The sequence below is a fragment of the Zingiber officinale genome, chromosome 1B (genome assembly GCF_018446385.1).
Source record: "Zingiber officinale cultivar Zhangliang chromosome 1B, Zo_v1.1, whole genome shotgun sequence".
NCBI classification, from domain to species: domain Eukaryota; kingdom Viridiplantae; phylum Streptophyta; class Magnoliopsida; order Zingiberales; family Zingiberaceae; genus Zingiber; species Zingiber officinale.
The window spans coordinates 684,851-825,600 of record NC_055986.1 but is presented as its reverse complement, the minus strand read 5'-3'; the positions used below and the strand labels follow the sequence as shown (position 1 = coordinate 825,600).

The 140,750-nt window shown below is 40.4% G+C and overlaps 14 protein-coding genes across 20 annotated transcripts; 8 read left to right on the top strand and 6 right to left on the bottom strand.

Moving 5' to 3' along the window:
• The first annotated feature begins 3,494 nt into the window (after positions 1-3,494).
• On the top strand, positions 3,495-5,168 carry LOC121992731 (cysteine-rich repeat secretory protein 38-like). Its single transcript, XM_042547274.1, has 2 exons — positions 3,495-4,281; positions 5,086-5,168. Exons 1-2 carry the CDS (start codon positions 3,495-3,497, stop codon positions 5,166-5,168), a joined length of 870 nt encoding a protein of 289 aa, XP_042403208.1.
• Positions 5,169-6,171: 1,003 nt separating this feature from the next.
• On the top strand, positions 6,172-46,151 carry LOC121992724. Its single transcript, XM_042547261.1, has 15 exons — positions 6,172-7,148; positions 10,728-10,844; positions 10,933-11,063; positions 41,799-42,003; positions 42,090-42,327; positions 42,445-42,595; positions 42,668-42,949; positions 43,032-43,115; positions 43,256-44,081; positions 44,394-44,519; positions 44,590-44,720; positions 44,788-44,992; positions 45,083-45,320; positions 45,394-45,544; positions 45,617-46,151. Exons 1-15 carry the CDS (start codon positions 6,323-6,325, stop codon positions 45,977-45,979), a joined length of 4,074 nt encoding a protein of 1,357 aa, XP_042403195.1. The 5' UTR covers positions 6,172-6,322; the 3' UTR covers positions 45,980-46,151.
• Positions 46,152-46,520: 369 nt separating this feature from the next.
• Positions 46,521-47,135, bottom strand: LOC122045950 (transcription factor ILI6-like). The gene is made up of 2 exons (XM_042606403.1): positions 46,934-47,135; positions 46,521-46,845 (listed from the first exon to the last, which is right to left on the bottom strand). The coding sequence occupies exons 1-2, from the start codon at positions 47,057-47,059 to the stop codon at positions 46,699-46,701; spliced, it is 273 nt and encodes a 90-aa protein (XP_042462337.1). The 5' UTR covers positions 47,060-47,135; the 3' UTR covers positions 46,521-46,698.
• A 2,257-nt stretch (positions 47,136-49,392) lies between these two features.
• On the bottom strand, positions 49,393-58,210 carry LOC122045934 (meiosis-specific protein PAIR3-like). 3 transcript variants are annotated; one of them, XM_042606372.1, is made up of 9 exons: positions 57,890-58,210; positions 53,801-55,936; positions 53,582-53,708; positions 51,497-51,560; positions 51,238-51,387; positions 51,114-51,172; positions 50,746-50,880; positions 49,960-50,051; positions 49,393-49,770 (listed from the first exon to the last, which is right to left on the bottom strand). In XM_042606372.1, exons 1-9 carry the CDS (start codon positions 57,899-57,901, stop codon positions 49,702-49,704), a joined length of 2,844 nt encoding a protein of 947 aa, XP_042462306.1. In that variant the 5' UTR covers positions 57,902-58,210; the 3' UTR covers positions 49,393-49,701. The 3 variants fall into 3 exon arrangements, with proteins under 3 accessions (XP_042462306.1, XP_042462315.1, XP_042462323.1); XM_042606381.1 differs by having other exon boundaries at positions 53,582-53,702; XM_042606389.1 differs by lacking the exons at positions 49,393-49,770; positions 49,960-50,051; positions 50,746-50,880 and having other exon boundaries at positions 51,285-51,387.
• A 713-nt stretch (positions 58,211-58,923) lies between these two features.
• Positions 58,924-62,476, top strand: LOC122045924 (protein BOBBER 1-like). Its single transcript, XM_042606361.1, has 6 exons — positions 58,924-59,410; positions 59,819-59,991; positions 60,078-60,126; positions 60,202-60,368; positions 62,000-62,083; positions 62,180-62,476. The coding sequence occupies exons 1-6, from the start codon at positions 59,005-59,007 to the stop codon at positions 62,216-62,218; spliced, it is 918 nt and encodes a 305-aa protein (XP_042462295.1). The 5' UTR covers positions 58,924-59,004; the 3' UTR covers positions 62,219-62,476.
• Positions 62,477-77,859: 15,383 nt separating this feature from the next.
• LOC122045915 (pectinesterase 31-like) lies at positions 77,860-82,443 on the top strand. The gene is made up of 6 exons (XM_042606351.1): positions 77,860-78,264; positions 78,329-78,433; positions 78,542-78,619; positions 79,911-80,098; positions 81,572-81,745; positions 81,960-82,443. The coding sequence occupies exons 1-6, from the start codon at positions 78,019-78,021 to the stop codon at positions 82,120-82,122; spliced, it is 954 nt and encodes a 317-aa protein (XP_042462285.1). The 5' UTR covers positions 77,860-78,018; the 3' UTR covers positions 82,123-82,443.
• A 9,183-nt stretch (positions 82,444-91,626) lies between these two features.
• On the top strand, positions 91,627-95,874 carry LOC122045907 (40S ribosomal protein Sa-2-like). The gene is made up of 5 exons (XM_042606338.1): positions 91,627-91,851; positions 94,018-94,280; positions 94,362-94,559; positions 94,807-95,017; positions 95,467-95,874. Exons 1-5 carry the CDS (start codon positions 91,725-91,727, stop codon positions 95,580-95,582), a joined length of 915 nt encoding a protein of 304 aa, XP_042462272.1. The 5' UTR covers positions 91,627-91,724; the 3' UTR covers positions 95,583-95,874.
• A 3,132-nt stretch (positions 95,875-99,006) lies between these two features.
• LOC121992715 lies at positions 99,007-100,358 on the top strand. The gene is made up of 2 exons (XM_042547250.1): positions 99,007-100,136; positions 100,322-100,358. Exons 1-2 carry the CDS (start codon positions 99,007-99,009, stop codon positions 100,356-100,358), a joined length of 1,167 nt encoding a protein of 388 aa, XP_042403184.1.
• A 3,908-nt stretch (positions 100,359-104,266) lies between these two features.
• LOC121975306 (growth-regulating factor 1-like) lies at positions 104,267-105,777 on the bottom strand. Of its 3 annotated transcripts, none has more exons than XM_042528034.1 (4): positions 105,337-105,777; positions 104,914-105,265; positions 104,517-104,803; positions 104,267-104,447 (listed from the first exon to the last, which is right to left on the bottom strand). In XM_042528034.1, the coding sequence occupies exons 1-4, from the start codon at positions 105,524-105,526 to the stop codon at positions 104,428-104,430; spliced, it is 849 nt and encodes a 282-aa protein (XP_042383968.1). In that variant the 5' UTR covers positions 105,527-105,777; the 3' UTR covers positions 104,267-104,427. The 3 variants fall into 3 exon arrangements, with proteins under 3 accessions (XP_042383968.1, XP_042384721.1, XP_042383209.1); XM_042528787.1 differs by having other exon boundaries at positions 104,267-104,442; positions 104,517-104,809; positions 105,337-105,758; XM_042527275.1 differs by having other exon boundaries at positions 104,517-104,809; positions 105,337-105,732.
• Positions 105,778-107,305: 1,528 nt separating this feature from the next.
• LOC122045901 (PHD finger protein ALFIN-LIKE 9-like) lies at positions 107,306-111,566 on the bottom strand. Its single transcript, XM_042606326.1, has 5 exons — positions 111,248-111,566; positions 111,025-111,057; positions 109,880-110,108; positions 108,087-108,210; positions 107,306-107,884 (listed from the first exon to the last, which is right to left on the bottom strand). The coding sequence occupies exons 1-5, from the start codon at positions 111,348-111,350 to the stop codon at positions 107,618-107,620; spliced, it is 756 nt and encodes a 251-aa protein (XP_042462260.1). The 5' UTR covers positions 111,351-111,566; the 3' UTR covers positions 107,306-107,617.
• A 993-nt stretch (positions 111,567-112,559) lies between these two features.
• Positions 112,560-115,825, top strand: LOC122045890 (nuclear transcription factor Y subunit A-4-like). Of its 2 annotated transcripts, none has more exons than XM_042606315.1 (6): positions 112,560-112,846; positions 114,113-114,467; positions 114,604-114,713; positions 114,814-114,885; positions 115,080-115,250; positions 115,327-115,825. In XM_042606315.1, exons 2-6 carry the CDS (start codon positions 114,146-114,148, stop codon positions 115,582-115,584), a joined length of 933 nt encoding a protein of 310 aa, XP_042462249.1. In that variant the 5' UTR covers positions 112,560-112,846; positions 114,113-114,145; the 3' UTR covers positions 115,585-115,825. The 2 variants fall into 2 exon arrangements, with proteins under 2 accessions (XP_042462249.1, XP_042462242.1); XM_042606308.1 differs by having other exon boundaries at positions 114,034-114,467.
• Positions 112,868-120,136, top strand: LOC122045876 (purple acid phosphatase 3-like). 2 transcript variants are annotated; one of them, XM_042606294.1, is made up of 7 exons: positions 112,868-113,004; positions 118,319-118,434; positions 118,783-118,939; positions 119,037-119,144; positions 119,247-119,374; positions 119,471-119,667; positions 119,750-120,136. In XM_042606294.1, the coding sequence occupies exons 1-7, from the start codon at positions 112,923-112,925 to the stop codon at positions 119,958-119,960; spliced, it is 999 nt and encodes a 332-aa protein (XP_042462228.1). In that variant the 5' UTR covers positions 112,868-112,922; the 3' UTR covers positions 119,961-120,136. The 2 variants fall into 2 exon arrangements, with proteins under 2 accessions (XP_042462228.1, XP_042462220.1); XM_042606286.1 differs by lacking the exon at positions 112,868-113,004 and having other exon boundaries at positions 117,981-118,434.
• Positions 120,086-121,768, bottom strand: LOC121992705 (pentatricopeptide repeat-containing protein At5g47360-like; the record flags this gene model as incomplete). Its single annotated transcript, XM_042547238.1, has 1 exon — positions 120,086-121,768. A coding segment is annotated over one exon (1,485 nt), but the record flags the coding sequence as incomplete, so codon positions are not given.
• Positions 121,769-121,890: 122 nt separating this feature from the next.
• LOC122045869 (receptor protein kinase TMK1-like) lies at positions 121,891-125,563 on the bottom strand. The gene is made up of 2 exons (XM_042606275.1): positions 123,161-125,563; positions 121,891-122,584 (listed from the first exon to the last, which is right to left on the bottom strand). Exons 1-2 carry the CDS (start codon positions 125,508-125,510, stop codon positions 122,055-122,057), a joined length of 2,880 nt encoding a protein of 959 aa, XP_042462209.1. The 5' UTR covers positions 125,511-125,563; the 3' UTR covers positions 121,891-122,054.
• Positions 125,564-140,750: the final 15,187 nt, after the last annotated feature.

The following is a 140,750-nucleotide window of genomic DNA, read 5'->3' as shown; positions in this document are numbered from 1 at the left end:
ATCCCTTGGAGCTTGGTTGGTGGTCGAAGTTCTTTATCTCTAGGAGATTGTTGGTGGCCGAAATTTGGAAGGAGAAGAAGGAGGCTTGGGTGGATTCTCATCTTGGTAGATCGTCGCCCACACGACGTCCGAGATAAGAAGAGGAATACGACAGAAGATCAAGAGGTCTATAAGCTACAAAAGGTATAACTAGTTATTAGTTTCCGCATTATAACTAGTTCATTCTTTTGTTTAGATCTTAAAATACCAAACACAAGAGGCTAACGATTCTAAGCAATCGAATTTATGTTCCTATTTTGTGTTTCTTTTGTTTTTCGATCTTGTGATTTGATTGTTCTTAATGATTAAACCTAGGGTTACTGTAAGGAGATTAAATATTTAATTTCATTGAAAGACTTTGTCTAGGAAGTGGTGGATGATCCCATACCCAAGAAGGCCTAGTGTCTCGCCATGTTTAACCTTGAAGCCGATGTCTGAAATAAATATTTAATCAAATTTGTAACATGGGTGGATTTGGATTAATAATGTTAAGCATCGTTTGCAATCCAAGTCTAAACCTCTCAGAACAGATAAGTTGAATTTGGAATCAATAATGTTAAGTTCTGTTGTGATTCCAAATTTAATTTCTAAAGAACACAATAGGTTGTTAGGAAAGGTTCAGGGCTTGTACAAAATTTTTATACAAGGAAACCAGTACGATATTCTGGGTAGCAACCAACATGCTCAACCATTCACTGGTACCACTCGGCTACTCGTTTTATGTCGATCAGCCTATTGCTTAATGTTTTTCTTTGTTGGGCACTCGACATCGCTCACCCATTCTTATTCTGCCCTATAGGCATTCTCTCTGTTTCTTGATTGACATTTTTCGATGGTCTGGTCGTGAGTTACTGTCTCTTGGTCTGGATTTTTTCGATCGTGCTCGCGACTTCGCTCGCCCATCGTCTCTCGACCTGCTCGATAGTCGCCGTATCGCCCGATCGATATTTTTTCGATCGCCCGGTCATGATTACTGACACTTGATTGACATTTTTTCGGTCGCGCGATTGACACTGCTCGATCATCATCTTTCGACCCGCTCAGCATTCTCATTATTTTCTAGTCGGTTATTCTCGATTGTCCGGTCGTGAATTACTATCGCTCGGTCGACACTCTTTCCCGGTCACGCTCACGGCTTTACTCGTCGATCCGTCTCTCTATTGCCTGGTTGTGATTTACTGTCGCTCGGATGACATTTTCCCGGTCACGATTTATTGTCGTTCGGTCGACACTTTTCGATCACCCGATCGTGGTTTGTTGTCGCTTGGTCATGCGCTCGGGACTGCTCGCCTAGCATCTCTATACCCAATTGACGTTCTCCTGATGTTTCGGTTGACATTTTCTCGATCGTGGTTTACTATCACTCGGTCGACACTTTCCCGGTATCACTCGGTCTACCTCAGCATTCGATCGATCGCTTGCTCGGCGTGCGCTTCGCATTATTTCTTGTCGTTCGCTCGATACTATTTGAGTCACTTGCTTGGCATTGCCACAGCTACTCGTTCGACGTGATAAGACAAGCGCAGTAATCTGATTTCGTGTTCGGTAGTGATTCTGTTTTGGGCTTGGTCTAGTTAGTCAGACTTGCGCCTCCTTCGACTAGACTTGAAGGGGAGGCTTGTGATACGGAGATAGCTGAGGGGTAAAGAGGAAATTAGGGAGGAAGGAGGGGAATTTTGGTAAGTGCACTATAGCACCCCTTTTTAGGGCATTGTTCACACTGCAAGCGGGAGGAGGCTGCTTCGTTTTTCTGCGCCGCCGCCAACAGAAAGAAAAGGAGCCTTCTTCCCTTTCACGCTTCTCGCCGACAACGACGCCGGCCGCCGGCTGCTCCCTTCCCCTTCCTCCGGTCACAACCACCTCCTCTTCTCCCTGCTTACGCGCATCGCCCCTCTCTCACGCTCTCTCGCCTTCGCCGCTGAGGAGGATTTTCGTTCACTTTTGCTTTCACCGCCAGTGCTCTTCCTCACGCTCCGCTCTTCGCCGGCGCTCGCCACTGCTCCTCTCCTTCTCCTCGCGACGCTGCCATCCTTCTTCTCCTTGCGACGCAGCCACCGGATCGACACCGCCCCCACTTTCTTCCTCGTCACAGCGACCAGCCATCACCGCCGCGATCACTGCCTGCCCTCTCCAGCGTTGAGGGCGCAATTCTTTGCTGGCCAGCCCCTTGTCATCATCATCGACTAGCGTTCACAGCTGCCTCTAGCGTCACAGACGATTTCCGAGCCGCGGTCGTGTCCCATAGTCGTAGATGGCTTCCGATTTGCATTGTAGTACATTCCCGAAGCCAGTCCGGTATCCGACCCATGTTAACGAGCGTCTTCGGCATTATTCCAGCCATCAAGCTATTGTTGTGTTCCGGCCTTCAAGCCGCGATTGTGTTCCAGATTGTGTGATTTGGGTCTAGCCTCCTTGGTATTATTATTTCCCGGCCTGCGTGCCGAAATCTTATTCCAGCTTGTGTGTCGACGTTATAGTTCGGCCTGTGTGCCGATGTTTTATCTCGGTCTGTGTGTCGATGTTATAGCCCGGCCTAGGTGCCGATGTTTTGTCCCAGCCTGCGTGCCGATGTTTTATCTCGACCTGCGTGCCGTTATTATCTCCGGACCTGTAGCTCATCTTCCGGTTCCGTGCCACGTCCGACTCCGCGTTATCAGATCCAGCTCCTCGTCCGACGCATTCATCTACTCTTCCGAGTCGCGACAACTCGAGCAGCGTCTCATCCGAGGGCGCCCCCTAGGCCAGGGTACGTTACCGTACTCACTCTCCCTTCATTTGTTTATTCTAGTATTAGCCTGTTACTTATATGTTCGTTGGATCCGCCTCGAGCCTCGGGATACCAAGGACAGGGGGAACCCGGTCGCTGGCTGCAGGTAGCGTTGACCAGAGGATTTCTGAAGACTTGGTGAACATAGAAGTTATCTCAGCATATCCCCTTCCGGGATATCGCGACTCGATCAATATTCCATCCATCTCACCCGATGATTCGTCTGACTCAGATTCCGGACGGGATCATTTACTATTAGCAGTTGGAGCTGAAAGCTAATTTAATTTCCCAGCTGTAGATTATGGAGTGGGTTTTAGGATTTTGTAAACGCCATTTTGTTTTCTCTTCTCGGTCGAGCAATAATCACGAGTCTTTCCATAGCTTTGACGTTTTTTTTGTCCATGCATGTGAAATTTGTCGTTGAAATTGATCACGGTGTCTGGGATTGATGTGCGCGTATAGAAATGGAGACATAGATGACTTCAGGATATGTATTCACATCAGGAGTTTGCGTGCTTATTGAAAAAAATATATATATTATTGAAAAATGTGATTGATATTTGACTAATTCTTTCATGCTACAACAATTTTGAAGGCAATTTTCTGAGCAATTTTTACGCACTCTCAGGGTGTAGTGAATTAGAGTGTAATTGAAGTCTAATTTTCACATTCCATTTTCAATTCCACCATGGCTTCCTCCTTCGTCTCCCTTCTGCTTCCCCTCCTCTCTTTCGCTGGCGCCCAGGAGCAGTTACCGAACTGTGATCCCAGCGCCGGCAAGTTCAGCGACAACAGCACCTACCAATCCAACCTCGAACTCCTCCTCTCCACCCTCTCCTCCGACGGCTACGCCACCGGCTTCCTCAATACCAGTGTCGGGGGAGGCTCCGACCAGGTGTTTGGCCTCGTCAACTGCCGCGGCGACATCAACGCCACCGAGTGCCGCTCCTGCCTCGACACCGCCACCGCCGAAGTCACCCGCAACTGCCCTAATTACAGGGCGGCCGAGCTGTGGTACGATGTCTGCCTCGTCCTCATCTCCGACAAGCCGCTGCCCATCTCCTCCTCTAACCGACAGCCACTGGCGTTTAACAGCATGAACAACGCCCCGGAACCGAACCGGTTCGCCTGGCTGTTGAGGATGCTGATGAACCGGACTGCCGATGCGGCGGCCAATTCCAGCAAGAGGTTCGCGATCGGGGAAGCCAACTACTACACGGCAGAGTTCCCCTCCATCTACGTCCTGATGCACTGCAGGCACGACCTGTCGCACGAGCAGTGCAGGGAGTGCCTGGGCACGCTGTTCGTTCCGATGCCGCCGTTGTTCGTGGGAAAGCAAGGGGGGAGGATACTCGGCGAGAGCTGCGGCATGAGGTTCGAGCTCTACTCCTTCTTCCAAGGTTCCCCTACCGTCAACATCTCTGTGCCCTCGCCGTCAGCGATGCAACTGGCTTCGGCGGCCACCTCCTCCGGAGGTAATTAATTATTTGGTTAATCAATTAGCTACTTAACTATCATGAACATGATGATCTGCAACAGATAAATACAAGTATTAATTGAAAGCATAATGATCGGGTAATGATAGGGTCCCATTAAAGATGGGGCAAATTAAGGAAGACCGGCTGACGTGAAAAATAAAGTTAAGCGGGATATCCTAGTCCGCAGAGCAGATCATGCAGTGCTGAGCGGACCAGGTATGGCCAAGTGGGTCGGTTACAACCGAGCGAATGATAATAGCTTCGTAGACAAGTAAGTTGAGCTCTACCTCAGTCGGGTGAAATAGTCCTCCGATAACAAAAAGAAATAAGCAGCAGCTGGTCTCGCCGACCGGGCTTTGTATTCGGTCAGAGCAGGATAACCGCTGACAATCAGAAAGCAAGGAAAAAGACAAGTCGGCAGGCCCTGAGGACACCGCCGAGCGGAGGCAGCCCAGCCGAGTAGACCCCGATCGGCCACGCATGACCCCATCAAGTATGTTGTCATATCTTTTTGGGAGTTTGTGCCACTGACAGTAGGACATGTTCTGTAGGCAATCGTACTTTAAAAGCTTCCAAGCTATCACATCAGAAGATTGCATGACTGTTTAAGGAATGATGTCAGGGACACTTTTTGACCTGTCTCTTCCTAGAACACCTAGGAAGATGTGTCTACACCTTGAAATGTGTGCACAAGAACCATGTTGACACTATAAAAAGGGGTTCCTAGATACAAGGAAAGGAATGCGCAACTTCGTCTTCTACATCTATTAGCTACAGTTCTCTGTTTCTTGAGATTGCCAGAGATTGACTTGAGCGTCATAGGCCAATGCCAGGAACCCATTAACGGTCTGGCACTGACGCTTTTGTGCTGCAAGATTACATGAAGTCTTCACTGCGTCAACTTCGAAATCACATCCTCAGCTTGTCATATTTGCTATTTTTGGATAGGGTTATATTTGGCGCAATATGTGGGAAGTTTACCTGAATCCGAAATGCAAAGATGGAGGACGTTAGATGACTCACCACCGTGATGCTGACGAAAGAGGAATTCGACATGTTGATACAAGCGTGAGCGGCTATGATGTTAGAGCAGCAATAGGTAATAGTCGGTCACCAAGTAAATGAACCCGCGACATTGACAATAGGCCAACAGGCCGAGCATGAAACGTCGTCGCTTGTCGTCCGAACAACATGTCGATCGACACATTCGGAGATGCACTTGATGCGCTAATCCCTATCATTGGGCGTTGTTCCGCACCCCTTCAGAGGAACAAGGACGAGCAGATAGGGCCCAAGGATCCTTATCGGAGGAAGCGCCCACTCGAGACGAGCGCAAGGGTAAAGCACCAAGGCTCGACGACTTCCCCAAACGGATAAACAGATAATTCTCTCAAGAGATCTTGGACGACCGGCTGCTACGACATTACGCGCCGCTAACATTCGGAGAATACATGGGGGTGACCGACCCAAAGGATCAAATGCTGAGTATTTCTCACTACGCTCTCCGGATAGGCTCAGAGGTAGTTCGAGCGACTGCCGATCAACTCTATATGTAGTTTTAAGGACTTCTGAGCAACGCTCCTACAATACTTCGCTAGCAATTACCGCCATCAGAAGATGAACGTGAATCTAATTGTGGTCAAATAGGGGTCCAAGGAGGCACTACGTGTTGGTCCCTTAACGACCGGATAGAGGGGAGGGGGTGAATAGCCTGCATAAAAATAAATGAACTATTTTCGAACTTATAGTTTTATTAAAATTAATATTTGCATACAAATAATTAAAAGACTAAAAACAAAAGATATAAAGAAATTATTTGGTTATAAATGGAGAGGATGTTATACTCTACTAAGTACCAGCTGGAGCTGAAAGCTAATTTAATTTCCCAGATGCAGATTATGGAGTGTGTTTTAGGATTTTGTAAACGCCATTTCGTTTTCTCTTCTCGCTCGAGCAAGAATCACGAGTCTTTCCATAGCTTTGACTTTTATTTTCTCCTGAAATTTCTCGTTGAAATTAATCATGGTGTCTGGATTCGATGTGTTTTTCACATTCCATTTCCAATTCCGCCATGGCTTCCTCCTTCCTCTCCCTTCTGCTTTCCCTCCTCCTCTTCCTCTCTTTCGCCGGCGCCCAGGAGCTGTTCCAGAACTGTGATCACAGCGCCGGCAACTTCAGCGACAACAGCACCTACCGATCCAACCTCGAACGCCTCCTCTCCACCCTCGCCTCCGACGGCTACGCCACCGGCTTCCTCAATACCAGTGTCGTGGGAGGCTCCGACCAGGTGTTTGGCCTCGTCAACTGCCGCGGCGACGTCAACGCCACCGAGTGCCGCTCCTGCCTCGACAACGCCACCGCCGAAGTCACCCGCAACTGCCCTAATGATAGGGCGGCCGAGTTGTGGTACGAGTTCTGCCTCATCCGCTTCTCCGACCAGCCGCTGCCCACCTCCTCCTCCAACCGCCACCCACTGGGGTTTAACAGCATGGATGACGCCCCGGAACCGAACCGGTTCGCCTGGCTGTTGGGGATGCTGATGAACCGGACTGCCGATGCGGCGGCCAATTCCAGCAAGCGGTTCGCGATCGGGGCGGCCAGCTACTACACAGCAGAGTTCCCCTCCATCTACGACTCAATGCAGTGCACGCGCGACCTGTCGCAGGAGCAGTGCAGGGAGTGCCTGGGCACGCTGTTCATTCCGATGCCGACGTTGTTCGTGGGAAAACAGGGGGGAAGGTTACTCGGCGGGAGCTGCGGCATGAGGTTCGAGCTCTACTCCTTCCTAGGTTCCCCTACCCTCAACATCTCTGTGCCCCCGCCGTCAGCGATGCAACTGGCTCCGGCGCCCACCTCCTCCGGAGGTAATTAATTATTTCGTTAATCAATTAGCTACTTTTCATGAACATGATGATCTGCAACAGATAAATACAAGTATTAATTGAAAGCATACTTTAGATACATCGAATCAAAACCATACGATGGATCTAAAGATCTAGTGATCATTATCTATAAGGCTACATTAGATAGAAATCGAAATTGATCTACTATGATTCTATTACATTAGTCATTGATCTTATTTATCGTCATAATTCCTATAAGCACTGAATGATCTTCTATAGGATCGGGTAGCAAATCGTAGTCTACTCAATGGGAAGAGAGGAGGAAGAGGAAGCTCTCTTGAATACCAAGGTTTAAGATTGATTCTATTCGGAATTTGACTCAGACGAAAGTCAGCTGAGATGGCGCTGGTATTGACGGAGGGATGACTTTTGCGCGGCGAGCACAGGCACGTTGGAAAGAGGGACCCTAGGGATGTAAATGAGCCAAGCTGCTCGTGAGCAACTCAAAGCTCGATTCGATAAAAGCTCGTTTAATTAGGCTCGTTAAGATAAATAAATCAAGCTCAAGCTTCATAATATTTGACTCGTTAGCTCGTGAACATGTTCGTTAAGCTCATGAATCAACTTTTAAATAAAAAATAATAATTTTGATATTAAGTTTATAAATTTTACACTCTACTTATGAAAAACATAGATAACTATATTAAATTTATTTATTAGAATAAAATTATAAATTTTAAGAAGAATATTATATATTTTTAAAATATATAATTTAGTCTTTAATGAATATTTAAATTTATAATTTATATTTATTAAGCTCGTTTAGGCATGATAAAAGCTCGAATAAGCTCATGAGCCATTAATATATTCGTTAAATAAAGCTTGAGCTCGGCTCGATAATAAATGAGCCAAACTCAAACATCCAAAAGTTCAGCTCGGCTCGACTCGGCTCGGCTCGGTTACACCCCTGGGACCCTCCTGTGAAGCTTCTGAACAATGACGGTGTTGCTAGTACTTGAGCTCTGCACACACTCGGACAAGCACACAGAGCGTTAGAGACCAAAAATCAGGGAAAAAGTTCCTGGCAATGATCCTCCGACGCTCAAGTCAGGTACTTTTTCCCCAAAGAACAGTGTACGAAAGAAAAGAATGTAGAAGACGAGTGCGAGAATGCGCGTGCGCGTACCTGGCTAAGGGAGAGGGCCTCCCTTTTTATATGACGTTGCGTGCCTTCTGGAGACTGCCAGATGTCAGAGAATATCGGATGTCAGGGTCCGTTGAGTGAGGGAGGTTGTACGTCGATCTTTCATTAGCGGGAGGAAGGTTCCACTGGAGCAGGATGGTAGACTACTGGAATATTCCCTGACGCACAACAGTTATTCCCTGACAGGAGGTTATGATTTTCTGATACTGTTGTCATCTAGTGCCAGTCAGGTATACAAGTCGGGTATTAGCTTTGACTGTGTCTGCTGCCCCAGATCTAGGAATCTGCTTAAAAATTTGTTTCATATTTAAAAGTCCTAGTTTATTGTGTACATTCCCAGTCGTCTTCGTAAATTACTGAATTCAGACTCTGGTAGTGGTTTGGTGAAAATATCAGCCAAATTTGATTTGGACTTAACATAATTGAGTTCAATGTCTCCTTTAGAGACGTGATCTCTAATAAAGTGATATTTTATTTCAATATGTTTGGTTCTTGAATGATGCACTGAATTTTTTGTTAAGTTGATCGAACTGATATTATCAATATGGATTTTTACACTTTTATATTCTAAGTTAAAGTCTTTTAATGTGTGCATCATCCATAATAGTTATGCTACACATTCACCCATTGCTATATACTCGGCTTCAGTAGTAGATAACACAACACAGTGTCCTCTGATAAGGATCCTTAGGTCCTATCCGCTCAGCCTTGTTCCTTTGAAGGAGTGCGGAACAACGCTCGGTGGTAGGGGATCAGCGTGTTCGGTGCCTCTCCAAATGTGCTGATCAGCTTGTTGTTGGTCCGACGAGCGGCGGGGTTTTTCGCTTGGCCATTATGATCAGCTTGTTCACCTGTCGCAGACGCAGCGAGTTCATTTACTTGATGACCAGTTGTCGCCTGCTGCTGCTCCAACATCTTCATTGCTCGGGTTTGCACCAGCATGTCGAACTCCTCTTGCATCAATGTCACTGTGGTAAGTCATCCAGCATCCTCCATCTTTGCATTTCAGATTCAGGTAAGATTCCCACAGACGGTCAGTGCCAAATATAATCCTGTCCAGAATCAGCGCAGATGACAAGCTTGGGGATGTGGCTTCGAAGTTGACACGATGAAGACTCCATGTAATCCTGTAGCACAAAAGCGTTAATGCCGGGTCGGGAAAGAGTTCCTAACATTGATCCTCCGACGCTCAAGTCAGTTTCCGACGACCTTAAGAAATAGAGAACTGTAACTAAGAGATGTAGAAAACCAAATTACGCATACCTTTTCCTGTAGCTGGGAACCCCCTTATATAGTGTCAATCTAGTGCTCGTGCACACATCTCAAGGTGTAGGCATGTCTTCCTAGGTGTCCTAGGAAGAGACAGGTCAAAAATTATCCCCGATACCATTCCTTAAGTAGTTATGTAATCCTCTGATGTGACAGATTTGAAGCTTCTAAAGTACAATTGTCTGCTAGACATGCCCTACTATCAGCGGCACAAACTCTTAAAAAGATATGAAGAGATAGTTGGTGGGTCCATGCGCGGTCGACCGGAGTCCGCTCGGCCGGGTTGTCCCCGCTCGGTAGTGTCCTTCCGAGCTACAGCATGTCCGCTTGCTTCCTGACCGTCGTTGGTTGTCTCCATCTGACCGGACATTGCTCCTAGTCAGTGAGACCAACTTCTGCTTAACTTTCTTTGTTGTCGGAGGACAATTTTACTTGGCCGAGGAGCACCCAACATGTTGGATCCTAAACCGATTTCTTCCGCTCGACCGTAACCGATTCGCTCAACCGTACACACTCCGCTCAATAGTATCCAATCTGCTCAGGGGTATCCAGTCTGCTCGACGGACTTAGATCCACACTTAACTTTGTCTCCTCCATCAATCAGTTTTTTTTTTTTTTCCACTTTCATCTATTTTTTAATGGGCCCTTCGTTACTAACTGATCAATTATATGATTCGAATTGGTTGACTCTGCTTGCCATCGTGTTTGGACAAAGCATGCAGTGCTCCGCACCACTATTGTTAGTGGCTTTGAGAAATCCTGCCCATTTGTCTTATTTTTCTGTCGGTAATGCTTAGCATCACAATTTCAAGACTTTTGAAAAAGTCAATAAAAGTCTCCCATTTTTCTATTGTGATGGCACTGTCACTGTCATGTTTTGCCAGCGACGTGACGTGACGTGACGTGACGTGACGTGACACTAAACCAATCTAATTAATATGTGGTGTAAAATTTTGGTAGCTCGTGGAATAAAACGTTGATGAGCACCAAAACTTGTGAGATATTTTATTGTCTTACATACATGCTCGTGGAATAAAACGTCTAAAGAATTATCTACAGGTAGGATTTAACGTCTAACAATATTGATTTTCGATGAAAAAGAAATGAAATGTTGAGATTTGCCGCAGGGAAAAAGAATGTAATTGGAATTGTCCTAGATATTGTAATACCATCGGTGACTGCGATGTCTCTCATCTTCTTAATTTGCATTTGCTACTGGAGGAGGAAGAAGCCGGGACCCCAATGTGAGTAACGTAACTGCACAGCATAATTAATTATCAAGCTACATAATGTGTCTTAATGTCTCTAAGTCGTTTAATCTTCTATCAATAGATGAAACTGAAGCAGAGAAAATCATGAGTGTCGAATCAATATTGTTTGATCTCTCCACACTACAAGTCGCGACAGCCTACTTCTCTAAAGATAACAAACTCGGCGAAGGTGGATTCGGAGCAGTTTACAAGGTATATTTAAACTCAAAAGCATATATATGTTGGTATTAATTTCTTGTTATGTGATGCGGCGAATAAGGTAGGACCTTTGAAGTTGGGGCCAAATAAAGAAGGTCAGTTAATGTGACGATCAAAGTCAAGCAGGGGTCGTTACTCGGGGTTAGCAAGGCCGCATGGCCGGCCGAGCCTAGCTGATTGGATATTTTGTCGGATTGGATTCCGAGTCCATGGCTGGCCGAGCAATCGAGTCGATTGGATCTTTTGTATGATCATATTCCGAATCCTACTGGCTCAATGGAAAGGCGAGTCCTCTTAGCTCAATAGAGAACCGAGTTCTCTCGATCTGATCAGAGCTTCTAGATATATTGTTCGATTGAATGCCGAGTTCTCGAGATGATCAACCTTCTGTAACCAATTCAACTTGTCCAAAAGCAATGCCCGACCGAACAATAGAGGAGACTCGTCCAGCTCACAATTAAAGTAGGGTCCATCAACCTAAAAGCCCTATATCCTTCTTTGGCATCTTATATAACCGTTGTCAGAGAACCAAGTAAATATTCCATATGCAGTCCGTACGTTGGAAGTGTCCACCCTGCAAGCACAGATGTGATGGACCCAATTTATGAAAAGTGTAAAATGTCAGAATGGTTGGTTCTATTTTAGTAATGCATAGATCTTCATGCAGAGAAAAAAAAGTATTATATAAGGGATCTCCACCCATAGGCGCAGGTAAGCTTCGCTTCTAGAATTCGTTGTTCCTTGCTACTGTTCTTAATTCTTTCTTCATATCCCTGTCTAACTTGAGCGTCAGAGTCCTGCATCGGGGACTCTTCCCTGACTTGGTCACTGTCATTTTCTTCTTCTAGCTCTTCTCATTGCTAACTAGGCTCGATCATGGCACCAGGTTCCTCCTGCTCAAAGTATTATCCAGTCAACCTCAAAGCCACCTATTCAGTACGCCACATTGATTTCAGATAGGATCAAATTTGACTTCATATGTGAGAACTTCACATGATTCTAAAACTCGAAGATGGAAGAAGTTGGAAGGTTCACAACAATGACCCTATCGTAAGAGGACCTGGATTTGCTAGTGGCTATCAAAGCCTAAAAGATAGTGCAACAATACTCTTTACTGAACAACCTAGCATTCTAAGTGACAGGACCTCACATAGAGTGGAGGACCAAGGTAGAAGGGCCGATGTAGTTTCCCTCGGTCCCTCCTCTAGCTAGTTTTAATCAGCTACCTGTACGACCGATTGATTTTCCTCCCATGCCCCCATCTTTGATCGCATACCATAGGGCATTGTTCCACACGCCTCTCGATGACATGGGCCGCCCGGAGAGGCCCTAAGGATCATTCTCGGGAGACGCACCCACTCGGGATCAACGGAAAGGGAAGACTCCAGCCCCTAGTGGCTCCCTCAAATGACTAAGCATGTCATTATCCTTAGAAATATTGGAGGATAAATTGTCACCCCACTTCCAATCCCTTGCGATTGGAGAGAATGGAGGCGCGGCCGAATTAGAGGATCACCTACTCAAGTTTAAAAATGTAGTCATCCTCCATTAATACACGGATGGTGTCAAGTGGCGAGTGTTCTTAACTACACTCTCTGTCTTTGCTTAGAGATGGTTTAACCGACTCCCGACTGACTCCATATGCAACTTCAAGGATTTCCGAAAGGCATTTCTCCACCACTTCGCCAATAGCTGTAGGTACCACAAAACCACACTAAGTTTATTCACCTTCAAGTAACGACCCAAGGAGGCTTTGAGGACATACATCAAGTGTTTCAACCAAGTGACCATGGATATCCCTTCGACCACTTTGGAGATTCTGGTAAGTGCTTTCTCCCAAGGGCTCACAGATGAAGACTTCTTTATGTCCCTGATTAAGAATCCTCCTAGGGATTTTGATCACTTGCTAGAAAGGGTGACCAAGTACATTAACTTGGAGGAGGCATAGTCTACTCGGAAGAAGAAGGTGGTTGTGCCTGCTCCTATCTTTACCTCAGAGCACCGAGCCCCTTTCCCTCCTCCTCCATCTAAAGGATCCCAATCGGGCCCCCAACCGCATCCTCGTGAGCATAGGCCAAACATGTGGAGGTCATCTAGACTTTATTTGCTAAGCCTCGCCGGTGGATTCCCAATTTTTGTGCATACCATCAGTCGAAAACCCACAACACTAAAGATTGTTATCGATATAATCTGCGCTGGGCAGCTAATCAAGGGCTTCAACACCGACCTCCTCCTCAAGACAATAGATGCTACCAGCGACTGCACGTACCTCTGAGAGGAGGCTCTGTGAAAGTCGATCGACCCCAACAAAGGCCCTAACAGTAAAATAACCAGGCCTAAGCCCTATCCCTGTTGAACCTCCATGCTAGCAGACTCGACAAGAAGAGAACCGTAACAATGTCGCTTGGGGGGACATAGGCATGATAGCTAGCGGCCCAACGGACGAAGATTCTAACAGAGTTAGAAAGTCACACACATGCCGACTAGAGATTCATGTCATCGACTGTAGTCAAGAACAAGCACAGGGGCCAAAAATCTACTTTGGCCCCAAGTACTTGGAAGGGGTAGAAATACCCCATGATGATATGTTGATCATCAAGGCTATTATATCCAATTATAATATACATCGAAATTTTGTTGATACAGGAAGTTATGTTAATATCATATTCAAGAAGGTGTTCGATCAGTTGGAGATTGATAGGGGTGAACTTCAACCCATGATGACGCCCTTGTACGGATTCATAGGGAATGAAGTGCAGCCAATCAGGCAAATCAGATTGGCTCTCTTTTGTGGAGGAACTCCTGATGAGAACTCGATGATCAACTTTTATAGTGGTAGATGCGCCCTCGGCCTATAATGTGATTTTGGGTTGACTGGCGTTGAATAAGTTCTGAACGGTTGTCTTAACCTTCTATCAAAATATCAAATTCTCGGTGGACAACCAAGTGGGAAAAGTAAGAGAACATTAGCTAATAGCACGCAAGTGCTACGTGGACGTCATCAAAATCGAAGCTTGCACAACTCTTAAGATTCAGGAAACGGAGGTGAACCAATACATGAACCACCCCCGATGTTAATGTTGAACTCCATAGTTATTTTGATGTGATCAACCAAGTTAGTATTGGTTGCTATTGGGAATATAGTATCGGTTCCCCTGTATAAAAATTTTGTATAAGTCCTAAACCATTCCTAACAACCTATTGTGTTCTTTAGAAATTAAATTTGGAATTGCAAATAGAACTTTACATTATTGATTCCAAATTCAACTTATCTGTTCTTAGAGGTTTAGACTTGGATTACAAACGATGCTTAACATTATTGATCCAAATCCACCCATGTTACAAATTCGATTAAATATTTATTTCAAAGTTCGGCTTCCAGGTCAAACGTGGTGAGGCACTAGGCCTTCTTGGGTATGGGGTCATCTACCACTGCCTAGACAAAGCCTTACAAAGAAAACCAATATTTAATTTCCTTATAGTAACCCTAGGTTTAACCAAAAAGAACAATCGAATCACAAACTCGAAAAATAAAAGAAACATAAAATCGAAAACACAAATTCGATAACCTAGATTCATTAGTCTCTTGTGTTTGGTATTTCAAGATCTAAATAAAAGGATGAACTAGTTATGATACTGAAACTAATAACTAGTTATACCTTTTATAGCTTATAGACCTCACGATCTTCTGACGTATTCCTCTTCTTATCTCGGACATCGTGTGGGCGACGATCTACCGAGACGAGAACCCACCTAAGCTTCCTTCTTCTTCAAGCAAGTTTCGGCCAACAACAAACTCCTTGAGTTGAAGAACTTCGGCCACCAACCAAGCTCCAAGGGATGCTAAGAAACAATGCCTCCTATCTCTCTTTCTTCTCCAAGCAAAATCCGGCCACCAAGATCTCTCCAAGAAGATGATGCCGCCAGCCACTTAAGAAGAAGAATAGGGGAAGAGGAAGAAGAGAGGGCCGGCCACCACAAGGAAGAGAGGAATAGAAGATAGATTGTATGAGGTGAGGCACCTCTACCCTCTCTTTTATATTCCTTGATCTTTGCAAATAAGGAAAGTTTTAATTAAAACTTCCTTAATTTCCTTGCCAATGAAAAGGAAAATTTAATTAAACATTCCTTTTATTTATTAATATGGTCAGCCACCTCAATTCCTCCAAACAAGGAAAGTTTTAAACACAAAATTAAAACTTCCTAATTATTTCCGAAAATTTTTAAAATAAAAATTTCTCTTTAAAAATCCATTCATGGTTGGTTATAAAAGGAAACTTTTATAAATTAAAATCTCTCTATTAAAACATGTGGATGATTACAATAAGGAAAGTTTTTCTCAAAATTAAAATCTTCCTTTCAATCTACAAATAAGAAAAGATATCAAATCTTTTCTCTTAATCTTTTGTAGAAACTATAAAAAGGAAAGATTTAATTTTAAAACCCTCTTTTAAAATCATGAGGATGGTTACATAAAAGGAAAGTTTTATCAAAAATTAAAATCTTCCTTTTAACTATAAATAAGGAAAGATATCAAACCTTTCTCTTAATCTTTTCTAGAAAACTATTAAACGAAAGATTTAAATTTTAAACTCACTTTTAAAATCATGGCTTCCACATAAGAAAAGATTTTAAAAAATAAAATCCTTTTAATTGAATGTGGTCAACCAATTAAGCTTGGGTTCAAGCTAGGGCCGGCCACCAACTCACCTTGGTTTGGCCGGCCCTAACTTGGGCTCCAAGCTAGGCTTGGCCGGCCATCTTAAGGTGGGTAAGAAGGTGGGTATGAGTGGGTATAACACTTTATAATTAAGAAGCTACCACAGGGACCGAGAGGAGGAATTGGTTTTGGTCTCCCGATGAACTTGAGCTTCCCGTGTTCGCCCCGAACACCCAACTCGAGTTCATCAATAATATCTCATTCTACTAAAGGGTTATTATTGAACTACCGCACCAATCTCATATTACTATATGGGCTCATTCTTATCATGAGTGTGTTAATCTCCCTGTGTTTAAGATATCGAATGTCCACTAATTAAATAAGTTACTAACAACTCACTTAATTAATATCTAGCTCCAAGAGTAGTACCACTCAACTTTATCGTCATGTCGAACTAAATCCACCTGCAGGGTTTACATGACAATTCTTATGAGCTCCTCTTGGGGACATTATCAACTTAGATCACTAGGACACAGTTTCATTCTATAATCAACAACACACCATATAAATAATACCATTTTCCAACTTATCGGGCCTATTGATTTATCGAACTAAATCACACCCTTTGATAAATTAAAGAAATGAATATTGAGTATATGTGCTTGTTATTATATCATGATTAAGAGCACAAACTTCCATAATAACAAAGGTCTTGTTCTTTTATGCAGTCAGTATAAAAATAACTTACCTTAAATGGTCCTGCTCAATACACTCAGAGTGTACTAGTGTAATTTTATAGTCAAGATAAACTAATACCAAATTACACTACGACTATTCCAATGGTTTGTTCCTATCCATCTTAGTCGTGAGCAACTGTTTATAATTTATAAAGAACTGATAACATGATCTTCTATGTGTGATACCACACACCATGTTATCTACAATATAAATTAATTGAACAACTACACTTAGCATATAAATGTAGACATTTGACCAATGTGATTCTTTATTTCTAAATAAATGTTTACAAAAAACTAGGCTTTTAGTATACACTCTAACAATCTCCCACTTATACTAAAAGACTATGCTGCCATATATCCTACCATACATCTTATTCCCAACCCTTCAACATGCCCATCAAAAGCTCTTGCCTTAAGGACCTTAGTGAAAGGATCTCTCAGGTTATCATCTGATGCAATCTAGGCGGCAACAGCTTCTCCTCGTTATACGATATCTCATATTGGGTGGTACTTGCACTCTATTGTGTTTACTTGCCTTATGGACTTATGGTTTCTTCGAGTTTGCTACTGCACCACTATTATTACAATAAATTGTAATAATTTTTGGGCAAACCAGAAATCATGTCTAAGTCCATCATGAAGTTTCTGAGCCATATAACTTCTATGACTGCCTCAAAGGCTGCCACATACTCAGCTTCTATGGTGGAGTCCGAAAAAGCACCTATGCTTAACACTCCTCCATTGTTATGGCTTCACCTCCTAAAGTAAACACAAAACCCCGAGGTTGACTTACTATTGTCCCTATCTGATTGGAAGTCTGAATTCATGTAACTCACAGAGAGCAAATTATCTGCCTGCTAAACTAGCATATAATCTCTAGTCATTCTCAGGTACTTCAATATATGCTTTATAGCAGCCCAATGTCCTTGTCCAGGTTACTTTGATATCTGCTAACCATGCCCACGGAAAAACAGATATCTGGTCTCGTGTATAACATAGCATACATTAGGCTTCCGACAGCCGAAGCATAAGGAACTGCCTTCATGTCCTCTATCTCCTTTGATGTCTTCGGAGACATCTCTTTAGATAAAGCTACTCCATGTCTAAAAGGTAGAAAACCTTTCTTGGAGTCTTGCATGCTAAAACGAGCTAGGATTGTATTGTTATATGAAACTTGGGATAAGTACAACATTCTTTTCTTACGATCCCTTATTACTTTGATCCCAAGAATATGTGCGGATTCTCCCAAGTCCTTCATATCGAATTGCTTGGACAACCATACCCTTACTTCCGACAACACTTTGATATTATTTCCAACTATCAAAAATATCATCTACGTATAGTACAAGAAATACCACAACGTTTCCATCACACTTTTTGTATACACAAGACTTATTCGGACACTGAATAAATTCATACGACTTGATTACTTCATAAACCGGATGATCCAAGACCTTAAAACTTTGCTTCAATTCATAAATAGACCGATTGAGCTTACATACATGATGCTCTTTGTCCTTTGCAATGAACCCCTCTGGTTGTTCTATATGGATGCTTTCTTCAAGACTTCCTTCAAGGAAAGCTGTCTTGTCATCCACTTGCCAAATCTCATAATCTATATGAGCAGCAATATATAAAAGAATCTGGATAGACTTAAGCATGTCTACCGGTGAACAAGCCTTACTTTGAAAGTTCCGACCTTCCCATCTGTCCTTTTTCTATTGTAGACATAATGGCTTTTACATCATTTGGTGATTCTACAAGCTCCCAGATTTTATCAGAATACATATATTCTAATTCTGTATTCATTGCTCTTTGCAATGATGCTGCATCTTTATCTTGGAGTGCTTCGTCATATATTCGGGGATGAGGTTCATGTTTACCTAGGATGAAGTCCGATGACTCTCCCAAAAACATGAATCTTTCAGGTTGCCTTACAGCCCTCTCACTACGATGAGACACTATCTGTTGTTGTGTATCATTTGTGATACGTGTTACAGTTTCTTGTGATATTTCATCTTGCACTGTTGGTACTAAAATAGGCATGTCCTCTCGTATTTCTTCTAGAACAATTTCACTCATGGGCTTATGGTTCATGACACAATCTTTCTCTAAAAATTGAGCATTGGTGTTAACAATGATCTTCTGATTTTTAGGATTATAAAACAAACCACCATTTGTTCCCTTAGGATATCCCACAAACAGACAAACTTCTGTACATGATTTCAACTTGTTAGTATCTCCCTTCAGCACATGCGCTGGACTACCCCATATTCGAATATAACTCAGACTAGGCTTACGCCCATTCCATAATTTCATGGGAGTAGAGGGTACTGATTTAGAAGATACCATATTCAGAATGTACAATGCTGTTTCCAGAGTATATCCCCAAAACAAATTTGGTAATTCTGAATAACTCATCATTGATCTAACCATTTCCATAAGAGTCATATACCTTCGTTCTGCCACACCATTCTGTTGGGGTGTACCAGGTGCAGACAATTGGGATTGAATTCCATCCTCTGATAAGTAATTCCTAAACTCTCCAAAGAGGTATTCGCCACCACGATCAGACCGTAGTGTCTTAATATTTTTACCATGACGTTTCTCCACATCAACCTTGTACTCTTTGAACTTATCAAAGCATTCAGACTTGTGGTGCATCAAGTAAATATACCCATATCTCGAATAGTCATCTATAAAATATACAAAATATTCGAAACCACCTCTTGCCTGGATAGACATAGGACCACACAAATCAAAATGAACCAGTTCTAATATATCTTTGGCTCTATACCCCTTGGCCTTAAAAGGTCTCTTGGTCATTTTACCTTCCAAGCAAGATTCGCAAGTTGGAAAGTTTTCCAACACTAATGAACCCAAGAGTCCACTGGCTATTAGCCTTTGAATCCTACTTAAGTTAATATGACCAAGTCTTAGATGTCAAAGATATGTTTGGTTCATATCCGAAGGTTGCTTTCTCTTATTAGAATTAGAAGATGTGTTATTAATTTTTATTTGTTGCATCGTGGGAGTTATTGGATTTAGAGTATACAAATTGTCAACCAACGTACCAGAACAGATAACTTCCCTATTTTTCTTGATAACACCTTTGTTATCAAAATAGACAGAATATCCATCCTTGTATTGTTTAGAAACTGAAATCAAGTTCTTTCTAAAACTTCGTACGTAAAGACAATTTCTCAAACCCAATATTTATTCCTATAAACATCTCCCATTGCAACAGCTGCTACTTCTGTAGCATTGCCCATGTAAACAGTGATTTCTCCTTCATGTAGTTGTCGGGTTTCCTGGAACCCCTGCAATGATTTGCAGACATGATCAGTGGTTCTCATATCTACACGCCAGGTACCGGTAGATAACACCACTAGACATGTTTCAATTACTAGAGAATAAGATATACCTATATTATTCTCTTCCTACGAGGACAGTCCGCCTATAATTGTCCAGACTGCTTGCAAATGAAGTACTTGCCTTTCGGCTTCTTCATTCCTTCTTTTAGTCCAGTACCTAGAGATCATACAGTCTTGCCTGTCAGTTCGATTCTAGTGTCTGAAGAGTTCCTTGAGATTGTACATCATGTCATGACCAGTAAGCATGGTCTGATGCTGATATTGCAACACATTTGATATAAAAAACAAATGTAACTCTACGTCATCTCATCTGCCTTGACCCATTTCCTATGATATTCAATCTCCTCTTCACTAGAATCGCTATTAGGCACATTAGGTCAGACCTCCATTAGTACAAACTTATAGCCTTCAGCAGTTAGGACAATGTCCAAGTTTCTTTTCTAATCTATGTAGTTGGGACCAGTAAGTTTGTTCTCTTTCAGTATAATAACTAGTGGGTTGAAAGTCATCCTAAGAATCACAAAATAAACTTTTGGTCAAGACTCTAAATTTAGAATAATATTGATTCCTCAAACAATACTATTTAAATTTATCAACACCTCAAACACCATGAATTTTGCATGCCACGATAGTGTGGACGTATACAAAATCAAACATTTGTAAGAGGAGGTTTTACCCATTAATTTTGTCAACCTAACTTTATGACAAATAAAATGAATAGTTGGTTTTTCTTTCGGTCGCACAAATAATAGTAGTGACTCTGATGGGGAGGGTACTATTAAATGTCCCTAAGTGTATACCATTACTTGATACTTAGTCCATTAAATAGGATTGTGCCCCTTCAGATGGAGAAGATCACACGCTCCTAAATAATTTCCTATAACCATCCATAAAGGAAGTTTGATCTAGTGATCTGCAAACAAACTCATCAGATGGGGAGGGAGACACTCAGAGCCAACACGCAAGTTTGTCACATCACTTACAAATCAGTAATGGAGACCGTGAAATTTATCTACTAATCCCTCTCCCACTTAGTTATTTAAGGTGAGAAATTTTACTATGCAAGCACACATCACAACAAATAAAGCAAAAAATATGGAAAAATAATTTTTCAACTATTATGGCATTTTCCATCACTGTCCTCCGTGTGCTGCCAACCCTAGCTGCTGCCATCTTTAGCCACCGCAATCGGGTTTAGTTGCCGCATCTGTCTTGCTCCTTTTTTCGCTGCGTCTCTGGTCCTCAAAAAGTACCACGCCTTGCAAGGATACGATCCGCAAAAAAAATAGAATTTTACATATATCGATCCTATATTCCGCAAAGAAATGTACATGTAATCTAGATCGAAACAAAAATGTAAAATCCTAAAACTAATACATCTCCTGCTGTATTTAATACATACAATCATGCACACACAAAAATGCCCTTGACATGTCCAAGGGTCCAATCACACACAATATCTATAAGCCATAATAGTTGGAGCCTGCAACCACAGAGTTAGCACATCCTACTATTATCCTGCCTAAATTATGTATGACATGTGCATAATTAAACTGAAAACCAAACACACAAAGGCAAACCCTAGCTCTGATACTAATTGTTGGTTGCTACTGGGAATATAGTATCGGTTCCCCTGTATAAAAATTTTGTATAAGTCCTAAACCATTCCTAACAACCTATTGTGTTCTTTAGAAATTAAATTTGGAATTGCAAATAGAACTTTACATTATTGATTCCAAATTCAACTTATCTGTTCTTAGAGGTTTAGACTTGGATTACAAACGATGCTTAACATTATTGATCCAAATCCACCCATGTTACAAATTCGATTAAATATTTATTTCAAAGTTCGGCTTCCAGGTCAAACGTGGTGAGGCACTAGGCCTTCTTGGGTATGGGGTCATCTACCACTGCCTAGACAAAGCCTTACAAAGAAAACCAATATTTAATTTCCTTATAGTAACCCTAGGTTTAACCAAAAAGAACAATCGAATCACAAACTCGAAAAACAAAAGAAACATAAAATCGAAAACACAAATTCGATAACCTAGATTCATTAGTCTCTTGTGTTTGGTATTTCAAGATCTAAATAAAAGGATGAACTAGTTATGATGCTGAAACTAATAACTAGTTATACCTTTTATAGCTTATAGACCACACAATCTTCTGCCGTATTTCTCTTCTTATCTTGGACGTCGTGTGGACGACGATCTACCGAGACGAGAATCCACCCAAGCTTCCTTCTTCTTCAAGCAAGTTTTGGCCAACAACAAACTCCTTGAGTTGAAGAACTTCGGCTATCAACCAAGCTCCAAGGGATGCTAAGAAACAATGCCTCCTATCTCTCTTTCTTCTCCAAGCAAAATCCGGCCACCAAGATCTCTCCAAGAAGATGATGCCGCCGGCCACTTAAGAAGAAGAATAGGGGAAGAGGAAGAAGAGAGGGCCGGCCACCACAAGGAAGAGAGGAATAGAAGATAGATTGTATGAGGTGAGGCACCTCTACCCTCTCTTTTATATTCCTTGGTCTTGGCAAATAAGGAAAGTTTTAATTAAAACTTCCTTAATTTTCTTACCAATGAAAAGGAAAATTTAATTAAACATTCCTTTTATTTTATTAATGTGGTCGGCCACCTCAATTCCTCCAAATAAGGAAAGTTTTAAACACAAAATTAAAACTTCCTAATTTGTTTCCAAAAATTTTTAAAATAAAAATTTTTCTTTAAAAATCCATTCATGGTTGGTTATAAAAGGAAACTTTTATAAATTAAAATCTCTCTATTAAAACATGTGGATGATTACAATAAGGAAAGTTTTTCTCAAAATTAAAATCTTCCTTTCAATCTACAAATAAGGAAAAATATCAAATCTTTTCTCTTAATCTTTTGTAGAAACTATAAAAATGAAAGATTTAATTTTAAATCTCTCTTTTAAAATCATAAGGATGGTTACATAAAAGGAAAGTTTTATCAAAAATTAAAATCTTCTTTTTAACTACAAATAAGGAAAGATATCAAACATTTCTCTTAATCTTTTGTAGAAAACTATAAAAGGAAAGATTTAAATTTTAAACTCTCTTTTAAAACCATGGCTTCCACATAAGAAAATATTTTAAAAAATAAAATCTTTTTAATTTAATGTGGCCAGCCAATTAAGCTTGGGTTCAAGCTAGGGCCGACCACCAACTCACCTTGGTTTGGCCGGCCCTAGCTTGGGCTCCAAGCTAGGCTTGGCCGGCCACCTTAAGGTGGGTAAGAAGGTGGGTATGGGTGGGTATAACACTTTATAATTAAGAGTCTACGACAGGGACCGAGAGGAGGAATTAGTTTTGGTCTTCCGATGAACTTGAGCTTACCGTGTTCGCCCCGAACACCCAACTCGAATTCATCAATAATATCTCATTCCACTAAAGAGTTATTATTGAACTACCGCACCAATCCCATATTACTATATGGGCTCCTTCTTATCATGAGTGTGTTAATCTCCCTGTGTTTAAGTTATCGAATGCCCACTAATTAAATGAGTTACTAACAACTCACTTAATTAATATCTAGCTCCAAGAGTAGTACCACTCAACCTTATCATCATGTCGGACTAAGTCCACCTGCAGGGTTTACATGATAATCCTTATGAACTCCTCTTGGGGACATTATCAACCTAGATCACTAGGACACATTTTCATTCTATAATCAACAACACACCATATAAATAATATCATTTTCTAACATATCGGGCCTATTGATTTATCGAACTAAATCGCACCCTTTGATAAATTAAAGAAATGAATATTGAGTATATGTGTTTGTTATTATATCATGATTAAGAGTGCACACTTCCATAATTACAAAGGTCTTGTTCTTTTATGCAGTCAGTATAAAAAGAACTTACCTTAAATGATCTTGCTCGATATACTCAGAGTGTACTAGTGTAATTTTATAGTCAAGATAAACTAATACCAAATTACACTACGATTATTCCAATGATTTTTTCCTATCCATCTTAGTCGTGAGCAACTGTTTATAATTTATAAAGAACTGATAACATGATTTTCTGTGTGTGACACCACACACCATATTATCTAAAATATAAATTAATTGAACAACTACACTTAGCATATAAATGTAGACATTTGACCAATGCGATTCTTTATTTCTAAATAAATATTTACAAAAAGCTAGGCTTTTAGTATACACTCTAACAGTTAGATTGGGTCATATTTGATTTCGATCCCTGTGTCTAAGTGTGCAGGAGCTTAGGAGCACAAGAAGTTGAGCGGAAGATGTAGCTAGCGAGAACGATGGCACGGGAAGGGAGCCGACGGGCTTGGTGCATCCGAGGGACGATAGGGTTATGGAAGGCGCCTTCGATGAATAGTACGAAGGCACCTTCCAAGGCTATGGAAGGCACCTTCGGACAGTTAAATTATATGTTGGCAGTGGATAAAGCTTTATCCATGAGTGCCTCGCTGGAGATGCCTTCCAGCCCTATGGAAGGCGCCTTCAGCCTTTTGATAAGATTTTCCAGGGGCTATAAAAAGACTCCTGGACCTAGGAAATAGTATCAACTCTAGTTTTCATTTCCTAGCACATTCCTGAGCTTTTTAAGAGTGTAATATGCTTCTCCGCCTACACAAAGGAGATCTTTCAGCGCTTTCTTTTACCTTGGATTAACAACCACCTAGGTTGTAACCAAGTAATTCCTTTGTGTCATTTTGATTTATTAGTTACTTAATTTCATTTATATAAGTGTGCTACTAATCTGAGTTGAAGAATGAGGAAGGGTTTTATTTTTTTATTTCAGGCAATTCACCCCTCCCCTCTTGCCGACTCCGTTGCGCCAACAAGTAGTACCAGAGCTCAACTGCCTCAGAAGGACTAACCACCGACTGAAGCATCAAAATCAAGATGATAACCAGACCAACGATCTACCCGCAAAGTTCGAAGAGGATTTCACCTCATGAAAAAAAATGCATGGAAGTATTTTTCAAAACCGACTTCGAAATTATGCTAATAATTAAATATGATTTTGTAGCTCCCAAAAACCCCCAAGGAGAAGAAAAAGAAGAATATCATTGGTCCAAGAAGGAGCAAGCAGACTTCGTAGCAAACGGACGAGCCGAATTCCACCTACTCAGTGTACTTCCACCCCAGGAAGTAAATCGAATCGAAGATTGCAACTTAGCAAAGGAACTTTGAGAGAAGTTCCTGGAACTGCACAAAGGAACTTCCGAAACAAAGCTTGCGAGATGGGACATGCTCCGGAATCAACTGACGAACCTCCGGATGGAAGAAGGAGAGTCAGTAACACAACTACACGGAAGAATCAAGGAGCTGATCACCGGACTAACAAACCTCGGAGAAATGGTAACTAATCGGGACGCACAAAGGTATGCTTTAAATGTGTTCCCAAGAACACCTGAATGGACAACTATAGTAGACTTCTACTATATATTCAAGGATCTCGAGGTAAGTACTTTAGAAAGTCTTTTCTTTACTTTCAAATTACACGAATCTCGATGTGCAGGACAAAGAAAGGGATCGAGTCAAAATGTTGCCCTGAAGGCAAGAATAAACGATTCAGATTCCGATGAATCTATTGATGAAAACGAAGCAGCCCTAATGGAAAGAAAGTTTAATAAATTTATTAAATCTAATAAATTTAAATCGCAGACAAAGAGAGATTACCGAAATAAAAGGAAGGTCTGATGCTACAACTATAACGAAGAAGGGCACATCAAAGATGGCTGCCCGAAACTGAAGAACAAAGACAAGGAAAAGAATAAGAAGTCAGCTCAGCCCAAACATAATCTCAAAGCCACGTGGGACGAGTCATCATCCTCTGAATCTGAAATCGAAGCATACGTCGGACTAACCCTAACGACAATCCATCAAGAAGAAGATGAGACCGGCTTAGAGATGAGCATAGATGAAGGGGGAGGATCATCAGAAGAAAACAACGATGAAGGGGGGAGCATCAGAAATTGAGGTAAGTGAGGTACGTGCTCTCTCTCCCAAGCAGTCTTTTAAGTTTATTAAAATTCTTACTAAAGATCTAGTGAAATTAGAAAAGAAAAATGCTGAGTTAAAATTGAATTTAGCAATGACATGCCCTCTAGAAATGTATGATAATCTAAAATTAGAAAATGAAAAATTAAAAATAGAAATCAAAAAATTGAAAAATGACCATGCATGCTTGAAATCATATAACTTTCAAAAATTAAAACTTAGAATTTATGGTAGACTAAATTGGTTTATTAGACATCACCAGGGACAAATAAGGAGAGTTTCAAAAAAATCATCTATCTCCCAAATTTTAAATTAATCCAGTAGGAAGGAACCTATATTGGGTTTCAAAATTATACTTAAATTAAAAGAAAAATTCTAAGGTTTTCAGAAAAGTTAAATGTTAAATTCTTTAAAAGGCTTTGTCTAGAAGTGGTTGATGATCCAATAATCAAGAAGACCTAGTGCTTCGCCACAGCCTGGAAGCTGATTATTGAATTAAATATTTAATTGACAAACTGATAAGCTTATGAAATTAATTAAGATAATGCTTTCAATGTTTGTCAATTTTTGAAAAACTCCATAACTTAGATCAAGTTTTAAAATTTCTTTTACTTGTTTTATTAAATCAAGTTTCTTTTCCTAAAACTTAAATTTTCCATATTTTTACCCTATTTTTTGATGTGATCAAAGGAGGAGAAATATGTACAAGTTTAGGGGGAGTTAGATTTTTTTTTCAAATTCTGAATTCAAATCAGTTTATTTTATACTTAGCATTGCAATTTCTTGTATTGCAAACTTTATACTTTAAATGTTTTTTTATTACTACTTGTTTTTATTACCCTAACTTGAACTTGGGTTGATGCACATCAAAAAGGGAGAGATTGTTAGATTCCGTGGTTGTTTTGATGTGATCAACCAAGTTAGGTTGGGTTCTGTTTAGTTTTGATCCCTGTGTCTAAGTGTGCAGGAGCTTAGGGGCACAGGAAGTTGAGCGGAAGACGCAGCTAGCGAGAAAGATGGCACGGGAAGGGAGCTGACAGGCTCGGTGCATCTGAGGGATGAAAGGGCTGCGGAAGAGTATACCGGTGGACGAGAAAACGTACGTGACGTTCGAGGGACGAGAAGCCGAAGTGGAAGCCTGCTCGAGGAGAAGGCCAGAAATTGGGTTCGGGTGAGCCCTATTCAATGGCCGAAATCACGCAGGAGATCGCAGCAACAAATGAGTGAAATGGAGCTGCAAGTGCTGCTGGAGGCGCCTTCAAAGGCTATTGAAGCCACCTCCGCGCCTTCTGTGAAAAGCGCCTTCCATGGCTGGAAGGCGCTTTCGATGAACAGTGCAAAGGCGCCTTCCAAGGCTATGGAAGACACCTTTGGTCAGTCAAACTAGACGTTGGCAGTGGATAAAGATTTATCCACGAGTGTGTTGCTGGAGGCGCCTTCCAGTCCTATGGAAGGCGCTTTCAGCCTTCGGATAAGATTTTCCAGGGGTTATAAAAAAACCCTGGACCTAGGAAATAGTATCAACTCTAGCTTTCATTTTCTAGTACATTCTTGAGCTTTTTAAGAGTGTAATAGGCTTCTCCGCCTACACGAATGAGATCTTTCAGCACTTTCTTTTGCCTCAGATTAACAACCACTTAGGTTGTAACCAACTAATTCCTTTGTGTCTTTTTGATTTATTAGTTACTTAATTTCATTTATATAAGTATGCTACTAATCTGAGTTGAAGAACGAGGAAGGGTTTTATTTTTTATTTCAAGCAATTCACCCCTCTCCTTTTGCCGACCCCGCTGCGCTAACAGTTAATTTATGAAGAGAAAGAATAAGTGCAGATCCATCAAGGCCGACCAGAGGCTACCACTCAGATAGTGGCCAATTTGACCCCTCGAGATTAAGGCAGAACTAATCACATATTTAGCGCGCAATAATGATGTATTCACTTGAGCACTCTAGGAGATTACTAACATATCTCTAGATGTTATGGAGCATGTGCTCTATGTTTGCCCGGATGCTCGGATAATTAAGCAAAGGAAGAGAGATTTTATAGCCGAGCAAAGCAAGATCATCCGAGCTAATGTTGACAAGCTGCTGAAGGAAGGGCACATTTGGGAGGTACAATTCCTAAGTTAGTTGGCCAACATAGTGCTGATGTCCAAACTAGGGAACAGATGATGCGTTTGTGTGGATTTATGAGACTTGAACAAAGCATGCCTAAAAGATTATTACTCTTTACCGCATATTGATCAAGTGGTGGATTCAACTTCCGGTTGTGAGTTGATATCCATGTTGGATGCATATCAGGATTATCACCAAGTCCCGTTGTCTAAGGGGGACTAGGAGAATGTTAGTTTCATCACTGTAGAAGGAACCTATTGTTATAATGTTATGTTGTTTGGACTAAAGAATACATGCGCTGCTTATCAATGACTTATGAACAAAGTATTCCAGAAGTAAATTGGAAGAAATATAATGGTGTATGTGGATGTCATTCTGATCAAGTCTTTCTAAGCGGTCGACCTATGTGCAGACATTGACAAGACGTGTCGAACATTAAGAGAATATGGACTCAAGCTCAACCCTAGCAAGTTCTTATTTAGAGCCAAGAGTGGATGTTTCCTTGGTTACATAGTGACCAAGCGGGGGATTGAGAATAACCCTAGTAAAGTGTAGGCTCTTCGAGATATGGCGCCCCGGCGTAATCTGAAGGAAACACTGCTACTGATTGAGTGAATCATGACACTGTCCTGGTTCATCTCGAATTGTCCGATCAGAGTCTACCCTTCTTCAAAATACTCTGGTGAGTCACCAAGTTTCATTGAGATGTCGAGTGCGACAAAGTGCTAGAGGAGCTTGATGATTACTTGTCCACCTTGCTTGTGCTCGCTAAACCAATAGTTAACGAGCCATTATGGGTGTACTTGTCCACTACTGAAGGAGTGGTCGGATCGGTCTTAGTGAGGTAGGAGAGAAATGAGCAACGACCAATGTACTTCTTAAGTCATATATTGAAAGATGTCGAATGTCACTACACTGCTCTTGAAAAATTAGCGTTCGGGCTAGTCTTAGTTGCATGGAGGTTACGTCCTTACTTTATTTCTCATCCAATTATAGTATTAATTAATAGTACTATCGACAGAGTACTAGTGAACCTAGAGGCCTGGGGGAGTTTGATCAAGTAGACCATGGAACTAAATGAGTATGATATACAATATTAGCCCCGAACGACGATCAAAGCTCAAGCATTGACGAACTTCATGATGGAGATACAAAAGACAAAACTGGAGGAAACATTGAAGATCTACGTAGATGGGTTGTCCACCTTACAGAGCAGTAGGGTTGGAATCCTCATGGTATCGCCCTACGAAGGCAGGTTGTAGTTATCTATTCCGTTTGCTTATTAAGCCATAAACAATGAAGTGGAATATGAATCATTGATATCCGGACTGTAAGCCGTGAAGCACATGGAGGTCATCTAAGTCTTAATTCATTTAGATTCTCAGTTGGTGTCCCAGCAGTTGGTTGACAAATTTGAGATAAACAACGAGCAATTGAAGTTGTATGTTGGAGCCTTTGAGAAATTGAAGGAAGGGTTCCAGGAGATGACCTTACAAAAGATCCCCCGAGCGGAAAACCAGAAAACAAATGAGTTGGCCAATTTGGTCGGGGCCTTGGTCCCGTGGACACTATACAAACCAGTGGATAAAACACTGTTAATATTTCACCTTATGGCCAATTTGGGGGAAGGTCTACAGTGAGATGGCCAGCTTCTCTGAGCTGCTTCATGGCCTCCTCCACCCCATAACCAAACATTTTTGAAGTCCACTGGCCAAGGAGGAGATTGAACTCCTGGGAACATAGATAATTCACCTTATGGCTTCAAGATGCTCATCTTCTCCCACCTTGTAGTTGACTAGCTTGACCTTTAATGCCTCCAGCTCGACGTACTTGCTATCTATGGCTTGTTGTTTCTCATCGATCTGTAGTTCTTTTATAGTCTGCTTGGTTGCCTTGCCGGTCAGTTTAAAGGCGTGTGTGGTCTTTTTTTCTTTTAGCTTCTCGGCAAGTGCCCTAGCCTCGACATTCTTCTGATTTAGATCAGATATGGCCTTTATTCTGCGGGCAATCTTGGACTTAAGGTAGGACTTGACGGTCTATACTTGTCTCTGGAGATTCTCCACTTTAGTCGTCTGCGCGAGTCCTCTCTCCTTCTCCTCAGTGACAACCTTCTCATCCCTTAGTAGCAGTCCGCCCTGGACCTCTAGAACCTTCTTTAGATGGGTCATCTCTAAACAAAGTTGATCGAGGGAGGTAGAGGAAGTTCTTGCCTCTGCTAAAGACCCCTTGGGTTTGGTAAGCGTGACTCATCTCTGTTATGTTTTGACATAAGGCCAACCCCGCCACCCAAAATTGAAGCAAGGAGAAGGTTAGGGCAAAGTAAAAAAGAAGAAAGGGAAAATCTACTAATAGAAAAAACTCACCTCGGTAACATCTTGGAAGAGGCGATCCGTCAGTTCTTCTAGAAAGTGCTCAATCGTGTGGGCCACACAGTCGGCCCAGGTCTGTGCCAGGGGGCCTTTCATCTTTATCGTGTACTGAGACGCAAGGGGTTCAAAAGGAATGATGTAGAGTTATTTGTGAGAAGGCAGCCTGAATATGATGCTGACCTTAACGGGCTCAAACCCTTGCGAGCCTGACATAGATTTTGATTTGGGGCTAGATTTGATTTGGGAGAAGGGGCTCTTCTCGTAAGGCTCGATCGACTCTATTGGTGGAGGAGGTAGAGAAGAGATGGGCAACACCGTGATGGGGTCGGTTGGCGTCAGAGGATCGGTCAATGTCTGATCGAAGAGGGCGAGATCCTAAGGATTGACCTCATCTTCGAGGGGAGCAGGCATTGAACTCTCCCACGCTCGAACACCGAATGAGGTAAAAGGGTGTCGGCGGAGGCGAGAAGTGTAGGTGTAGCCGATCGACGCCATTTGCGATGAATGATCAAAGGTTCATCGAAGGTGGGAGAATGGAAAGGAACTGAGACAAGCGCCATGGAGGGTCGGGGAGTGTTACACTACCGTAAGTGTACAGTTGTCGTAAAGTAATAAAAATACCAATCCCATAGGGACTGTTAATTAAGCACTAGTTGAATTCACACGATGAATTATCTAGACAATCAAAGGATGGTTTTATCACTAGCACTTGTGAGAGATTGAGAAGAGAGAGAGAGAGAGAGAGGATAGAGAGGGAAAGAGTGTGGGCACAAGTGAACAAAGATAAGGAGGAGTTGGATGGTGAATAAATGATTCTAGAAATTCTGTTTCACTATGACGCTAGTTAATGTTCTTGCACATTGTTCATCTCCTTACCTCTATGCCTACACTCTTGTAGGATTTCTAACTAAAGTTCGGCTCAACCCTATGAAGATCATGTCGGAGAGTTTACATAAGTTCAAATGCTATTGAGTAAAGAAACGACTCTATAAAGTCCAGTTAGAAAGTCTGGTTAAAGGGTTACCCTCTGTCACAAGACCTCCGGTGATATAAATCTAGATTATACAAGTTACTTCATTACATTAATTTGGGAGAAAGCCTCTAAACTCTAATTATCTTCTCTTGTAGGGAATTTCCCTCTGTTTCAAAGAAGATACCCGAGAGAATAAGCGATATCCTCTATCACAAGGTCCTCGGTTAAATAAAGTAAAGTATCCCCTCTACATGGTGGCCAAAACTCTACATCTAAATATATTGACCTCATGCATTTCGTCAAATACACACAAAGCACAACACATAGAAAATGATATAAACATTTCATTGAACAAGGAAATGATATATACATAATTTATACATCAACAACATATTATAAATACTTCCTACATCCTAAAAATTAGAGAATCTACTTCATTACAAGGGAATACAACCAAAAGATGAAGAAAATAGCAAACTACAATTCAAGATATGTAAATAGAGATAAGAGAATGTTTATCCTTGAAGCTCGATGTCATTGGAGATGTTCCCTTACTCTAGAAGTGGACTGATAATGCAGATCGGTGAAGATAAAGCTTCTAGTATTCCCCCAAGGAGGAGATCCTTTCTCCAAGGAATGAGGGTGGAACCCCCAAACCAAAGATGAGTAAAAGGGGAGAAAATATCCTTTCTAGCAGGGGGCACAACCCCCTCATGTTCTTCGCCACATGTTCGTTCTTGGAGGCACAACCAAAGCATGTATCGGCACGGGTGAGGGGGTACAGCCGCGCCTTTTGACATGGTTAGCCTCTGAATTATCTCTATACATATGTTAAGGTCGTGCCATTTGTCATGGTCGGACCACGATTCGCTCTAAAAAGGGGGGCACGACCGTGTGATTTCACATGACCGCCCCTCGATTAGCTACTAGTAGGAGGCACGACCATATCATTTGGCACGACCTACCTATGACTGCTCTCTAGTAATGGGGCACGATCGTGCCTGTGGGGAACGATCATGCCTATGGGGCACGATCATGCCTGTGGGGCACGATCATACTTGTGGGGCATGACCTCCTCGTGTATAGTGGGGGTGGAGGCACACGGTCATGCCAGGGGGCATGGTCATGTTGTTAGTCTTCTTCCAGAGTTGCTCTAATGTACCTTTCCATTCTATCTTTACTCCAAATTATGTCTTGTCAATCAAAATAAGGAAATAGCAGATCTCCCAATAAATAGAATAGAAGTATGGCATAGTAATGGAATAGAGTGCAATAAATATAGATTATATGCATGAAATACAAGTAGATATGCGTCAAATAATGTCTAAAAATATATATAATCTACGCACATCATACTCCCAGATTTAAACCTTTGCTTGTCCTCAAGCAAAAACTATAATCTAGACTCTTGTGGTTAAATAGTGCATCATAATCTCTATCTAAGCATTCTAATCATATCAAATAATTTTATTGGTGAGCAAGATATAAAAATTGTTTGAATATGACCAAAGAAATAGTTCTTTGTGTTCAGTACAATAAGTGACCTATTTTTTTCAAGGTTTAATCCCTAAGTCTAGTTAAGTCGTCATGGGACTATATTACGTATGCTTCATCGATAGACACTTATCTACCACATGCATAGTTCATATCTCTCAAACTACACAAGATCTTAAAGGATTTCTTGAAATCAGGATAAACATAACATTTATTTTTTCAGTAACCTAAAGGGTTTCTTGGAATCAAGAGAATCAAGGTAAATTGTTAATTTTCACTGATGATAACTGTTTTCTATTCCTTATTCAAATGATGATTTTTTTTTATGCTTTATAGGTGAAGCACTAACACATATGCAAATATACAAATGAAAATGCATGGATTTTGATTTTTCTAAGTGAGTTGCCATGATCTGAGATTATCCAGCTACTAAAATGTAATTGAGAGGTTACCTTAGAAACATAAGTACTAGTCTAGTTTTATAAATCATGACTATTTTTAGAGTTATCTGCCTTTAAAATTAGACAAAATATAAAAAGATCCTAAAATAAGGCCAATACTTAAACTCTTAAGTGAAAACATTGTTCACTTTATGCTATCATGGATAGAAAAAGATAGATCACTATACATACTAGCACCATTCGTCAAAAATAAATCATATGAAATCTAGAATAAACGTGTTAGTATTTTTATATTAAGGAAAAAATAATCATGATGCGATGAATGATGTAACTAAAAAAATATTATGTAAAAAGAAAATTAATTGAAAACTAAACTATAATCCAACACATTCGCCCAGAGTTAAACTTTTCATTGTCCCCAATGAAAATTAGAAATGTAATATGGATGAGATTTTAAAGTTATAGAAGTTACCAAGTGATGAGCTTTAGATGATTGAGATATTCATGTGCTAAAAATGCTCCTCTATCTGATATTCACATTCCTCTACAACTTTGAGACTTACAAAAAGAAATTAGACAAGAGAAAATAGAGGGTTTGTGTTATGAAAAAGAAAATAAACTAGAAAGAAATTAAAAACTTAAATGAAAACAAGAAAGGACTTGGGTTGCCTCCCAAGAAGCGTTTATTTTAGGTCATTAGCTCAACCCCTTATTTGGTTCACTTAAATTATGATCTTGTCAGAGTGAGAAGCCTCCGAACTTTCCGGCAAATGACCCGAAATGTAGAGGGTTCATCATGGGAAACATATCGTGAGAAATTGCTCTATCCTTCTTCTTCTCCTTGAATATTCTCTCTAAAGGTTGGAGAAGGTACAGTTGAAGGGTCCAAGCCAAGAGTGTGATTATTACAGTTGATGTTGAGGCCTTATTATGATGAAAGTAAGATATAGGCAATAGTGGGAGTCTACAGCCTTGGGGTCACTGGCTATCCACCACTTTCCACTCTAAGGGTTGCATACTAATATCAACAACTACCTCATATATGATCTCATCATCAATCAAGCATTTATTATCAGGAGTTATAACAAGAACAACAACAAGGTTGGTTGAATATGCATCACAAGTACTTTTTGTAGGACCGTTGGTCACATGAGAGGGGGGGGGGGGGGGGAATCACGTGTATTTTAAAACTTATCTTTTTATTTTTTAAATTAGTGTGCAGTGGAATAAAATGGACTAAGTAAGAAATCAACCACAAGAAAATAAAGGGTTTTAACTTGGTTCAGAGCATTTGATGACTCCTACTCCAAAACCTAAATCCCTTAGACCTATCGATGGGAAATCCACTAAATTCTCTACCAGTAAACTCCTGATAGAGTAATCAAATACAAGAATATGAAGAAGGACAGTGTAACAAACTTACACTTCCTTTTGTAGATGTAATAAGTATGGACAAATAAAAATTCTTTACCAACAAAAATGGAAATCCGAATGCGCTTGCGTGTTAGTGTCAGTCTTCCAGTAGCGGTTGGGCGTAGTAGAACAGTAGTATAGCCGCAATGTGAAGATAAAGTAGTAAAACAATTGTTTGAACTCGTATGAAAGTTCTGTATTGAGGGATGACTGAACAGTGCTTTTCTGGAGTGTTGAGGGCACCTCCAACCTCATTCGAGGCGCCTCCAACCGCAAATTCAATCTCGAAATATTTGGCCTCTATTAGCTCCAATGTCTGCGGTTTCTATCAGAGTGGGTGTGCCTCCAACTCGCTTCGAGGCATCTCTGCACACCTCTGAGGCACCTCCAATGCGCTCCAAGGTGCCTTCACACAGCAAACTTCTATCCCTGAAGTTTATCTACGCGCAGGTGCCTCTGCTGGGTCCAAGGTGCCTCCACGCAATTCTGAGGCATTTCCTTGCAACGCCGAGATGCCTCAGACATTGTTCATCCAAGGTGATTATTTACAATTCAATTATACAAGTTCATGTTAGTCTAATAACAAAAAATAACTTGTAAAACAGAGTTAGTACAGTTTAAATGAAATGATTATTAATTAGATCTTATCTTCCCAAGACCAAGATCTAGTCATGGTCTTAGCTTAGACATCTAAAATAGCTCTAAGTTGGATCGTGCTTATAGTCCCACTAGGATTTATCCTCACTGGAACACTCTCCTCTGTAACTTACCTTACTTACCATTTGCAGTCACTTAACATGTCTCTTAACCCACTGGATCTTCTTGTCAGTTGTTAAGTCCACAGATCCAACTAACCTAACTAGATTTTAGCTAGCTGTCAGGTCCCGCAAACCTAGCTGGACTTCCTACCAGATATCAGGTCATACCTTGACCTATCTAGACTTCATGCCAGTTATAAGGTCCTTAAACCTAACTGGGCTTCAGCATGGTGTCAGGTCCTCTAGACCCATTAATTTCTGTACACTTGGTAAAAGTATCAGATTACATAGAATCTAACTTTAACCATTTTTCATTCATCAAAATCAAAGTTCAATTATTAGTGTCAACTGCACTAACACTTTTATTGTCTGGAGTATCATTGAATACACTATCTTCATGAAAAGTAGTAGAGGAGTCCTGTAGGGATGTATAATCATGAACACAATCACCATCAGCTTTACAGGTCATCCCCTCCAAAATATCATTTAGCTGAGACTCCGAATTTGGACTTGAAGCATCAACTTGTTGTAGGGATCGAATAAACAAGATCCCTTATTGCACCAAGAGCTCTTCTAAATCTTGAAATATGGTCTTCATTTGATTGGGAGAAAGAGTATCTGACTCTTGGGAGTCCTCCCAGTCAGTCAGCTCATCAAGTTACAACTGATGTGGTCTACCTGATAGTGAAACATCTTGAAATTCTAACGGACTCTGATTTTCTTGAGAAAATTGCTCAAGATTTTGTATGCAGTTATAATTAAAATTTTGATTATTCATACAATCTTGATTGTAGTGTTGAGTTGAGTCACTACAGTAACTAGTCATTCTTCTCAGAAGTGTGCTGGAGTTGAAATTTCAGAGTTTGGTGATCTCCACAATCATATCTAAAAGTACTAGGAACTGAATCATATATGTCTTGATGTTCAAGTTGGATTATATTCTGAAATTCTGTGAGAGAGGTAGTAGCCTTTTGGAAGAAATGACATATGTTGGTGTAATTTCCCCTGGGTCAAGGTTGACCAGGTTGACAAGCTTGAGTTGACTCAAGCTTGAATCATGATATTTAAGTTTTGATATTGGATAATATATGAAGATTGTGGGTGTAATTGTCCATATGAAAAATTGATGGTCAAAATTTGACCAAAAGTCAAGTAGATCAAGATTGACCGGATACTTAACTTGGAAGTCCTAACTTGAAGTTAGACAAGGACAAGTCCAACGGATAGGTTGGTAGAAGTTAAAATTCAAGTGGTTCAGTATTGACCAGACACTAGGTGATGAGAAGTCCTGGTGAGTGAAGTCAGACAGTGATAAAATCCTAGTAAGTGAAGCTAGGTGATGAAAAGTCCTGGTAAGTGAATCCAGGTGAAAAGCCCTAGTGAGTGAAGCTAGGAAGTTGGAAAGTCTTGGTGAGTGAAGTCAGACAGTTGAAAAAATCCTAGTGAGGGAAGATATGTGATGAAAAGTCCTGATAAGTGAAGCCAAGTGAAAAACCCTAGTGAGGGAAGCTAGGCAGTTGGAAAGTTTTGGTGAATGAAGTCAAGTGAAAAGTCCTAGTGAGTGAAGGCAGATAGTGAGGAAGTCTTGGTGAGTGAAGTCATGCATGTGGAAATCCAGGTGGGTCAAAGTTATAACCAGATACCTAGTGTTTGGAAGTCCAAGTGGGTCATGGAGCACCAGATACTTGGCACGAGATGGTAAGTCTAAATGGGTCAAGGATTGACTGGATACTTGGTGACGAAGTCTAAGTAGGTCAAGACTGACCAGATGTTAGGCATGAGGAAGTCCCAACAAGTTAAGTTGATTGGATGTTGGGCAAGGGAACCTAGATTTGTGTTTGATCCATGTCGAGGGATGACTCTAAATCTGGTTCGACCTTCCTTGTATTTAGGGTGATGTTGTTGTTCAGTTCCTTGTATTTTCTTATGTCTGCATATCTAGACTTCTGTAATTCAAAAGTAGAAAACAAATTTTCTAAGCTACGTACCTTGAGTTCCTTAGAAATATAGTAGGCGTGTACTCTCGACTCCCATTTGGGTGTTCTCAGGAATGCATTTAGGGCATACCTCAAGAATCATTATTCATTACCGATTCTCTGAGGTTGTTAAATTTCGTGATCAGTTCTTTGATCTTGGCGTGCAGTTGAGTCACCTTTTCTCCGAGGTTGGTTAGTCGATTCTGGACCAGGTCCCGTTTCACTAGCTTAGCCTCCGAGGTTCCTTTGTGGAACTGTAGAAACTGTTGGAACCCCAAGGTTGTTTTGGTGTGATCAACAAATTAAGTTAGGTCCTGTGTGTTTCTAACCTTGTGTCTAAGTATGCAGGAGCTTAGGAGCACAGGTACTCGAGCGGAAGATGTAGCTAGCGAGAAGGACGGCACGCGGTACGTTCGAGGGACGAGGTGCTGCGGAAGAGTACTCCGGTGGATGAGAAGGAAGCGTGCGGTGGTTCCGAGGGACGAAAGACGGAGCGGAAGATTGCTCGGGGAGCAAGAGACGCAGCTAGCGAGAAGGTTGGCACGGGGTGCGACCGAGGGACGAAGACTGCGGATGAGTACGCTGGTGGATGAGAAGGAAACACGCGGCGATTCCGATGGACGAAAAGTCGGAGCTGAAGGCTGCTCGAGAAGACCGGAACTTGGGTTCGGGTGAACCCTATTCCGGATGGCAGAGATCACCCAACTGAGCGAATCCAGAGCAGAAGACCCGGACCGAGGCGGGACTGAACTAGAGAAGAGATCCCGGACAAAAAGTCAACTACTGTTGACTTTTTGCTTCGGGGCGCCCGGAGCCGACTTTTGACCAGGATCAAGATTTGACTCGATCTGATCGTTGGGGGATAAAGTTTACCCCCCCCCCCCCCGGGGCGCCCCGACCAAGGCTATAAATATAGCCTTGGTCCAGAAGCTTTTCAACGAACTCATTACTTGTAATTCCAACGCTTGTGTGCTTTAGAGTTAAGCTTCTATTCCTGTGCTTCAACGTTGTAAGAGGCTTCTCCGCCTGAAGGAGTATTCTAGTGCGCTTAACCTTCCTTGGATTAACAACCACATCGGTTGTAACCAAGTAAATCTTGTGCCTCGTCCTTTTAATGTTTTATTTATCTGCTTTGTTTATTTTACAAGTGTTAGCTTAAAGAGTTCGAGAAAGGGTTGTTTGTTTTATTTTTACAGGACTATTCAACAACCCCCTACTAACCGGCCGCAACGGTCCTACAAGTGGTATCAGAGCCGAGACGCCTCAGAAGGACTAACCGCCGTCTGAAGCAACAAAACGATGGCCGAAGATAGCATCTACCCACCTACATTCGAGGGGGAGTTTGCCGTTTGGAAACAAAAAATGGAGGTATATTTAAATTTAGATTTTGGTATTTCTTTAATATTGAAAAGTGGTTATGAAGCACCAAAGACAACAAATGGAGAAGAACTCGATTTACGCCTCTGGAACAAGAAGCAACGTGACGAGTCAATGGCAAACGGTCGGGCAGAATTTCACATTCTAACTGTAATACCAAATGAAGATCTCGATAGAGTTGGCGAATATAAAAGTGCAAAAAAACTTTGGAAGAAGTTCTTGAAGCTCTACGAAGAACCTTTGGAAGCCGACAACTCCATGGACACCAAGCTGCCGACAGAACAGTCCGAGAATGAAGAAACTGGCGAAACAGCCGAACTCCATCCCGAAGCTACAGAAAGCTCATCCCAGATGAGCATCAATGAAGAGGGAGAGACTTCAGAAGAAAGTAATTCAACAAGGGGAGAACCAACGGCCGACGAGGTAAGTAAGGTATGGCCTCTACCCTCTGAACAATTGGTTCAATTAATCGAAAAATTATCTGAAGATTTTTGCGAATTAAAAATTGAATCATCGAAAGAATTTTTCGTATTAGAAAATTAGCTGCCGAACACTTCTTGCAAATTAGAAATATTATCGAAAGAATTTTTTAAATTACAAAATGTTTTGACGAAGGATCCTTGCAAACTAAAAATATTATCGAAAGAGTTTCTCGAATTGTAAAAAGTTTTGACGAAAGATTCTTACGAGTTACAAATTATTTTGTCAAAAGAATTTTACAAATCAGAAATATTGCCAAAAGATTCTTGCAAGTTACAAAATATTTTGTCGAATGAATCTTGCAAACTAGAAAAATTGTCAAACGAATTTTTACCAATTATTTGTCAATACAATTTCTTGCATGTTTAATATTTGTTGCTTTAAAGCTGAAAAAATAGTCTGTCGATTAAAGTATCTCGACAAACTATTAACAGAAATTAGCATGATACAATTCTTCGCATATTCAAATTTTCTTACTTCAAATTTGAGAAATTGTAATACGTTAAAATGGAAATTTAAAACTTTCTGATAAAAGTATAAAAAATAAATAAATAAAACTCCCCTTCCAGCCGGCCGCAACGGTCCTACAGAAACTTCTCCCAGAGTTCTTTAACTGACTCGTAGATTCTGATCTGGTTGACTTCTTGTGGCAGTAGAACGCACAACAAATGAAACTTTGCTTTGTCGTTGGCCAGGAAGTTCATCTGCTGCTTTTTGGCCCAGAGGAACTCCTCCATTTCTTTGCCATCCTTGTCCTTGGATACTTCAAAATCATATTTAATAGTTAGAAGAATTTCAAAATCAGTCTTAAAAAAATACTTCTATACGGTGCATCCATAGCGCAAACTCTCCCTCAAACTTCAGAGGATGAATGCTTGATCATGCCATCGTTTTGTTACTTCAGTTAGTAGTTAGTCCTTCTAAATTGAGTATTGCTCTAATACTAATTGTAGGTTCACGTTAGGCCAACTAGAAGGGGATGAATAACCCTAAAAATAAGTTAGAATAATATTTCTTGCCTTTTAAACTAAGCAAAGATACAATATTAATTAAGAACAAATCATTATAAAAACAATAACTAAAAGTAAGAAGGCTAAAGAATTTACTTAGTACAACCTAGGTGGTTGTTAATCCAAGGCAATTGAAAGCTCACTAAAGGTCTCCTTTATTGAATGCGGAGAAGCCTCTTACACACTTTGAAAGCTCAGAATAGCTAGGAAGATCAGTACAATGATTGCTATCTAATTCCTACGTCTAAGGGGCTTTTTATAGCCTCCTCAAAAAAGTTATCGTTGCTTGGAAGTGCCTCCAAAGTCATCCAGGGAGCCTCCAACGTGGATAAAGTTTTATCCACGTTCCAACGATGAGCCAATGGCTCAGACTGGTTAGAGGCGCCTTCAATGTCATTGGAAAGACCTCCGCGCCTCTGCTTGAGGCGCCTTCAAGCTTACTTAAGGTGTCTTCACGTCTTTTTATCTAAGGAACCTCAGGCACATTAGAGGTGCCTCATACACTAAATGTGGCAGCTTCAACAATGGGCTTCCGAAGTGCCTCCATACAAGTGAGGCGCCTCGGGTCTTCAAGATCAACCTTCAAGTTACTCTTCTTTGATCCCGTTCACTTTAGTGATGCTTCGGTTGTCTCTGGGTTGATGTCAAAAAGGCCAGCTAATGTGACGGTCAAAGTCAAGGAAGGGTCGACACTCAGGGATAGCAGGGCTGCATGGCAGGCCAAGCACTCTAACTGATCAGATCTTTTGTCCGATCAGATTCCAAGTCCATGGCTAGCCGAGTAATCCAACCGATCGGATCTTCTCTCCGATCGGATTCCGAGTCCTCCTATCTTGATGGAGATCCAAGTCCTCCTGCCTCAATAGAAGAACTGAGTCCTCTCAGCCTAATTAGAGCTTCTCGACATATGGCCTGATAGGACTCTCGTCCGATTGAATGTCGAGTCCCTGAGATGGTCAGCCTTTCGTAACCAACTCAACCTGTCCAAAATCAATGTCCGACTTGAGAACAGAGGAGACTCGGCCAGCTCACTGTTAAAGTAGGGTCTGTCAGCTCAAAAACCCAATATCCCTCTTTGGCGTCTTGTGTAACCGTTGTCAGAGAATTAAGGAAATATTCCCTATGCAGTTCGTATGTTGGAAGTTTCCACCCTATAAGCACAGAGGTGGTGAGCCTAATTTAAAAAAAGACTATAAAATGTTAAAATGGTTCATCATATTTTAGCAATGCATCGATATTTGTGCAGAAGAAAAAAAATAGTGTTATATAAGGGGTCTCCATCCACAACGCAGGTAAGCTTCACTCCTAGAATCTACTGTTCCTCGCTATTTCATTCTTTTCTTTAGTTCCCTATTTAACTTGAGTTTTGGAATTTCTGTGTTGGGGACCCTTTTATGGTCTGGTCATTGACGTTTTCTTCTTCTAACTTTTATTTTTGACACGCGGGCTTGATCGTGGCATCAGGTTCCTCATGCTTGGAGCCTTCTCACGATCAACCTCAAAGTCACTTGTCCAACACTCTATCTTCCCCGATTTCAGGGAAGATCATTATGTGTTTACTTATATTTCTTTAATTATTTGTAGGGATTTCTTCCAAATGGACAAGAAATAGCAGTAAAGAAACTATTGAATGCGGGTCAGGGACTTGCAGAGCTGAAGAATGAACTAGTTTTGGTTGCGAAGCTTCAACACCGGAATCTTGTGAAACTTCTCGGAGTTTGCTTGGAGGAAGAGAAGATGCTAATCTATGAATATGTTCCTAATCGAAGTCTCGATTTATACCTTTATGGTAATCATCAATTTGTCCATTCTTATGAAATGCAAGTCGCAGCACTGCAACACTGCTAATTAATCATCTGAACACTGGCCACACAGATCCTGTGAGGGGTAAGGAATTACGTTGGGGAACGAGATACAAGATCATCAGTGGAATTGCCCAAGGCTTGCGATACCTGCACGAGGAGTCCCGGATAAAGATCATACATAGGGATTTGAAAGCCGGCAATATTTTGCTAGATGCAAAGATGAACCCCAAAATCTCAGATTTCGGCTTAGCCAAACTCTTTGACGACGACCAGACTAAAGGCACCACCAACCGAGTCATCGGAACTTTGTGAGTACACAGCTTGGCCTACCGATCAAGTGATCTGCCGTTTGCTTTTTCTTTGTTTTTTCTTCTGTCTGTTGTTCAACTTTGGTTGAATAAATTCCTTTGCTTTTATATATACAGTGGCTACATGGCACCCGAGTATGCAATGTATGGTAAATTCTCAATGAAGTCAGACGTGTTCAGCTTCGGTGTTCTGATCTTGGAGGTTTTGACGGGAAGAAAAAACTGCGGAAGCTATGATTCTGAGACTGCAGAGGGTCTTCTAAACTTCGTAAGTAGTAGTAGTTGTTGTTGTTTTTCAATTTAAAAAATTATTGTATGGTAATTAATGGGTTTGGGACAGGCGTGGGCGAAGTGGAGTGGAGGAGTTGCGTTGGAGATTGTAGACCCAGTTCTTGGCGACGAGTACCGAGGGAGCGACGTGCTCCGGTGCCTCCAGATTGGGTTGCTGTGCGTGCAGGAGAATCCATCGGATCGGCCCAGCATGAGAACGGTGGACCTGATGCTGAGTTCTGAAACGGTGTCCGTCAAAGCTCCTTCCAAGCCTGCGTTTTGCATCGTCAAGAGCGGCACTCGATCCGTGGCCATGTCGCCCAACGAGGTGTCCATTTCAGAACTGGAACCCAGATGATAAATTATCGATCACTCTACTGCCAGTCGGAGCTGAAAGCTAATATAATTTCCCAGCTGCAGACTATGGAGTGCAGTGTTTCAGGATTTTGCGAACGCCATTTTGTTTATCACGAGCTTTGACTTTTAGAAATGGAGACATGGATGACTTCAGGGGATATGTAAGCACAGCAGGAGTCAGCGTGTTTATTGAAAAATAAATAAATATATTATTGAAAATTGTGATTGGTGTTTGACTAATCCTTTCCTGCTACAAGTCAATTGTCTCACCATGGTATAGAAAATAATTGGAGTCTAATTTTCACATTCTATTTCCAATTCCACCATGGCTTCCTCCTCCTTCTCCCTTCTGCTTCCCCTCCTCCTCTTCCTCCTCTCTTTTACCGGCGCGCAGGAGCTGTTCCAGAACTGTGATCCTAGCGCGGGAAATTTCAGCGAAAACAGCAGCTACCAATCCAACCTCGAACGACTCCTCTCCACCCTCGCCTCCGACGGCTACGCCACCGGCTTCCTCAATACCAGTGTCGGGGGAGGCTCCGACCAGGTGTTTGGCCTCGTCAACTGCCGCGGCGACATCAACGCCACCGAGTGCCGCTCCTGCCTATACACCGCCACCGCCGAAGTCACCCGCAACTGCCCTAGTAACAGGGGCGCCGAGGTGTGGTACGAGTTCTGCCTCGTCCGCTTCTCCGACCAGCCGCTGCCCACTTCCTCCTCCAACCGCCAGCAGCTGGCGTTTAACAACGTGGACGACGCCCCGGAACCGAACCGGTTCGCCTGGCTACTGGGGATGCTGATGAACCGGACCGCCGACGCGGCGGCCAATTCCAGCAAGCGGTTCGCGATCGGGGAGGCCAGCTACTACACAGCAGAGTTCCCCTCCGTCTACGACGTGATGCAGTGCACGCGCGACCTGTCGCAGGGGCAGTGCAGGGAGTGCCTCGGCACTCTGTTCGTTCCGATGCCGCCGTCGTTCGTGGGAAAACAGGGGGGGAGGGTACTCGGCGAGAGCTGCAGCATGAGGTTCGAGCTCTATCCCTCCTTCTTCGAAGGTTCCCCCACCCTCAACATCTCTGTGCCCCCGCCGTCAGCGATGCAACCGGCTCCGCCGCCCACCTCCTCCGGAGGTAATTAATTATTTAATTTCGTTAATCAATTAAATAATCGAAACAAAGATCATCTAACTAATTGTATGGAAGAGTAGATTAGTTCTTGCAAATTTCCAAAGGCTTCTCCTGATTAGAAAGGAAGCTTACGATCGAGAAATTTAGAAAATTAAGGGACTTGACTGAAACAACTACTGCAGTCAGTCAACTGAGGAAGGCAATTTCATAAAGACGTGCCACTTCGTAGCCGCCCCACGTCAGCTTATTCGAATGAGGATGATTGGCGCAAATATTTACTTAATTTCTGGCCATTAATTTTTGTGATCGATGCAGGGAGAGATACGACTACAGTCGTTCTGGCAACCGCTATACCGGCGGTATTCGTATTATCACTGGCCTCCATCATTTTCATTTGCTACCGGCGGCGGCTGAGGAAGCAGGCGTCATTGGGATCGCTCTGTAAGTGATCACTGAAACAAAATCAATGTATCGTAGATTAATACTAATTGGTTGCTCTTTCAAATTGTAGATGAAACTGACCCGGAGAAGATCAATAGCGTGGAATCTCTGTTGTTTGATTACCACACGCTAAAAGTTGCGACTGACAATTTCTCTGAGGGGAATAAACTTGGGGAAGGCGGATTCGGAGCGGTTTACAAGGTACGACTGCTTAATTCAACAATCTTCATGAATTGGTTCACTACTGTGCTCATGCATTCTTGAGCAGGGAACGCTACCGAATGGACAAGAAATAGCAGTGAAGAGACTCTTGAACTCAGGGCAAGGCCTCGGAGAGCTCAAGAATGAGCTGGTTTTGGTGGCTAGGCTCCAACACAGAAATCTTGTAAAACTTTTTGGTGTTTGCTTGGAGCAGGAGAAGATGATCGTTTATGAATATGTTCCCAATAGAAGTCTCGACACATTTCTTTATGGTAATATATATATATCCTTTTTCTTTTTTCCTCTGAACTCTATATATAATATACCTAAAGATCAATAATTTCTGTTCATCGATCTTTTAGATTCAGTAAAAGGGCGAGAACTGCATTGGGGAACAAGATACAAGATTATCACAGGAATTGCTCGAGGCTTACGCTACCTACACGAGGAGTCTCAGCTAAAAATCATACATCGAGATTTAAAAGCCAGCAACGTTTTGTTAGATGCAGAAATGAACCCCAAGATCTCAGACTTCGGCTTAGCTAAGCTTTTTGACGTCGATCAGACTCAGGGCATTACAAATCGAGTCGTGGGAACTTTGTGAGTTGACTATGCCTATCCCAATTAATTGTTGTTAACTCCCTGTTAAAAATTGTAATTTCATTAATTGCAGCGGATACATGTCGCCGGAGTATGCAATGCACGGGCAGTTTTCGAGCAAGTCTGATGTATTCAGCTTCGGCGTTTTAGTTTTGGAGATTTTGACGGGAAGGAAAAACACTGGTTCGTATAATTCTGAAATGGCAGAAGACCTTATGAGCTATGTGAGTATATAATTGAAGCACAACTAGGCTATCTGTTTACTGTTTAGTGATCAAAAAGCTTGTTTGAAACAGATATGGGGGAAATGGGATGGAGGTGCAGCATTGGAGATCGCGGACCCAGCTTTGGGTGGAGACTATGAAGCGAATGAAATGCTGAGATGCATTCAGATTGGGTTACTATGTGTTCAGGAGAGCCCATATGACAGGCCGACCATGTCCACTGTGGTTGTGATGCTGAATGCTGAAACTGTGTCTCTTCAAGCTCCTACCCGGCCGGTATTTTCGATCGGGCATAGTCGTCTCGCCGTGGACTCGGGCTTCAGCTCGAACGCTTCTAGTAATCGAGTCGGAGCGTATGACAGAGACAATAGGTCATTGCTCATTATCACACCCACAGCAGAGGATGTCTCCATTTCAGAAGTAGAACCTAGATGAAAAAAATACTCAAGACTTTCTCCATGAAGTTGGGATGTTTGGAGTTTCAAACACATTAGCACAGAGAAATTTTAGCTTAATTGTTTTGCTATGGAATTTTCTAGTAGACACAACTAAACTAATGAATATATCTGAAGTGTGGATGGATTGGATTCTCTTTGGTTCTTATAAATTTCAACTTTGACTTAATCTATATCCACATCCTTGAGGAATGCAAATAAAGAAACTAAGTTAGTATGAAAAGACAATGATTGAAAAAATAATGTAGAAAATAGTCTTTTGTGGGTTAGTCTTTGTTTGAAAATAAGTTTAAAGTTATTTATCAGCCACACCTGAAACTTGCATGAAACATACGAGATCAGATTTTCTTGTTAAAGATTTTTATAAAATTTTAAATTACTTTAAACTCAATTTACGAGTCCATTCAACCCAGCTGAATTCCTCTCGACATGCATGTTCTCCTCTAATTAGCTTTACCTAAATTGAGATTCAAGCTAGTTAGAAACAGTCTCAGCTACCACAAAACTAGTGCAAACATTAATATTCTTGCCTTCAGTCTGAACATTGATTCAACAAAAGCATTTCAAGATAGAAAATTGAGAGTACAAGCTAGTTAAAAACACAAAAGCTAGTACTAGCAAAATTACGCGAATGCATTGGAATAGCTAGAGATTCTTCTTTAAGTTGAGCTAGCGAGCGAGTCGATCGACACTGAAGCATCACATGAGCAAGCTCCTAATGATGGCAGCTTGATCGCTACTGCTTTCTTCCAGCAGCTTCGACAGTCTCTCGCTCAAGTCATCGACCTCCCGGTGCAAGCTTCTGATGTAGTTGCAGGTTTCCTGCAGCACCTTGGCTGCCGATGCCTGCACCGACAAAAGCTAAAATTTGAATTGCAGAAATGGCGGCTTTGCTACCTTGCTCAATGTCAGAGACTTGAACATCAAAACTTACTCTATCGTTTCTGCGAATGCCGGCCTCGGGGAGGACGGATTGCAGCTTGGAGACCAGATCATTGATCTGTTCATCCGTGATCCTGGACGAGCCTGATTGCCTCGCTCTGTTTCTCCTGCTCGACATCTTTTGATACTGTCGAAAGACCAGTTAGAAGCTCAAGTGACAAGGTTTAAGACTTGTTATTGTAGAAGAGGAGGAAAAGCTGCAGCAGAGGAGGAACACAAGAGAGGTAGAGAACTGTTTAAATACTGCAGTTAGCTGAGAAGGTGAGATGGAATATGCAAACCACGTTATGTTGTGGTTTTAAAAATCTGTACAAAAAACATAATTAAGGCGTTAGATTTGGACCAAAGCATAGTTAACTATGTTCACGAATGGATTAATTGTGAAAAGTGTTTTTAAAACCAGGAATCTGCTGTAGCCTGTAGGAAGATGATTGTTCACCCATGGCATTTTCTTATTAGATGCTAGTTTTGCACAATCGAATCACTAGCTAGTAGAGCATTAAACATGATTTGTTCAAGAAATTTCTGTTTATTCAGCTAGGAAATAAGTTTTCAGAGTAGGAGATCTTTCTTTCATCTCATTGTAATATTCCACTTCGAGAATATAAAAATATTTTCTTAGCCAACCAATCACAGCTGAGCATTTTGGATCTACCTAACATGTATGCTTACAAGATAGGACGCTGAAACAAGCAATAGAATATAGGGAAGAAGTTCATGAAGATCTAATTAATGATGAACTGACACTTCTGCTAATAATGTCATTGGTATACAGAGAATTAAGTTAAACACACAGTACTAATTAAGCTTAACTAACACTGATAAATTGTATTTAAGTGGCAATTTGCAAGAAAAAAATAGAGATATTAACAGTATCACCTGGATCCAACATTTAATATTGTTAAATTAAGTTAATCAATCAGTGAAATATATCGAACCAAGTGAAGTTTCCTGCATGCTGCAGGCGGCACATGATTTGGATCCCATCGACAGCGAAGACACTGAATTAAAATTAATCCTGGGGGTTTCTGATTCATATAGTTTAATGCATTGGTACTGTACTGGACTTTGAATTGGTTAATAGGATCGTCCATGGAGGGATCCAATGAAGCTGATCTTCCTCCTGCTTTCTGCGTTTGGGGTCAATGCAAGAGTGATGAGGAATCACATGGAACCGTAAGGAGTGAAAGATGTGTGTAGTTCTTGAATTTTTTTTTTTTTTCCTTCATGCAAGTCAATTTGATCAAGATTCTTTCACGGATATCTTTACTCTAATGTTTATGCTATTTTTTATAAGATTTTATTGGCGATTGGTTGGACGGTTACAAAAATGCAAGGTGATCAATGAGTTTTTACAGGATCGTAATAAACTTTAATGGAGGCAGAGAGCATTCACATGCAGAATGGTCTGTTTTCTCATACCCTACTTTTGATTAATGATTATTTAATTTATGGTACATGAGCTAAATTTGTAGATACTGCTGAGAGGAGTGTGTTTAACCTAGTTTAGTGTGATTAATGGTATAAACATATGAGATCATCACATGTGAAGAAAGGTTTCTCTGAAACCATCATGATAATATTCAATCACAGTGCATGGCCACCACACCATTTGTTATGTTTTTATCTTCGAGATTTCAAATATATATATATATTTTACAAATTAGTAAATCCCTCAACTGTACTGTATATATATTAGGGAAAGATTACCACATTGTAATAAACTAATAAGCAGCATTAAAGCTTAAGAAGAGCCTCATGGCACCACATGCACATTGTTAAACAATTTGTTTAATTTATGATAGATTGGACATTTGCCATCACATTATTGCGATCCTAAAATTATTTAATTATCAACCATCAACAATATTTTTCTTTTAAAAAAAATACGATCATCTAGTTTTGATGCTTTAGATTTGGTTTTTATTTAAGATTGTACATAGGGAAGAGTGCATTAGAATCATGGATTAGTTTACATTTTGATATGATCAAAAGTTTGGTGTCAATTTTTAATTTCCATCGGAAAGAGTTCGTTAACATCGTGGATTAGTTTATGGTGCGGTGAGCAGGTTAATTAAGAAGCACAGGGGGGAAATTTTATAAAATTGGATTGGATAGATCGATTCAGTGAGTTAAATTAATAGTCAAAGATTTAGTTTGATTTGATCGGTCGGACTAAATGTAGAATTTCTAGTTGAAAAATCTGATTCAATCGAATAAAGACAATTATATATAAGATTTTGGATGATTTGAATGATCCAATGATCACATTTATTGCAACTTGTTTACTTCATAGCCATATGATTCAGGCCACGAAATAGAGCTGGTACAATTCTTTTTAAAATTATAAATGCTGATAATTATATTGGATGTGGATAAAAAAATATTGAGCCACGAAATAGAGTTTTTTAAATGCTGATATAATTCTATATTACGACAAAGTTAAAACTCTTTTCAAGTCATTATATGAATTTAATCAGCAACCTTTAATGAAAAATCTGCTGAATCTAATATGTACAAACATCCTATATCCATTTGTTATCACTGCCTGTTGGCTCATATGTTTTAGAAACAGTAAATCGTATAGCTGTTAGTCGAGCACAAAGGCCATAAAGATTCTAGAGTGAAACAAGAAAATGGAAAAGGGTTAGTCTTTGCAAACATTTCAATGGTGTCCTAGCATTCTTCGTGGCATTCCAATATCTGTGCAGAAGCCACCATGGGGTTCTCCTATCTTCCCCTACCCTGATAGAGCAAGCTTCAAGTTGTTCTTTCTAGCATCCACTCCCTCAGTACATGTTTTAATTTGCTCAAGCTTCTATTAGCATTCTGTAACAAAACAAAGTTAGAATCCAAACGTGTCGGAGAAGAATAGACTGACAGATATAACTAATCCAGCAATTGAAAAATATGTTTTCGATTTGTAAATTTTGACCATTATATTATATATGATTGACCCATCGTTGATGAACTTGACCATTATATTATATATGATTGACCCATCGTTGATGAACTCACATTATGAAGGGCAGCGACTCTCATTTCTGCATTTGTTAATTGAGACTCTATTTCTTCTTCTACTTGCCCAACAAGCTGTTTGTGTGAAGCTTCTGCAGATTAAACCAAATAAAACCACTGTGTGAAGGAATTATTATCCATATAAGAGAATTGCATCAGGTTTTTAAAAGAAAGGCAAACTTCATGAAACTGTATGATTTACCTTTTGTGAATTCAAGATAATGTGACATGAATATAACGAGCACAAGCAACACCTTAAGAAAAGAATAATCTAACTTTTTTGGAAAAAAAAAAATGGGCATACTCAGTGTATATTAAGCTAGAAAGTCTAGTTACAGTGTTCCGTTACAATGCATCAGCTCTTGAAAAAAAAATGAGGACATAGCAAAAGAAAGAAAGACCCAGCAAACTACGGGAAAGTTAGAGCAGAGAATGCCAACAACATAAAATATAGAAAGATTTAAACAGACTGTGTGAAAAGAAGCGTAGAAAAGAAAAGAATGATCAAAGGGAAATGCTAATGCAGGTAATGTTGCGGTCAGGCATCTTTAAGCTGTGTTCCTATCACACGATCCGGAACCTAGGGTTTCCTTTAGGAGAACAACCAGAAAGAAAACTTGGAAAACAACTAGTGCCGTCATGCATTTACCTGGCATTACATCTAATGCACAAGTCATGCTCGCTCATATATGCCTGTTATTTGTTTAATTAATGTCTAATTCTCCTATCCTAACAATTCTCAAATTTGACTCCATGCGCTAACTACATAAAATTTTAAACACTTACGCTGCTTATCAAAACCTCCCTTCAGCTGTATCTTGTATGCTTCTATTTCCTCGAAAGTGTTTCTGCAGACATGGAGGTGCTCACCTACCTCCTCCTTGAACTTGTTGTGTACGAACTCCAATCTTTCTTGTTGTTCTGTGACTCAGAAAATAATGAAATAAGCTAAAATAATTTAAAGAGCTCAGGGAAAAAGTATAACTGACAAGGACACAATTGACAACTGAGGCATCTTGCAAGCTTATATTTACTCAAACTCTAGCTTCAAATGGTAGCCTGATGAGGCTAACAAAGTGAGAATGTACATGAAATTTTATTGAGCAATTTAATAATTCACCAAGTGAATTCATTGATCGCAGTGAAGTCTGTACCTCTGAATTTAGACTCTAAGCATTTTTCTTTCAATTTGCCAGCACTGAGGAACTTCCCACTGCAGATAGTAGAAGAGACTTTCATTAAAATGTTACCCATTTGTTGTAAATGTGAATAACTTACATATCTTTTTCTATCTGAGATTCAGCATGTTGTAGTTGCTCGCATACTTTTTCCCTGACATCTGAAAGTATATCTGAGCTTTTTTTGCATATTTGTGACCTTATTTTGGTTTTGAATCTTTGAAGAACTAGTGCCAGTTGGATTACAGCCCTGTCACACGCAGGTAGATTGGTAGGAAACATGAGCAGGAAAAAGAACAGCTATTTTAGACGTGGGCGTCCTGCAAAAATAAAGGCATTTGGTAGTGAAATGGATGAACCTTTCCAAGCTATCCTCTGGATACTGCTCCAAGACTTCATATGCTCCAGAAGGTTCTTCAGTTTCTGTATTAGAGTAAAACAAAGTTAACCTCAACCGTGGACATGGATGAGACAAAACATGAACATTTAGTTAAAGTAGAAAATGATAGGGATAGTATATTTTTGCTTATCATAAGGGTGGGTTTATTGATGAGAAGAAAGGATCAGTTGGGGGAGGAGATAAACTTAGAGAAAAATAAACAAGAGTGATAGAGCTCCATGTATAATTTTGCGAGCATTAGGACCCTCCTTCCACCATCCCCTCTCCATCCTAATTTTCCATCCAAGTAAATTCAGTATTAATCATCATCACACTGCATCCTTTCGTTTGACAAAATCCAAAGCATACTAGGACTGCCATTACTAAAGGGCAGCATCCGAAACTGAATAATCAAACTTAAAAAATTCAGCCAATCATTTAACCAAGTTGGTTTTAGTTGGGAAAATAAGAAAATTTCATTTTCAAGCTGGAAGTCTTTACTAACAAAACTAAAACACTATTGCCTGAACACCATAATTGACCAGGATTAAGATTAAGATTATAAAAAATGAAGCACAACAAATTAAGTCAATTCAACTCATTAAACATGGCATGTCTTGTGGAAGATCATTTCTTAATTTTTCATACTGAAATAAAGTTATAGCGTCAACATCCAAAAAAAGAAATTGGAAGTAAAATCAGGTAGGAAATATTTGAAAAGAGTATATAGTCTTTTCTTTTGGGAAGGTGGGGTCACCAAGTATCCACTATCTGTGTGTATCTCCACTATATTCGATGCAGTACCATTTATGAGCATTTAATATAATAAAATTTAATGATGGAACTCATTAATGCTACAGTTGAGATTGCAAAAGGTGATAACTTACAAATGGTCATGCACAATGCACGTAGTACCATTACCATGTTGTATTTGACAAATCATCATATATATGATTTCAGAAGAAAGAAACTCAATGTATAGCAAGAGTATTCCATAATTATGCTACCACATAATAAAAAATAAAAAATAAACATCTGTAATTTTCTTGACTTAATTTACCAATATCTGCATCTAGTGTTTTTGGAGCTGGAAACCCAATCATTAAATATTAAAGCCATATGCATCCAAAATGATGACATTTTCATAATTGTAATTGACCAATTCTAAAAGCAATGCAGTTCCTACTCATAAGAGATAACATTTAACCTTTGCATCTTTCTCACTGCCCACTGCAATAACATGCTGTTGACAATCAAAACTTAGAAAATGGTGACAATAGGTAACATCCTCATCAGCAATCAGGACAATGGCCAATGATATTAAATGGGGTTGAGTAGAAGAAAACACCAAGATAAACAAGGAGAGTTATTTCTATAACAACATTTTACCTAGTATGTCTATGATTCCATTTAACATCAATGAAAAAGAACAAAACGATTGAACTGTTGAACATGATGAACAGCATTCAATTAAACAGGGATCAGGTGTCAAAGAGCTATTGTATAATTGTATCTGAGGCAATGAACGAACTGAAACAGAAATTACAACAAGATTGCAACAAATGGGAAACAACTGAATCAGATACAATTAATCCACAATCATATCATTGATAAATAAATAAGAAATGATCAGATGTTAGCCAATGACATATGTTTCAAACTTAGCCACTAAGATATCTGTTTCAAAAGGTCAGCATTCTACAAACTATAATCAATAAACAAGGGATCATCCAAGTTCATTAACTAAATAAAGGGAAATATTAAACAAACAGAAATCACAAGCAAAATAAAAAAGACATGGGTGAATTCAATTATTGAATTCATTTGGATCATGGAAAATCCCAACTATTAAACATGCATTTTACACAACCATACCCCACTCAACCAACACATGGAATCTGGGAAACTGCTAGGTTCAGACTGCTCCCTAACCAATAGTTATCCATGATTAACCATCAAACCATGCTGATCATTCTAAACAGGCAAAATGTGTTCACTTCAAAGTAGCAAGACAAATTGATAATTATGCTCACTTGCACAAGACTATCACATGAAAGTTAAGCACCTTTATAGAAAAAGTCACTTGGCTGGCATTTGTTTGGGGAAAGAAAAGGTTGCTTCTTAATTTCATTTTCTTCTTCCTCACTCAGAAGTACCATATTCTCTGATTCAAGAATCTCCACTGTCTGTTCCTTAACATAATTAAGGCAAATGAAATAAGGAGACAAAGAAGAGGCAACCTACAAGACTATTTTAGAAGAAAGACAACAACAAAAAAGGATACAACAGATTCCATGTCTGAATCTAAACTATCAGTTTTGTGTTTGTGATTCTCCATAAATTTTGACTTAGAAGATGTTCTTAATCTTCTCGTAGTTGTTGGACTGTAAAGGTCCTCATCCAGTAGTTTACATCTTGGTGAAGGTGACCTCGCATTCATGACAATATTTAGATCCTGAACATCCATGAGTGGGATTGTTTTCTGCACTGATGGATGTTTAACTTTTTTTTCCAGGTACACATTATTTGGCACTTCGCTGTCAACATGTTCCCATGAATACCTCTTCCTTTTTAGGCTATTAGAATGTTTGTGAATGTTCGCAGTGCTTGTTACGAGTGGAGTGACCAAATAACTATCTGCTTCAGATTGTAAGTAGCGTTTCAGACCCTTCTTTGATGCTTGTGGCTTTTCTTTTTCCTGCTCAACCATCTTCTCTTGATAAAAATTCAGCTTTTGAGTCTCAACTTGTTCACATGAATATCTCGTCCTTCTCAGACAGCCAGAATCTTCTTGAGTTTCTGCACTGTTTGCAAGCGGAGTGACCAAATGCTTATCTACTTCTGATTGTAAGTAGAAGTTGGGATCTTTGTTTAATTTCTGTGGCATGTCTTTGTCATGCCCAACCAGCTCCTCTAGAAATAAATTTGGTGTTTGACTCTTGACAGATTCACATGAAAGGCTCTTCTTTTTCAGACTAATAGAATGCCCATCTTGAGTTTCTGCACTGCTTGTTACGAATGGAGTAACCAAATGTGCATTTGCTTCTAATGGTGACTGGTGATTGGGATCTTTCTTTGATGTTTGTGGCTTTCCATTGTCATGCTCAATCATCTTATCTAGATACACATTTGGTTCCCAACTCTTACCATGCCCCCTTGACCTCTTCTTTTCTGGACTACCAACATGTTGTCGAGTTCCTGCACTGTTTGCTACAAGCTCAGGAATCAAATTCTTATTTGCTTCTGCATGTAATTGCTGGTAGGTACCTTTCTCTGATGTCTTTTGCTTGTCATGATCATGCTGAAACAGTAAATTAGCAGAGGGCCTTGTTTCTTGTCTTCTATGTGTTGCTTCATCTGGGGATGGCACTGTTTGTCCTCTTCCATTGGCTTCTAAAATTTTGACAGAAGAAAACTTTTCAGGAAAATGGACTTCCGGTAACTCAAATCTCTTCTTTTTCAGTTCCCTTTTCATCCCTTTAAATCCATTGGGATTATAGTTAATGTTCTGGGCTGAATTTACTAGTTTTGTTTCCACTCCATCAAAGGTAAAGATGTTATTTTCTCCCAGTTTCTGTTTAGATTCAGAACTCGATGACAGAGGAATCTTTCCATACACACTGCCCTGGCACAATTTCTGAAATGTTTTAGATGAAGCTTTCTTTTGAGTCAGAGAGCGCGTAAGAGGTCTTCTGATGATTTCATTTGGACTTTCTGAATCAGTCTCAATAGTATCTGACTTCATTTTGTTCCTATTAGATTTTCTTTGTCTTACTTTTTTTTGATTTTTGTTGAATGTTTTTTTATCTCTGACAACTGGAGAATCTATAATCTGATGGCTCTGTGCAAACTTACCAGATTGATCAGTGTTGATGGCGTTCTTGTCTTCAGGTTTAGGCAATTCTATTTTCTGCTTGCTCTCTGATGCCATGTTTAGTATCTCCTGAAGCTTCGCCTTCAAGCCTTCATTGTTATGCTTAATCATTTTATCTGGCAACACCATATTAACACCTTTATGCAGCACATGCATTTCAGTATTTGCAACCTGCTCTAGTCTAATTCCAGAAGCAATACAACCTGTTTTCTCCTGCATCCTGTCCTGTGACTTGTTCGTTGAAGCTTGATTTCCAGACAAAGTTTTCATTGGAGTTGGCATTTGATGTTGGGACTTCACATCTTTGGCATTCAGTGTTCTACTTTTAGTTGTGTTCTCAGAAATTTCAGGATCCCTATTTTTCTTTATAACATTTTCATCCAATTCATGTCTCCTATGCCAAGATGATAATCCAACACCATCTTTGGTTTCTCCTTGGGATCCCAACTTTGGGTACTTCTCGACAGTAATACCGATGGATACTTTTGGATATCGTTCTGGAGGACAGTCATTGGTTCCCAGACTCTGGCAATCATTTGATCTAGCCTACATTATGCTTAAAAACTTAATAAAATGGAGGAATCTATTTGATGGTCAAAACATGAAAGAAACATTTAACTTGACCCAGGAATGAAAAAGGGAAACACTAAAAGAAACCAATCCTAATGCATGATGTTCCATTAATAATAATAAAAGAGAGAGAGAGAGAGAGAGGCAAGCAAGCTGACAGACAAGCATACATTTAATAACTTTAGTAACTTATTATCTGTCATTTTCATCTTCAGCTAATTGACTATGGACATCCACTTCTAGATTGAATCTGATAAAACAGCAAAAAAAGTCAGAAAATAATGGTATGACAAGAGGAAAAAGTGCTCTTTGAAGAGAATCCTACTGGACGCTAGTCCAATTTAACTCCAGCAAATAAGAACGCGGTAAGAAAAGGAGAAAAATTTGAAAAATATAACAAAGAAATCTTTTAGCCATCCTTGTATGTATTCCTTTCATGTGATTTTCTTGGATCATTTAAATCTTAATTTACATTGTGCTCAACTCTTTTCCAATGTTTTACTTATAGAGATGGTGTCCAAATGGAGAGGGACAAAAATGAACAGAAGGAGATGTTTTCATGAACATTGGTGATAATTAGACATCGCCTGTATGGAAAATATTTTTCATTCCCTCCTCGTCCAACTTTTGATCTCTTCTCTTTTCTTTTTTTCTCACCTTCTTTTGGCTCCACCTTTCCTTCATCTACAATACTGATCCCTCCAAGTAAACATAGTCTTCAAGATTCATCCTCAATTAGATCAGAATTTGAGGATGAATTATTGTCATTAGACTCATCATTGTCTGGTTCAGATATGCAAAATATTTAAACTTTGGAAACCCCTCCTTAAATGGCCGAGGGAAGTAGCTGCCATGTAGCAGTCTTAAACAAAATAAAACTTTGTAACAATAGCTAGTCATATAACTTCAACTGTGCTTTTGTTTATTTTTCTCTGTTTATTTCGCTAGTTTTTTGGGTATGATTCGACTCAAAATAAAAAACTATCCTATTTGTATCTTAAAATACCAGTACAAAGTGGGTGGGTAATTTCCTGCAACATAATTTATTATGATTTTTATGCTTTGAGAATAACTGATGATGCGGTAATCTAAAATTAAACCGATGTGAAAAACAAATTTGAATCTGAAAAGAAGGGGGGCTCTCTTATAAACTGATGAGAGACTAGGCACAAGTAATTTGAAAATTTTGTTAGATAGAACAAAATCTGCATGCTTTCCTCATATATCTCTTGTCCTAATATTGCCAATAACAAAATTATAAAAAAGCACAATGTCTAAGAAATGTGATCAAACTATGCTAACAAGGGAACAAGCCAGTTGCTTACAAATTTATAAGTAGTAGACATCGAGAAAGCATATGCCACAATGGTGTTCTAATTAGAAAGGAAAATATTGACTGCTATTTTTTTTTTTAAACAGCAGAACTATATTCCCAAGATATCTGATCTATATTCCAACAATTCCAGGAAAATGAGCAAAACCTAATAAACAACAACAGAAAATTCCAATTATGCAAATACGTTTCATAAACAAAGCTTGAAATCTTCACTTCTGACACTATATTGGTGAAACGAGATCAGCTTCCCGTGTGAAGCTCTATGAAACCTGACTCCCCGGTAAACCCTAACACATTGAAAGCACAATGGAAGCGAAGCGGTCAATTAATCCCCACTCAAACAAACACAAAAACCCTAAGTTCCTTTTTCAAAAGCACCAAAAACCTAAATTACTTGCGAAGCGGCAATCGGAATCCCCTCAATTCGCGTAGCAAAACCACAGACATTGTATCGATCTAATGCGAACACCCATAGAAGAAATAGAACAGAACAGAAAAAAAGCGCAGATGAGGGGAAAAAATAAATCAAAGTTTCCGAGTAAGTCCATCTCAGAAGCTAAGCCGAAAGCATCTGCGATTGGAAGATATCTCACCTCCGGCTCCATCTTGGGCAGATCTGAACTCAGAACTCTGAAGCCTTTCACCTCTCCCTCTCCCTCTCTCTCTCTCTCTCTCTCTCTCTCTCTCTCGGACTTCAAATCTGAAACGAAGGGCGGGTTCCCTCCAACGCTAACGGAACGAGCACCGCCATTTTACAACGTGGGTCGTGCGGGCTTCTAACAACTTCGAATGTACCCAGTGTTTCACCATGTCCACTTGTCCACTCCGACTAAGAGTTTGTGCAGTAGTACATCAGCATCCGATTCAACCAGAGGCTTTGCTGGTACTTGAAGCAGAAGAAATAAAGAACATCCGCTTGAATAAGTGACTGATAATAGTATTTATAGTGAATAAATGGCAAAGAATAAATAAATCATTTTAATAAAAATATTAAATTAAAGACATCCTTTATTTATATTTGTTTATTAAAAATATTAAATTTTAATAAAATTTAATTTAATGTAATGAAAATTATTTTAATATTATCATACTGGCTGTGATCTAATTGTTATAACTAATAATTACGGCCATTGTAACAATAATAATGTGAAATAAATTGGCTCTTTCATTTTAGTATATTTATGCTAGTGTTGATAATGATGAAATCCCCTAATTTTTTTGTCGACGATGAACCTTTAATATTATGGGATTCCATTAATAGAAATGAACAATACTATCTTTGTTTATCATGATTATATATCCATATTTGAATTTCTGGATCCACCGTATTATTCCTATAAGGACCCGGTCAGAAGTCACTTCAATTAGACCTAACCGACTTGGCATGCTTGAATCCGACTCTGAAATTCGAATTGGATCTGAATCCGACCCGATTTGGTTTCTTATATAACCGGTGAAATTTTCTTCGGGTCATAAAAAAAAATAACTCCACGCTTTATACTCGCTCCATCGGACCCAGGGTATATGACTGGGTAACTAAATTATTGATTGGGTCCAACGTAGCCCAGAAACTTCTAGATTGCTTTCACCCAGGCATCTATAAATTACAATGAACCCCTTTTTTTCAGGTCTCTCCAAAACCCTCCCAACTCATCGATAACCTTCCAGGTCTCTCTTTTCCATCCTTCTGCCCCTGATCACCGCCGCCATGGCCATAATCTCCGAGATCGAGGAAGAGATGCAGCAGCAGGAGGCGCCTGCCTCCTCCTCTCCGATTCCCGCCTCGACGACGGATGCAGACGAGGAGGTCTTAGCATCGCTTCTCGCCAAGAAGGGCCCCCTTCCCTTTCTGGAGGCCGCCATTGACCTTGTTAGGCGTCGAACGGAATTCTTCAAGGACGAGGCGGCGGTGGGCAAGGTCGTCAAAGTAGTAAACGCCGCCAAGGAGAAAGCCGATGCCGAGGAGAGTTTTAAAAAAAGGGCTGCTAGCGAGGCAGCGAAGGCCGAGAAGCGGCTCAAGGAAGAGGTCCAAACTGTTCCGGTGAACACGGAGGCCAAGGATCCGGAGACGACGGAATCTTCTTCCAAGCCAGATGAAAAGGATGGTTTGCGGAGTAAGCGCTGCTCTTCATTGTTTTCATAAACTTCAGTCTATCATATCATTTTTTTTCTCTTTTTAAACTGTATTGTTGGGAGGCGCCTAAATCTACATTCAATTAGTTTAATTTTGGTATTGTGACGTAGGTTGACTAAGAGCTGGACAAACTTTGAGCCTTTAGGGTTGCCCCGTTCCCCTACCTGAATGCTTAAAATTTTTGTTATTCATATTTGGATTGAATGTTGCAAATTACATTTTTCTCTTGCAGAATCATTGAAATTACAAATATAGTTGCTTTTGCGAGTAGTGCACCCTTTCTTTTTATTAGGGTTTTCTCTCTGATTTTGAATTTAGCTTCGTTATTTTTGTGAAGTCTTTTTGGTTTAATATTCACTTTATTAATATTCTGTTCCTTATCTTGCAGAACCAAATTCTGGTAATGGATTGGATTTAGATAAATATTCATGGATACAATCACTTCAAGAGGTCACTGTTAATATACCAGTTCCTCAGGGAACAAAATCAAGATTTGTTACTTGCGAGATCAAGAAAACTCACCTTAAGGTTGGATTGAAGGGTCAACCTCCAGTTATTGATGTAAGTGTGTATATTGCATATATGTTTCTCTGCTTCAGACTATTGCTAGAAAGTCTTGTATCTCACCCATATAAATTTGCCTGCAGGGGGAGCTTTATCAACCAGTGAAGGCAGATGACAGTTTCTGGAGCATAGGTACTTCAACATGAACACATTTTGTGTAAATTATATGTTTGTTTTTATATCTTAAGGTCAGATGTTTCCTTACAGAGGATGGGAAATCCATTTCTATACTACTAACCAAGCAAAACCAGATGGAATGGTGGAAATCTGTGGTGAAGGGTGACCCTGAAATCGATACCCAGAAAGTTGAACCTGAGAATAGCAAGCTATCTGATCTAGATCCTGAAACCCGCCAAACTGTAGAAAAAATGATGGTAATTGCTTCTTCTTCTTCTTCTTTTTTTTTTTTGCTTCCAATACATTAATGTGTTTTTTTTTTCTAATTTAGACAAATCTTTATTACCCTTGGTCACCTTGTCTGTCAGTCTCTTCATTATCAACTTGTCTGATTAGTGAAAAATCTATAACACTGATCTCTATTGTTGCCATATGTCACATGAATCTTTCTATAGTAATCTTTGCTTTCAATGAATGATTTATAAGCTAACTGGTTAGCTAGTTTTGCCTCAGAAGATGAGGAAAGGCTTTGAACCAGTGACACTTTAAATGGTTTGGTTAACCCCATGCATGATTTGTAGGAATAGCTACTCTATTCCTTGTGAAGATTGATGAGAATACATTGGCACTAGGTATCCAACTTCGTCAACTAATGCTGGAATGACCAATCCTACCCTATGGAAGTTTCTCAATTTTGTTAGAATTAATAAAGGGATATTTTATACATGTATATATAGGAAAAAGTTATGTTGCATCCCTAGTGTGCGTGGCAGGGGTGCGCGCTTGAGGGGCTGGTGCCCATGTGAGGCACTTGCCACGGGGGTAGTACCCCTCGAGCATGCATGCCAGGGTGTAGCATTATATATATAGAGAGAGAGAGAGAGAGAGAGAGAGAGAGATATGACATGACATGTTGCATAATCCGTAATCACCATTGTATAATTTTTTTTAATTTCCTTTAGTCTAAATATTATACCCTAAATTTTAAATCCTAAACCCTTTTAAAAAAAATTTAACACGAGGTGCTCATTGATGGAGCGTAGGATAAGAGCATTAACCTATCTTAAAATTTTATCCTAAATTGTGGGTAGGATAGCTAAAAAAACCTTTGCATCTATCCTATCTATTTCTTAAATTTAGATTTGATGAATAGTGATTTTCTAAATTTAAGGAATGAAATATTTATTCTAAAAGTAAAATAATATTTCTTTTCAATCTCAATCTCTCTCCTTCTATTTATTTTTTTAATCTCTCTCCCTCCACTCATTACATAAATATAATAATAAAAAAATAGAAGAAAGAGAAGAAAATAATAAAAAATTGAAGATAATAGAAATTTCAAGATAGTTGATGTAGTGTGTAGTGAAAAATGTGTGTGTGTGTATATATATATATATAAGAGACAGAGAGAGAGTGTGTGTGTTATTATATCTTGCCCAACTCCTTGTGCGTGACGCGGAAGTGATCTGGGCGCCCGGAATCAGTGCACTTTCGGGCGCCAAATCACTTTGGGTGCCCCGTTCACTCAGTTGCCTATGCAAGTCGTGTGTGTGTGTGTATATATATATATAAGAATTGTGAACTGCATCAGTTGCTCATGTCAAAGCAATTTTCTTGTTTATCTATATTATATTTCTTTCTGTTATGTCTTGTATTGTTATATATGCACTCAAATGGTTTGTTTAAGTTGTCATTGGCTATTTGGGACGAGGATGATCTTTTTTTTTCTTTTTTTTTCCGTATGGTACTTCATAGATGAATTTTATTGGATTTGGTACTCTATGATCAATTTTATCCCTGATAGACGCCATAAATGTTTTTTTACTAATTATCATTTTGATTATGCTATGGTATTCTTTCTTAAACTCACAATGGTTTTTGTTTTCAGTTTGATCAGCGGCAGAAATCCATGGGTCTTCCAACAAGTGACGAGATGCAAAAGCAAGAAATCCTCAAAAAATTTATGGCTCAGGTGATTGCGCTTCTCTTTTTGCCAACATCTTCTTTCTTTGTCTGTACTTGTCTGCACATGTTCTATTGAATCATTTGACTGCTTTGTTCTGTGCAGCATCCGGAGATGGACTTTTCAAGGGCAAAAATAGCCTAATATTATGGCGTCAGATCAAGTACGTCCGTGGACAATGTGGGTTATGGAATTAAGAAAAACATATCTTCTTGAGTCGATGCTTTGGTTATGGCAATGTTTTGTTATCTTGTCTCTAGACTCTAGATAACATTATTGATTTAAGATGTTTTGTTATGCTACATCCATGGTTTGATGCTGTGTTTGAACTGACCTGTATTATGATTTTCTTTAATGAACCGGTTGAGAATCAAATATAACTCTGTTCATTCCATTGATTAAGTTATTGTACCGTTTTTCTTTTTTTTTTCTCTCGTTGACTGTTCTCGTCCTCGTTATGTTTAGGTTACTTTGTGAAAATTATACCACTTCATGAGCTCCAAATATTGGCATCCATGTTACTTAACATGAATATTGAACCATTCACTTTCCTTATGTGTTAGTTATTATTTCAAAGGTTAATAGTCGTCCATGATTTATCTCCTCTGTGTTGATCTTGGGACGGATTAATGAGTGCGCGCTGGGAGCGAGCTTATTCGTCTTTTGCTACCATGAATATTGAACCATTCATCCTTAGGGTTGTGGTGTTATGGTAAGATATTCAAGTTGTCATTTAGGTAGTTATAATTTGATCTTTAGTTATGATGTATTTGTAGAAATTTTTTCTTTAATTGAGGTGTACAATTAAATGATATTTCCTGATTTATTTTGATGGTTCAATGGTAAAATTTAATGGAGTCGTCATCTTAGAAATAGTCAATGAGATTAATTGATATTATCAAATTTTTTTTATGAATATTTAACTTTCCACTGGGCTGGTGAGAAAATTTTATAGGGTCGGACAGATTATCTTAGGATAGTTAATGAAATTAATTAGGATTGTTATTTTTTTTTTAATGAACATTGGACTCATCCGTTTTCATTGGGTGTTAGGATTAATTTCTAGCGGATGTCTTTGCCTCGGTAACCTAGGAGGAGTTGTAAAGGCTTGAAATGAACATAATTACATTATATATATATAGAGAGAGAGAGAGAGAGAGAGAAATTTTAGCCTGCGGTGCGGTTGCTGCGGTTTCGCTGCGGTACTTGCCACGTCAGCAAGAAAATAAAAAAACAAATCAACGCTGCTCTCCTGCTCTATCGGCCTGGACCTATCAGGCTCCAGCCTGATCGGTCCAGGAGTCTCTTGATCGGTCTGTGGACCGATCAGGCCCTAGGCTGATCGGTCCCCAGACCGATCAACCAACTCAGTTGGCTTCGAAGCCTGATCGGTCTGTGGACCGATCAGGCCCTAGGCTGATCGGTCCTCAGACCGATCAACCAACTCAGAGTTGGCTTCGAAGCCTGATCGGTCTGTGGACTGATCAGGCTCTGACATGGCAAGTTCCACGTCATCGCGAGAATAAGGCATGTCAAAGCCTTCAAACAAAACAAAAAATCGCGGCCGAGCGTTTCTCCTTCCTTCCTCTACGCTAACCCTAGCACAAGAGGCGCCGCGATTTTTCTCCTTCCTCCCTCTCCTCGTGTCGCGCCTCTCCTCCCTCTCCAAATCCCCTCCTCTCTCGCCGAAGCTCGTCGCGAAGCAGAGCCGCCCTCCTCTCCTCGTCTCAAAACACCTCAACACGCGAACCCTAGCCGCCGAAGAGAACCCCCTCGCGCTCCCTGCCGCGAGCCACCTCCTCTCTGCCAACCAGAGGAAGCCGATTTCCTCTCCAGGTGATGGATCGATTTTCGCTCGACTGCCATACTTGATTTATTCCTATGTTCCATCCGTGCGTGTTTCAATGTATTTCTAAGTGATTATTTGCCCATTTTATTTAGGGTTTTGCGATCTCATCCGTTGCTCGCCTGGGTGGTTCCATTTCCTCCGTGCCTGCGCTGTTTGGCTTTCTGATCCGCATACGGTGAATAGCTCTTTCTCTAACCATTTCGCCCCTATTTTAGGGTTCTTTGGATATTATCTGTTCGCCCCTAGTAAACTGATGTGAGCTGAAAACATCAATCGCAACATTTTAAGGGTCTTGTAAGCTGACCGTTGAATGGTTTCCTGCAACTTTATTGTATTATCACTTTCAATCTGTGCATGTAACTGGTTATCTAGTTTGGGCTGATTTCGTTTATTTTCTTGAACATATATCTATTGTGCTAGCTTAAACATAGTTTTTCCTTTATATTTTCGACTTTTGGAGAGTCTCTAAATTTAAAAGGATGTGATATACAACAATTGTCTTCCATAGAGATTAATGGTGGGATACAATCAATATAGTCAAAGCTAATAGTTGAGTCTTTGGAACTACTGGATCTATTATTGTTGATTTACCTAGTGTCAATTGCAATTACAATAATGGTGATTATAATTGTTGTTACAACTAGTGATTCCATTATAATCTATTTTCTGCTCAAATATACATATCTCCTTGTTTATATGAGAATGTGCCATGGAAATTTAAATAATAAGAAAATTCTAAGTTGAAAATCCTATGGAAACAATACAATGTGTCAATTTCATGTTTAACTTAGATGATGTTCTGTTAGGATTTGATGCATCTATATCAAAATCACTTTTGTTTTATTCTATTAATTGGAACAGTTTTTATTTATATCATGTTTATGATTTGATGTTGCATCTATATAAAATCACTTTTGTTTTATTTTGTTAATTAAAACAGTTTTTATTTATTTATCTATTGTCAAATAAAATGCGAGGGCGCCCAGAAATGGAAAAAAATTGAGTTGATGATCAGAAATTCATTCCCCAAGTTGCAGATGATCGAAAACTAAAAATTGGAATGGAATTCTCATCTCTAGAGGATGCATATTCATTCTATAACCAATATGCACGAGAAGCTGGATTTAGTTCAAGGAATAGCACGAGCAGGAAAAACAAAATGACAAATGAAGTGACATGGAAACAAATTGTATGCTTTAAAGAAGGGAATACAGATCTAATGCGACATAATAAACATCCAAATCCTGATCAACAAATAAGGGAAAGAGCACGTGGCACAGTTAGAACGGGTTGTAAGGCAAATATTGCATTTGTCAAGAACCAGATGGGACCATATTGGGTTATCTATAACTTTATAGAAGGTCATAATCATCCGCTCTCAACTCCATCAAAGGTGCATTTGCTACGCTCACATCGCAGTGTTTCGGCAGCCAAAAAAAGCATTGACAACACAATTTTCAGAGGTTAATGTACCAACTTGCCAACAAATCCGTTTATTAGAGATAGAGTATGGAGGCCCTGAACGGGTAGGTTGTACAGAAACTGATATTAGAAACTTTGAGAGAAATCTAAGGGATGAACAAAAGGGTATTGATGCTGAAACACTTATTGAGTTTTTTGCATCGGAGCAAGAGAAGAATTCAGCTTTTTTCTTTGCCTACGAGACTGATTCAGATAACAGATTTAGTAGGTGCTTTTGGGCTGATCATGTTTCAAGAAGGGCATATAGTGTATTTGGTGATGCTATTGTATTTGATACAACTTATAACACCAACAAATATGGTTTAATTTTGGCACCATTTGTAGGAGTTAATCATCATCATCAGACAATTCTTTTTGGTTGCGGGTTTCTTAGTGATGAGAAAACTGAGTCTTTTGTTTGGTTGCTTACAAAATTCTTAGAAGTCATGCCTAAAGGTGCACCAAACATTATCATCACTGATCAGGATCCTGCAATGACAAAAGCTATTGCACAGGTTTTGCCTCAAACAGTGCATCGATATTGTTTATGGCACATATTGAACAAATTCCTAGAAAAATTAGACCCTTTGAATTTTCAAAACCATTATCACAACATAAAGAATGTCATTACAAATTCTACAACACCTGATGATTTTGAGAAGTCATGGGAAGAGACTATCAAGGAAGCTAACTTAGAGAAAAATGATTGGTTGTCCTTGATGTATGAATTACGACATAGATGGGTGCCAGCATATTTTAGTCATGTCTTTTCTGCAGGAATGTCAAGTAGCCAAAGATCTGAAGGGTCACATGCATTTTTCAAGAAATATATCTCAAATAAGAACTCATTAATGGATTTTATCACACGTTTTAATAAAGCATTGAGACACCAAAGACACAATGAGTTAGTTGCGGACCATATTGATATGAATGAGAATCCCAAAGTTAATACAACCTAGCCAATGGAAAGTCAAATGGTTAAGCTGTACACAAAAAAGAAATGGCTGGAGTTTCAAAGTGAAATGATCGAGAGTCATAGTTATTGTAGGTCCCTTTGGAGGCCGACAAGAGGGGAGGGGTGAATTGCCCTACAAAATAAAACAAAAAAAAACCCTTCTCGGATATTCAACTAACTTAAAATAACTTGTAATTAAAAAAAACAGAGACTAATTAAAACAGAAAATAGACACAGAGGAATTACTTGGTTTGCAATCAGAGGATTGCTAATCCAAGGCAAAGACGGCGCACTAATTGATTCTCCTCTAGGCGGAGTAGCCTCTTACAGCGTTGAAAGCACAGAAATAAATAACACAAATGAAAGCACTGGATTACAAGTAGTTTTTCTTGATTGATCATTGCTTCTGGACCAAGGCTATATTTATAGTCTTGGTCCGGGCGCCTGGAAGGGTTCCGGGCGCCCCCGGGGGGATAAACTTTATCCCCCAACGGTCAGATTGCGAAAATCGCGATTCTGGTCAAAATCATGCTCCGGGCGCCCGGAAGCATTCCGGGCGCCCCGGAGCAAAAAGTCAACTGCGGTTGACTTTTTGTCCGGGATCACTTCTCCGTCAAGTCCCAGTCTCGGTCCGGGTCTGTTCGCTCCGGCTCCGCTAGCTTGGGTGATCTCGGCCTTCCGGAATAGGGCTCACCCGAACCCATGTTCCGGCCTTCTCCTCGAGCAGCCTTCCTTCCCGGTTTCTCGTCCCTCGAGCGCCGCACACGCTCTTCTCGTCCACCGGTGTACTCTTCCGCAGACACCTCGTCCCTTGGACGCACTGAGCCCGTCGGCTCTCTCCCGTGCCGTCCTTCTCGCTAGCCGCGTCTTCCGCTCGACTTCCTGTGTTCCTAAGCTCCTGCACACTTAGACACAAGGGTTAAACAAACGCAGGACCTAACTTAGCTTGTTTGATCACATCAAAACACCTTGGGGTTCCAACAATCTCCCCCTTTTTGATGTGAGCAACCCAAGTTAAGTTAGGGTAACCATATGCAATAAAAACAATTTATATTAAAATAAGTCCAAATATTTTTCAATTGAAAAATTATATAGTACCTCCCCCTAGACTTAACATACTTCTCCCCCTTTGATCACATAAAAATTGGGGTTATAAAAAAGTCTAAGGTAAATTCAAACAAGAACTTTTAAGTGTAAAATATTTAGTAAAGACACTCTTCAGAATTTTTCGTTTGAAAAAAAATATTTTTCAGATAAGAACAGTTATAAGTGTTAAAAATTTAAGTTTAAAACTTATCTCAGCATTCCAAAAAAAAAAAAAAATTCTAATTTTTTTTTTAAAAAAAAAAATTCTAAGTGAATATTTATAAGAAACAATTCTAAGTCAATTTTTTTTTAAAAAAAATGATAAGGCAATTTAAAAAAATAAGTTAACTTTAAAAAAAATTCTAAGTCAATTTTCATAAAAATTTCTAAGATAATAAAAAATTTCTAAGTTAAGTTAGAAAGTTTTTAACTATTTTCTAACACAAATTGAATAACTCTTTTAAAGCATTAAGTAATTTAAATTAATGTTTTTTCAGTTAGTCAATTAAACTTTTCATTTCGATAGTTGGCTTCCAGGTCGTGGCGAGGCACTAGGCCTTCTTGTTTATTGGAGCAACAACCACTTCCTTAGACAAAGCCTCATAAAGAAATTAGTTGTTTAATTTCCTTGCTGAAAATGCTAAGTCTGACTTTAATTTTAAGTTAAACAGGTTTTTGGAATCCAGTAAAGGTTCCTACCTACAGGATTAACCAAGTATTTCCTAGGTATATAGATTTTTGATATATTTCTAATTTGACTTTGATGAAATCTATAATACCAATTTAAATTTCTAAAAGTAGGAATATTTGAACCATTAGATTTTTTTCAATCTTTCTATTTCTTCTTTTAGTTTTTCATTTTCAATTTTCAATTTTTCAAAATCCTCTATAAGACATGATTTTGCCAAAATTCTCTTCGTTTCTAAAATTTCATTTTCTAATTTGGCATTTTTATTTTCTAATTTATACATGGATTTAGTCATCGCTTTGATACCAGAGTAAAGCTGATCGGGGGGTAAGAGGCATACCTCACTTACCATGTCGGACTTGAAGCCTGAATCTCCCCCTGCTTCACTGCTTTCATCCGAGGTCGCTCCCCCTTCATCGATGCTAGGTTCTGATATACTTTGTCTATCGTAGCTTGCCATTAGTGCTATCCCGACATATTCATGAGCTTCTGATTCGGATGAAGAAGTGTCGTCCCAAGTTGCTTTTAGGTTGTGTTTCTTGGGAGACTTCCTTTTGGCCTTTTTGAGTTCTGGGCAGTCTTCTCTTAGGTGTCCCTCCTTTTGACACTGGTAGCACCGCACCTTTCTTCCACCTTTTTGATTCCTTTTATTCTGCATTTTAAATTTATTAGATCTAAATTTTTTTAAAAAATTTCTTACCATGTATGCTTCTTGATCGTCTTCGGAGTCTGACTCGAGTTCATCCTTCTGGGTTACGTTCAGCGCCATAGTCTGGGTTGTATCCTTTGTCGTTCCTGCATACCTGGTTTCATGCAATTCAAGAGTAGAAAACAACTCTTCTAAAGTGCTTACCTCCAGGTCTTTTGAGATGTAGTAGGCGTCGACGATTGATGTCCATTCCGGAGTTCTTGGAAACGCGTTGAGCGCGTAGCGTATAGTGTCCCGGTTTGTTATCGTTTCACCGAGGTTCTCGAGACCAGTAACTAGTTCTTTTACCTTTGCGTGTAAACCAGCTACTTTCTCACCTTTCTCCAGACGGATGTTCATCAGTTTGTTCCGGAGGATGTCCCTTCTAGCGAGCTTTGCTTCGGACGTGCCTTCGTGGAGTTCCAAGAACTTCTCCCAAAGTTCTTTAGCAGATGAATAGTTTCCGATGCGGTTGACCTCTTGAGGCGGTAACATGCTCAGCAGGTGATGTTCCGCACGACTGTTTGCTACTGACTCATTCTGCTCCTTCTTTGTCCAATCGCTCTCCTCTTTTTCTTTTCCATCTTTATCTATTGGAGCTACAAAATCATATTTCATAATAAACCGAATTTCAAAATCTGTTTTTAGGAATACCTCCATACGACGCTTCCAATCTGCGAAGTTCCCCTCGAATTTTGGTGGAACGATGCTTGGTCCGGCCATCTTGTTGCTTCGATCGGCGGTTAGTCCTCCTGAAGTGTCTGGCTCTGATACCACTTGTAGGTCCCTTTGGAGGCCGGCAAGAGGGGAGGGGTGAATTGCCCTACAAAATAAAACAAAAAAAAACCCTTCTCGGATATTCAACTAACTTAAAAGAACTTGTAATTAAAAAAAACAGAGACTAATTAAAACATAAAATAGACACAGAGGAATTACTTGGTTTGCAATCAGAGGATTGCTAATCCAAGGCAAAGACGGCGCACTAATTGATTCTCCTCTGGGCGGAGTAGCCTCTTACAGCGTTGAAAGCACAGAAATAAATAACACAAATGAAAGCACTGGATTACAAGTAGTTTTTCTTGATTGATCATTGCTTCTGGACCAAGGCTATATTTATAGTCTTGGTCCGGGCGCCTGGAAGGGTTCCGGGCGCCCCCGGGGGGATAAACTTTATCCCCCAACGGTCAGATTGCGAAAATCGCGATTCTGGTCAAAATCATGCTCCGGGCGCCCCGGAGCAAAAGTCAACTGTGGTTGACTTTTTGTCCGGGATCACTTCTCCGTCAAGTCCCAGTCTCGGTCCGGGTCTGTTCGCTCCGGCTCCGCTAGCTTCGGTGATCTCGGCCTTCCGGAATAGGGCTCACCCGAACCCATGTTCCGACCTTCTCCTCGAGCAGCCTTCCTTCCCCGTTTCTCGTCCCTCGAGCGCCGCGCATGCTCTTCTCGTCCACCGGTGTACTCTTCCGCGGACACCTCGTCCCTCAGACGCACCGAGCCCGTCGGCTCTCTCCCGTGCCGTCCTTCTCGCTAGTCGCGTCTTCCGCTCGACTTCCTGTGTTCCTAAGCTCCTGCACACTTAGACACAAGGGTTAAACAAATGCAGGACCTAACTTAGCTTGTTTGATCACATCAAAACACCTTGGGGTTCCAACAGTTATTATGTGCAACAGACATGTGCAGGAGTTGCCTCAGCAGTTTACCACGTGATGAAATTTCAAAGTTCCTCTTCCTCAAAATCAAGAGTGCTCACGCATGACAAACAAAGGGATTACATATCATGCAGCTGCACAAAATTTGAGTTTGAAGGCATTCCATGTAGACATATGTTAGCTTTTTTTCGTATCAACCAAGTGTTTCATTTGCCTGATATGTATATACTCAAACGATGGACGCGATATGCAAAAGTTGGAGCAATGTATGCTTTAGGAGAGCAAAATGTCATTGATTATCCAGATTCAGAAAGATGTTTGATGTCAAGGCACTCGAGGTTATCCTATAAAGCTTCAGTGTTAGTTGATGATGCATCTTTGAGTACTGAGAGGACAACCTTCTTGGAAGAACAATTTGATTGTATCTACAACAAAATTCAAGAGATGTCCATTAATACAACATGCAGTGATAGAAGTCAAAGAAAAAAATCAATGGATGTGACTCTTAGTATTATTGATCCTTCTGTAGTAAGAACTAAAGGATGTGGAAAGAGATTAAAATTATCAAAGGAGAAATCAACATCAAATTCTAGGCTTTGTCGTGGGTGCGGACTTCGAGGAGTGTCACATGATAAGCGTAACTGTCCCAATTTGCAACAAGGGTATGTGTTGATTCAATTTATCTGGCAAACAAATTTATTTTATTATCTTTTTTATATGACAATGTGTCAATTATCAGATCAATTGAAGATAATAATCATATCAGTCTTGACGACCCATATGAACCGGATTTGGTATCTATAGCCGGTACTATCAAAGTTTAAATTTTTTAAATTATAGTAGTTTATTGTTTATTGAGATAATAAAATTAATAAATTATCTTTATTGTTACAGGTTCTAATAACATGCGTTAAGATGTTGTAATTATCTATGGTTGGTATATCTATTTTTTTTGTTTGTATGTTTGATTGGTTTAGTGCATTTCTTTAATTTCAGTACTCTTGTTAGGATAATTATTTAATTCTTGATACCTTTATGCATTAGAGTTTCTAAACATGTGATCTTGCGTGGTCAGTGTTGCATGGTATTTGTTGCTCATGATCAAATGTTTGTGTTGGAAGAGATTTTGAAGAGCATCTTTTACGAGGTGAAGAACAAATTTGATGTTGCCCTCAGTGTGCTTCTGCTTTGGAAATAAAATATCACAATTGATCCTGATGATCCAGCTGCTGTCTCCCAGTATGCTAAAGTCATCAAAACTTTTAAGGCAAAAGTAAGTATTTTTCTTTTGAAAAGTTATTATGTGTATAACAATTCAATGCTCCTTTGAGTGCACTAATTTCCAGTTTTACCTTTCAAAATAATTGAGTGGTATGCTGTATTTGATTCAATGCAATGCATCAAGGGAAAAGTAAGTATGAAGATGTAACTTTACTTTGCTATTTGTTTTGGCGTTTTGTCGTGTCTATATATTGTGCCTTGTGTTGCTTTAGTGCTACGCATGTATGTTGACATCAGAAGTATTAGACATGTCTGTTGTTTATACTGTATAACTTTTTTTTTTATTGGGAGCTTGGAACTAAACTAGGGAAGAGGAGGTTCCAGGTCAAGCATGTAATTGCTGAAATAGATTTGATACCTATCTAGTTATCTGAATTCAAGATAGTATTAGATGATCACGTAGCCCTTGATGCATTGCTAAGTCTATATGATGTAAAATCTAATGTTATAATGTTTTTACTGAATGTAGCTGAAACATAAGCATGTAACAAATATAGGAACAAAGTTTATAACTTACAACCGTTGTATTCGTTGTGCTACTGTTGTTTCTGTAATATGCATGTTTAGTTATGTAACAATATTGTATATGAATTTATTTCACTTAGTGGCATATTTTATGTGAAAAATATAATATGCTTTATATCTAGTCTTAATTCTTGCATACATTCTTTGCTCAAGCTTAATTGATTATTTGCATACATTAATTCTCGCAGATCATAATTGATGATTCGCATTGATGAACCAAGCTTGGAGTTTTAGGTTGCTACCTCATGTAATGGGATGCTGTAATGGGATGCTGATTTTGTTCTGATTTTAGGCATAATTGTATTTTAATTCGTGTAAGAAAGATGTACATAAGTTGTTTGGCTACACTGGCAGAACCTTGTTTTCTTTCTTCTAGTTGTGATGAAATGTACATAAGAAAGATGATGAAATGTACATAAGTTGTTTGGCTACACTGGCTACACTGACATTTTGCTACATTTTGCTGTTTTCTTCTAGTTGTGTCAAATATTGTGTACATTTATCATTTCAAACGTTACAAATTTTTATTATGAAGTTTGCTATCTTGCATAAATGTTATTCGAACCTATTGCTTGAATATTTTGGATGACTGTGAACAATGGTCCTTCATTCATGATTCTAGTGGTCCGATTCTAGTGAACAAACGACAGCAGATGATTTGATCAGGTGAATCATAATGAATCAGGAAAATCAGAGAAGCAGCAGAAACAAACGACAAGTTGTGGATCGGTCAACCGACCGATCCATAGCTCTCTGGACCGATCAGGACTCATCCTGATCGGTCTGGGAAGAGTCTGATCGGTCTATGGACCGATCAGACTATGGGTGGATCGGTCCACAGACCGATCCCCCTCTCGCTTTGAGTCCAGCGTCTTCTTTCTGATCGGTCTGTAGACCGATCAGATAACCCACAGAATACTTCTGTGTGGTTACTGATCGGTCCACAAACCGATCAGATAACCCACAGAAACTTTCTGTGTGGTTCCTAATCGGTCACTAGACCGATCAGATGACTAATGTATCACTGGATCGGTCTGCCGACCGATCCAGACAACTAGAGTATCACTGGATCGGTCAACAGACCGATCCAATGTCCTTGTGTTAGTTTTAGAGCCTCCCAGCCCTAAACCCTAATGTCTTCCTGGTCCAGAGAACGAGCTACCAAACCCTCTCTGACCTAGTCCGGAGAACGAACTGCCGAGCCCTCTCCGACTTCGTCTGGTCTAGAGAATGAGCTACCGAGCCCTCTCTGACCTAATCCGGAGAACGAGCTGTCGAGCCCTCTCCGACTTCGTCCGGTCCAGAGAACGAGCTACCGAGCCCTCTCTGACCTAGTCCGGAGAACGAGCTGCCGAGCCCTCTCCGACTTCGTCCGGTCCAGAGAACGAGCTACCGAGCCCTCTCTAGCCTAGTCCGGAGAACGAGCTGTCGAGCCCTCTCCGACTTCGTCGGTCCAGAGAACGAGCTACCGAGCCCTCTCTGACTTGCGTGCCAAGTATCCGTACTTGGACTTCTCCTCTCCTCATGATCAACCTTGATCATTAATCAGTCTGAGTTTAATTACTATCTGATACAAACTTAAATCAGTGTCAACATCAAAACAACAGCCAGGTCAGACTGTATCAACAAAGCCATCGGAAACATACTTTTCTCCATTCATGGTCACCTTGTTAAGCATACAAATATAACAAAATTTAGGCAAACAAACGATCAACCTGTCCAATGGATTCGATCTGTTGATGACCTTTCAGGCAGCAGTGCTCATGTGTTTGACATAGATGGAAGTGCCTACTTGCGCAAGTGGATGAAATCTACTAGTTGGTCGTCAAGCTTGTCCATCACCTTCTGGAAGAATTGCTTAGTTAAACATGCAATTGTGTTGGCTAAAAACATGGTTGTAGCTGAACTTAGTCTTGTAGAAAGAGCAGCTTTGACATGTAAAGAGAAGAGTCAAATAATGGAGAAGACTCGAGCAACAATTGATGCCGATATGATAGAAGGGATCCCAAGCAATATCGATCTTTTTGAGGTATTAGTTTCCGTCCAAAACCTATCAATAACTTGTGTTAGAGCTCATGTATTGCGATGCTGAGTTTTCTCATGCTCTATCATGTTCTGCCTTTGGATCCAGGAGCTTGTTCTTCCCTTGGTGGCCATTGGTAAAAATTTCAACAAACTTAGGCATTGGAATACTCTATTGTGACACATCTAAAGTTACATGACAATTTATATAATGGTCCTCCATTCATGGTCACCTTGTTTACTAGTTTAGCAGCAGAATAGTGGAGACAAAAGGGATTCATAACTTTACTTTGAAGTGTAAGTGTTTCTCTACAACCAGAATCAAATACATTCAAATACATTCATTCAATTAAATAAAAAAGTTTACTGTCAAATACATTCATCCAGCTAAATAAAAAAGTCTATCGTCAAGTACATTCATCCAACTAAATAAAGTCTATTAATTAATCACTGATATGAACAGAGTCCGATTTTTTTTGAATCTCTTCACACATCTTGGCGATCTTAGCTATATTACGACGATATTCATCAGCTAAATCTAGTTGACTTTTTATCAACTTCGCTAGTTCCTCTATTTGCTTCATTTTTTCACCACAATTTGAAGATGCAGTTGAAGTTGAACTCGAAGTTGAGCTTGAACATTTTTGGACAGTAGGGGCAATGAAAGCATGTTGTTTCTCCTTGTATGAAATAAAAGCTCGAAATGCTTCCTCTTTACTGAGATATGATCTATGCAATGCACCGCTATATTTGTTAACTTGAGTATGAGTTTCTTCCCAACTATCATAAACACCGGGGTTTCGTCCAACAAATACCACATATGTTTTTCCCTACATTACAATAAATAAACATTAAAACATAAATTCTAATCTTAAAATATAGATTGTGAAATTCAAATAGGAAGCTAAAATCAAATCAAAGGGTTTACCATTTGAGTATTGAAATCCAGCTACAACACCGACCTGTTTTATTCGATATAAAAGTTACAAAATTTTGAATCAAACAACATGCAAACTGATGTGTATTATAAAAGATAAAAAAAACAAGAAACAAATATAAAAAGGGCACACAATATGCAAACTTATCATAAAAGGTCAAACAACATGCAAACTTATCATTCTCTCAGCATAACATGTATTATCAAATATAATTTGCATCTAATTATATTTATTCAATCTCTATGATATCATAATCCAAAAATGAAAAAGAGTATTACATAAGTTCATCTCTTTCAGGTATCATAGTTCTTAGTGCCATAAACGTAAGTATTTTTACCCCAAATTGAATTCATTTATCGAACAGATCTTAATTGTAAAAGTGATCTGAGTATCAAGATTGTACCCATTTGGATAGGCATGAAACATCTTTGTCACAAATAGATAATAGAAACTTGAAACAGGAAGAAACTTTCTCAATTAAACATAAAAATTTAAAGAGGTAAGTGTGCGGAGAGTCAAACAGGAAGGTGATAGCCGATTCTGCTAAGGTTCGAGGAGAGGGAGGCGCCGGTGCCGCTTCTGCTAGGGTTCGCGGAGAGGGAGAGCTTGCAGCTGGAGACGGCTCGACGACCAGGAAGGAGGTGGCTCGCGAAGAGGAAGGTGGCGGAGAGGAAGGAGATGGCTCACAGAGAGGAGACGGCTTGCGGCAGGTTTCGAAGAGGGAGAGCTTGCGGCTAGAGACGGTTGAGCGGCGCCGCACTCTGTTAGGGTTCGCGGAGAGGAAGGTGGCTGGCAGAGAGGAGGTGGCTCGCGGCAGGGAGCGCGAGGGGGTTCTCTTCGGCGGCTAGGGTTCGCGTGTTGAGGTGTTTTGAGATGAGGAGAGGAGGGAGGCTTCGAGAGAGGAGGGGATTTGGAGAGGGAGGAGAGGCGCGACACGAGGAGAGGGAGGAAGGAGAAAAATCGCGGCGCCTCTTGTGCTAGGGTTAGCGTAGAGGAAGGAAGGAGAAACGCTCGGCCGCGATTTTTTGTTTTGTTTGAAGGCTTTGACATGCCTTATTCTCGCGATGACGTGGAACTTGCCATGTCAGAGCCTGATCGGTCCACAGACCGATCAGACTTCGAAGCCAACTCTGAGTTGGTTGATCGGTCTGGGGACCGATCAGGCTTCGAAGCCAACTGAGTTGGTTGATCGGTCTGGGGACCGATCAGCCTAGGGCCTGATCGGTCCACAGACTGATCAGGAGACTCCTGGACCGATCAGGCTGGAGCCTGATCGGTCCAGGCCGATAGAGCAGGAGAGCAGCGTTGATTTTTTTTTTGTTTTCTCGCTGACGTGACAAGTACCGCAACGAAACCATAGCAACCGCACCGCAGGCTAAAATTTCTCTATATATATATAGCAGTTATCTTTTCAATTAATCAAATATTTAAACTCTGTTTACTCAACAAGAGTGTGGGAAGAGAATGGAATCTAGTACATATGGTGTGATTTTTCTAGTTTAAAAAAAAGGTATATGCTTTAGTTTTTTAGAAATAAGGTATAAGTTTGTAAGTTAAAAAAAAAAAAGTTATATGTGTCAATTTTTATATATATGATGTAATAAAAAATTATATATTTTTTAAAATTTTACTTTCCATTCTAGCACGTAATTCATATGCCCTTAGATAATGGCGGATTTTGTAACCTAATGTACTTTAAAAAATAAAAAAAATAACTAAGGATTATGATATGATATTATTTCATACCATTTTTTAACTCATTTAGATTATAAAAAATAGCGAACTCATTTCGTTTATGGTATGATATTATTTCTTATTATTTTTGACTCATTTGGATTATGGCATGATATTATTTCTTATTATTTTTTATCAATCTCTCTTTCTTATTTTGTGATGGAGAATAATTTATTAAACCATAAATAAATATCAGCATGAAGTGAAAATTCCCACGTTAGTGGAAATTCCTAAAATAATATATCTCAAAGGTGACTCGGTCCTGAAAAAAAAAAATCTATTTTAAATGGTCTGATTTTAACCACATTTAAGATTGTCTTGAATGATAATATAATGTTGTCATCATAAGATATAGAATTTGATTTTTAGTAAATTTGAGTTAAATATTTTTTTATGGGTAGTTATTATTATAAAGAATAATAGTCGTTGAAAGTAAATATTTATTTTTTTACCATCTTTAGCTGCAAAAAGGTGGAATCGTCACCCTAGCGGTCCTCTGGGCCTGGCCCCAGGATTCCAGAGGGAGTAAATCACGGTTAATGCTGGGCAAAAGAGGTGACTGGGGGTCGCAGGAATTTTTGGCACAGTAGATCAGGATTTTAACCCCGTGTGTAACTGATGACTTTTGACCCCTGAATTTTAACGGTAAGAATCAGGCATCTCTCAAGCTGATCCAATCCGTAGGGGTTATTTTTTTACCATCTTGAATGATAATCTAGAGGCCTCGAATTATAGAGATTAAAATATTCATATTATATCGAGGTATCCATGAAATTTCTAATCACGGTTGGAGTGCTTCTTTATTTATCGGATAGGAAAATTCGGTGGAACCCGACCGAATTTATCATATTTTTAATTTTTTAATGATAATCTAGAGTGGCAAACAAAACGCGTTGGAACTTGGAAGGCCGCGATGAACAGACCGCTGGTTCCCCATACGCTGTTACGCACGATGATAAACGGCGCTGATCACGATGCAGCAACAAAGAATCCATAAAAAATCGCTGCCTCCGATCACCCAAAACTGAGAGAAGTCTGAGGAGAGAGGAGAGGCGGTCGGAGAAGACCATGTCTTACAACAAGGTGTTTAGGGTGGCGGCCGACGGAAGCGCCGACTTCCGCACGGTTCAGGAGGCCATTGATGCCGTGCCGCTCCCCAATCGGACGCGGACGGTGATCCAGGTGACGCCCGGCGTCTACCGGCAGCCCGTATACGTCCCGAAGACGAAGAATTTCATCACCATCGCCGGTTCCTGCCCCGAGAATACCGTCCTCAGTTGGGACAATACTGCAACCCGCATCAACCACCACCAGGTTCGCATCAACCCCGCGAAGATGTTTCCTATATGTTTCTCTCACGCGCCTATTCTCAATACAGCCGTCGCGAGTGATAGGGACGGGGACTTTTGGGTGCGGAAGCACGATTGTCGAAGGGGAGGACTTCATCGCGGAGAACATCACCTTTGAGAACTCTGCTCCGCAGGTGTGCCCAATTGGTTGCCTAAAACTTCCATGCTTATTCTGCCTGCACGCTGGAATGGTTCAATGTCATGGCCTGACACAGGTCTAGTTGTTTTGGGTGTACATGTAGGGTTCGGGACAGGCCGTGGCTATCCGGGTGACTGCTGATCGATGCGCTTTCTACAATTGCAGGTTCCTTGGATGGCAGGTGCTTTTGATTGGCTCACTCTTTCTTCTCTATCACTTGCTTTTTTTCTTGACATTCCGGTTTTTATTACCTAGTGCAAGAGTTAGGAAACTGTTGCTACAATATGTCGAGTGGCTTTCTTATCATTTCTACTCTATCTAATCAACATTGATATTAGTTAACATTTGTTTGTTGTCCCTATTCGCATAGCTATGATTTTTCTTCTTCTTCTTCAATTTTTTGTTAACACTAATAGGATATTTCATCTTAAACTTATATCCTTTCTTTTCATTCTCCTTCTTTCTTGTTGTGGTTGATTCTCATAAAAGAGAAAAGGATTCAGAGCTATCCAAACAAGAACTCAGTTGAACACGAAATGAGATACAAGAGTCAATGTATTGAGAGCTGCAAGGCAATTTTTTCCTTAGCACAGGGAGCCGAGCAGCAAGAAAAACAGGGACATTACTGCATGCCACGAGGCTGCAAAGCATGTAACCTTGCAGCCATTAGCGGTTTAGTTTTGTAAGAAATGTGTGTTAGATTTCATTGCTTACAATGTAACAAAGTGATCTATTATACTTCTCACTAAAAAAAAAAGTGATCTATTATGCAATTTTTTTGTTAGTAAAAAACAAAGAACATTGTAATTCTAGTACGTCCGTTGAAATAGTTGGCTTATGTAGAAGATTTTGGTCTGAGGCAAATTCATTAGGAGGTTAATTTTAAGAAGACATTGAAGAACAAAGAGGGAAGATGAATTTGTGTCTTGAGTTGGCAAGGGAGATTTTCCTTAGCTATCCACTTTTGTGGCTTCATTTGCTTGGATCCTTCAATCTCTGGTTGATTCCAATCAAAATCAGCCAATGAAAGCTGACAAATATACCAATTCGTTGTATAGTCTTCAAGAACATGCAGGCATCCATTGTCGTGGATTTAGCTCTGCAATTCCATCTCTTTGAGGTCGTGGAAGGCTTATATTCACACAATCTTCTCCCTATGTTCAAGTAACCAATCAGGAATCATATGTCCATATCCACCTCATACTGTCACTTGCAATAGGGAAGGACTAATGGGTTGTTAATAACTGATATAGTTTCTATTTCCTAAAAATCAATAACTGGTGTCATCAATTCTTCTCTTATTTAATATTTCTTTCTGTCATTTCCTCTTTCAGTATTCTAGATTTACTCATTTCGACAAACTGATATATTTATCTCGGGAAAGTTTTTTGTAGCTTACAATCATGATTGTGAAGTTAACAGTACTACAATTTTATAACTTTTAAATAACAACTGTTGTTTAAATTCTGCAGGATACCTTATACCTACATTATGGAAAGCAATATCTGAGAGATTGCTATATTGAAGGAAGTGTTGACTTCATTTTTGGTAATTCTACTGCTCTCCTAGAACATTGCCACATCCATTGCAAGTCACAGGGATTTATAACTGCTCAAAGTAGGAAATCTTCTCAAGAAACTACTGGTTATGTCTTCTTAAGGTACACAATTCTTTAGCAAACTTATTGGGATTAGAAAAAGTGAACAGATTTGTTTGCAACTTTAAGTTGAAAGAAATAGCTTCTGTTTATTCTCTATGTCAAGATAACTCTAGGATCTGGTTGAAATGATTTGCATGGACATAAAATAACCCATAACTCTGTATTGTCTTGCAAACACAGAATTGTCTATTACATATTGTTTTAGTTTTGCTCTTTCAAATGTAATGCTCATTGGGAATGTTATGTTTATGAAACGCCCCAAACTAAAATTCTATCTTAGAAAATCAGGAGAATGGTTTTATGAATGAGTTCTAGTTCAAATTGGATAACTATTCAACACCTTGAATTAAAAAACAAAACATTTGATGAAATGGTTGTGTAACTCTATTTGATTACTTAAACATCCTATGTTGGAGAATTATTAGAGATCATTTTAGGATTTGATGCAACTTATCAATTTCTTAAAAATTATTATCAATTTGAAGGGGAGCAACAACAAAGTTTTACTGTCATGTGAGCTAGAGGTCACGGGTTCGAGTCTCAGAAACAATCTCTTGCAAAGTAGGGTAGGGATGCGTACAATAGATCCTTATCTGGGACCCCACATTGGTGGGATATTCGTACACCGGGCTGCTCTTTTATTATCAATTTGACGTTTCTATGAAATTTGGCCTTTGTTGCATAGTTTTGCGAAACAAATGTTGTTGGCTAAGCTATGAACTAGCTAACTCTCTTCCCCTCTTTTAAATTTTAATTGTCTTCTTATATTTATTTTTTTATCTTTTAAAATGATCAATTATTTATGTTTTTTTGCACCCTCCAACCCTTAAGGCATGATTCCTACATGCAGACAACCTGGGAAAGAAACACTGACTGGGAAGGAACGAGCTGGGAATTCTTTTCTCCATTTCTTCCTGTTTTGCTTCCACACAAAATGTCCCTTAAATCCTGTAAAAAAATTACTTTTAATGAACTAATTTAATGAATTTATCTGCTTATGTTCATATTTAACGAACTAATTTGTTATTGATAGTGTGTCCTGAGCTTGACTGTAGGCTTAGTTAGTAGAGGTAGTGTCTCAATCTTTTTTGCCAAATGTGATCTAGAAGTACTAATCTCATTAAGTTGCACAATTAAATTGGCATTGACAATATCATATAGCGATAACCTATTTATTTAGTTAGATGAATAGGATGGGGAGAGGGAGATGGAAAGAAACAGGAAAGGAACCTCATGAAAATTTGTGCATTTGTTTTTCTTGTCGTTTGGCCTCTATGTTCCCTCTCCCCTCTTATTCAGCCACCCAGGTGAGATTGCCATTTGGTTTCAGCATCCAGTGCCATTTGGTTTCCGTTGGCTATATTAGTTTCAGCATCCAGTGCCATTTGGTTTCCGCTGGCTATATTAGTTTCAGCATCCAGTGCCATTTGTTTTGCTTGCTTAGATTTTGTTCCTTACATTTGATTCGTGCAGATGTGTTATTACGGGTAATGGTGGAACTTCATATGCGTTTCTTGGGCGTCCATGGGGACCCTTTGCGAGGGTTGTTTTTGCTTATACTTGGATGGACTGTTGCATTAGACCTTTCGGGTGGCATAACTGGGATAAACCTGAAAATGAACGAAGCGCTTGTTTCTACGAGTACAGGTATTTTTGCCAACCGTTACTTACCTAGTTAATTCACCCCTTTAGACAATGAACAGATTGGCACTCTGAATTCAATCAATCATAGTTCCTTGATTGATTTAGTCTGCATTGTTTCAGAAACGATTGTCTGATGAAGTTTTTGCTGCTTGTCAACAATCTGCACTCATCAATGAAATAAAAAGATTCACCTGTTTACTTTCTGAACTTATTTCAGATGCTCAGGACCTGGTTGCTGCATCACAAACCGAGTCGCATGGTCAAGAGAACTGCTTGATGATGAGGCAGAATCTTTTATCTCACACTATTTTGTCGATCCTGATCCAGATATGCCTTGGCTTGCACAGAAAATGGCTATTAGAATTCCATATTCCGTTTAGAATTCCGAGTTCATCCAGAATCTGAATGTTGTGCATGCCCCCTATAATGTTTAGCACCTCATAGGCTCGGTCCTTTTAAGAATGTACTTAAGAACAATAAATTTGAGATGTTTTATTCGTGCTCTCAGGACATAGTATAGACGGTGGGTGTATGACAACTCTGACGTAATGATTAGGGGTCGATATCCTGGGGTGATGGTTGACATGATTGATCCCACTGCTCAATGTCTATGTATCTGTATGAACTTCTCCTCATATCTATGGGGCCGATTCTAGGAAGGCCATTAAAATAACAGACCTATCTTTGAGATGTTTTATTCATTCTTTATGTTGGTATTAGTACTTAAAACCATATATGATATGACACTCTACATCTCCGTATGTATACATTTGTAGGATTTGCAAGTAATTTGAGTTTTTGAAGGTGTTCAAGTGCTACATTAATGATATACTTATATACTAGAATCCAAGCAATATAAAATTTTATAAGTACAATCATAATTTACTTAAACTATTAATTTAATATTTTTTATTATTTTAAGTTTATTGTAGCTATAATTAAACATCAAAAAAAAAAAAAAAAAAATTTGGTTCCGAAAGAGTACTTCTGCTCAAAATATAACTCTTGGTAAAAAAAAATTATTGATCACCTAGAAATGTCATTGAACATTTATAATGATGATTATATAAGAAAAAAAATCAAATGAATATCTATATAACATAACATTATATTTTAATTAAACTTTGTTGCTATATATATATATATTGATCCGGTTGTAAGAACAGGGAACCCCCGTCCGATGGGGTCAACGTCACGTGGAAGTCAAAGTGACAGGTGGTCGGCCGGAGAGGGGTGGGTTCGACCGGCCGGGCGGCCGGTTGGTGTCTAGTTGATTAAAGGCGTCTCGTCGAAAGTCAGGGTTCCGGCGCTCAGCGGACAAGATCGCAGGGCCGATCGGACTGCACACTCGGCCAAAGCCATCAGGTAGCATACTGCGAAGTCGCCACAAAGCACGTGATTGAGAATTGCCCTAAGTAAACCGCCGTATACATCCGGCCGGATGTCATGGAAGCTGGCCGGCCGGACGATCTCCAGGGAGTAAGGGCAAAAGGACAAGTGACATCTTTTTCTGACAGCGGGTATGTTCCACATGTAGACCATACTCCAAATCTTATGACAGGGGGTTCCACTGTCCCATCGAGGACATGCTTGGACTGTAGCAGTAGGGGTCAGGTAAGCTCACTGACAAGCCCTTACTAGGGTATGGGCCTCGGTATGTGTACACTCGCTTCTCCGCGGCCCTATATAAAGGCCCTCATCCTTCGCCGGAGGTACGCATTCTAATATTTGGAAAGCCACTTTTTCATTGTTTGCTTGCCTGACTTGAGCGTCGGAGGGTCGTCGCCGGGAGCCCCTTCCCGACCCGACTTTTGTGCAGGATGGCCGGAGATTCGTGCGACCAGACGGAGGCCTACGTCATCGACTAGGAGAGCGTCACGCGCCCAGCGTCCGTTGGTTCAGCGATTCGGACAGGATCAATTTGGCGTCGTCTGTAGGACGAGCCGGCGTCTATAAACCCGCCGAGCTCCGACGTTAAAAATCGAGAGACGAGCCGGCGTCTATAAACCCGCCGAGCAAAAGACCGTCGAGCTCCGACGTTAAAAATCGAGAGACGAGCCGACGTCTATAAACCCGCCGAGCGGAAGACCGTCGAGCTCCGACGTTAAAAATCGGACCGTCGAGCTCCGACGTTAAAAATCGAGAGTCGAGCCGACGTCTATAAACCCGCCGAGCAAAATACCGTCGAGCTCCGACGTTAAAAATCGAGAGACGAGCCGGCGTCTATAAACCCGCCGAGCGGAAGACCGTCGAGCTCCGACGTTAAAAATCGAGAGTCGAGCCGACGTCTATAAACCCGCCGAGCAAAATACCGTCGAGCTCCGACGTTAAAAATCGAGAGACGAGCCGGCGTCTATAAACCCGCCGAGCGGAAGACCGTCGAGCTCCGACGTTAAAAATCGAGAGACGAGCCAGCGTCTATAAACCCGCCGAGCGGAAGACCGTCGAGCTCCGACGTTAAATATCGAGAGACGAGCCGGCGCCTATAAATATTCCGAGCGGAATAGAGCCATAAAAAGGACGGCAAGTTGTAACGACCACCCTTCTTGCTACTACTACACTCTAAGAATGACCGTTACTTAACTACTAACTCTACTTAACCGGTATGATTAAAAATCACATGGAAACCCTACCGAAAAATTTCGACAGAATCTCCCCTGTACCGGTGACCATATTTAACAATACATGCAATATATACTCAGCCACAAGCGGCTGGAACACATATCAATCAACCACGCAGTTAAATAAGTACCAAACACACAAATATCTACTTACTAAACTAAACTCATCCTACATGCAATCTAAACAGAATAATCTCAAATGATATGAACTTAAAATACAACTCAAATGTTTATTAATTACTAAAATGCGGAAACTAAAATTAAAACTTCTTTCTTAGTCCCAAGGCTTCCATAGTCCTGGCATCACACATCCTTCTAACACCTCCTTGTCGCCTTCCTTTCTATATCTTTTCCTTTCCTGTATCTGCAGTAAGAGGAAGTGTAGTCTATAAGCAAAATTTGCTTAGTAAGCGCTATCTAACTCACAAAAATCACGAATGTGCATGTATACGAAAAGAACTAAAAACTATATGCTCTAAAAGAAATAAAGCATAAACATAACTGCTCATGTCAAACTAATAGCAAAGAAAAGCTAAGGAATCTACTCATGTAATCATGCTGCTCATCTAATAGGTAAACATGAAAACTACTCATCTACTAGATAAACATGGTAGAATAAAGAACTAAACTTACTGATTTTCAGAACTATATGAAACTTTATTTCATTTGTTCTAACTTAATCTTTAATACTTTATGTTTATGTAAAACTCGTTTTACTTATTCAAAAACTTATACTTATAATACTTCAAAATAATAATCAACTTTTTCTTGGGCCCGGCAACTGTACTTGCTATGCGCGCATCCCTAACTAGACCCGAGATAGCTGGTCCCGAATCTAGTAGGGTTTACTAGGTTATCTAAACCTGCCGCTGATAAAAGTAAAATACTTGTTATCTTTTAATACTTCTATATAATGCCTCGGCATTTTCTTAGTCACCTTGTGTGTCGAAATCCCTAAAGTCTTGACTTTGGGATCTACTTAAGGCCTTGGCCTTTTTCTTTCTCTTCTTTATCTTTCTTATATTTTTCTTAAACTCTTAAAGAGAATATAGGCATGCTACAACAGAATTAAATCAAAGGAAATAAGATCTGACTTCTTTAAACATGCTACCTTAGAAACAAATCAAAGGAAAGCAAATCTAACTTCTTCAAACATGCTACAACAGATTTAAAACAAAGGAAAACAATTCTGAAATCTTTAAGCATGCTAGAATAAAAGCTGTTCAGATTTGTTAAAATGCAAGGGAAAACCAGAACTAAGATACTACATGTATATAAGCATTTCTATTCATCGTAGTGACCACACATATAACATGGCTTAATTCTACAATGGTGATTTGTATAGATGGCTATGTGCAAGCATAGTTATCAATTCCTTTCTACAGCCAAGTATGTGCAAGATACCTTAACTATGCAGGTGTCAATTTATGGAAATCCTGCTACTAGATTATGTAGGCACAGGAACTTTACAAGAACAAAGTATCCAAACTAGAATCAAAATCATATGCCTAAACATTGAGCATCTAACACTAATTGATTTACTACTAATTTAAACCATGAACCACATAATTGTTATGATGAATGGATAACTGGACATAATCCATTAGCGTTGCAATTCCTTAAGCAAAATATAAGTTACTACCTTTAGATGCATCAACCACACAATTGCTAGGAAGCAAAATACGAATTGATACCTTCTTGCAATGTACTCACTATAATTTATGTGAGGTGACAAAACACATCAATTACTAAGCTCAAACAGGGAGCTATTTATAAGTATGCTCTATAATTGCTCAAATTTGATGGCATGATGGCTAAATTGATTTATCAATACCAAGCTCAACAAACCAGTAAATACTATCTTGACTCAAATCAGAATCTCCATGTTCTGCCCCAGAAATTCCCCTAACAAGAGCTAACATCTTAACATCACTTTCAAACCACCACTTCCAGATCATACAGAATTAACGCAACATTAAAGCTAAAGGAAATCACAATACTAGGCTTACAAAAGCTAACTACAGATTTAACAAGAGCTAACTACAGATTTATCATGAGCTAACTACAGATTTAACAAGAGCTAACTACAGATTTATCATGAGCTAACTACAGATTTAACACCACCTTAAAGCTAAATTATGGATCATACTGCTAAATCCTACTGAGGAGTCCAATTTCGGCATCAGAAACCAAACCAGCTACTACTTAATACCCTCCAAACCGAATCCGAACTACACTGGAAGCAAGGAAAACAAATCGAAGCTCGGAACTACTCCTACTGCAGGTGAGTAGCAACTTACCTTGGGTTCCTTGGACTTACAACCGAGAAGGAGGCTTCTAGGGCTTTCAGCAAGCTCGAAATCCCGACTCTTCTTCGTGCTCCCGACTCCTCCTCGTCGAGAAGAGCTTAAGGAGATGGAGGAACCCCTCGGAGAACCTTGGCCGACCGCCGGATCGAAGCCCTAGCTTCGGCTGCGATTTCGCCCAAGCAGGAGCCGACGCCGTCGCCGTCGCCGCGTGCGAGAGGAGAAATTTTGAGGGAAAAGAAAATAATTAATCCCTCTCTTAACTTATCCTTTTATAACCTAGGGTATTCTGTTATGGCTTAAGATTATTTCGCTCCTTACCTTTTCACGAAATACTCGCGGAAGAGTTGGTTGGCTGCCTTCTGCTTAAGGTGTGGCTCGCGGGTTCGAAACTCGGCTACAACCATTTTCTGCCCATTAATTCTTATTATTAACTTCTACTCATTAAATAAAATCCTCCCTTTATTTGATTAAGTAACAACTGCTAGCCCAGTTGGTTAGTTGAGTTTTGCTCGGGTCAGGGGTTGCCGGTTCGAGCCTTGACTTGGATATTTTTTTGTCACAACTTCTTTCTTTTGGTAAAAATACCAAACAACCTCCAAAAATTTCATAAAAATACTCTAAAAATCTCTAGAATTTTTCTATAGTATTTTTAAATATTTTTGAATTACTTTTGGGCTCAAAAGGAGGAAATTTGGGTCGTTACACAAGTAGCCCGAGGCACGCGATTTCGATATCGTTCGACCGTCTCTACGCTACGATTGGCCCAGTATCCAAAGGTACTTAGCATTTTGTAAACGATCTCTACTATCAAAGAGGAACAGGGTACATTTCGCCGAGCGGGGAGATCACGATGATTACTTTGTGAAAATCCCTTTGGGGGAGCACGAGAAGTAATAATGGGCGAGCGGATAAACACACATTTCGGTTATGTAAAAAGATAGCAAATATGATGGAAACATTGCATTAAGGTTAAAACTTTAGGCCGAGCGGCCTAATTACAAAAAGGTTCATATTCAGTCGAGTGGCCAAATTACAAAAACTACTCAATATAATCATAAAGGGTCTTGGGGATGTTATCCAAAAGCGCCATCTGATCGCCGACCTGAATAGTAGTGGACTCCAGGAGAAGGCCCTTAGACTTCAGATATGTCAGGGTGGCAGTCATAGCCAAGTCGAAGGCTGTGTACATCCGCTCGCAGATTTTCTCCGAGAATGCAGGCAAGCGGATGTAGCCCTGTCTTAGAGCAGCAACCCGACTCGGCTCGGCCTCTTGGTACTCTTTGAAGGCTAATTGAGTTGCAGCGAGGGATTCTTGCAAAGTGGTCAGCTCGTCCTTATGCTTGGTGGCGTCGGCCGAGCGGCTCATCTTCTCTTGGTCAAGCTGCTCCATCAACTCCTTGACCTTCAACTCCAGGCCTCGAGCCTCCACATTCTTCGTCTCCAAGTCGAAAATGGCCGTATTCTTCCGAGTGGTGGCTAGGGTAAATTTTTGCTCAAGCGACTTGACCTGCCGCTCAAGCTCGGCCAGATGATGAGCCTAGTCGGCTATTTTCTTCTGTTCGGCCGCCAGCATATCTTGTGCCTTCTTAAGCTCCTTCTGTAGCTCGGAGTAAGACGGGCCTTGAGAGCCGGACGGACCGCACGCCGCCTTCAGTTGCCTTAACTCCTCATCCACCATGGCTAAACGATTGGAGACTGCAATCTCCTCCACCCATCTCTGACAAAAGAAAATTAGAGTTATTAGTGGCCGATCGGAAACAATGTGTACAAAACTTCGAAGAAAGCGAACTTACCCCCATAGCCTCCTGCATGTGGCTATTGGCCAAGTTCCGGAGGGGAATCAGCGCGATGCGCGCCCGAGCATCGGCCCACATCTCAGCTAGGGGCCCTTTCAAGGTAATGGTGTGCTCGGGAGCGGTTGGCCGGTCGGCCTCTGACAGCAGTTCTTCAGTCGGGAGATGAAGAGTGACTCGTACGGTGCGACCATGATCGTGGGTCGTCCGACCGGCGGTCGGAAGGGGATCAGAAGCCGGCGCAGAAAATTGAGAATGAATGGTTGAGCGCTAGACTGAGTGACGAGCGGGCGGAAGGGTGCTAACCGGAGTAGCCTCAATTGGAACAACCGGCTCGTCCCATTCGGAAGGCGTCCGGTCGGACGAAATGGCTTCGACCTCTGGCGCCTTGCCCCGAGCCGTCGCAGTGACCCGCTCGGATGGTTGGACCGCGGAGGTAGCCGACCGCAGGGGAGTCTCCACTCGGCGTCTCTTTGGTAGAGGTTGCTCCTCCTCCCGAGCGGAACCTTCCTCGGGGACAGTTGGTTCCCCAGTGGGGGTGGCTCCGCTGGCCATGTTTTGTTGAGAAGCTGGAGCGGCCGACTCAGCCTGAGTCCCGCTTTCCCCTTCATGGGATCCGACCGGCTGGATACCCAGCATTTCCATTTCTTTGGCCGTCGAGGCTTCGAGCACCGCCGCCTTTCTCTTCAAAACGCCAGCCATTACCGAATCCATGACGATGTCCCCTGCAAAGGAAAGAAGAGAAATCAGTTAGCAATCAAAACAAAGGACCAAGTAAAATTCTTACCAAAGCCGCTCGGAAGGGGAGTCCGCATTGGACTCAGGCCGAAGATGTACATCACCCCTTCGTGAAGAAGCTTATTGGTGTCAAGCCGCAGACCGGCTAGCATATTTGCCGCATAGAGGTAGTCCGGTCGGGTCTTGAATTTCTTCAGCTCGGGAGTGGGGGGCAAGTTGACCTGCCACTTGGTCGGAAGTTGGCCTGATCGGGCATATGGATGTAGAAAAAATAATCCTTCCAATGTTTATTGGAAGTGGGTAGTTTGTTGAAGAAGACTAAGCCGGGCCGAGCTTGGAACATGAAGGTGCCCGGCTCGACTTGCTTGGGGTAATAGAAATAAAAGAAGACCTCCGGTCGGAGGGGGATGTTGTGAATCTTGAACAAAACAACAACACCGCAGAGGAGACGAAAGGTGTTGGGTACCAGACTGCCGAGCGGCACATTGAAAAAATTACAAACATCTATGATGAAAGGATGTACGGGGAAATGCAGACCGACGATAAACTGGTCGCGGAAGACACAGAAAGCTCCGCGCGGCGGCCTGTGCGGCCGAGCGGAAGGACCGGCTAAAAGAAGTTCAAAATCTTCGGGGATTTCGAAATTGTTTGTCAGAATATCAAAATCGCGCTGGTCAAATCGGGACTGCATGGTGGTGTACCATGGGCCGAGGGACTGTTCTTCGGGATGGGAAGAGCTAGCCATGAGTCGATCGGAAGGAGTCGAAAAGGCAAAAAGGCAGGAGAAAAACAACAGCCAACGAAAAGATGTTTCAAGGATTGGAACTAGGGAAAGAAATGCGGATGAGACACCGGAAATGAGGAAGAAAAGTTATAAAGCCTTACAGAGAGGAAAGGGATCAAGGAAGAGGCGCCGGAGAGCGTCGGAGAACAGAAACAGTATCGCCGGAGCTCCAAGCGCTGGGGGCAGGGGTTGAAATCGCGGAGGCAAATGAGAGAAAAGGGAAAGGAAGGATTTATAGGGTGGAGGCAGGGCGGCCTCCACCGTTGGATCCAGGTCACGGGAAACAGAGCATGCATCGTGCCGTCCATTTCGAATTGCTTCGATCACATCAAGCACCATGCCGCCACCGCCGTATGATGATGGCAGTACGCCACGTGGCATTCGACCATTCGAAGCATTTAATGAACGCATGCTCAGCCTTAATGTTGAAGATTGGCGCAACACACGAGGAGACCCGATGAATGCCATTGTTGATTTACTTTTAAGGTCATTTAGGTGGTAGGCCGATCGGAGGATACTAGCACGGAGGAGCCGCCCGGCTAGGCTAACAATCCAGTCAGTCGGACTAATCGCCTCCTTCGACTAGACTTGAAGGGGAGGCAAGTGATCCGATTGTAAGAACAGGGGACCCCCGTCCGGTGGGGTCAACGCCACGTGGAAGTCAAAGTGGCAGGTGGCCGGTCGGAGAGGGGTGGGTTCGACCGGCCGGGCGGCCGGTCGGTGTCTAGTTGATTAAAGGCGTCTCGTCGAAAGTCAGGGTTCCGGCGCTCAGTGGACAAGATCGCAGGGCCGATCGGATTGCACGCTCGGCCAAAGCCATCAGGTAGCATACTGCGAAGTCGCCACAAAGCACGTGATTGAGAATCGCCCTAAGTAAACCGCCGTATACGTCCGGCCGGATGTCGTGGAAGCTGGCCGGCCGGACGATCTCCAGGGAGTAAGGGCAAAAGGACAAGTGACATCTTTTTCTGACAGCGGGTATGTTCCACATGTAGACCATACTCCAAATCTTATGACAAGGGGTTCCACTGTCCCATCGAGGACATGCTTGGACTGTAGCAGTAGGGGTCAAGTAAGCTCACTGACAAGCCCTTACTGGGGTATGGGCCGCAGACATGTGTACACCTCGGTATGTGTACACTCGCTTCTCCGCGACCCTATATAAAGGCCCTCATCCTTCGCCGGAGGTACGCATTCTAATATTTGGAGAGCCACTTTTTCATTGTTTGCTTGCCTGACTTGAGCGTCGGAGGGTCGTCGCCGGGAACCCTTTCCCGGCCCGATTTTTTGCAGGCTCGCCGGAGATTCGTGCGACCAGACGGAGGCCTACGTCATCGACTAGGAGAGCGCCACGTGCCCAGCGTCCGTTGGTTCAGCGATTCGGACAGGATCATATATATATATATATATATATATATATATATATATATAGTAGAATTATGTTGGGACAAAAAATGAAAAATATTAGAAAAATATATGATATAAAATTAATGTTATAATATTCTATAATTCTATAATAATTTTGTTTTTTTTTATAATATTGATTTCCGACTTCATCACCCCTATGACTGGATCCAAATGAAATGTAGGGTATTTTTGACTTTTATCTAGTTCTTAGGGTTCGGTTTATAAGACGTAGCATCCTCGCAGATTTTCCATTCGCAGCCGTGCAAATCTCGATATCAGGAGAAAAAGCTCAGGTTTTTTTTTGCTGCAGGAGAGTGATCTTGTGTGATAATGGCGTCGAGGACCCTTTCTCAGAAGGAGCAGGACATACAGATGATGCTTGCGGCAGATGTTCACCTCGGTACCAAGAACTGCGATTTCCAGATGGAGCGCTATGTCTACAAGCGGAGAACTGATGGTAACTATCGTCTCCGTCTCCAAAATATAATCTTTTATTTTGTGTCTGATTTTTCATTAGCTTGATGCCTTTCTATCGAAAATGCGCTATAGTGATTCTGATTGGGATTTTGGGTATTCAGTTTACTAATGTTTCGTGAGGAAAAATGGTACTTTTTGTGTGCGTTGCTTGGCATGTGACCTTGAGTGCTGAAATTCTTTAGTTGTAATTCTTTCGTGCTATGAGAGTTCGTATCTAAGTTCTCCGTCTTCGTTTGTCAACGTGTTGAAGTTGAAGTTGAAGATTGATGATTGGTAATGATACGAAATGATGTAATTCTTTTGTGTTATGAGAGTTCATATCTCTTAGTTCTCTATATTCTTTTGTCAACGTTTTGAAAGTTGAAGTTTGATGATTGATATTGGTATGAATTTATCCTACGTCTTAGAGAAAAAAAGATTAAGGGTTGTCAAATAATAATTCACTCAAGAATTTATTCAAGGAGAAAAACAAATAAACAATTCACTTCTATGGTTGAATTCAATTTAACTATGGCTATTTGATTACTGTCACAAACCTAGGAAAGTGTGAACTACTTATACGGATGACTGAATGTATTCAATGTGCTTGTGTATCATTACAACTTGAGTTGTAAATAAGTTTAACCTACTCATATGGATGACTGAATGTATTCAATGTGCTCGTGTATAATGTTTTACATTACAACTGATGAATTTATATGGATGAATATATAATTAAATGTTTTACATTGAATATGGATTGAGTTCCTACTGCCCTTTTGTCACAATTATTTGGTGAAGATGAAGAGTTGGCTGGTAGTGTGGATCTGAGTTTCACTCGCTATGGGAGCAACACAATAGAGTTTCAGTGGGAGAAGAATCCCAAAATTTATACTGCTAGCAGTTTCTCAATTGGCTTTGATGAAGGAGAGCTAGTATGAGTGGCTGACGTGTTATATATATATATATATATATAAAACACCATGTAACACACATCAGTCGCTTTTATGTAGGGTAAGCTGTGGTGGGCAGGATGGGATGGGGAATGGCTGGTCCTAATCAAGATGGTTTGATGCAATCTCTCGTGTGAGTGGGTTTAATTCCCACATTTTTTGCAGCATTATTCAAGCACAAAGTGAAGTGCTAAGAGGTTTTAGTGAAGACTGTTGGAATTTGTGGTGCTAGCATTCAGAAAGGTTATGTAAAGGCTTGTAAGAGTGGGAAGAAGTGTTAGTTTTGGGGCTTTATCAGCCCATGCATGAGTTCAGCTATTCTAAATCTAATCATTAAATTTCATTTTGATTAGATTGAGTTGCAAATCTCCGATCCTTATATGATGGATTGTTATTCAGCCTAATTGCACTTGTTTTAATCCCATTGGCGATTTTTAAAATTCCCTCTCTTGATCTAGGACCTATTATCGTATTGTATTGCCTATAATAATTTTTTAATATAATGTCAAATGTATGTGTTTCAGGTCATAATCCTTTATTTCTTCTTGTTTAAGTGCTATGTCATTTTAGGCTATGCTCATTAGAGTGATGCAGAATTCCAAAGAAAGAAAGAATTAAGAAAGAAAGAAAGAGAGATATAAAATAGAGGCAGAGAACAAAATTGGTAATTTTTTATTTATGTTTCTCTGGAGGGATTGGAAAAGACATAAATTTCCTATACCCATCTTTCGTCTGTTAAAATTGGATGGTAGCTGGATGGATCACATGCAGGTGAAATCAGGCAAAAAAACCAAGGCAGCAGCAAGGGATGGATAGGTTTCTCAGGCAAAATTTCCTCTACTCTTATTTCTTTTTCTCAACAGAACCACAACCTTACACTACACAAAAAAAGAAACCAGAACTGATGAATACTAATGATTTTCAGTTACATGCCATTGTTGTCAAAGAGGATTTTGGTTTTTGTTTATTACTTCTCAGTTGTTTGATTACATATTATGATTGTAGAAGTTCAGTTTCTATCTAGAATGACCTGGTCTTTTCTCTTTATACCAATTGTCATTTGTCTAATACCTAGTTTTCTTGATTTTTGTCCTTTTCAGATCTTTTGTTGGTTTTCTTTTGTGTTGCAACTAGTTGTTCATCTATTACATAATTGAGCACCATCAAACTACTAAGTTTTATTTCCTTGGTAACTTATTTCATTGAAATTGCAGGTATCTACATCATCAACCTTGGAAAAACATGGGAGAAACTTCTACTTGCAGCCAGGGTCATTGTGGCCATTGAGAACCCTCAGGACATTATTGTCCAATCTGCAAGGCCGTATGGTCAGCGAGCTGTTCTCAAGTTTGCACAATATACTGGTGCTCATCCTATTGCAGGGAGGCATACCCCCGGAACCTTCACGAATCAGCTACAAACATCATTTAGTGAACCACGACTTTTAATCCTAACTGATCCTAGAACAGATCACCAGGTAAGAAAATTGGCTAGAAATTTTGAGTTTGTACTTGGATGCATATTAATTAAAGAACCTGTCCCATTCTTCTACCAACAGCCTATCAAGGAATCTGCCCTGGGTAACATTCCAACTATTGCCTTCTGTGATACTGACTCTCCAATGCGATATGTCGATATTGGGATCCCAGCTAACAATAAGGGAAAGCTCAGTATTGGCTGCCTTTATTGGATGTTGGCCAGGATGGTTTTGCAGATGCGTGGCACTATTCCATCTGGCCGAAAATGGGAAGTAATGGTGAGCTTTCACTGATTGTTTATTTCTACCTTTTCATGTATGAAACTTTTTTTTTATTTTTGTGCATTTAATACTTAATACCCCTACTTAAAGTTTTTTTTCTGTGGATTTGATATATGTCATGTATTTTTATCAGGTTCTAATGAACTTATTTTTGTTTCAGAAGTTCATAATAACCTTTCTATTGTTCCAGAACTTAGTTCTCATTTCCTTTTATTTTATTTATTCGGTAATACTGGGTTTGCAGGTTGATTTGTTCTTCTACAGAGATCCTGAGGAAGCAAAGGAACAAGAGGAAGAGGAAGCTCCAGTTGCTCCTGATTTTGGTGCAGTTCCTGATTATGGTGCCATGGTACCTAATGATCAATGGGCTGCTGCTGAACAGTGGGTGCCTGATGCAGCACCTGCACCTGTCATTTCTCCTCCAGTTCCAGGGGTCGAAGGGACTGCTGCTCAAGGTTAATCTCAGTAACCATATGATGATCTACTTTACTATGACCAAATTGACTAAACTATGACAAGTTTCTGCCGTACTAGACATTTCTGAATCTACACCACCAGTAGTATACTGATGCATTATTGCATATTTCCTCTCAAATGCCCTTGATTACCTTTCATTTTAAGAATCTTCTCATGCAGTGATTCATGATATGTTGAATCATTAGTTATCTAGGTGCGTGACAGAATTGAATAGAGAACCAACTCATTTTATAATCATACAAAGATGCTACTTCTGGAATCAAACCACACACACTCGCTGGTTACGTTTGTGGCATCTATTTTAGTGTCTGATAACACAATGTTCTACATGATCTAAATTTTAACCAATTGACAACATTCTGTTGTTTAAATGTTACTTACCCCAAGGTTTGTCTAATTGTTGTCTTTTCTACACCATGTCCTGTAGCTTCCGATGGATGGGACGTTGCTGCTCCACCTCCAGAGGATGCTGCTGCCGTTACGCCTGTTGTCCCTTCTGGTTGGGAGGCCGTTCCACCTGCTGCTCCCACTGGCTGGGAGTAAAATGCTCCTAAATGCTAGTGCTGCATTAATCTTCAAATAGTTTCACCTGAAAGAATTTGAATTTTGTTTTATTAGCACATTTTGTTCTTCTGATAACCTCTCAGACTAGTTTCGCCCTTTTCTAGTTTCTTGTTTCTTTGCTTCATTTTCTTTGCAACAGATCATTTCAGTGTTTACTTCTTACCCCATGTCATGAGCACCAATTCTATGAACATGTTATTAGCTGTACGCTATACGCAAGGAAGATTTTGTTGAAATTAATAATTAAAATTAGTGATGTTTAAGCCTTTTACTTGGTTATTAGTTTCATATTGAAACCCAACTGAAACTCGATCGATCTTACCCTGTATATCGAACACGAATTAATAAATCAGTAAGTTTTTTGTTCTTTGTTTGAATTGGTTCTGCAAACATTCCAAAGACGTAACGAATCTAATGCATGAATATAATATGAACGTAACACCCACTTGTTGCTTTTCATGCAAGATATGCTTGCTTTTTTGCATGGAAATTGATCATGAGGAGCCAATTGAAGGAGCGAACAAGTTGCGTTGCATGACAATTAAGCAGTGTAAGAAACGTACGTATCATTCCCCAAGTGGCCATCACAGTCACTCTTCCACCGCCCTACCCTACACCAATCACCCCAAACGGAGAGAGGTCCCCGCTTTACATTTATTATATGAATTTAACGAACCCTTCTCCTTTTTCAGTCAATTCCTGCGTTCCTGAATGATGCTGATCGAGAATTCATGTACACATTAGGAATTTTGTATGGAATTAAGAAAAAGAAACATGTTTGTTGTCTTGCATCACGCTAAATCGACTTGTTATTATGCTCAGAATGTGGAAGCCAACATGAGAAATTTTACCTTCTTAATTTGTTGCGTGCAAAAGAATTAATGATAAAAAATGATACTTTATGAGAAAAAACTTCATTGAATTATGATTTCTTAAATATTTAAGAGAAGAAAAATCATTACTGGCAAGAGGCATTAGTTTATGCCAAGCTATTTACGGTGGTAAAAGGTGAATACGTTCGTCCTCAGTGTCCCCGTCAATCCATCCCAGAGTTAACATGGAGGAGATAAATCACGGACGGCTACTAACCTTTGGAATAACGACTAACACATAAGGGAGACATTTACCTCGACTTTACCGAGATTTGAACCCCAGATCTCATGATGATAACACTTCATGCGTTAGTCACTAGACTCATCCGAGGAGACTCTATGCCAAGTTATTTATGCTTCATGCAATATTGGGTAGCCCCATAATGATAATCTTTATAATTAAGCCACTTGAATCTCTCGATCGGACCATTTTATCTGAGACTAAGGGGGTGTTTGGTTGATGGATTTGGGAATGAGGGAATGGAATTATAGCAAAAAATAGTGTTTAGATTGTGGGTTTGAGAATGATATTTTGAGAATGATTACTAGATTTATGAGAATCACCAAACTCATATAACTTGATGAGTTTTATTTCCAGTCCTATTCTCATTCCACTCTACTATCAAACTTATATCTATAATCATACTTATTATTTAACTCCCCTAAATATTCATATTTAGAAAGGTACGTAATTGCTTTCTCTAAGTTAATGGAGCCATGCATTATGATCATAGTTGATTTGCATTTGTCGTATAGGCTAAAAATCAAAGTTGATCCATGCATCTTCAACTATTACGCATTGAAATTAATTTTTTGAATTAATAAACATGCTTCGAAAGTAACCATTTACTATAATAAATGTACAAATCAAATATTGTGATGGAATCCAAATTATACATACATACAATAAACATCTTATACGCAACTCAAATATATTAATAATTTGCTTCAATATCACAAGTAAAATAAAGAGTAAAAACGGAGGGGAGGATAGGAAAAAACACTAAAGTTGACATGGCTCAATGCCATTGGTCACGTATGCCAACCCTAGATCATAGAGCGGGAGCTAGGGTTGCGATAATTACTCGCACTAATTAAATAGTTTTATGCGATTGCATGCATATTTCCAAACTAAAGAATAACGATGACGTAGTAATTGTTGGATTGGTCCTTCTTCACCTTGTCGTCTTGCATGGCATGCATGCGGCGAGGCATGTGGCGTCGTGGACTTTAATGGATGCACATGCATGGACAGGGCCCACTTCAGTAAGTGAAGGTGGTCCCCTGCGTTCCATGTAGGATCAGATTTAGCCCACCGTAGGTAGCCAGCCGCCTTCGTCTTAAATATGCCTAACCAACGCGACGATGTCCATGTAAAAATGTAAAAAAAATAAAAAATAAAAAATTGTTTATTAATTTATCTTGAAGCTTGATGATTAATCGAAAATGACGAGAAGGATTTGCCTGTTCAACATTGTATATTGAAAATCTAACTAAAGTCAAACTACCCAAGCGAATCTTAGCCGTAGTCGTGTTGGTTACTCGATGAATAGTTTCAATATAATCTGATTTAATTTCAGCTCGACAAATCAAAAGTTCTTCTATCCTTTAGTCGTACGTCAAAAGGTTGCTTTATCCTTGACAAACAAAATCAACATTTTAAAATAAATAAACTAGCTTTTTTTAAATATATATATAGATGAACACGTAGAAACAATGTCTGGCCTTTTATCAAATTGCACCATTAGATGACTCTATAAGTTTCTCAAGTCACACAAGTATTTTAATGCTTCATCTTTGACCAATAATTATTGATTAATAATATATATGAGCAAACCCAAACTCAATGCTCTCATTGAATATCTTAAGATAGTCATTATAAAAGATGCATGTTTACGCCAATATCATGAAACTATAGATTATGAACTTGATAAATTTGTTCTTAGTGGAATCCCTTTTCAAAAGGAGATCCTCATCATAGGCATTTCACAGACAAGAGAAGTTACCCTGTAGATTCAAAAACAACTCAAACTCTACAAATGTTGAATGGAGTTTGTGAGCTTATACCGAAACAAACAAAAATAATAATAAAGAAAGATACCACAAATTGAATTCTCTGTATACCAAACTTCATCGTTATGTAGCTGTAGACTTCTGTGAGCTTGATTAAATGATGTGGTCCCATTCAAAATCCACAGTGAATGACTACAAAAATTGTAAAAAAAAAAATCAACTCTACTTGGTGAATAATAAGCAAATACTGCAACAAACAAGTGTTTTATTTTACCTTGGTAATCTTGAAAAAAAAAATGGCATCTGGTAGTTTCTTCCGATCACGAGCCAAAGATTACCTCAACTGCCAAAGCATATAGGAGATCAGAAATATTTTGTTTTCTTGCGAAATTCGGAAAAAATTGGGAGATGCTACGATGCTTTCTACTATTTAAAGCAACCAAGAAGGCCGTTTATGTACTTGTCTTCCAGGATTAGAAAAGTGATTGTAGTTTATCTTCCAAGAGAGAGAGAGAGATATGAGAAGCATCTCCTGTTCCGAGCAATTCAGTAGGGATGTTGAGAGGAAACCAAATGACCAAGAAGAGGCTCATCTTTCTGGTGCATACATTCGCAGTCTTGTCAAAAGACTCAGCTATTCGAGGTCTAGAGGTCCAGCAAAAATGGAGCTTGAAGATGGCAAAGACATAAATCTCCTCAATAAGTCACAGGCAGGATCACCGAAGTCACTAGCACCCAAGAAACAAGTGAGAAGAAGACTCCACACGACTAGGCCTTACCAGGAAAGATTGTTCAATATGGCAGAAGCGAGAAGAGAGATTGTAGCTGCCCTCAAATTGCATAGAGCTTCCATGAAGCAAGCCAATGAACTCCAAAGCATGGCGACGGCATCGACTTTGCAAGGAACATCCCGTGAGCTGGTGGTGGATTCTATAAGAAACTCCATAGACCATCATTACGACCACAACTTAACTAACTACTTTCATCCTTCTCAATTCTCACCCATCGACTTGTCTTCCCCCTTCTCTTGGACTTATCCATCCATTGCACCTACTGAATCAATCTTTGATCAACTCAACTTCCAATTGCCCGATCAGCCATTAGGCCTCAATCTCAATCTCCAAAGTTTCCAAAATATTGATACATCCATTTATCACAACATTCATGAGCAAAATCCTGTTGAGCCATCATCATCATCGACATCATCATCATCACAAGCTTTGTTGTCATCTTATTCAAACTCTACTTCTAATGCAATGTCAGGCATCCAAGGGCCAGCCAGTTCTCAGCAACCGTCACAAGTTGCATTCGATCCTTCATCGGTCTCACTGCACCAGGCAATGGATGATGAGGAGATGGCTGAAATTCAATCTATTGGAGAACAACATGATATAGAATGGAATGATAAAATGAACTTGGCAACATCAGCATGGTGGAGTAAGTTCTTGAAGAACATGGAAAGTGGTGTAGGTGAGGGTCATGGTGGAGCCAATGGAGATTGGATCTATGCCTTTGATGAGGCCTTAGACATGCCATATTGGTTAAATGGCAGTGTTGGAGAGAATGCAAAGGAGAATTCCTTATTTCAACAACACTTGGATGATTATTTCCATGTTGATGATTACCTGCAAGATGCTACTCTGGAAAGGTAAGTGAATTAATTTTTAATTCCAAAGATCTATCTGAATCAGCTTTGATCAACTATAAATTAGAACTGGCCGCACAGTTTACCTAGTATCATCATCATTGTTGTAAATTAGGATAATCATTTCTTCTACTTGAGTTTAGTGAACTGAACAGTTTTGCTTATAGTTTACTGGTTTTCTTTTGCAGCTTGGATACTGGAGAAGTTGAATATGGAGGAGAATGATTAAAATAGCAATAAAGACCATTTTTGACAAACAGCATCTCATCACAGCTCCAACAAATTGATTTGGACTTGGAGATGGAAATATATGAAACTAAATTTTGGGAGAAATCATGTATCAAATAAGCTGGTTTTCTATAATATAAAATGGCAAGCTCAAGCCATGTAGAATGTAACTGGGAAGAATTTCATGTTTTAATCTAAACCAAAATTTTGTTTTATGCTCATGATTTATGGTTGAGTGAAGGACTTGTAACAAATAAATTAAAAAATAGGTGATACAATGCCAAAACATTAAAAAAAGAAAGAAAGAAAGAAATTTAGATGATACCAAGTACTGCCTTCAGAAAATGGTTGAAAAAGATCCATGTAATTGACACAAACAGTGGAGACATTACTGAGTAAAAGTTAATGTGTGGCAGATAACTCAACTATCCCTTATACGATTCATTGTAATTCAGAAAAAACATACGGGAATGTATTGTTGATCTTCCATTCAAATGGTTCAAATTGAATCACACTCAAACCTAGATTGACTATCTACCCAAAGTCAAGGTATGCACTACTTTCAGATTCTACAAGGATTTATGACGAAAGAAGATCTTTTCTTTCATTAAAATATCCCCATTGGTTTGTGCTTGCTTTCCTTGCTGAGGTTACTGCTCAAAATATGTATAGCAACACATTTGGTCCATTTGAATGCCTATGACTTGACTTAAATTTAACTGGTTTTCTAAATCATCCTGAAACACCTTAGTCTTGCTTTTGAATGTGCAAGCTAAATACCAATTTCATTGGCTTCTTAAGTTTTATGGGATTCCTTCAGAGAAAGAAGTTTGAGTTGTCCTCTACTACAACATTTAGCAAGTCACCAATTAACTTAAAATTTTCAAAAATATATTTTTTTTAGAAAATAATCATCTTCGTACATTGTCAACTTATGTGGTGATTTGGGCATATTTTGAATCTTTCCGAACCTTTTTGTGATATAACAAAAAAAAAAACCAGAATCATCATTTGTCTCCTATGGAACATATGATGCACCATCAAAGTGAAGTGTATGGTGAAGATGAAATGATGCACCATCAAACAGAGAAATAACAAATTTGGTAAGCAGACTATGGCTGCTAGATTTATAATGTAATGTCTCCTATGGAACATATGGCTATAATTCTACTCTCAAACCTCAAAACAATGGCTCTTAGTTGTGACAAGATATGGTGTGTCAGTGATGTCAGGTATCTAGCCATTCAGGCAATCAAACAATTTTACATCTGCAAATCCTTGTCATGGGACCAACCTACATAGGACCTAGCACTGACAAATAAAAAAACTCCTCCAATGCCCCCGACAGTATTTCAATTTCTTTTGTGATCATTCTTTACTACTGGATCATATAATCCAACCTTTGCAATCCAAAAAAACAAGATTTAATAACAGAAGCAACAAATCTAGTAGGAGGTTTTCTTTGGCATCTGTAGATTCAATGCATATTCAACAGCCTGCATGGTAGTAGAGGATATAAATGTATACAGAGATAGAAGAGTTAGCTACTGCTGTAAACTTTAGACACCAAACACTTCTAAATTTTCAAAGGAAGAGCTCAAATACAAGGTTGGAAATTGGGGTCAAATGATCCAGCAAATGGAATCAATAATAATGCATTTAGAAAATAGAAGAAAAACACAAGTTTAGCCGTAATAGTGCCTATTAGAAACGTCCAAATGCTGAGTGGTCCACAACCTACGGCTAGTGTGTCATGCCTACTTAAATTGAACCTACACAGCTACACCACATCACATTGTCACCCCATGTTACCCACTGTTGAAATGGAAGACAACATGAATGTGAAGCAACTACTACGTTTTCTGAACAAATTCACTAGATCTTCAACTAAGCTAGTTCACATTGCCTTGTAATTTTAATTTCATATATTACATGATGACAATAGGATGAGATGTTGTGGACATATTCAACGGCAATCAAGAGGTTCCATGGTTAGCAGAGTTGAATTAATAGAGTGAAATATGTAGGGGTGGAAGAAGATCAAAGAAAACATTAGTTATTGTATTAAAAACTAATTTTAATTGATTTGAATATTACTAGTGATCTATCTTAGTATTTAGTTCACTGAAAGATAAGATTCACCTAATTGATCCAAATATTTGGACAAATATGACTTGACGATAATGCCATGATACCATCCACTTAAAATGTGATTTTTAGAAACCTCAAGAGTTTACTAGAATAAAGCTTGCCTTCCTAGGATAGTAGCAAATATAACCTAGATAGCTAGATATGTATGGGATTTAAGAAAATGAAAAACAAGGTACATGAAAGATTATATTGGCGTAACTCCAGCAGATATATAAGCTGAATAATGCTAAAATTGAAACCTAAGGGGTAGAGAAAAAGCAACAAAAACTCTAGTTAACAAAGATAGAAAACAATTCAAGAAATGCAACCTGAGTATGTGGTGTTCGACTAGGTACATGCATAGCTAGATTTCATTAACATAATAATTTAGGACTAACAGTTGCAAGGATATGATGCTACTGTGATGTAGTATCAAAAAGTGACAAATGCAATCACCAGGGTGATTCAATCAAGAGCATTTGATATATAATTTACCTCACAAATCCCTTTTATGATGATTTGTTTATGTCACCAAATTCACAAGAAAAAGTCATCAAAGTTACGATTCCTAAAACGACAGAACCTTACTACACAAACCAATCTCAAAGAAAGAATTTATCATATTCATTTTAACTGACACATGGAACCCCCTAGTTACCAACAAATTCATCATAAGACATAATAGATGAAACCCTAGTTACCAACAAATTGTTAGATTCTTATATTGCTTTTGCTATACGCAATCTTCAAATTGTTGACTTTTTCAACGTCCCTATGATAAACATTGAAAGAGGAATATTCTCTTGTGAGAAGATGATAACAAAAGTAAAGGTAGCATGGCCCTGACTTCTGAAATAAACGGAGATAATAACAAAGTAAAAGTGGTGGCATGGCCTTACCTTACCTCTGAGATATCTGTTCCCACCAATCCCTTCCTCTCCAGTCCTGCCAATATGAAGAGGAGCAGAAGACAAAGGGAGCATTCTCTCTTCCTCCATTCACCCCCCTCTTCTCACCTTTTCAATCGAATGAATGAAATGGTGCCAAGATTCATGTGAACACCGGTGGTTTATGAAAAATTTCAATTCATTCATCAGCTTATAAACATTATCTATTTCAATTTCATTCATTCTTACAAAAATGTATTTTATATTTTTTATTGATTCAGGAATATTGAATCAAACAGTAGGATTGTTGTAGAGATCAACCTACTAAGGACAGACGGCATTAATGTTATGGAATTGAACGAGTCAAGTGGCAGCATGGGCTGCAGCCTATTGTGCAAATTATTAAGCCTCGCATTAGTATAGCAGAGCCACAGAGGTGGTCATTCTGTTCATCCTGGTCGAATGAGTTAGACAAACTGGTGAGGATAACGTAGGCATAGAGATGACGATCATTTATGATAGCTTGATTGGGTCGGCTCTGGTCTAGTCTACGATCAGCTACTGTAGTAGCCAATTCCTTGTGACCAGGCTAATAAAATAAAACTTTAGATTTTTCTTTAAAATGGCCTAAGTCGAGTTTGACATAAAATTGAGTCGGGCTCAAATATGGAGGGTCATGCTTGGGCCCTCTTAAGGGGCCTATTCAGGCCTGGAGTTCCATTCCCCTTCATCAGGAATTTGTTGTTTAGAGATTCTCTTATCTAAGTTGATCGGCAAGAGAGAGAGAATTTGTTCTTGTTCCTTGATTTTCTGAAAATATGTGATTGTGTTTTGATATTGGAATCGTATTCAGGCAGAGACATGAGTTTAATTAAGAAACATGAGTAATTATTGGATAACTAGAGACGAGTCCAATTTATTAAACAGAAAGCAACCTCTTCACTAGAATGCCATTGCTCAAATACAAGTAAAATTAACAAGACAAAGCTGGAGGATCAAAGATAGGATATGACAGTGAAGGGCGGAAACACTGAACACACTTGCGGTCATCAGAAATCAACCATCTGCTCTGCAACGTGAAGAAACTAAAGTTAAAAGAGTAAAACAAATGGATACTGTCAGATATTTGGAGCCATACCATTGTAACATTGGGAAGCAATCATTGGCATGCCATGATTTGCCACGGGAAGGGAGATAGACAGTCGTGTCTTCGAGTCCAAATTCATGCTCGTCCAAGGATCTTCGTTCATGGGAGGCTTCTCGTCGAGAAAACAGTGGAATGGCCTCGGTTGTTCCTCCTCCAACTTAGCAGGACTATCTGTCCTACGATCCATCTCTTCCTCGGAAACAAGAATTCTGGAGAGGGAATCCGTGTTTTGAATGCTGCTCCGAATCTGTGCTCTGCTTGGCGTCTCCCTTCCACCCCTAGAGCTTTCCGAGAGGAATGGATATTCATGTAAATAATATAATCAACAAACACAGCAATACTTAGAGAATGATAGATGTAGAGTTTATTATAGCTGCGATGCGATTACCTGAAATTATCAGTCGAGAGGGGCAGAGAGTCCAAGCTCAAATTGGTGGAATCCTTATGGCGCGAGTAACCCTCGGCAGGAGGCCTTGCAGAGGAGGAACATGAGAAGGGAAATGCTGACCGTGAGAAGTTTGATGAACAGTGGGAGGAGACTGGGCTGGTGGCCAAAGACAATTCCACAGGCTTTCTTGAACGGCTTTTACCCCTGTGCATGTGCCTCTCGCAATACTTGGAATCAGGATAGGCCTCCTTGGAGCATCTCCACTTTTTCCCATCAGTTCTCTTGCACCTCCCAGGCTCTGCATCCATTGCTTTTCTTGCACCAGTATCCATCTGATACGCTCCCCATCCAACTAAAAACGGGCAATGTAAATTGTGTTGCAAATACAACATCATCTAAGGAACTTGAACTCGCAGGGCTTACTTGCAGGAGGATTAGGGAGGAAGGGCAGAGTTTGAGGATCAACGAAGAGTCTTCTCCTGATGCAAACGACGAGATCAGAGGGTACGGGAATACCTGATGCCATGTACCTGAAGACAAGGGCTTGGAGCTCCAATTCTTGCCATTGGGATAGTGTGAACGGATATATACTCCCCCCTCCTCCCATCATCATGATCCTCTTCTCAGTGAGTGGCTTTCGCAGAAGAAACACAGCTGCAGGTTCAACTAGGTTGAGATGTTAACCGCAGAAGCAGCAAGGAGAAGGGAAGGCAAGAGTAATGGTGGATAGGAAGTCGATGCTCTAAAGAATAGAGAGTGACCGACACATGACAGAAGCAGCAGCGACTTGTTAACTTCCTGCAATGATAATTTAGCTTTGTTTTCTTATGCGACTGCAAAAAAGAAGAAGCACGTTTTGTTTGCATAGGTCTTTTCAATCAATGAGGGAGTGGGGAATCATAAGAAGACTCAGCTGGGTCATTGCATGGGAGTTTAGAGTAGCTTTACCTGTGTGTTCACATAACATTTAGGCTTAAAAATTAATGGCGTCAGTAGCTGTTTCTGCTACCTTGGTGCCAATGCTCTGTCTGTTCTTAATTTGACTGACGGCTGATGGAGTGCAGGCGAAGGCACAAGCACACAATTTGCAGCTCGTCTGCTGTCTTTTGGTTATTGCTGCTGCCTGTTGTTGTTATTGCCTGTTGTTTTCTGACGCCCTGCAATCTACGCAGAAACCATTTGTAAAAAGGGAGGCTTTAAAAAACTCATGCAAATGGTAAAAACATTTGGGAAAAAATTTAAAAAAAAGTTTCTTGTTTTTCAAAGGATAAAGGTTATTCTATTGTGATTTATGATAAAACGTCCATCTCATTCTAATGTGATTTATGACTAAACTTGTTGCATAGAGATTTTTCACCTTAAATTTAGTGCTTAAAAGATTATTGAAGTTCACTTGTACTTTTGAAGTACCAAATGATTAAAAAAACAAAAAGATTAGTTTGGTATAGGACTAGCTCGTGGTCATGCCATGAGCAATTCACGGTGGCCACAAACTCACAGCCATATCATGAGCAAACTCACGGACTAGCCACAAAGGTTAAGATTGCATGGTCGCTAGCTCATGGCCGTGACTCGCAGTTCGTGGTAAAGAACTCATCTTCCACTGTATAGGTGATTCATTGGTAAAGAACAAAAATTTTAGACGGTTACTGAATCACACTACTGTAACTTTTCATGCAGGGGATTGTTGCTGAGCCTTAAATTTAAGGAGTCGTTTATCTTTTCCTATTTATGAAAGTTATAAATTACCCAATATGGGGATTAGCCAGATCTGTGTGAAGATGCAGAAGGTATCAGGAGACAGACACCCTGCAGAGATTTTTGGATAGTCATTAGCAATGACCATTCTGGAACTTCCACAAAGTGTTCAAAGTTACAAATAATTAAGATTCAGTCAAGCACACTGCACATGCATATGTCAGAGAATTGCCTTTGAGACATAAATGTAAGAGAATGCAAAATTCAAAGTATACAATGAGAAGATCCTTTCCTCTGACCTCAATCTCATGTTCAGACTGTAATTGCATTACTCCAAAAGATGCTTGACCCGACAACCATTCATAGGAAATTCTGAAAATGCACTGTTGGATTTTGCAGGTACCCGACAACTACTAGGCCTCTAAAAGTCTTGGCTAGACTCTCAGACTATGCATTAGCTCAGCAGCTTCGTCAGTAATTTTAAAATATATATATATTTTTTCTTTTTAAGGTTTTCGAGATATAATGAACTCAAATCATTTGCAGGAAGACCGTAAACATACAAGGAATTTTCATTAGGACATGTTTATTGTGCAGAAATGCATTGTACAGAAGTTGTAACGGCTGCTTCTTCACCAAAGGTATGGGATGATGCAGGACTAGGTGTGCATTCAAATTATAACTAAAAGCAAACTAGAACAAAACATTGTCTTCTATCTAACTTAATGATAAAAAACTAATACAATACAATGCAGAGCATCTTAGCATTATATGGGATCTTCAGGATCTACAAATATGCTAGCTAGAATACATAAAAAGTGTCACTAGACTCAATTTGCACCTCAAGCGACGATAATGATACAGTAAGTAAAATTTGTATGTCCAGCTGAATTTGAGCTAAACAACAAGAGACTTTCAGATTGACGGTAACATTCCTATAAGTAGAGTAACTATCGACATTTCAAAGGAGGAGGAAGGGCCTCGAAGATAATAAGCGCAGCATCTATTAGATTGGGCGTGACTTTTTGCTGCTGCATGTTGGGCATTTGTACTGCTTGATGTGCTCTGCTTTAGCTGGCGTGATCTTCACACACTTCCCGTGAAACCATGTCTCACAAATATCGCAGCAGATCCAAAATTCATCGGATGCATAATTTTCCCCACAAGCCCCGCATAGGGTGTCTCCATGCTCATCCTCTTCTTCCTCATCGAGTTCATCATCCTCTTCCTTGAATTGAGCCTTTGGAAACTTCGCCTGGGATTCTGATACACGCTGCAGCAACAGTGCATGGAAAAACAAGTATAATATGATTATAAAATAAAAGAGACTCAAAGTTAATGATGATTCTCTTTCCAATGCGATGATTTTTGGAATGTGTGAAAATGTCTCATATACAAATCCAAGATGAGAAAACAGTCTTCTGCTAATATCAAGAAACTCAGATTAGTAAAGGGAGGTGATTCAGTAAGCTAACCGTGCTAGAGTTCGAATTGGATTTGTTATTGCTATGGTTCGTTTCAGTTGGCCTGACCTTGTTCCTGCTACTCACAACTTCATATATGGAAGGAAGATCATTGATCATACCAAAGAGGCGCTTCCTGTATCCAAAATCAACACAAATTTATTAGAGATGCCACCCAGTATAACACATGCATCCAAGCTCCAACAAATTGTTACTTGAAGTACGTGAACAATTAGAATACAGTTAATCTAGTCATAACTTGCTGAAAGAATGTCAATAGGACAAACATAGGAAACGGTAAAGGAGTGGCCAAATCTCTCAAGTGAGCGAAGCAAGCCATGTATGTGGAATGTCTTAATGCAGCATTTGTCAAAGATTTAAGTTGAAACACTGTGTACACTGCTAGTCACCCCATTTTCTGGGCCAGTGCAAAATGGTTCAAAAATCCTGGCAGCGGCAGGTGTCATTAAGGCATACCAAAACCTACCTTCCTTGTGGTTTTAAAATTAGGGCTTACATAGGTAAATCAAGCAATGAGCAAGGCTTTAAGAAGTGCCCCAAAAGCTCACAGTTAAACCACTGCTTAGACCTAAAAATTTGAATACATGAACATTTCATGAAATTTGGATCTAGGCAAGCAGGTATAAAGAGATCTCTTGGGTTTCAGGTTCTAGAAGCTTATAGAATGTAGAATGACCTAAATATGACACCAAGCATGTTACACTTATAAGTTTCATTTTTTAAAAAAAAGGAATGTCCATCATTAAAGCCCTTTCAGGAAGGTAAGTATCCTAATAATCTTTCAAATGGCAGTTTGATCTAGTAATCACAACAGACAAAATGGATATCATCAAACATTGTTGGTCTGATGCAAGATGATTGCATGCTGGACAACTTATCCCTTATCCTTATGTCATACAATTGTCTCACTGGGAGAACAATTACCAGAATCATGAAAACTTACAAACAGATTAGTCACAACTCTTCTGAATAAACTAGACTACTGATCCTATAAACAAATTATCTAAAGAAGCTTCACACAAAAATAAATGTTGTCAAAAGAAGCATCGTTATGTTTCTAGGATGTCTGATTAAAGGCATTTCAATTGAATAAAACTAGATATCCATCCAACCCATCTGATGTTTCTAAACTCAAAAAAGTAATTTGTTTGCCAATATTTTACTATAAGTAATATAAAAAAATTTAAAAGCTTTTATAGAACTTAGATGTTGACACCTTATGCTAAGTAATTTGGTCACTATTGAGAATAACTAGTCAACATGCAAAAATATTCATATACCAAGGTAGAAAAAAAAATCAAGAAACTAATACACAAAATCCAAACAAAGTAAAGACATTATCAGTCAAGACCAGAATAACATTACATATGGACATGCAACCCATAATTAAGCACTTTGGTACAATTTGAAGTAAACAAAAGAGAGAAAATTGCACTAATGACGTCCCTAATTATTATTCAAAACCAACATTGTCACCACAAGAACTAAAGGTCATTTTTGTAGCTCATATAAGCAACAATGTCACGAACCAGATATGCAGGAATAAAGGAATTGACTTACACAGAAAAATCAATAAAAAAAAAAGTTATTTTCATCCCACATTAGCAACAATGTTAAAAATTAGACAACTCTGAATGAAGGTACTGAACTCACATCAGGAAAACTCAATGAAATTTATTGTCAAAAAAGAAAGCCTATAGCAAAAATAGATACAGTAGTAGTTCAAGCCAATTAAGAAAACACGATTAGAAAATTTTACTTCAGAAGAAACATAAAATAATCACCTTTGTAACTTATCAAATCCAAATCTAGCACCAAAGTAGAAAGCAACAGCAAGTAGCCAAGCATCACTGTGAACAGCGACTAACGAGAGCCAATCCTTTTCTTGCATTCCATCCCTGGCAAAGTTAATGCCTAGAGCCGGTTCAGGAAGTTCTGGAGGCACCTCTTCTGCAGGTAAATTAACTTCCCAGTGTTCGTTGGGAAATCCATAGAGACATAAATTTTCTTTCTCTGTAAATAAGATAAAATTGTTAAGCACGAGATGACAATTTATTAAAAGTATTTGTGGTCTCTTCCAGGTAAACAAAAAAAGATGTTAAAAGGAAATAGTGTAACACAATACCCATATTTTTCAAATCAGGAGATTATAACATCTCCATTTAAATGAGATATGTTTCACATGTTTTCCATATATAGGTCAAGAAGAATGCATTCAAAGTCAATATTAGTGTCTGCATGTTCAGAGAAGAGTTGGCATATGGAAAATCATTATAGTAATAATGAAATCATTCTAGTAATAATGACAGAACAAAAACACGAAGTGGTTTGCCAATACATTTTTCCTTTTTTTTCACATGCTAGATTTTTTTGTTTTTGCGTTGTTTATGCAGACCTAAACCAACTCTAATGAAAGCAGATCATTGCATTCTAATGTTTAGCATTGATTGTAAAATCTGGTCAAAATTTCAACCACCGTTAAGTTTTATCGATCTTATATTTCTCCACTATCCTTCTAATCAATTGAGCCGGATGGATAATATCAAGGATGAACTAGAACCAGTATATTTATAAAAAAGACGGATGAAGCTTATTCTATCTATCTTATTGTTTACTTGGATGGATGGATAGATATATACCAGTTTGTTCACTAGCAATTCAAATGATGTTTTCTTGGAGCCGAAGTTATGATTATTTTGGTTCTGTTTTTTACAATTAATTGCTTCCTCGTATAAATAAAGTTAATTCCTCTGTTACAAATTTTTTGAAGTAAAGGTGATAATATTTCGCAACAGAAGCATCCTACAAATAGCCAACGAGGAAAAATGTGAAAACTACATACTCGGAGAATTTTACAACAAAAAATCTACCAGTACCAGCACCAGCAAGCCACACAATAATCGATAAAAAGGTCAGAGCAAATCCTCACCAGGGTCACACTGCTGGTAAAAATCCTCGACATCTACAACAAAAGAAACCTCGTCAACAATTCAATCTTCGGCGACAAAATAATAATAATAATAATAATAATAATTAAAAATCTAATATCTTTTAGTGCGCGAAAGATGAAAATAGCAATTAAAAGAAAATCTTTTTCTAGGTAGATATGAAAAGGTCAGTTTTTTTTTTTTTTAAGGGAACGAGATGCAGACCGGTGGTGAGGGCCTTGACCATGGCAGCTCGCCGGCCCTTGAAGTCGCGGAAAACCTCCTCCACCGTCTGCGGATTGTACTGCGCCGCCGATCCACCATCCATTGCCTCCCCAAAAGCGAGCGCGCAAGCAAGAACAAGGAATCCAGGAGTTACGATATAAATATATATAAAATTAGATTGCGACGAGCTCCACCCGGATCGACCGAGCAGTGAAGTAGAACGACAGAACAATAAGAAAAAGGAGACGCTCTATTTTTTTATTTGGGCAAAAAATAGTAGATCCGTAGATCGAATTGGGAACTAGGGCAAAATACACGTCGGTACAAAGGTCTCCGAATGGAATGTCTACATTTATAAACCGCATCCTTCCGCTTTGCCCGTCGATGGGCCGGGCACGGCCCATTAAAGGAGGAGCCGTGCCATATGCCCACAAAAAATTTATGCATTTATAATAAATATTTCTAAACGAATTTTCTTTATAACGGAGGTCACGAGATATGATCGAATGAAATTGAAAAAAAAAAAAAAAAAACACTTGGATAATAAAATAAAAGTATTAAATTGGAATAGGATTACTATTTTAGCACAGTGATCGAGCCGAATCTACAATAAATCCGTACTATTAGTGGACCAACTAGCAGCTAGGATGCAGTGTACTTTTGTCTCCCTATTTAAATATCGTCGACAGATTTCTTTCCGAAATGCTGTTGCTTTTAATTAATTATATTTCACCCTGATATTACCCTCCAACAGTTAAATATAACAAAAATATAAATAAATAAATAAATAAAACGCGGAATTAGTTCGATTGTTTTTATTCGGTTGTTTTATTTTTTTTCCACTTATAAAAGACTTGAGTAACAACAACGTTGACCCCATGAATAGAGATCAGTCATTAAAAGCGAGGAGCGAGGCACGTGTCATGGTGGAGGAGCACGTATCACGTATGCGGTTGCTGCTTGTGCATGCGGTCTCTGGTGAACACGTGACAAGCCGACGAAATCTATCTCGAAATCTATTAACCAAAGTCCCGTGAATCGTGATCTGCCAATTACGGCGTGGGATTTATCCTGGGATCCAATGGTTTTTTTACTCGTCGGGTCCGCTGGGCGTGGGCCTTGGAATTGGGCGGTGACGGCGGTCTTCAGTGTGGGCATGAGTCATCGCCCGCGCTCCATTTGGCTGCCTTTGGATCATAACACTGATGAATATAGCTGCAAATCAAAGGGGTAATCTGGTCAGGATAATTATGACATTGGAGGGCAATAATTTATTGGACGAAAGTAATGAAAAGCAAAGCAAAGGCCCGAGAGAGGAGAGGAGAGGAGAGGAGAGGAGGAAGGGACGTCTACTGGGTGGTGGTGTTGGTGTTTGGAAGTGGGGAGAGAGATTGATTATTATTTATATTTCTTACTGTTTTTAAGGATAAAGAAAGGTGGACAGTAAGGGGAGATGCTCTTGCATATTTGGCAGGTTAAACCTTGGCAGCATATCTTTTAAATGTGAGGAGAGAGGAGAGGAGGATAACCAGGAAGGAGGAGGAGGAGGAGGAGGAGGAGAGGAAGGGGAAAGGCGAGGGGCTTTAAGATTTCCTTAAGGTTAGTCTCTGCAGTCAATGATCTGGTTCTGATTTTAGTCTGTTTTTCCCCCTTTTAAATCCTTCGGTATATTTGCATGCATGCACTTGAGCTGTTGCCTCTTGCCTTAATTTTTCTTATTCTTGGGATCCCGTTGCTGATTTCGTTGCTTCTTTCAAAGGTTTAGGGTTTGATTAAGAGCAAAATAAGTTTGATTCTTATTTTTTAGTTCTTACTGGATCGTGTGAAACTTGTTGGATTTCAAAGGTGCATGTCATTTAGTTGCGGGCCCTTTGGAAAATAGACGATGTTGGTGGTCCTTTCTTGGTCTTCTCACGGTGTTTGCTCTTTTTTTAGGTGTTGATCACTTCTTTTTCCCCCCCCTTTTTTTTTTTGGAAAGAAAACTAACATGGGAATCATTGGTTCTTAGCTCGTTCTTGAGTCATTCATTACTTGGAATCGTGTTGTTCGGTTTCTGGTTTCTTTTCCATATGGGGAAACTGGAAATTTCATTTCCCAGACTGCTTGATGTATATGAGACTATTTATTTTCTGAAGAAATGTATTTGTTAGGTATCATCCTTTTGCATTGATGCATCAGAATTTTGCATATTGACTTTTCTTATGTGGAAGAGGATTGCATAAATATGCATTTTTTGACCTGCATCAGACTGTCTTAGATGCTTCAGATGTTAGGACATGTGGTTGTAATTGCCTTTTAGAGATCAAGACCCTACACCCCACTAATAGAACTCGACCGAAGAATTGTGTGCCGGCTTGTATTGCACAGCGATATTAAAGCAGTTTGCCCTTTGACATGTTAATCCCAGTTTCTGAGTAAGCCACACTTTTGCGTCTCTCAAAATCTCACTATGTTGGGGAAATACTGCATATGGAGAAGAGTGTGTTGTTTCATGAGAGCTTCTCATCTTCCATTTTATCTTACAACCATTGTGAAAGGAGCTGGTACTTGTCTCTTCATGTTGGTGAATATAGCTTGGATAAAAAATCGAAGTCGACCATAGCAAATTCGGGGTTCATCATTAGATGATTTGATTTTTCTTGTTATGAAATTAAAATTTGATATAGATTTTAACAGGTAGTCAAAAAATGATATTAGCATTTCACAAATGTCTATACGTTCCACAATTTTCTAGAAACTGTTGGCAATAACTTGTGTTACTAAGAGGACAAATTTCTGATTTCAGGTAATCCTTCCTCTGACACTTTTGATAGCGTTATACATTCCTTTATTAATAGTAGGCTGATCAGTAAGAAAGATTGCAGTTTTGCTCGGTCGAGCTCTGTGGAAAGTGAGTTATGCATCATTATGCAAAGGCTTCAGAAATGCAAGTTGTTGGAAAGAAAGGTTCAGAGAATAATTCACTCTATTCAACATCTACTTTTGTGAACAATCCGGCCTGGTGGAATATGAGCAGTGCAAATATTCTGCAGTCCTCTTATTCCAAAGAATTGAATATGAATATGGACTACTTAGCAAAAGATGGTAACAGGGAAACACAATTGAGCCATACAATATCTGACCATGACTCTTCAACTCACTCCAGTGATCAATCCCATCGAGAAGTATCCGAAATGAGTGAAGACAATATCAATCAGCAATACATTTCTATACAGTCTGGTACTATCGAACTTTACAAAATGCATCTCAAGTTGTACTAGTTGTCTAAGACTAAATTCTTTTTGTTAATGTTTTCTTCTTGTAACTGCCTTCGACCTGTATGCTTTACTGCCATCTTCTAAACTGTATTCCTTAGGTACTGATAATCCATATAGCAAATCTGACAGTCCCACGAAACCAGTTTTATGTTTGGGGAATTCAGAAGTTTCATTTGCACCTCCGAAGATGAACTATGGCCAATCTTTAGTAAGTTACTTTCGATACATAACAAGTACAGGGTAACTTTGTTTTTGATCTTTTGTTTCTATCATGCTTCTAAATTGAAATATTTGGCTTTTCGACTTAGGGCCACATGCAATATCCTTATGCTGACCCTTACTTGGGTGGCTTCCTTGCTGTTTGCGGACCACCGGCCATGGTAATTATACTAAGCAAACATCCTCCTTAAAAGATCGATCGATGTCATTACAATTGCTTAACCACTTTGAGTATTAAATTATTGTTTTGTTGGTTCACATTTATGAATGAAGCACATTAAGATTGATTTTCATTTTATTTGATCTCAAGACATTAAATTATCTGTGGTCCTCTATTGTGCTATTCCATCTGCAGATCCATCCACAAATGGCAGGAACATCTTCTGCTTCTCGCATGCCACTGCCTCTTCAACCTGCAGCTGAAGGACCTATTTATGTCAATGCAAAACAATACGCTGCGATTCTACGAAGAAGGCAACTGCGCGCAAGGTTGGAGGCTGAAAATAAACTCATAAAGAGCAGAAAGGTAGGGTAATTGTTCATGCCAAGCTATTAACATATTACCACTACCATGACATACCTTCTGTTCTATAACTTTACAGCCATACCTTCACGAATCTCGTCATCTCCACGCGATGAAGCGAGCAAGGGGTTCCGGTGGAAGATTTCTCAACACAAAGCAACTTGAGGAGCAGCAGCAGCAGCAACAACAGACCCAACTTTCAACAATGTCAGTCTGCCAAGGTCTCTCTGATTCGGCGAGTGCCCACGCGAGAGCTGTTCCGACGAATGGAAGGAAGGGAGCTGAACGGAAACACTTCAGCTTCCCAACATCCAATTTTCACTCAAGTTTGGAGTGAGCATGCAAGGTGGAAGCACCATGGTCGAACTTGGGACATTGAGAAGATTGCATTGTGCTGTCTGTCATGGTGTTTCCCTGGCAATTCATCCTTGGCTTTTGGTAGTATCTTCGTTTCAAGTGTTTTATTTGACATTTCTAGTGAACATGAATAGGATTCGACTGCATGATACTGATAACTCTTGTCTAAACAATATGGTGTAAAGTTCTGAGTCTGTCTGTTATGAATCTCCTTCTCGTTATCCCTTTATTCTAATATTTGAATGAATAATTTAAATTGAAAACCCATTAAAATCTAGAAATTTTATATAAAGACTCTGGTATAAAATATCATTTATAAAAAATTCAAATTAAAAAATATCTGAGGTAGCTAAAAAGAATGTTATATATTAAATAATTACTTTAAAAATTTTATATACTTTTTATGAAAATTAAAACACTTGTTTGGTAAATATTGAAATGTGGGGCGGTTATTTGTTTTATAGTGGGCAGTAGACGGTTCATCAACTCCATTTATTAAAAATAAAACCATATTCTTAAGTCAACTCTTCATTAAAAAAAATTATTTATTAATTCGTTGAAACTATTATTCAATCTATAGATATTAATTCATTTGTTAATTTATAATTTTTTTTTTTTTTTGATAATTTTTAATATTTAAATCATTTTTGGTGATACAGATATTACAAGCGGATACAGATATGACGTGAAGATAGATCCTTAGATCTATCTTTCCATTTGCAGAGTACAATCCTCAATATATGGTTAGCAGACCCTAAAGCTCGTCTAATTACAAAGATCGGTAGCTCCACTTATTGCCAAAATACATAGAGCAAATTTGATAGGCCTTAATGGGCTGATCGAGCATATTAGATATCGTCCTCATTGTTATAGCTTGATTCTCAACCTATAGTCGAGTGTATATAGTGTAGCATCCTTGTTTCCTATATATATGCAAGACAGGTGCCCGACAAACTTGACCGGATAAAATCACCGGTTGGATCTCTCAGGACTTGGTTCCCCATTCCGTAGGCAAGTATCCAGCATATGGTTGGTTGGTCGGTCATATAATCGACCGAACCTAAGGGACTTTACTCCACATTACTTCAATGTCAGATTTCCAACATTACACAATATATAGCCCCACGGCCAAGAAGCCAAGTGACCCTACTATACTTGGTACCCTACTTATATATTGATCCGCTAATATGATATACAACCGGTCGGCTAAAGATCCAGCCGGAATATCTATAGAGGATAACATTGTTTGAGAATCATAACATGTCAGAATGTAATAGTCATTCATCAGATAATATTCTTTTATTACAAATATGCATTCAATAGAACATTCTCCGAATATATCTGTCATCAATTGATATATTATGACAACATATTCCTTTAACCACCTCATTAATGGCGAAAGTTACACATGTGTACGGAAGATTTTTCGGACTGTGACTATACACCTCCTAGGCGATACGGTTTCATTTACTCGACAATCTCGGACACTTAACCGTTTCTGTCATTTTATGATTGCGGAGATTATGAGAGGTGCTATATAAAGGGGAACTTCTCTGTTAGTAAGGTACTCGGGAAGACGCTTTAATACACTTTTTTACAACAGTCTTATTTACGCGCACACATCTATTATTCTTCTCTCAATTTTCGCTCAGTCATTGTACTGACTTGAGTATCAAAGGATCTTCACCAGGGGCCCCTTCCTTTATTTTGGCGTTGACATTTAATTTGTTTGCGCTCTTGAGTGTGTGCAGATAAGAAGAAGAAGCTGTTTTGCTTTATTTCATGGTCTTTTTTCTAATTAAAAGTTTTCATTCAATCAACATCCGAATCACTTATTCAACGCGTCATCACTCCAACTTTTAGACAGGATAATTTGGGATTTAGGATATTTTGACATTTTTTATTTACTTTTATTTTTATATTTTGAGTTTGTTTAAAAATTTAAAATTTTAAATAAAATAAAATTTACAATCTAGATATATGGATTGTTTTCTTTCTTTAAATAATATTCCGTTTTTATAAAAAATTAGAGAATAATAATTACCTTAATCACTCTCCTACTCACATCACCGTTGCACCATGCATTAACCCGAATTTGACTCGTTCTTAATTTCTTATGTCAGACGCTTCTTTTGACGCAGCGGACGGGAGTATATTCCTCGGATTCCGTTTATTATTCCCCAAATATTCTAGGAATATCCGTATCTCTAAAACAACGGGCAAACGTAACTCTCTCTCCCTCTCTCCTCTTCTGCTAAACCTGCTCCAGCACTTGATTCCAACTTCCAAGCACGCCCCGCGAATCACGGTAAGTTTCGATCTCGTGGCACATTATAAATCTAAAACACTTGATTCCAGAGCCAGCGACCTTCTCAGTAGGTAAAATTCAAGCTGGCGAATTTTATATTTCGTATTTTTTTCGCATGAGAACACTAATATCTTCACTAATTAAGGATAGGTCCCTAGTTAGAATGCCTCCCTGCTAATTTTTCTACTACTTTTTTAATTTAGTCCATATAAGTTTCCTCTATGTTTGTACCGTTCGTCGTTCTAATTCTCCGCACGCCATGATCATCTAGAGAGCTTGTTCCTTCGCTTCCATTTGATCCCGTCAACCGATATCCGACATATGGCATTGGCCGCGCTCCAGAGCGCGGCTTTGGCCGCCATCGTCCTCGCTTCCGTGACGATGGCGCCGGCGTTCGTCCCCTGCTCCGCCGAGCTGCAGCGGTTCGAGCGCTCACCCAAGCCCGATGGGTCGCTCAGCCTGTTGGTCATCGGAGATTGGGGAAGGAATGGGTTGTTTAATCAATCGGAAGTGGCGTTTCAGGTAAACCTCCTCCTCCTTCGTTTCTCCCCTTTCGTTTCTACAAACTTTTCTCCGCCCAAAAAACATTTTTTTTCCTTGTTGCTATTTGGTTGTGGTTGTGAACAAATCGAGAAAAAAAAAAATTTTTTGGTTCCCTCGTCGATTGTTTTTTCTCCAATTATTCCGAGTGGAGTCTTGCCGCGCGCTGTTTAATCTAGATGCCAGTGCAGGTCATCTTTCATTTGCTTCTGTTGGAAATTGGAATATGCACATGGTCCAGCTCTTCTTTTACTTCTAAGATGAAAATATGCTTCTTTCGGTTCCTTAAAATCTCGAAGCAGAAATTTTAATTGTTCAATCATATGCTAGATGGGAAGGATTGGAGATGAATTAGATATAGATTTGGTGATATCCACCGGAGACAACTTCTACGAGTATGGCCTTGCCGGCGTCGATGACAAGCGATTCGAGGAGTCATTCTCCAACGTTTACACCGCAAAGAGTCTACAAAAGCAGTGGTACAGTGGTAAGTTCATCAAATCCATAGCCACGCCCTCAATCTTCTTTCTTTGCGAATTTTTATCGCCCTTTGGTATAATCGGTCGATCCCCTTTTGCTCCTAGTCTTGGGAAACCATGACTACAGAGGAAATGTGTTAGCACAGCTGAGTCCTGTTCTCCGTAGCATAGACGGCAGATGGCTTTGCTTGAGAAGCTTCATTCTTAATGCAGGTGAGACTAATCCAATCACCTCTATTCCTTGTTTTATCGCACAAACTGTTTTTTTTTAATAAAAAAAAAAACTTTTTCTTGTGTTGTTCTTTCTCTTGCCAGAGATTGTAGACTTCTTCTTCGTGGACACAACTCCATTTCAGGAATCATACTGGACCAACCCAGGGAAACATCACCATGACTGGAGAGAGGTTGCACCTCGCGGGACTTACATTTCAAATCTACTGAAGGTTTTTATCTCCCACTACTACTATTTTCTTTCATTTTGGTTTCTGTTTCTTGTGGTGAAGAACTGAGATTGAACTGTCAATTGCTTGTGTCACAAGGACTTGGATGCAGCACTAAAAGAATCCACAGCACCATGGAAAATTGTCGTCGGGCACCACACAATGAAGAGTGTCAGTGAGCACGGAGACACGCCTGAACTTTTAACTCTATTACTCCCTGTTCTTAAGTCAAATGGTGTGGATTTATACGTGAATGGGCATGACCATTGCCTGGAGCATATCAGCAGCAATGACAGGTACAAAATCCTCGTGAGCTTGTTGTTGCTTCGGCAGATATATATGCTTCATCTATTAATAGCTAGCTCTCTTCCTCGGCAGTCCAATTCAGTATCTGACCAGTGGAGGTGGCTCCAAGGCATGGAGAGGTGTTTCCCATTCAAACTCAGGCAAGCTTCATTTCTTTTACGATGGGCAAGGATTCATGTCCCTGCAGCTCACCAGCTCAGCTGCTGATCTGGCGTTCTATGACGTGTTCGGCCGAGTTCTTTACAAGTGGAGCGTGGCCAAGTCTCTTCGCCCAGCAGCATAAGCCATGTAGTTGATCAGTGGATCATTTGTGAATATGTCATTGTTCAAGGTCTTAGGATTGGTGTTGCATTGAATTACAGCAAGCAGAGAGTGAGATTGTAATGTGGCATGAGATAGAATAATGATGTTGTAAGATTTGAGTTGTGAATGGCCATGAATAGTGTGCCATTTTCTTAACTGCTGCAAGTTATGATTGTAGTTTTTAACTCAAAAAACTGAACTGATTGACAACATTAAAAATATAACAAAATTGTGTCTGCACTCGTCTGCCACTCGTAAGAGTGGACGAGGAATAGGAGAACACTCGTCTCATGATCCACAAGGCTAATGACAATCATTTCGTGGCTGTTTCAGCCTCATGATCTGTGCTGCCAGAGCATGCTCACCGTACCTATCAAACACCTTAACGATGGAATCGGCAGAGTCTTCCTGCAAACAAATCTCCTTCTCTACCACTTTTGCTCCCACCCTGACAGCCTCCACCAAATGCCCTTCGTGACAAACACCTTGTAGAAGCGAAGAGTATACGTCAGAATCAATGCAGTCTAACCCCTTATCCTCCATCCTGAGAAGCCAATTATATGCATCAGGGAACCGCATTTGCCCGCAGAGCTCCCTCATCAGAGAATTGCATGCCATTGCATTTGGTCGAACACCTTTCTCCAGCATCCCCCAAAGCACCTTCTCCGCTCGCTCTACGTCCTTGATTCTCAACAGGCACACTACGAACACGCTGTAACAGTCTTCGGTCGAAACCTTTCCTTCTGAGGAAACCCTGTCAACCAGTTCCTGAGCTCCGACCAGATGTTCCCGGGCACAAAAGCCATCGACCAAAGTCCGAACTGTGGTTTGGTTTGGCGAACAGCCTCTCTTCTCCATCCGGTCGAATATGCCCAATGCTTCGTCTAGCTGACCATTCTCACAGAGGCATTTTATCAAACATGTATAGGACACCGCATTAGGTGCGCAAGAAGAAGTGTTTTCCATCTCCCCCAATATCTCGATTGCAGACTGCAGATTGCGGTGGGCGCAAGCGCCGTCGAGAAGCGCCGAGTATACTACAACATTAGGCACGCATCCAGAAGATCGCATTTGGCCGAGGAGAGAACGGGCAACTTCAATCTGGCCGGAGGCGGACAGCGCTCGCACCGCCGAGACGTAGGTAACCATGTCCGGGATCAAGCCGTCCATTTCCATCTCCTTCAATAGAGCCGCGACGGTGGCACCACGGCCGGAATCCCCCAGGAGGCGAATGGCGGCGTTGTAAGATGAAGTATCTGGACGGCAATCGAACTCCGGCATTCTGCGGAGTAGGGCGACGGCCTCGTCGGGCAGGTTTGCATGACGGCAGAGGTTGAGGAGGATATTAAAGGTTTTGGTGCAGACGGGCGAGGCATCGACGCGGTAGGAGTCAAGGAGTTGAGATAGGCAGTGGGGGCGGCGATGGAGGAGGAGGGCGTCAGATGCCGCAGCGTAGGCCGCGGTGGAGTGACGGAGACGGGGCTGGAGGCCTGCCCAGACAAAAAATCTGAGAGCCTGTGAGCGGTCGTCGTCATCGGGAGCGGCGGCGGACTGGCGGAGGACAGATTCGACGACGGAAGCTGTGAGATGGGTCCTGGAGGGGGACAGGGAGAGGATTCGATCGAGGGAAGGTCGGCCGTAGTTAGATCGGAGGAGGCGCCAGAAGTCGGCGGCCGCGGAGGAGGCGGACGAAGAGAGGAGGCGTCGCGGAGTTAGGTAGGAAAACATCTCGAAAGAGCTGCGAACGATGAGCCGGTGAGGCAACGAAGGACCGCGTTGTGGTTTAACCCGTCAAGGATCCAGACCGCTCCGGTCTGACCATGACCAGCTCGGATATATTTTCTTTTATAAAACATAACAAATTGAAATATTTTTAAAAGGAAGTTATCAAAATTTAAAAAAAAACATAATTAGCAAAACACACAGTTCCATTACTAATAGTAGTAATAAGTTCAAGAGCTACACATCAAATTACATGAACTGAACGAAAATAAAAATAGGAAGGAAAGAAAAGAACACGACAGCTACAAGAAAAAACGAAGGAGAATAAATTTACAACAAGTCTTGATACAAGTCATCTTCCATCAGCCGACGTAAACGAGTCTGCAAAGCCTGGTGGTCTCGTCGGAATGCTGGTGTGGGTGTTGTCCAAGCTCGCAAGGAAAGAGGTCGTGGCTCCGTTCAAATAACTGCGATCCTCAAACGCCTGCCATTTTTTCAGTGCCTGAGGGAGTGTCATGTCGAGGTCGATACTGTAGCATTCCTCCGAGTCGGGATCAGAAGGCTTCCAAAGCTCCGCGAGCGAAGAGAGGACGTTGACTGCATGGCCCATGTCTGGCCTCTGGTGAGGCTCTCTGGCGCAGCAGTGACCAGCAAGCTCAGCGACCGTGCTGACGCTGGATGAGGTCTCCTCGTCGAGGTCAATTGACTGATCGATGGCCTTGGGGAATGCATCCTTGTTGAGCAGCATCCTCCGGAACCATGTCACCAAGTGCATGCTCTCCTCTGGCTGTGTCTCGTCGAGAGCCTTCCTGCCGGTGATCATCTCCATCAGAATTACTCCGAAACTAAATACATCCACCTTTGTGGTCACCCGCCCTGTAACTGCAATAGATGCATGCAGAAGAATCCATAGCATCACAATTTTTCTTTAGCAATGATAGCAGAGGAATGAAAAGATTATGAGAATGTGGAAGCTCAGTGACCTATAGAATTACAAGGTTTTCAAAAAATGGAACTAATCACATTTGTTAGGAACATGAATCTAGTCAAATGAATTTGACAAATTTTGACAGATAGAAGCTAAAAAGAAAACCTGAGGACAGCAATCTAATTAACAATGTGATTTGCAGTACAACACTAGCTTGAACCATAGGTTCTCTCTACACTGATAATAAACTCGGCATGTGTAACAAAAATGTGAATGTGAATGTTAACATGGTACAATTATGCCATAAAAAAAGGTGAATGTGATTGTCATTCATTTCAGGTGGAAAGATCTTGTGTTGGTAGCAGGTGTGATGGAGTCAATGATAAAGACCCTCAACCTAATTCAAGTCCTAGAAGAGCATATTTAGTCACTTAAATTTCATTTCTATGTAGCGGGGAAGGTAATATAAGAACCATATAAAACATGATGCAACTAACAAATTATTGATTGTAACAGTGGAGCTAGATCACCTGCATACTCTGGTGCTAGATAACCAAAAGTCCCTGCCAATCTTGTCTCTACAAAGCAGCCTTTGCCCTCCGGTGCAAGTCGAACAAGGCCAAAGTCAGCAACCTTGGCCTTCATATCATCCCCAAGGAGAATATTTGACGGCTTTAGATCCCTGTGGATGAAGCTCTGCTGTGCTAAACTGTGTAAATATTCAACACCCCGTGCCACATCTAATGCAATGCCTAACCTCTTCTTCCATTCCATGGGTTTCAACCCTTCTTCCTTCCAGTCAAAAAGATGCCGGCTTAGTGTCCCTTGTGGCATGTATTCATAGACCAAAAGCCTCTCATTGCCATCCAAGCAATATCCGAGCAGGGAAACCAAATTCCGATGCCTGACCTTTGTGAGAACTGCAATTTCTGATTGGAATTCATTCAGGCCTTTTGTCCCCACTGCACCTGCCTCCATCCTCTTGACTGCGATCTTTGTTCCATCATGCAACTCACCCTTGTACACCGTTCCAAATCCCCCACGACCGAGAACATTATCCTCGCTGAAATTGTTGGTCACATTCCTAAGGACTTGGATGGAGATCACCATGTTTCCAGACTCAACAACATGGACGTCGCTAGGGCCACTGCTCGTCCGGCTAATGGTCTCACTTGCAGCTGTGCCTCCATTTACACTGGATCCTGCAACCGTGATCTTGATCATGTCTGGATCAGATCCCGAATGCCGTGGGTGTATCACAGTTGTGTTAGGGCTCTGAACCCTACCTAAATTTTGTTGCTTTCTCTTGTAGTAGCAGACACCCAACAGCCCAAAGATACCAATTCCCAGCACCACAGCTATCAATGAAACAGCAATTACACCTCCTTGAACATGGGAAGATTTCCTGCTTCTTTGGCTATTTGAATCATCTGATCCATCTGAACTAGAATTGCTGCCATCTCCGGCAGAGGCCAAGCCAGAACCAGGGGAACCACCGATCACATTCTTCCCTATATTTTGGTTTCCAGCAGTATTTACCAAGACATTCTTGCCAAAGATCGGGACTTGTCCCCATAACGAGTTGTTTGACACATCCAATTCCTTCAAAGATGACAACTTTGCAAGCGTATCTGGAATTGTCCCGGTGAGATTATTGTTAGACAAGAATAATTTCTGCAAAGAGGTGATCGATCCAAACGCTGGCGAGATTGTCCCATTGAGCCCCATTCTTTGGAAGCTGATCACAGTAATGTTGCCATGGACGTCGCAGCTAATCCCCAACCATCCGCAGGGGTCGTTTCCATTCCAGTTCTGAGAGAACCGAGCGGGGTATCCAAATCCATTGGCAATGGAGAGTAAGGAATTGACGCGGGGATCGCAATCACCTGGAGTGGGAAGGCAAAAGTTCTCACCTTTGGGATCCACATCCACTTCCTTGACGGAGGGCGGGAACTCTGGCACCGGCCCCTGGAGGAGGTTGTTGGTGAGGGTTATTTTGGTAAGCGCCGGAAGATGGGTCAAGGATTTGGGGACGACGCCGGTGAGTTGGTTGTCGCGGAGTTGAAGGTCGCGGAGTGCGGTGAGCTGGGAAAAGTCAGGCAACGGCCCAGAGAAGTAGTTGGAGTGAAGCCAGAGTACCTCGAGGGCGGTCATGTTCTCGACGAAGGCAATGTCGCCCGAAAGGCGGGCGTTTCCCTTTTGGTTGTTGAGCCAGAGGGAGCGGATCGGGGCGGTAGCAAAGGCGACGGGGACAGGGCCAGACAACTGGTTGAAAGCGAGGCCGAGGTGGTCGAGGTCGGGGAAGGCGGTGGCAAAGAAGGCTGGGAGGGATCCGGAGACGCCGGCAGAATTGGCGGAGAAATTGACGAGGGGGGCGGCGTCGCGGAGCGAGTCGGGGACGGGCCAGGGCGCGAGGGGGTTTTCGTCTAGGAAAGCGGACTGCAGCGAGGAGAGGCCGGCGAAGAAGGAGGCAGGGATGGACGAGAAATTGTTGCCGTGGAGGAGGAGGACCTGGAGGGAGGAAAGGCCTGCGAGGGAAGGGAGGGGGCCGGCGATGCGGTTGTCCTGGAGCTCGAGGCGTACGAGGGCGGTGAGGTTCTGAATGGCGGGGGAGAGGAAGCCGGAGAGGCCGCGGTTTCCAGCCTGGATAGCGGCGACGCGGCCGTCGTCGGAGCAGGAGACGCCCCGCCAAGAGGAACAAGGGTCGGCGGAGCCGGACCAGGGGATGGAAGGGGAGCGGTCGGCGCCGAGGGCAACGGAGATGGCGCGCATAGCCACCAGGTCACCAGGGTCAGTCTCGATGGCGGAGGCGGAGAGGAGGAGGAGCGCCGCCGCCAGCAGCAGCAGCAGCAGGGAGTGGCGAAGGAAAAAGGTGGCCATCGCTTAGTTTGGAAGAGGAAAGAGAAGTCCAGAAGTGAAGAAGCTGATGGGTAGTAAACGCGTTTATAAAATGGAGACTGAAAAAGTTAGGCACATGGGTAACTCGGCTCGCCCATGTTCGCCTCCCGACAGGCAACACTTATTAGAGACATATTATTTCTGCAGCTTTGTAAAAGGCCAATTTTGGGTAAACAAGGCCAATAATTTGGTGTACCATGTGCCGGCGAATACAGGGAAGAGGAGGAAGGTATGCATGAGGGGCCGAGACAGGTGGTAGACAGCGTCTCGTCGCTGGAGTCGGACGCTGCTGACACCTGACAACCATCTTTCTCCCTCCGTCGGATTCTCAAAAGCTGACGATGCAGATTGAATCGATAAAAAAGAGAGAGCGTCCGATGGGAAAGATCGATCAGATTGAATTATTCAGTGAAGTAAGCTTTGGTTCAAAGTCGAAGCAACAGGTTGGGTTCACTCGGTTGCTTCACCGCATGAGCATATCAGCTGTTGCCAACTGTTTCTCGTGGCTTCGAGCATTCAAAGCGAGAGAGGACATGCAATGCAACGTGCATTTATGTTGCTCAGTGGACAAGTTCATTAATTCGTTATGTACCTGAAGAAGACATGCTGTTTTTTCAATCTGATACTTCTCTATCCTCCAACAACTCGACCAAATGTATATTGTGGCTATTATTGAAGCCTGATTGCTTAACTGCTGGCTGCTGTAATTGCTCGCGTATATGCTGCATTTATGAAACTAGCAATCACAGTTACCTACCAAACCCTGTCAGTGTTGCATCATCGATCCATGCTTTTGTTTCAATGAAATCGAAGGTGGGTTGCGGACAAACACTGACAGAAGCCTGATTTTGCACGCACAACTGTTCCTCAGGGTGAGCAGCTTTCTAATAAATGTGTGATCTTCCCCTCTGTAGAAAATGGCAGCTTGAATTAATGCATCGCTATCAATTTGGTGAGCTAACATTAATGCAAGATCAATCACGTACGGACACGAATTTCATACAGCCCTGTTGAAATTGGTAAGTATTTTGGTAGAGCTCTTGAGGAGAAATAGATAATTTTTCTTGATACTTAAACTTTTGATTACAAAGCCTTTATATAGACTTGAAAGAAACTTAGGGGGCAAGTAACCTAGCAACTTAGGGGGCAAGTAACCTTAGAAACTTAGGGGGCAAGTAACCTTAGTGATGAGTAAACTTAAGTGATAACACATTAACTTTAACACTCCCCCTTAATGTGTTGTCGGATTCCAAGTTTGGCTCGGAGCTGTTGAAATCTTTCTCTCGGAAGTGCTTTTGTGAAGATGTCAGATAATTGCTCCTCAGATCGACAGAACTCAAGTTGAATTTCTTTATCTTCAATTGCCTGTCGAATGAAATGATGCTTGAGTGCTATATGTCGAGTTCGGTTGTGGTGAACTGGGTTCTTAGCCATAGCGATTGCAGATTTGTTGTCGCAGTGTAGCACGGTTCCTTCAATCTGATGGTGACCGAGATCAGCCAAGATTTTTCGAAGCCAAATTGCTTGTGAAGTGGCTACTGATGCTGAGATGTACTCGGCTTCCGCAGACGATTGTGCAACACTTTGTTGTTTCTTGGATACCCATGAGAATATTGCTGAACCAAAGGAAAAACAGTACCCCGAAGTACTTTTCATGTCATCTAAGGATCCACCAAGATCACTGTCACAATATCCGACAAGATTAAGTGCGTGATTCTTCTGAAAGCTTAGACCGAGGTCAGTTGTCCCTTGAACATATCGTAAGACCCGCTTTGCTGCACCGAGATGAAAATGGCTCGGACTCTGCATAAATCTTGAAAGTAGACTTGCAGCATACATGAGATCAGGTCTAGTTGCTGTGAGATATAACAAATTACCAATGAGGCTACGGTAATAAGTGACATCCGCTGCTTTTCCTCCATCTTCCTTTTTCAATTTCTCCCCCATAATGAGTGGTGTAGAGACAGGATTGCATCCCAGCATGTTGAATTTCTTCAGAATCTTTTCTGCATATATCTTTTGGCAGATAAAGATTGTCTCTTCTTCTTGGTAGATCTCCATGCCCAAGAAATGTCGAAGTAGACCCATATCGCTCATTTCATACTTTTGAGCCATGTCATCTTTGAACTCTTCGATCATCTTCTCGTTGCTTCCAGTGAAAATTAGGTCATCAACATAAAGAGTGACTATAAGAACATCATTACCTTGCTGCTTGACATACAAAGTTGGTTCACTCTTGCTCTTTTCGAATTTTGTTCGGTTGAAATAGTTGTCGATCTCACTGTACCAAGCGCGAGGAGATTGTTTAAGTCCATATAGCGCTTTCTTAAGTTTGTAGACTTTCTCTTCTTTTCCTTTGAGGATGAAACCCTGAGGTTGATCTACATACACTTCTTCCTTCAATTCACCATTGAGAAATGCTGACTTGACATCAAGCTGATAAAGTTTCCACCCTTTGCTGGCGGCGAATGCAATTATAGCTCGGATTGTGTCTAGCCGAGCTACTGGGGCAAACGTCTCCCCGTAGTCAATTCCAGGCTGTTGAGAATATCCTTTGGCCACAAGTCTTGCTTTGTGTTTTTGAATGGATCCGTCTGGGTTGTGCTTTACTTTGTAGATCCATTTAACACCTATAACTTCTTTGTCTCTTGGTTTATCGACGAGCTGCCATGTCTGATTTTTTTCAATTACACGAACTTCCTCCTCCATCGCTTTTTTCCATGGTTCTTCTTTGATTGCTTCAGCAAAGTTCTCAGGCTCAATTGAGCAATAATTGCATGTAGCATATATATCGCTCAATGATCTGTACCTTTTTGGAGTTGCGCTTGGGGATGAGGAGTTTGATGAAGTTGGATCAGTTGAGCTTTCTTCGTTGGGTTGAGATGAGCTTGAATCTGGTGTGCTTGGCTCAATTTCATCTTCTTTGTCTGTACTGATCAGAATGTCTTTCTTTTCAACTTTGTTTTCTTCCCAATTCCATAAAGCATTTTCATCAACTTGAACATCTCGGCTAATAATAACTTGACCCAGCTGTATGTTAAATAGTCTATAACCTTTGCTCATGGTGCTGTAGCCGACAAAAATACATCTTTCGCTAGATTCGTCAAGTTTGCTTCGTTTCTGTTTTGGAATTTGAGAATAGCAAATGCTTCCGAATACCTTGAGATGGTTCACCGATGGTCTTCTACCACTCCATGCTTCAAACGGAGTCTTGTTTGGTATGGCTGTGGTTGGGCATCGATTAGATAAATAAACGGCTGTGTAGACTGCTTCAACCAGAAGATTTTGGGTAAACCTTTCTCGTGCATCATTGATTTTGCCATTTCAACGATTGTCTGGTTTTTCCTCTCGGTAACACCATTTTGTTGAGGGGTGTACCTTACCGTTAGTTGCCTTTCTACTCCTTCATCTTCACAAAAATTGTGAAATTCTTTAGAAGTGTATTCTTTGCCTCTGTCACTTCTTAAGGTTTTGATGAAGCATCCACTCTGTTTTTCGACGAGACTCTTAAACTTCTTGAATATCATGAATACTTCGGACTTCTGCCTCATGAAATAGACCCAAGTCATACGAGTGTGATCGTCGATGAAAAGAATGAAATACCTATTCTGAGCATGAGAAAGGGTGTCCATCGGCCCGCAGACGTCGGTGTGGATAAGTTCCAACTTTTCTTTAGCTCTCCATGATACTCCTTTTGGGAAAGGTAATCGATGTTGCTTTCCAAACGCGCATCCTTCGCATACATGTTGCTTTCCTTCTATGTGAGGAAGTCCTTGCACCATACTCTTGCCAGATAACTCTTTGAGGCTTTGTAAATTGAGATGACCGAGTCGTCGATGCCATAAGGTTGATGTCAGGTAGTCCGAGGTAGAAGCTTGATGAGCTTTTAGGTCGGCATAATTGATGTTGAGAGCGAAGCTTCGATTGACCATTTTGATCTTTGTGAACACCTTTGACTTATCTCTCCTGTCAAATATAACACATTCATTGTTATCGAAGCAGAGCTTGTACCCATTTTCCACCAATTGTCCGAGGCTGAGTAAATTTTGACTCAAGCTCGGCACACACAAGACATTGTTGATGCAACTCGGTCCTTCCTTCGTCTCGATGGCGATTTTCCCAAGTCCTTTTGACTTTGTTTGCTCTCCGTTTCCAAACTGAACAGGAGCATTGATGCTAATGTCGAGTTCAGAGAAAATTTCTGAGATCGGCGTCATATGGTTGCTACATCCGCTGTCCAGCAACCATTTTCCTTGCTCCTTGTTGGTGGTCGTGCGACATACATAGAATGTTCCATGTGTCTCCTCAGCTGTTTGATTTTCTCCAACCTGATTTGCCTGATAAGTGTTCCTATTTCGGCAATCTTTGGCGAGGTGACCAAATCGATTGCATATTTTGCATCTCGATTGACCTTTGAACCAACAGTCCTTCTCGGAGTGATTTGGCTTATTGCAATTGCTGCAATTCGATGAGTTGTCTTTTCCTTTTCCTTTTGAGATACGTCCACCTCGTCCTCTTGATTTCCATCCAAATCGTGATTGGCCTTCTCGTTCGTTGTTACCAATTTTGAGCTTTGATTGGAATGCACCCTCTATTGGCTTCTCAGAATGTCTGGACAATCTTTGCTCGAACGATTTTAGGGACGCCATCACTTCTTGAACGGTGAGTGTTGTTAGGTCCTTTGTTTCTTCAATGACGGCAATAATGGGATCATATTTCTCAGGAAGACAGATGAGAATTTTGCGTACCAGCCTTTGATCTGTAATATCTTCACCATGAGATTTCATTATATTGACCAGATCAAAGATTCTGGTTGAGAATTCCATGAGTGTTTCTTTCTCCTGCATCTTGGCATTTTCGAAATCCTTGAGTAGTGATTGGAGCTTAATCGCTCTTACTTTCACATCTCCTTGAAATTCGCTCTGCAAGATCTCCCACGCATCTTTAGCCGTGTTGGCTCGCATGATTCTGGGAAATATAGCCTTAGTGACTGCTCTTTGAAGGATTGAGAGAGCACTTGCGTCGGCTTGTCGAGACTTCTCTAATTTCTTCAGACCGGCCTCATTGAGGGCAGTGGCTTCCTCGGGCTCTTGTACTCCATTCTCCACAATCTCCCATTGGTTAAGAGATCGAAAGATGGTCTTCATCTTCACGTACCAGAAATCATAGTCTTCGCCATTAAACTCTGGAATGAGATGGTTGATGTTTGTTAAACTCGAGCTGGCCATGGATTTGGATTGGTAGAACCTGGACGCTCTGATACCAACTGTTGAAATTGGTAAGTATTTTGGTAGAGCTCTTGAGGAGAAATAGATAGTTTTTCTTGATACTTAAACTTTTGATTACAAAGCCTTTATATAGACTTGAAAGAAACTTAGGGGGCAAGTAACCTAGCAACTTAGGGGGCAAGTAACCTTAGAAACTTAGGGGGCAAGTAACCTTAGTGATGAGTAAACTTAAGTGATAACACATTAACTTTAACAAGCCCTTTCATTGATGATCTTATATACTTAGCAAATAGCAATTCTAAAGCTTTACTGGGATAGATTCTAAAATTTTCATTGTATTATGTTTAAAACTACAGTGTATAAACGCATGATAAAATATACTGATACGATGATAAAGAGAGGTCATCAAACAACGGTAAAAGGGGGAAAGGTTTGTTAATGTAGAAGTCAAGATCAAAGGCCCTAGTCGACAGATCGGACCAAGTAAGCGGGAGCCTTGGTCGGCCGGGAAAAGATGCAGAACGGTCACCCTCCGATAATAGCAACTAGAGTTGAGTGGAAAGCGGCAATCCATGACAAATCAGTCCTCACCAACTAAGCAACAGGACCGGTCGGACAAAGTCAATCGTGAACTGTTAGGAAGAGAGCAAGAGACAAGCCAACATCTCAGAACAACATGATCGAACGGGGATAGCCAGTCTGAGTAGAGTCTGGTCGGCCAATAGTTGAGCCCACCTATATCTCTTCTTGTACTCTTATGAAAGTTTGTACCGCTGGCAACAGAAGATATCCAGTATGTAAATTATACTTTAAAAGCTTCTAGCTATCACATTAGAGATTTGTATGTCTAGATAAGGAAGGGTGTCAGGGACCAGTTCGGATCCTCTGTCCCCGTGTCTCCTTGCCGATCGGACGTACCAGATTAAATCTCAAGAATACCTTGCACATCACGAGGATACTGCATACATCTTAAGAATGTCATGATGCCTTGAGATGTAATATGATCCGTCCGATCGACAAGGGGGCACGGGAAATTTCAGGACAAAGGATCCGAACTAGTCAGGGACACCATTTAACTTATCTTTTCTTAAGACACTTTGGAAAACGCCTCTACACTTTGAGATGCGTGCACAGACACTACAGTATACACTATAAAAGGGGTTCTTATCTACAGGTGAAGGTATGCGCAATTTCATTATTTCACACGCTCTATCTACAGTTTCTACTACTCTTCATTTGATAGGATCATTAACTTGAATGTCCGAGGGTCAACGTCAGAAATTCCTTTGACACTAATATTCTTTGCCCTATAGAACCATATAGAGTCTTCGCCCCATCAAAAAATATATATATATATATATATATATATATATATATATATATACTATGTCCGTATATACCAACATATATACTACAGTTTGATATATTCATATAATATTTTTAACTCTAAAACCCAAACTATATATCTGTGATATATAGTATTGAAAAAAAGGTATCCTGAAAGCTTGATATTGCACGAGAAAATCGGTTTCTCTTGGCATTGACACAGTAGCACTGTAAGCATCAAGTTGCTTCCAATTCCTCCAAGCTGAACTCAACTTGAATAAAATGTTCCGAAGCTTTAGATCTCACTCTCGATCAAATTTTACTTACGTGTCTAGCTCGTTAAGCTATTGAAAAATGGGATCCAACTACTGAGCCATCAAAACTAAAATCTTCATCATCGAGCCTGAATTTAAGTGGGATTTTTAAAAGAAGAACAAATTAATCAAGGTAATTATAGCGTGGACTGAAGAAAGTGATCCAGGACACTTGCTTGTCCTCTGAAACTGAAGTGACTCTTTCTGAAACGTATGTGGAAAGTAAATTCTAAAGGTAAGGTACGATGCTCGTAAACTTTCAACTGTAATTCTCGAATTCTAATAAGAAAAAATACTTTGTTTATTCACTATTATCAATTCTTAATTTCTTATGAATACAATTCTTACTTTGGGCATCTTTAACAATTTGTAAACTTCATTTTTTAATAGTAGACTCCCATTCTTTCCTTTCAAAAGTGTCCAGATCAGAGATGAGACTACTCTTGATGTGAGCACCTTTAATTTACCACTTCTCGTAATTTTTCGATCAACGCAATGTCACCGCTAATTGACTTGATGTTGTAGACACGACAAGGGTCACGTGGCAGGCCAGGACTTTATCAACGCAAAGTCAGTTTGGCTCGAGGCTGTACTCGAGTCGGGTTAGCTAACTCATGACCGAATTCAAGTCAGGTCAGTTGACTCATGGCCGAGCTCAATTCGTGTTAGCTCAGGTCACGTCCAAGTTAAGTCCCACCAATCATACCTAGGACCAAACTCAGATCAAACCGCTCTCAATCTCAGATGCGACACTAGTTATAGAAGGGTGTGACTTACTATTTTCTTTCACAAACTCTCCTTCATTATTTAAGAGGGGGTTTTGCCAACATACTATTCGGTCGTAATGATTGTAAATAAAGATTCACATTAAGAATACATGATCACTAACTTATAAGAAAAAATATTTCTATTGACATAAGATATTTTGGATGGAATCAAAAAAATAAAATTATAAGGGCTTAGGCTTAAAGTAGACAATATCATACTATTATCGAGATATCTAAATTATTTTAGTCCTATAATTGATATTAGAGCTTTTTTTGATTTTATAGATCAATCCTAACCTCCCTTCTAACTTTGATATGATATGCGGCGTGGGGCCCCAAGAGATAATATTGAGTCAAAGTTACGGTGAGGTGGCTGTTGACACGACCCCCCTCTGCAAGCGCAAGACCCCTAGCATATAGCGATCGATCTAAGAGTTGGTCAGACTTTTCAGGACTTAGCTCCTCACTCCTCCTTGGCTCATCTCTTAGTATAAACCCGACCAGACCCAATGTCGGTCGGATCTATTTGACCCAACTCCCCACACTTCTACAAGACTTTTAGCATATGATCGGTTGGTCTAAAGTACCGGTCGGACAACTCTCAGCATAAAATCAGGTTAGACCCAGCACTGGTAGGGCACCCAAAGCTTAGTTCCTTACTCCTTAAAGGCAAGTATCGCAGTATATAGCCGATAGGCTAAAGATTCGGTTGGACCTATGGGGCTAAGCTCCCCACTTCTCATATGTCAGTCTCTCATCATATGACCAATCAGTTAAACGGCCGGTTTGATTGCCTCCGAGGGATAACATTATCAGAGAATCACAATAATGTATCAAAGAATAATAACTATTTGTCAGGGAATATTTTACTACCATAACATATGCATGCAATAGAACTTTCCTATGGGGGTGGTCATACTGTTGGTGCAATATTCCCTAAGTCAAGGTTGACCTGGTTGACTAAGCTTGAGAAGGTTCAAGCTTGAGTCTTGATGTCTGGGTTTCGATGTTTGACAATACATAGAGACTGACAATACATGGAGAATGCAAGTGCATCGTTCATTTGGGAAGATTGTTGGTACAATTATCCTCTGGTCAAGGTTGACCAGTTAGATGTAAAGAACAGTCAGGTAGGTCAAGACTGACTATATACTTGACTGGGAAGTCTTGGTGAATGAAGTCATGTGAAAGACCTAGTGAGTGAAGCTAGGCAGAAGGAAAATCCTGGTAAGTGAAGTCAGGTGAAAAACCTAGTGAGTGAAGCTAGGCAGAGGAGAAGTTCTGGTGAGTGAAGCCAGGCAGTTGGGAAATCCTGGTGAGTGAAGCCAGGTGAAAACCTAGTGAGTGAAGTTAGGCAGAAGGAAAATTGTCACGCCCCGGAGGAGTCCATGTCCGAAGAAATTTCGACAGTATCTCCCCTGTACGGCGGACAATCTGAAGCATTACTACATCACCATATACCTCAGCCACATGCGGCTGGAATAGATAACAATATAGAAATAACACAAACACACAATTAATATACACAGCCTACCTGGCTAGACATAAATGAATAAAAACAACCACACAGTTAACAACAACCCACACGACTGGAAACATGCACAGCGGAAGACACAAAATAATACGAACGTAAAACTAACAATGGCACTAACAAAAATTACCTACAACCACCAGACTAGACTCCAAAATCCATATCGAAGCATACAATAAATACTAAGTTCACAAAACCAAAACATAAATTTCGTTAGCAACCAAAACCAGAAAAAAAAGCTATCCTCGAGTGTGTCGTGGGACTGGCAGCTGGGACTCTCCAAGCATCCATGAATCATCTACTGCTACCTGGCGAAAGAAAATCATTTTTACGGGGTGGTGAGTATTGGAACTCAGCGGGTAAGGAAAGAGATAGTGCATGAACATAACATATAACTAGAAAGTGAGCCAAGAGTATACAGTCTCAGACAGAAATAGCAGATACTACAATAGAACCAAAATAAACACTCGTACCTGAAACCATATCCTAGGCTAGGTATAGTAGGACAGAACTGGTACTAATCTGCTACAGTACTACTCATAACTACAGAAACGACGAGCAAGGTATATACAAGCAATAACAGCGTATGTAAACAACAGCAGTAAATAGCAATAGCAGCATATATAAACAACAGCAGCCCAAAGCAAAAATAATAATCAACAGCGTATGCACGGATGGTCACTCCCGCCCACCTCTCCGCACCATGACCCCTGTATGGTCGAGAGGCCGGGTCAGTGACAGACTGTACACCACTCCAGCTACCACTCACACGAATGGCCGAGGGGACAGTTGCATAGTAACTAACTAGCTACCTCTGCGACGGGGTCCCTGCTGCTCATACTCCAGCTACCACTCACACAAATGGCCGAGTGTGGCATGACAGGACAAGCGGCATCAACTCCAGCTACCACTCTCTCGAGTGGCCGAGGATGCGGCATGCATGCAATGACATGATGCGAACAATGCAACAGTCATCATATATATATAAACAGAAACAGGTATGCTACATGAAGCCAGCATGCTCAACATAATATATAAATAAATAACAGTCAAAGCATACAAACATGGTATCTAGTATCTCCTACTGATCATGGATGACAAAAGAGACTGTATGGATATAAAAACGAGTAACTCAAAGATTTTGAGTGGAAGTATCAAGCATAGAAAAAATTATGAGTGGAGTCAAGGTAAGGCAGTTCTTATCCAAAAATAACTCATGCACCAAGTTCAAAGGACTAAAGAGACAAAGCAAGAAATACCCGCCTTAATTGTAGACTGAGTTAAACAATCTCCACGTCGAAGTGTTCGTCTCGAATTACAGTCCTGTAAATTACATGATGTACAATTTAGCTAATTTCATAAACACCAACTAGCTAAACCCAAACCCAACTTAATTAGGAAATACCCTAATCGAAACGATTATTAATTAGTCTTAATTAATAATCTACCTCAATTGATCCTAATTTCTTCCATAGTCAATCTAATACTTGATCAAACTCATATCATTAACAATGAAATCCGAAAACTCCAATTATCTTCCCTAAGAATCCAGAAATAGTATATCAACTACTCAGAGCAGAAAAAATAGAAATTAGATCAACTACCTAAAGCAGTAAACAGAAATTGCATTAACCTATGGACAATTAACTAATCATGGCAATTCAAACCAAATCCATGAATTCTATCCAGAACAATTTGAAATCCATTTCAAGACAGGAACACATCAAGCCTAAATCCCTTCACCTCACAACGAAACTTACTTCCCGTGAGACTTTTGCAAAACTACCAAATCTAAACCAGCCAACTATCCAATATAAAAGAACCCACGTAAAATCCTCGCAAGACCATACAAATTCACGCCACCACCTCAGTCATCTACAGAAGTGGACCAACAACCCTCAAAGAATCAGGACAAGATCACATTGAAAACCAAATCACACCACAATTTATCAAAGAAACGGCACATCATCGAATCGAACCTACACATCCCCAAATTCGTTCAACGTCTTCAAAGCAACCAGGAAGCAGTAAAGAGATTAACAATCAAAGCATAAACCTCAACAAACTATCCAAACTTTTCAAAACTAAGGGAAGGAACAAAACACCAACCAGCCCAACCGAATCCTTCAAACCCCATTTGGAAATGAAGCGAAAACCTTGCACGGATACAAAAATCAACACCCAAACGTCACTGCTAGCCTGCCCATCCATACCTATCTATGAAGGTACTAATTATCGGATCAGTTAGGGCATACCTCCATGTGAGGAAGAGGGGTCGGCTGCCTGTGATGGATCAGGAGGAAGGGGCAGCAATGGCCGGCTGGATCAAGGCCTCAGGCGACAACCAACACTACCAAATACCAGTGTCTCCCGGTCGGAGCACATGATGGCCGACGTTAGGGCACAAGAAGGGCGGCGCTGTGGTGCTCGCGTGCGGTGAGGCCGCGGCTGTGACTCGAGAGAGGAGAGGCCGGCGGTTGTGGCTCGCTCGCGTGAGGTGACCGGGGCTCGTCGTGACCGGCAGTGGTGTGACGTCTCGAGTGCTGGCGTGAGGAGGAGAGGCCGACGGCGTGGTGAGGAAGATCGTGAGAGGGAGAGGGAAGAAGGGGTCGGCGGTGTCGCGGGGGTGAAGGCTCGGTGAGAAGTTTGGCGCCGTGTGGGAAGCTAGGGCACGGAAGGGTTTTTAAAGAAAAAGAAAAAGGAAATATTTAAAGAAATTAAACATTTCCTCGTTTAAATACGGTAGCTCAAACAGGCTTTGTCCTGATCTAATAATTTATCCTCTTAACCTACATCATACAAGCACAAAAAAAAATTCTCAGAAAATTTCTAAAAATTTCCAAAAATTCCGTTAAGGCTATTAGCCTATTAAACCTTATTATTTAATTATTATCTGGTTCGGTATTTTACATTCTCCCCCACTAATAAAAATTTGGTCCCCAAATTTACTACTCAACTTAGGAATCCTCATCTAGAGGTAACTAAGCAGCATACCTATATACTACTCTATCATAGTATCATGAATAAATCCCCAACCGTAAAGGATGACACTGTGGGTATGAGCTTACCCTGCTTCCGCTACTCCCACACTGCTACCTAGCCAGTTGTGAGTAAAATACTTACATCTGAAATCCATAATGCACACTATCAATAGATCCCCTATCATCTATAGTGTGGCAAGGGACAACCCCCGGTGCTAAACATATGGTTCAAAGGAGCCATTCAGGAAATAGAGTACCCTTCTAACAGAATACAATAACCAAATTTAAATTCTTTATTGGTAGAACTTCTAATCATAACCTTCATCACAAAAGATAGATTTTGTTGGAGCATGCTTTAGATAAATATAAAATCCTTAAGCTACTATACGCATAGACATAAGATCCAAGATTGGAACAGCTTAAACATAAATAAATTCCCTCTCAAATAGCTTTGATACTGTGCTAAGATTAAGGTAAAATTATTCTTTGTTGGATCCCTAGGTAGCCCTTTTTGCCTTTATATATTAGAGCCCCTAATTACATATTTACACATAACTCCATTGCATTTCCCAACAGAACCTAGGAGTAAGTTCATCTCCCTCAAGATAATCTATTGTGGGCTACAAATTTGTATTCGTTGAGAAATGTCCATCCACTAGAACCTTCAATTGCCTAAAAGACTTAATGAGAGGCCTCAAAGGAAATTTAGACTTTACACAAAATAAATTCTAGGGTCAATTGCTAAGTGTTAAGTAGACCACAAATTTTCTAACCGAAGTTGAAAACTCCTAGCAATACTTTTCATCCTTTAAAGGCCATAAAAGTCTGTTTCTTAATTCCAAGTTTCAATCAATAGAGCATTTACAGATTTACTTACCAGAGACATCTCTGCTCCTATAAGTCATCTTCTATGACTTTTATCCAATGTTATCACCCTTTTCTAGCATCAACTACAAGACTTGAGGAATTTAATACCTAGTTATACTTGATCCCCTAGCAGCTCGGTCAAGTATTGCCAAATTGGAACATTCGGGAAAAGTCACACAAGATAAATCTCAACATTCAATATATGTGGATCAATGATCCACCTAACTACAATCTACATGCTCCAGCTATAATATAGTAAATTAGATTCCCAGCCTCAACCCAATTCCAGCATCATGTTCAACAACTAAATGTTTTAATTCTAGATGCAAGGTCTAACAGTAAACTAACTACCAAGAATTTGAAAGACATAATAACACAAGAGATATACCTTATTTCATATGCTCGGAGATATCCTGCCGCTGTCCAGTCCCCAAACTCGAAGAGTCACATCGAGAAATCAAATCACGAAAAACCCAGATAAATCGCAAAATCTAAAACGTGAAAATAGGCTTCGCAACCTGGGCTCTGATACCACTAAATTGGTACCAGATTAACTTAAAAATCATAAATCAAAACAAGATCGAAACTGCTCTGATACCACTAAATTGTCACGCCCCGGAGGAGTCCATGTCCGAAGAAATTTCGACAGTATCTCCCCTGTACGGCGGACAATCTGAAGCATTACTACATCACCATATACCTCAGCCACATGCGGCTGGAATAGATAACAATATAGAAATAACACAAACACACAATTAATATACACAGCCTACCTGGCTAGACATAAATGAATAAAAACAACCACACAGTTAACAACAACCCACACGACTGGAAACATGCACAGCGGAAGACACAAAATAATACGAACGTAAAACTAACAATGGCACTAACAAAAATTACCTACAACCACCAGACTAGACTCCAAAATCCATATCGAAGCATACAATAAATACTAAGTTCACAAAACCAAAACATAAATTTCGTTAGCAACCAAAACCAGAAAAAAAAGCTATCCTCGAGTGTGTCGTGGGACTGGCAGCTGGGACTCTCCAAGCATCCATGAATCATCTACTGCTACCTGGCGAAAGAAAAATCATTTTTACGGGGTGGTGAGTATTGGAACTCAGCGAGTAAGGAAAGAGATAGTGCATGAACATAACATATAACTAGAAAGTGAGCCAAGAGTATACAGTCTCAAACAGAAATAGCAGATACTACAATAGAACCAAAATAAACACTCATACCTGAAACCATATCCTAGGCTAGGTATAGTAGGACAGAACTGGTACTAATCTGCTACAGTACTACTCATAACTACAGAAACGACGAGCAAGGTATATACAAGCAATAACAGCGTATGTAAACAACAGCAGTAAATAGCAATAACAGCATATATAAACAACAGCAGCCCAAAGCAAAAATAATAATCAACAGCGTATGCACGGATGGTCACTCCCGCCCACCTCTCCGCACCATGACCCCTGTATGGTCGAGAGGCCGGGTCAGTGACAGACTGTACACCACTCCAGCTACCACTCACACGAATGGCCGAGGGGACAGTTGCATAGTAACTAACTAGCTACCTCTGCGACGGGGTCCCTGCTGCTCATACTCCAGCTACCACTCACACAAATGGCCGAGTGTGGCATGACAGGACAAGCGGCATCAACTCCAGCTACCACTCTCTCGAGTGGCCGAGGATGCGGCATGCATGCAATGACATGATGCGAACAATGCAACAGTCATCATATATATATATATAAGCAGAAACAGGTATGCTACATGAAGCCAGCATGCTCAACATAATATATAAATAAATAACAGTCAAAGCATACAAACATGGTATCTAGTATCTCCTACTGATCATGGATGACAAAAGAGACTGTATGGATATAAAAACGAGTAACTCAAAGATTTTGAGTGGAAGTATCAAGCATAGAAAAAATTATGAGTGGAGTCAAGGTAAGGCAGTTCTTATCCAAAAATAACTCATGCACCAAGTTCAAAGGACTAAAGAGACAAAGCAAGAAATACCCGCCTTAATTGTAGACTGAGTTAAACAATCTCCACGTCGAAGTGTTCGTCTCGAATTACAGTCCTGTAAATTACATGATGTACAATTTAGCTAATTTCATAAACACCAACTAGCTAAACCCAAACCCAACTTAATTAGGAAATACCCTAATCGAAACGATTATTAATTAGCCT

Excerpts from the sequence above, each read along its gene's own strand:
- LOC122045907 (XM_042606338.1), top strand. The coding sequence starts at position 91,725 with ATGGCGTCGAGGACCCTTTCTCAGAAGGAGCAGGACATACAGATGATG. Across the intron at positions 91,852-94,017 it reads CTACAAGCGGAGAACTGATG|GTATCTACATCATCAACCTT; the intron begins GTAACTATCGTC and ends TTGAAATTGCAG. Across the intron at positions 94,560-94,806 it reads GCCGAAAATGGGAAGTAATG|GTTGATTTGTTCTTCTACAG; the intron begins GTGAGCTTTCAC and ends CTGGGTTTGCAG.
- LOC122045950 (XM_042606403.1), bottom strand. The coding sequence starts at position 47,059 with ATGTCGAGCAGGAGAAACAGAGCGAGGCAATCAGGCTCGTCCAGGATC. Across the intron at positions 46,846-46,933 it reads GCATTCGCAGAAACGATAGA|GCATCGGCAGCCAAGGTGCT; the intron begins GTAAGTTTTGAT and ends TTGTCGGTGCAG.
- LOC122045924 (XM_042606361.1), top strand. The coding sequence starts at position 59,005 with ATGGCCATAATCTCCGAGATCGAGGAAGAGATGCAGCAGCAGGAGGCG. Across the intron at positions 59,992-60,077 it reads GTCAACCTCCAGTTATTGAT|GGGGAGCTTTATCAACCAGT; the intron begins GTAAGTGTGTAT and ends ATTTGCCTGCAG. Across the intron at positions 60,127-60,201 it reads TGACAGTTTCTGGAGCATAG|AGGATGGGAAATCCATTTCT; the intron begins GTACTTCAACAT and ends GTTTCCTTACAG.
- LOC122045934 (XM_042606372.1), bottom strand. Across the intron at positions 51,561-53,581 it reads AAGTGACTTTTTCTATAAAG|AAACTGAAGAACCTTCTGGA; the intron begins GTGCTTAACTTT and ends ACTCTAATACAG. Across the intron at positions 51,173-51,237 it reads TCTCAGATAGAAAAAGATAT|TGGGAAGTTCCTCAGTGCTG; the intron begins GTAAGTTATTCA and ends TACTATCTGCAG.
- LOC122045876 (XM_042606286.1), top strand. The coding sequence starts at position 118,234 with ATGGCATTGGCCGCGCTCCAGAGCGCGGCTTTGGCCGCCATCGTCCTC. Across the intron at positions 119,145-119,246 it reads AAGCTTCATTCTTAATGCAG|AGATTGTAGACTTCTTCTTC; the intron begins GTGAGACTAATC and ends TTCTCTTGCCAG. Across the intron at positions 119,668-119,749 it reads CATATCAGCAGCAATGACAG|TCCAATTCAGTATCTGACCA; the intron begins GTACAAAATCCT and ends CTTCCTCGGCAG.
- LOC122045915 (XM_042606351.1), top strand. The coding sequence starts at position 78,019 with ATGTCTTACAACAAGGTGTTTAGGGTGGCGGCCGACGGAAGCGCCGAC. Across the intron at positions 78,265-78,328 it reads CCCGCATCAACCACCACCAG|CCGTCGCGAGTGATAGGGAC; the intron begins GTTCGCATCAAC and ends TTCTCAATACAG. Across the intron at positions 81,746-81,959 it reads GCTTGTTTCTACGAGTACAG|ATGCTCAGGACCTGGTTGCT; the intron begins GTATTTTTGCCA and ends AACTTATTTCAG.
- LOC122045901 (XM_042606326.1), bottom strand. The coding sequence starts at position 111,350 with ATGGATGGTGGATCGGCGGCGCAGTACAATCCGCAGACGGTGGAGGAG. Across the intron at positions 108,211-109,879 it reads GGATTTGATAAGTTACAAAG|GAAGCGCCTCTTTGGTATGA; the intron begins GTGATTATTTTA and ends TTTTGGATACAG. Across the intron at positions 107,885-108,086 it reads CCAATTCGAACTCTAGCACG|CGTGTATCAGAATCCCAGGC; the intron begins GTTAGCTTACTG and ends CTGTTGCTGCAG.
- LOC121975306 (XM_042527275.1), bottom strand. The coding sequence starts at position 105,526 with ATGATGATGGGAGGAGGGGGGAGTATATATCCGTTCACACTATCCCAA. Across the intron at positions 105,266-105,336 it reads CCTCCCTAATCCTCCTGCAA|TTGGATGGGGAGCGTATCAG; the intron begins GTAAGCCCTGCG and ends GCCCGTTTTTAG. Across the intron at positions 104,810-104,913 it reads CTCTCGACTGATAATTTCAG|CTCTAGGGGTGGAAGGGAGA; the intron begins GTAATCGCATCG and ends CCTCTCGGAAAG.
- LOC122045890 (XM_042606315.1), top strand. The coding sequence starts at position 114,146 with ATGCATCATTATGCAAAGGCTTCAGAAATGCAAGTTGTTGGAAAGAAA. Across the intron at positions 114,468-114,603 it reads ATACATTTCTATACAGTCTG|GTACTGATAATCCATATAGC; the intron begins GTACTATCGAAC and ends TGTATTCCTTAG. Across the intron at positions 115,251-115,326 it reads AACTCATAAAGAGCAGAAAG|CCATACCTTCACGAATCTCG; the intron begins GTAGGGTAATTG and ends ATAACTTTACAG.
- LOC121992724 (XM_042547261.1), top strand. The coding sequence starts at position 6,323 with ATGTGTTTTTCACATTCCATTTCCAATTCCGCCATGGCTTCCTCCTTC. Across the intron at positions 42,328-42,444 it reads AACCGAGTCATCGGAACTTT|TGGCTACATGGCACCCGAGT; the intron begins GTGAGTACACAG and ends TTATATATACAG. Across the intron at positions 44,082-44,393 it reads GCCGCCCACCTCCTCCGGAG|GGAGAGATACGACTACAGTC; the intron begins GTAATTAATTAT and ends TGATCGATGCAG.
- LOC121992731 (XM_042547274.1), top strand. The coding sequence starts at position 3,495 with ATGGCTTCCTCCTTCGTCTCCCTTCTGCTTCCCCTCCTCTCTTTCGCT. Across the intron at positions 4,282-5,085 it reads GGCGGCCACCTCCTCCGGAG|AGATTGACTTGAGCGTCATA; the intron begins GTAATTAATTAT and ends TGAGATTGCCAG.
- LOC121992715 (XM_042547250.1), top strand. The coding sequence starts at position 99,007 with ATGAGAAGCATCTCCTGTTCCGAGCAATTCAGTAGGGATGTTGAGAGG. Across the intron at positions 100,137-100,321 it reads CAAGATGCTACTCTGGAAAG|CTTGGATACTGGAGAAGTTG; the intron begins GTAAGTGAATTA and ends TTTCTTTTGCAG.
- LOC122045869 (XM_042606275.1), bottom strand. The coding sequence starts at position 125,510 with ATGGCCACCTTTTTCCTTCGCCACTCCCTGCTGCTGCTGCTGCTGGCG. Across the intron at positions 122,585-123,160 it reads TCTAGCACCAGAGTATGCAG|TTACAGGGCGGGTGACCACA; the intron begins GTGATCTAGCTC and ends CATCTATTGCAG.